This window comes from Pristiophorus japonicus, chromosome 4 (assembly GCF_044704955.1).
Source record: "Pristiophorus japonicus isolate sPriJap1 chromosome 4, sPriJap1.hap1, whole genome shotgun sequence".
NCBI classification, from domain to species: Eukaryota; Metazoa; Chordata; class Chondrichthyes; family Pristiophoridae; genus Pristiophorus; species Pristiophorus japonicus.
Genome location: NC_091980.1, coordinates 7,103,054 through 7,247,232, shown reverse-complemented (window position 1 = coordinate 7,247,232; position 144,179 = coordinate 7,103,054). Strand labels below are relative to the sequence as shown.

Genomic DNA, 144,179 nt, shown 5'->3' with positions numbered 1-144,179 from the left:
ATGCCTGTTCTGGCAGTTAGGTGTACTTCAAGAGACACTATTAAGTTAGCAGTCTCGTTGCATAAATTCTACACCAGCCTCGAAAAGTGGGATCCCGAAACATCGGCGAAAGGAATCTCTAAAACCCAGAAGGACAGCAGCACAACAGCAAACAGGCTGTCAAAACGACTATCGGAAAGTTACGGGCCATTGCAACCAACCCAACAGTCAACCGGAACCAACCCGACAAAACCGAAGAAAAACCGAAGATTTTTCCACTCTACAAGCTAGTCCTACGCTACCAAGGGGTACAGACTACAGAACGTGGACAACTAAGGCCAACCCCAGGGACAACTAAGGTGAACCCTGGAGTTGGAACTGTCAAAAAGGGGATTGGCGAGCATAGCCCCTGAACCCCCCAGAGCTATAACTTCATTAGTTAGGGGAATTGGGAGGGGGAGGCTGGGATAACTTGTGTAAATGTATCTGCATTCTCCTTTTTACCCCATTTAGAGTTTAAGCTGTATTCTTTTCCCCACAGGCTGTAATTTGACAATTTATTCAATGTGTTGTACCCTTCAGTGTGTATTGATCTGTGTGTTTTATTAAAGGTGTGCCTTTTACTTCTTTTTAAACACAATAAAGCCATACCTGCTTCCTACCTTGAAACCGATTGTCTGTCCAAGTCTGTCACAGTCCCTTCATAATTCCAGTGTCTAGAACCAAGGGTGTGGGAGCGATTCAGAACCACTCATAGGTGGTCAGAAGGGAAAGCTGACCCCCTGCAAACCACCCCTTACAATCCTTCACCCCCTGCTCCCCTTCTGGTAAATCTCTGTGTCCTCTCTATGGCTTTAATATCCTTTATAAAGTGTGGTGCCCAAAATTGGACACAATACTCCAGCTGGGATCTAATCTATTGTCACATATATGTAAATAAAAACAGAAAAGAGAAAATTGCTGGAAACACTCAGCAGGTCAGGCAACATCTGTGGGGAGAGAAACAGAGCCAATGTTCAGGTCGATGACCCTTCATCAGATATTGCAGACATATTGAGGTTCCCTGCCTCCTTTTCAAAGTAAACATTAAAGTACCCTTTGGATATGAAACCCTGCCACCACAGATATATGAGCCTGAGGAAAAGAGTGTTCGAAGATCAGGCCCTCAAATCTGGCACCAAGCTCATGGTCTACAGGGCTGCAGTGATACTCGCCCTCCTGTGTGGCTCAGAGATGTGGACCATGTACAGTAGACACCTCAAATCACTGGAGAAATACCACCAATGATGTCTCCGTAAGATCCTGCACATTCCCTGGGAGGACAGGCGCACCAACGTTAGCGTCCTCGACCAGGCCAACATCCCCAGCATCGAAGCACTGACCGCACTCGATCAGCTCCGCTGGGCAGGGCCACATTGTACGAAATTGGCACAGTCCCAGCCTGCAAGACCATCAGCAGACCGGGGCGATTGGAGGGAGAAGCGTTGTGGTGGCATACCACTGCCTGACACAAGACTCCCAAAACAAGCGCTCTACTCGGAACTCCTTCACGGCAAACGAGCCAAAGGTGGGCAGAGGAAACGTTTCAAGGGCACCCTCAAAGCCTCCTTAATAAAGTGCAACATCCCCACCTGTTATGTCTGCAATGTTCTTATGAATGACTCCATGAGGCAATTTGTTGTACTCAAACTGTAGTGACCTTGGTCCTTTAGTCATAACTCCAGAGTGAGGCACAAGCATGGTGGGCAACCTTTTATACTGGGCCCTGCACACCTATGCTGGTGACCCTCAGGTCTCCCGCCGCAGTGGCCTCTGGTGGACAACCTCTGCCACATGGGGCAGAAAACCCCGGTCTCCACCAGTTGCACCCTCTAGTGATGCCAGCATAGTATATACACAGTGTAAACCTTATTGATAGTACATCAGGTAACAAGTCTCCATCTAATGTAACTGTACAGTGACTACACAGAGAGTATATCTATATTCTGCATATATAACACCACCGAAACCTGGGAGTCCCTGGCCCAAGACCGCCCTAAATGATGGAAGTGCATCCGGGAGGGCGCTGAGCACCTCGAGTCTCGTCGCCGAGAGCATGCAGAAATCAAGCGCAGGCAGCAGAAGGAGTGTGCGGAAAAGCAGACTCCCCACCCATCCTTTCCCTCAACCACTGTCTGCCCCACCTGTGACAGAGTCTGTAATTCCTGTATTGGACTGTTCAGTCACCTGAGAACTCATTTTTAGAGTGGAAGCAAGTCTTCCTCGATTCTGAGGGACTGCCTATGATGATGAGCACCTTGTCATGGAGCTGTACCCAAGTGTATGCGTGTGTGAAGATTAAACACTAGCTGTGGACAGTGAGTGTACCTGAATGTGACAGTGTTAGAGATGGTGCAGAAAAGATTAACGAGAATGGTTCCAGGGATGAGGGACTTCAGTTACTTAGATAGACTGGAGAAGCTGGAGTTGTGAGACTCACTGAGACAAGCCTGACACCTTTATTTCAAAGCATTAAAAGAATTATTGTTTTATTTTTCTCTCCAAATAGGACAGACCAATTGGGTCAAGTGCGTGGGTGGATGGATCTGTATGGGTCTGAGGCATGGACGATGTATAGAAGGCACCTCAAGTCGCTGGAGATATATCACCAACGATGTCTCCGCAAGATCCTGCAAATCCCCTGGGAGGACAGGCGCACCAACATCAGTGTCCTCGTCCAGGCTAACATCCCCAGTATTGAAGCACTGACCACACTCGATCAGCTTCGCTGGGCAAGCCACATAGTTCGCATGCCAGCTACGAGACTCGCTAAGCAAATGCTTTATGTGGAGCTCCTTCATGGTAAACGAGCCAAAGGTGGGCAGCGGAAACGTTACAAGGACACCCTCAAAGCTTCCCTGGTAAAGTGTGACATCACCACTGACAGCTGGGAGACCCTGGCCGAAGACCACCCGAAGTGGAGAAAGTGCATCCGGGAGGGCGTTGAGCTCTTTGAGTCTCAACGCAAAGAGCCTGAAGAGGTCAAGCGCAGGCAGCGGAAAGAAACATAGAAACATAGAAAGTAGGTGCAGGAGTAGGCCATTCAGCCCTTCGAGCTTGCACCACCATTCAATAAAATCATGGCTGATCCTTCACCTCAGTACCCTTATGTGGCCTGCCCAGCGAAGCTGATCCGAGTGTGGTCAGTGGCTTCAATACTGGGGATGTTGGCCTGGACGAGGACACTAATGTTGGTGCGCCTGTCCTCCTAGGGGATTTCAGGATCTTGTGGAGACATCGTTGGTGATATATCTCCAGCGACGTGAGGTGCCTTCTCTACATCGTCCATGCCTCAAATCCATACAGATCCATCCATCCATGCACTTCACCCAATTGGTCCGTCCTATTTGGAGAGAAGGAGCGTGCGGCAAACCAGTCTCACCCACCCTTTCCCTCAACCACTGTCTGTCCCCCCTGTGACAGAGACTGTAATTCCCGTATTGGACTGTTCAGCCACCTAAGGACTCACTTTGGGAGGTGGAAGCAAGTCTTCCTCGATTCCGAGGGACTGCCTATGATGATGGTGAAAGGTGAAAGGAGGTATTAAATATGTTTAAACTCATAATTCTAGGGGGGGGGGGGGGGGGGAAACACACAACAAAAATCTCCTGGATGTTGAGTGCCTCAAAGTCAATAGTTGTGCAGAAAATCACATTCATTGCAGGGCAGTTTTGAAGTTTGGCGTTGCTGAGAGCGTTGTCCGTCGCCGCTGCCCGTAGCCGTGAGCCCGGCGCTTTGCCCCGCAGCCGGCGGCCGCCATCTTTGTGCGGGGCAACAATGAAAATAAATCCTTCAACGGAATCAATTTGTTTTTAAACGCAGAAGGGTTGTGAAGGAACTTTTTTTTTTTAGAAAGAGAGGTGTTTTGAGAATGTGAAATGTTAAAAAGAAAATGTAAAGCAAGTGGTGTGTGTGTGTGTGTGTGAGCCAGTGCGCGTGCGCGGCGACCTCTGGCCCCGCGCCCCCTGACCCCCCCCTTTCCTGCCGGAGAAGACACGGAGAGACAGGAGGTAGGAGCCGCTCCGCCATCGGGGGGGCAATCCGCCGCCATCCGCCGCCCCGGCACCTTCCACACGCTCGCCCGGCCCGCCATCCGGCACCATGGCGGGGTCTGGCCGGCGGCGGATGGGTCTTGAAATGCCGGGAGGTTTCTTTTTTTTGTGTGTGTGATGTTGGCGGGGCGGGCGCGCTAGGCCTCAGGCGGGTGTTTCCTGCACCCGAGGGAAGGGGGAGAGAGAGAGAGGGGATGGGGGGGGGAAAGGTTGGATGTTGAGGGTTTCAGAGCCCCCCCCTCCTCCTCCTCCTCCTCCTCCCCCTAGGCCGCGCATCCCCGGCCTGGAGTAGCCGTTGTGGGCCGGGCTGTGAGTGGGGTCTCCCCACGGGCACTCCCTCACTTCCCTGTTGTGGGCAGGGCAACGTGAGCAAGCAAGATCCCACCGCCAGCCAGTGTGTGTGTGGCCATTGGCCCTGGTCACAACAGGGCTTGAGTCTCTCACAATAGTGCTTTATAAATGGTGAGAGATTGGGAAATGTTGGGAGGGAGGCAAGAGAGAGAGAGTGATTCACAATCTATCAATAATATTCACAGTCTGTCTCAGTCATTCACAGTCTGTCTCAACAGATTAGTAAAAGGGGAGGTGCAGCAAGACCTGGGTGTCATGGTACATCAGTCATTGAAGGTTGGCATGCAGGTACAGCAGGCGGTGAAGAAGGCAAATGGTATGTTGGCCTTCATAGCGAGGGGATTTGAGTATAGGAGCAGGGAGGTCTTACTGCAGTTGTACAGGGCCTTAGTGAAGCCACACCTGGAATATTGTGTTCAGTTTTGGTCTCCTAATCTGAGGAAGGACGTTCTTGCTATTGAGGGAGTGCAGCCAAGGTTCACCAGACTGATTCCCGGGATGGCGGGACTGACATATGAGGAGAGACTGGATCGACTGGGCCTGTATTCACTGAAGTTTAGAAGGATGAGAGGGGATCTCATAGAAACGTTTAAGATTCTGACGGGACTGGACAAGTTAGATGCAGGAAGAATGTTCCCGATGTTGGGGAAGTCCAGAACCAGGGGTCACAGTCTGAGGATAAGGGGTAAGCCATTTAGGACCGAGATGAGGAGAAACTTCTTCACCCAGAGAGTGGTGAACCTGTGGAATTCCCTACCGCAGAAAGTAGTTGAGGCCAGTTCGTTAGATATATTCAAAAGGGAGTTGGATGTGCCCCTTACGGCGAAAGAGATCAAGGGGTATGGAGAGAAAGCAGGAAAGGGGCACTGAGGGAATGATGAGCCATGATCTTATTGAATGGTGGTGCAGGCTCAAAGGGCCGAATGGCCTGCTCCTGCACCTATTTTCTATGATTGTGGGGGGGGTGGGATTATTCACAATCTATCTGTGATTTGGATGAGGGGACGAAATGTAATACAGGTCGAGTGTCCGAAATTCAGAACGTTGCGGACACCGGGCCGATCCGTGGCGGGGTCCTCCGGGAAATGTTCGGAAATCCGGATTCGGCCGCCTGACCGACCTCCCAACCTACCTCTGCCCAGGCAAAGACGTTCCGAAATCCGGAAATACCCGGACTGGCCTGGCTCCCGAGATTTCGGACATCGCACCTGTATGTCCAGGTTTGCTGATGATACAAAGCTCGGTGGGAATGTAAGTTGTGAGGAGAATGATGCACAGGCTTCAAGGGGACACAGATGGGTTTAAGTGCGTGGGCAAGAACATGGCAAGTGCAGTATGATGCGGAGAAATGTAAAGGGAAAAATAGAAAAGCAGAGTTTTTTAAATGGTGAGCGATTGGGAAATGAAAAAAAAATCCCGTGGCACTATTTTGATGAAGAGCAGGGGCGTTATCCCCGGCGTCCTGGGGCCAATATTTATCCCTTAACATCACTAGAGACAGATGATCTGGGTTATTATCATGGTGCTGTGTGTGGGAGCTTGCTGTGCGCACATTGGCTGTCGCAATTCCCACATTACAACAGTGACTGCATTCCAGAAGTACTTCATTGGCTGTAAAGCACTTTGCGATGCTCTGAGGTCGTGAAAGGCGCGATATAAATGCAAGTCTTTTAAAAATGTTTTTAATAAATGTTGATTTGAGGGATAAATATTATCCAGGTCACTGGGGGTAACTCCCCTGCTCTTCTTTGAATAGTGGCCATGGGATCTTTTATATCCAGCTGGGAGGTAAAAGATCTCATGGCGCTAGTCAAAGAAGACGGGGCCTCGGTTTAACGTTTCATCCGACAGTGCGGCGCTCCCTCAGTACTGCCCCTCCGACAGTGCGGCACACCTTCAGTACTGCCCCTCCGACAGTGCGGCGCTCCCTCAGTACTGCCCCTCCGACAGTGCAGCACACCTTCAGTACTGCCCCTCCGACAGTGCGGCGCTCCCTGAGTACTGCCCCTCCGACAGTGCGGCACACCTTCAGTACTGCCCCTCCGACAGTGCGGCACTCCCTGAGTACTGCCCCTCCGACAGTGCGGCGCTCCCTGAGTACTGCCCCTCCGACAGTGCGGCGCTCCCTGAGTACTGCCCCTCCGACAGTGCGGCGCTCCCTGAGTACTGCCCCTCCGACAGTGCGGCGCTCCCTCAGTACTGCCCCTCCGACAGTGCGGCACACCTTCAGTACTGCCCCTCCGACAGTGCAGCGCTCCCGCAGTACTGCCCCTCCGACAGTGCAGCACTCCCTCAGCACTGCACTGGGAGCGTCAGCCTAGATCTATGTGCACAAGTTGCTGGAGTGGGACTTGAACCCACGAACCTCCTAACTGAGAGGCGAGGGTGTTACCCACAGAGCCACAGCTGAAAGCGCTCCGAGTTAAATGCAGGATAAGTTACACCCCGGCTGCTCAGTGCTGCGGATGTCGTTCCCCCTGCAGAAAAGAACACGTTTCCTACTATCCTTGTCGGTCTAGCACTCCCCCGGCTGACAGGGACGCTTGGTCACGTACAAACCGTTCAGTGCAGGATGGTGAACTGGTCCCTGTCCTCCCTTGCTGCTCTCCCTCACCGGGCAGAAGCTGAGCCAGTGAATCTGGTGGCAGTTGCACAGTGAGCTGGTCATTTTTGTACTTGCCCATGGCTCAGTGTTAGGAACAGTGGAAGCACAGAGAAACGATTAATTGGTGTTCTGAGAGATTGAGGTGTCCTCGTGAGAGTTAGCGTGTAGGTACAGCAAGTAATTAGGAAGGCAAATGGCATGTTGGCCTTTATTGCAAAGGTGATGGAGTATAAGTAAGGAAGTCCTGCTACAATTATACAGCGCTTTGTTGAGGTCACACCTGGAGTACTGCACAGTTTTGATCTTACCTTGCCTTAAAGGCGGTGCAATGAAAGTTCACAAATTGATTCCTGGGATGAGAGGGTTGTCCTACGAGGAGAGATTGTGTAGAATGGGCCTATACTCTCTGGAGTTTAGAAGAATGAAAGGTATTCTCGTTTAAATGTAAGATTTTGAGGGGGATTGACAGGGTAGATGCTGAGCGGTTGTTTCCCCCCGGGCTGGAGAGTTTAGAACCAGGGAGTCACAGTCTCAGGATAAGGGGTCGGCCATTTAGGACCGAGATGAGGAGGAATTTCTTCACTCAGAGGGTGGTGAATCTTTGGAATTCTCTGCCCCAGAGGGCTGTGGATGCTCAGTCGTTGAGTCTATTCAAGACTGAGATAGATGGCTTTTTGGAGTCTAGGGGAATCGAGGGATAAGGAGATCGGGCGGGAAAGTGGAGTTGAGGTCGATGATCGGCCATCATCATCATAGGCAGTCCCTCGAAATCGCAGAAGACTTACTTCCACTCTAAAAGTGAGTTCTTAGGAGACTGAACAGTCCAATATGGGAATTACAGTTTCTGTCACAGGTGGGACTTTAGCCGGGGACTCCCAGGTAGGTGCTGGTGGGGATGTTGCATTTTTATCAAGGATGATCAGCCATGATCTTATTGGATGGCGGAGCAGGCTCGAGGGGTTAACTAGCCTACCGCTCCTAGTTTTTCGGTTCTTAGGCCCCAAGTTTCCACAAGATTTGCTCCTGATTTTTAGGAGCAACTGGTGGAGAACGGAGTAGCTTAGAAATCGCAATTTTCCACATTTAAGTTTTCTGCAGTTCTAGTCAAGTAGAACAGTTTCACTTTTGAACAGAATTTTATTTTCAAAAGGGGGCGTGTCCGGCCACTGACGCCTGATTTGAAAGTTTCCACAGTGAAAACGTACTCCAAACTAACTTAGAATGGAGCAAGTGAAGATTTTTGTAGGCCTGAAAAAACCTTGTCTACACATTAAAAAATCAGGCGCAGGTTACAAATTAGGCGTCGGGAACGAGGTGGGGGGCGGGGGGGGAAGTCATTACATTCCACAATAAATCCTTAGTTATACTTATACAAATATTATACAAATAATTCCAACCTGAATAAAAATTTATAAGCAAAGAAAAGATTAAATAAACCATGTTCCTACCTGTGTGAAAGTGCTTCAGGCAGAGAGAAGGCTGCAGGAAGCCTCACAAGTTGAGGCAGCCGTTCCCGACGGCAGGGGGGGCGGGAGGCAGTGAGGACCCGACCGACGGCAGCAGCCGTTCCCGACGGCAGTGGGGGGGAGGCAGGGAGAAGGCTGCAGGAAGCCTCAGAAGTTGAGGCAGCCGTTCCCGACGGCAGGGCGGAGGGGCGGGAGGAGGCCCCCCTGCCGTCGGTCGGGCCCGTCGGGAAACGGCTGCCTCAACCACTGAGGCTTCCTGCAGCCTTCTCACTGCTGCAAGAAGCCTCAGTGCTGATCATGGAAGGGCAATGTGGTTTTATTAAAAAAATGTTAAAAATTGAACAGCGACAAAGAACTACAAAAATGGCCGAGTGCCAATGTTTCCTTCACACTGCGCGTGCGCGAACGCTCCCAACGCGCACGCGCAGGGTTACCAGCACGAAAAAAACTCTTTTAAATGGTACCCGCCCCCTCCTACTTACAAAATCGGCGCGAGTGGTAGGCTCCGCCCCCCTGGGCACCGCGCCAAGCTGACATCGAGCTGCAAAGCGCTCGAGAATAGCGCGTTTTTTTTTCAGGCACCGTTTTCGGCGCGAAAAACGGGCGCCCAGCTCGGAGGGACACCAGTTTTGCCGCGTGTGGAAACTTGGGGCCTTAATTGCTGCTCTCGGGTGGATGTGAAAGATCTCATGGCGCTGTTTCGAAGAGCAGGGGAGTTAATCCCCGGTATCCTGGCCAATATTTATCCCATAATCAATATTACTTTAAAAAAAAAATCTGGTCATTATCACATCGCTGTGTGTGGGAGCTTGCTGTGCACAAATTGGCTGCCGCGTTTCCTACATTACAACAGTGACTAACTCGAAGTACTTTGTGGGTTGTAAAGCGCTTTCGGGTGTCCTGAGGTGGTGAAAGATACTGTAGAAACTACACGTTCTATTTTTGTGCCCCGTTCTCTCGCTCGTGTTGCAGTGATATTGTCCTCTCTTTCAGAATGGCTCCTCGCAAGGGTAAGGAAAAGAAGGAAGAGCAGGTGATCAGCCTGGGGCCGCAGGTGGCCGAGGGCGAGAACGTTTTCGGAGTTTGCCACATCTTCGCTTCCTTCAACGATACCTTTGTCCACGTAACAGACCTGTCCGGCAAGTAAGTGAGGGTTCAAACCGTGTGTCACTCTGCATGGGGACGGTAGCATAGTGGTTATGTTACTGGACTAGTTTATTTTGCAATAGTTGCAATAGTTTATTTAATCAATACCGTGACCCCCCCCTTCCCTTTTTACCCCCCTCTATCCCGTCTGTAGATCCTGTAACCAGGAATGTTGAGCTGCCATACCTGCCCCTCTTTCAGCCATGTTTCTAATACCTATGATCATACTCCCAAGTGTCTACCTGTGCTCTCAGCTCATCTCCTACCATTTAGTACAGCCAGACCTCCTTGTTGATGACTTTCTAGCCCTTGTTTCCTCTGTCCTTCAAATTCACTTTCTACATTTTTGCTTCCCAATTCCAGCTTTACTCCCCTCCCTACTGAAGCTAGGCTCAGCTTCCCACCCCTCTGCCAAGCTAGTTTAATCCCTCCCTAACAGCAATAGCAAACCTCCCCCCTCCCCGGTGAGGATATTGGTCCCGGCTCTGTTGAGGTGCAACCCGTCCGCCTTGAACAGGTCCCACCTCCCCCAGAAGTGGTCCCAATGCCTCAGGAAACTAAAGCCCTCCCGCCTGCACCATCTCTCCAGCCACGTATTCATCTGCTCTATCCTCCTATTTCTGTACTCACTAGCTCATGGCACCGGGAGTAATCCAGAGATTGCTACCTTTTGAGGTCCTGCTTTTTAATCTCTCCTAGCTGCCTAAACTCTGCCTGCAGGACCTCATCCCTCTTTCTACCTATGTCATTGGTACCACGACCTCTGGCTGTTCACCCTCTTCCCTCCCAGAATGCCTTGCAGCCGCTCGGTGACATCCTTGACCCTGAGGGGCACCCACTGTTTTTGAATAGCCTGCTGCCATCCGACATAGAATGACCACTTGGGCCGATGTACTGAGGGATGGTCGATGTCCATGAAACCTCCCCCCCGGCCTCAGACAGCACTGCTGGGTGGCCCGTCTCCCAACACTGAATCTATGTACACCTCTGCTCGACAGCGCTGCAGAGTATCAATGTAAAGATTGACCAGATTAAGACACCCGTCCTCTTGATCAGTACCCCTGTGGATTACAGGCAAAGCTCCCCAGAGTGCAGGATAAGTTACACCCCGGCTGCTCAGTGCTACGGGTGTCGTTCCCCCTGCAGAAAGAAACACGTTTCCTACTATCCTTGTCGGTCTAGCATCCCCCCGGCTGACAGGGACGCTTGGTCACGTACATCATCATCATAGGCAGTCCCTCGGAATCGAGGAAGACTTGCTTTCCACTCTTTAAAATAAGTCCTTAGGTGGCTGAACAGTCCAATACGAGAGCCACAGTCCCTGTCACAGGTGAGACAGACAGTCGTTGTGAGAAAGGGAGGGTTGGACTGGTTTGCCACATGCTCTTTCCGCTGCCTCTGCTTGGTGATGAGACTCGTGGTGCTCAGAGCCCTCCCGGATGCACTTCCTCCACTTAGGGTGGTCTTTGGCCAGGGACTCCCAGGTGTCGGTGGGGATGTTGCACTTTGGGTGTCCTTGTAACGTTTCCTCTGCCCACCTTTGGCTCGTGTCTGGCATACGGACAATGTGGTCTGCCCAGCAGTGCTGGTCAAGTGTTTGGTCGGTGCTTCGATGCTGGGGATGTTGGCCTGGTCGAGGACGCTAACGTTGGTGCGTCTGTCCGCCCAGGGGATTTGTTTTCTCCAGCGACTTGAGGTGTCTACTGTGCATGTACTGAACCTCGAGTCACGTACAAACCCGTCTGCGACTCCCCGCCGAGAGTAAAGTCACTGTTAAAACCCATCTGCGCCCTCCGCTTTGGGTGCCACAGTCGGCTGTCGTGTCCCCGAACCACCGAGGGAGCAATGAGCCACGGTTGGCGCTGTGACCTGTGGCGGAAAGTGCCCGTGTGTTTGGATGTCGCGTGAATGTAGGGGTCGGGCTGTGAGGGTCTCCTCAGTTGAATAGCACTCACTAAACCAGGACCCTGTAGTTGGCCTCTGCTCCATCGCTTGCGCCCCCGTCCCGTGCCTAATCACTACCCGGTGATTGGGAGGCGATGTGCCCGTTAAGCTGCACGGCCATGCAGATACCCAAAGATCCGCGTCGCCGATGTGACCGCTTTCAAACAGAAAAAAAATACGCATGCACGGGAAATTTGTATTTATATCGCGCCTTTAACATAAAGAAACACAAAATAGGTGCAGGAGCAGGCCATTCGGCCCTTCGAGCCTGCACCACCATTCAATATGATCATGGCTGATCATGCAACTTCAATACCCCATTCCTGCTTTCTCTCCATACCCCTTGATCCCTTTAGCCGTAAGGGCCACATCTAACTCCCTCTTGAATTTATCGAACGAACTGGCCTCAACAACTTTCTGTGGCAGAGAATTCCACAGGTTCACAATTCTCTGAGTGAAGAAGTTTCTCCTCCTCGGTCCTAAATGGCTTACCCCTTATCCTTAGACTATGTCTCCTGGTTCTGGATTTCCCCAACATCGGGAACATTCTTCCTGCATCTAACCTGTCCAGTCCAGTCAGATTTTTATATGTTTCTATGAGATCCCCTCTCATTCTTCTAAACTACAGTGAATATAAACCTAGTCGATCCAGTCTTTCTTCATATGTCAGTCCTGCCATCCTGGGAATCAGTCTGGTGAACCTTCGCTGCACTCCCAAGACACTTCGCAGGAATATTATGAGATAAAAATTTGACACCGAATCGCATAAGCAGAAATTAGCGCAGGCGAGAGTCTAAAGAATTTAAAGGCAACATTGCCAGGAATTGCACTGTTTTTATTCTTTCTGGGATGTAGGTATCGCTGGCAAGGCCGGCATTTATTGCCCGTCCCTAATTGCCCCTTGAGAAGGTGGTGGTGAGCTGCCTTCTTGAACCGCTGCAGTCGGTGTGGTGAAGGTGCTCCCACAGTATTGTTAGGGAGGGGGGTTTGGTACAATTGAGTGGCTCGCTAGGCCTATTCGAAGGACAGTTACGAGTCAACCATATTGACCTGCGTGGTCACACCGGGTGCTCACCGCTGCTCGGACCTGCAGCTAGGCCGCGGGAACATGCAAACGTTTCCCCATTTCCCTTGTAGAGTGGGTTTAAATCCGGTAATGTACCAGCCCCTTCCTGTCTCTTCAATCTCCTCCATGGATTTCAAAATTCTGATCCTGGTTTACAAATCCCTCCATGGCCTCACCCCTCCCTAACTCTGTAATCTCCTCCAGCCCCACAATCCCTCCCCCCACTCCCCGAGATGTCTGCGTTCCTCTAATTCTGCCCTCTTGAGCATCCCTGATTATAATCGCTCAACCATCGGTGGCCGTGCCTTCTGTTGCCTGGGCCCCAAGCTCTGGAACTCCCTCCCTAAACCTCTCTACCTCCCTTTCCTCCTTCAAGACGCTCCTTAAAACCTCCCTCTTTGACCCTCACCTGCGCTCATTTCTACTTATGCGATTCGGTGTCAAATCTTTATCCCCTAATACTCCTGTGAAACACCTTGCGATGTTTCACTACGTTAAAAGCGCTATATAAATACAAGTTGTAGTGCAGGCAACTCTCGATTATCCGGGGCCCTCGGTGATCGGGCTATTCAGGGTAAACTATTTTGCCACTGGGGCGAATGCACGTACTTGCCGAGAATGTTTGGGTCCCAAATTTATAACTTGATGCTAGATTAAATTGCTGGAGTCAACGGCCCCTCCCTCAAATCAGTGTTGAAACTAGTTCGCACACCAACTCAACAAGCCTAATCCCCAATCCTTTGGCAGTCATCGGTCGGCGGAGAAAGAGCACAGACAAGCCGCACGGTGCCAGCATGCAGGGTCCCCAGATCCTGCCTAGAAACCCGAGCTCATTCCCCGCTAGTGCCGCGATCAGGCCCAGTGGTGAGGCTGAAAGGTGAAATGGCCAGTCTTAAAGGCTTCAAGCGCTGGAGGTCGAATGAGACTCGGCTTTACTTACCCCCGAGGCCGGGCGGCACACTCAGTGGCGGACAGGTGCAGAAAGTGGTCAGCGCAGGACTGTGTGTGGGGTGGGTTTAATGGTCGTGTGCAGATGCACACGGGATAGAATCGCAGTTTTTTAAAGTGCCGTTGCAACGGTTCTCCGTTAGATCCGTGTACGGATAATCGGGAGTTGCCTGTAGTTGTTTGAAGTGGGTTGTTCTTACCGTTTTTTTTTGGTCATGTTTGAGCTCGTTGAAGCTTCCTCCTGTTGTCTGACCCGGCTGCCCTTTGCCGCAGGGAGACCATCTGCCGTGTCACCGGCGGCATGAAGGTGAAGGCCGACCGAGACGAGTCCTCCCCGTACGCTGCCATGTTGGCCGCTCAAGACGTGTCCCAGAGATGCAAGGAGCTGGGGATCACCGCCCTGCACATCAAGCTGCGAGCCACCGGAGGCAACAGGTCAGAACTGTGCAATAACCTTCAGGGGAGGGGAGACTGAGGGTGGGCAACATGATAAAGTTGTAGGCGCTGCTGAAATACAAGTGTGCTGTTTCCAGTCGCTGGGCAGTGCGATCTCCACCTGTTTTGGTTTATTAAATCTGCATTGCAATGTGAAGTTACTTATTTTATCTGGCCGATCTAGAGTTTAGAAGTATCTCATTGAAGCATACAACATTCTTACAGGGCTTGACGGGGTAGATGCAGGGAGGATGTTTTCCCCGGGCTGGAGAGCCTAGAACCAGGGGTCACAGTCTCAGAACGAGGGGGCGGCCATTTAGGACTGAGATGAGGAGGAATTTCTTCACTCAGAGGGTGGTGAATCTTTGGAATTCTCTGCCCCAGTCAGTCGCTCTGTATATTCAGTACAGAGATCGATAGATTTTTGGACATTAAGGGAATCAAGGGATATGGGGATAGTGCAGGAAAGTGGAGTTGAGGTAGAAGATCAGCCATGATCTCATTGAATGGCGGAGCAGGCTTGAGGGGCTTACTCATGCTCCCATTTCATATGTTTCTGCGGGAGCTTGAAAATGCATGTTCTTCGCTTCAAATAGGAGGACGGGGACAAAAATTAGTCACTACCAAAAACATTCAATTTTACAGTTACAATTCCCCCCCCCCATTGATGCCTTTTGCCCATCTTAAATGTTCTGTGATGTGACAGCAGATGCAACTTAATTGCATTTCCAAACCATGTAGTAACGTGTAACAGACTTAATATCGCGCCCACCCCCTCCGGTATATAACCGGTACCTCGATGCTTGCTGCGGTTTAAGTGCAGGATAAGTTACACCCCGGCTGCTCAGTGCTACGGGTGTCGTTCCCCCTGCAGAAAGGAACACGTTTCCTACTATCCTTGTCGGTCTAGCATCCCCCCGGCTGACAGGGACGCTTGGTCACGTACACACCGCTTCGAATGACCCGGTGCGTCGAGCATAGTTGGGGGGGGGGGGGGGGGGCTCTAGATTTCATCGCTCGCTCTGCACCCGGTTCCTGGTATGTTGAGTGAGGAATTATAGAAATTTACTGCACGGAAGGAGGCCATTCGGCCCATCGTGTCCGCGCCGGCCAACAGAGCCATCCTGCCTAATCCCACTGTCCAGCTCTTGGTCCATAGCCCTGTAGATTAAGGCATTTCCGGTGCACATCCAAGTACTTTTTAAATGTGGTGAGGGTTCCTGCCTCTACCACCTTTTCAGGCAGTGAGTTCTCTCTGGGTGAAAAGATTTCCCCTCAAATCCCCTCTAAACCTCTTACCAGTTATTTTGGAGGTTTAGAGGGGATAGTTTTTCAGCCAAGGGAGGTTTTCCCTGCCCGGGAGGGGTGGGGGGCTAATGGCCTAGTGCCCCCTGGCTGCAGTAGACAAGTGTAAGCTGGGCATTGCAAAGGTGCTACCAAAGAAACAGGACGTCCCGAAGCACTTTACAGCCAGTGAAGTACTTTTGAAGTGTGGTCACTGTTACTGTGGGAGACGCCAATGTACAACACAGCAAGCTCCCATAAACCACAATGAGATAATCTGTTTTAGTGATGTTGGTTGAGGGATATATATCGGTCAGGACACCGGGAATAACTCCCCTGCTCTTCAAAATAGCGGCCTTATTTTAACTTCTCGTCCAAAAGACGGCCCCTCCGACAGTGCAACACTCCCTCTGCACTGCTCTGGGAGTGTCAGCCTAGATTTATGTGCTCAAGTCCCGGGGCTGGGATTTGAACTCCGAGCTGAGAAATTGCTACCAACTGTCCATGGTAAATGATGAGAAAAGGGGCTTGCAGCCAGAGCTTTATGCTGGTCTTACTGGGACTTAGCAGTTTAGTTCCCTGGTGTGACACCTTGCACTGTAAATGTTCCTAAAGCTATTACGTTCCGCCATCAAACCTCCAGGAGTACGTGCAACCAGAGGTAACACTTCCTGGCTTACTGAGTGATACGAGCTCTACTGTGGGTCCCAAATAGTTTGTAGAGCATCACTTGCTGATGCTGGGGTGAGGAGCCCTCCTCCATTCCGCGTTTTTCAGTAGAAATGGTCCCAGACAGAAAAATTTGCAATAACTCCGGCAATGCGATTCTCTCTTCCTTCCCCTCCCATTTATTTCTCTTGTCTCCGATGGGGATGTTTAGTTCAGTTGACGAGCATGTTCAATCATGAACACGTCTTTGATTGTTTCCTCTGATTAGTAGTTGTACCAAACTGGTGTCAGCCATGGCTCAGTGTTGTGGGTTTAAGCAATATAACGTGTTCCAGAGACTGGAGCACATTATACTGTGTTACTGGACTAATGATCCGGGAGACACAAGTTCAAATCCCACCACGGCAGCTGGGGAATTTAAATTTATTTAGTTTTAATAAATCTGGTATTAAAACTGGTGTCAGTAATCGTCACCCATGAAACTACTGGATTGTCAGAAAAATACAACTGGTTCATTAGTGTCCTTCAGGGAAGGAAATCTGCCGCCCTTACCTGGTCTGGACTATATGTGACTCCAGACCCACAGCAGTGTGGGTGAGTCTCTGAAATGGCCCAGCGAGAGACTCAATTATCAAACCACTACAATAAAGTCAGCACTGGGAGCACCTTCACCACACGGACTGCAGCGGTTCAAGAAGTCGGCAAACGACAACCTTCTTGAGGGCAATGAGGGATGAGCAATAAATGCCGGCCTTGCCAGCAACGCCCACATCCCAGGAACGAATAAATAAAAAATCCAGGCCAGCACTCCCAGAGCAGTTACTGAGGGAGTCAACAGTGGGTGAGCACACTTCAAAAGCATTGATTGGTTGTAAAGCTCTTTGGGGGGGCGCCTTGAGGTCGTGAGAGGCGCTATATAAATGCAGTTTCTTTTTACAATCATAAACTCGTTCAGTGAAGGAGCTGTGGCGTTGGGAGTCTGCAGATTGGACATTGCTGCTCTGTGTAACCGTCCTGATAGTGTGACGTCTCGTCCTGTGACTAACGTGGAGCCTTTCTCCATTCTTCATTCTTCTTTCCAGGACCAAGACCCCGGGACCCGGCGCACAGTCGGCCCTCAGAGCCCTGGCTCGATCTGGGATGAAGATCGGTCGGATCGGTGAGTCCTCCTGCCGCTGAATGTTTGAGCTTAGAGTAACGCTCCGGGTTCAGTGCAGGATAAGTTACACCCCGGCTGCTCAGTGCTACGGGTGTCGTTCCCCCTGCAGAAAGGAACACGTTTCCTACTATCCTTGTCGGTCTAGCATCCCCCCGGCTGACAGGGACGCTTGGTCACGTACACACCGCTTCGAATGACCCAGTGCAACGCACAGACTCTGCGTGTCGAGCCCAGGAGCGGCGACGCCTTGGGTGTCAATGCTCGCATTGCACTTAGTTATAAGAACATAGAAAATAGGTGTAGGAACAGGCCATTCGGCCCTTCGAGCCTGCACCGCCATTCAATAAGATCATGGCTGATCATTCACCTCAGTGCCCCTTTCCTGCTTTCTCTCCATACCCCTTGATCCCTTTAGCCGTAAGGGCCATATCTAACTCCCTCGTTAATATATCCAATGAACTGGCACCGACAACTCTTTGCGGTAGGGAATTCCACAGGTTACAACTCTCTGAGTGAAGAAGTTTCTCCTCATCTCGGTCCTAAATGGCTTACCTCTTATCCTTAGATTATGTCCCCTGGTTCTGGACTTCCCCAACATCGGGAAAATACTTCCTGCATCTAACCTGTCCAGTCCCATCAGAATTTTATATGTTTCTATGAGATCCCCTCTCATTCTTCTAAACTCCAATGAATACAGGCCCAGTCGATCCAGTCTCTCATATGTCCTGCCATCCCGGAAATCAGTCACCTTCGCTGCACTCCCTCAATAGCAAGAACGTCCTTCCTCACATTAGGAGACCAAAACTGAACACAATATTCTAGGTGAGGCCTCACTAAGGCCATGTACAACTGCAGTAAGACCTCCCTGCTCCTATACTCAAATCTCCTAGCTATGAAGGCAAATATGTTATTTGCCTTCACCACCTGCTGTACCTGCGTGCCCACTTTCAATGACTGATTTACCATGGCACCCAGGTCTCGTTGCACCTCCCCTTTTTCTAATCTGCCGCCATTCAGATAATATTCTGCCTTTGTGTTTTTGCCCCCAAACTGGATAACCTCACATTTATCCACATAATACTGCATCTGCCACTCGTTTGCCCACTCACCTAACCTGCCCCAGTCACCCTGCAGCCTTTTAGCGTCTTCAAACCGCCACCCAGTTTAGTGTTATCTGCAAACTTGGAGATGTTACACTCAATTCCCTCATCTAAATCGTTAATATATATTGTAAATAGCTGGGGTCCCAGCACTGAGCCCTGCGGCACCCCACTAGTCACTGCCTGCCATTCTGAAAAGGACCCGTTTATCCCGACTCTCTGCTTCCTGTCTGCCAACCAGTTCTCTATCCACGTCAGTACATTACCCCCAATACCATGTGCTTTAATTTTGCACATCAATCTCTTGTGTGGGACCTTGTCAAAAGCCTTTTGAAAGTCCAAATACACCACATCCACTGGTTCTCCCTTGTCCACTCTACTAGTTACATCCTCAAAAAATTCCAGAAGATTTGTCAAGCATGATTTCCCTTTCATAAATCCATGCTGACTTGGACTGATCCCGTCACTGCTTTCCAAATGTGCTGCTATTTCATCTCTAATAATTGATTCCAACATTTTCCCCACTACCGATGTCAGCCTAACCGGTCTATAATTTCCCGTTTTCTCTCTCCCTCCTTTCTTAAAAAGTGGTGTTACGTAAGCTATCCTCCAGTCCATGGGAACTGATCCAGAGTCGATAGACTGTTGGAAAATAATCACCAATGCATCCACTATTTCTAGGGCCACTTTCTTGAGCACTCAGGGATGCAGTCTATCAGGCCCCTTTTATATGCATCTTCCTTGGATTTAATACTATCCTTAATTTCCCTTGTTAGTCACGATTGAGCCACCTTCCCTGTTTTATTTTTACTTGACAGGTGTTGAAGTTCATCCATGTGATCTTTAAATGTTTGCCATTGTCTGTCCACCGTCAACCCTTTAAGTATTACTCGCCAGTCTATTCTAGGCAATTCACATCTCATACCATCGAAGTTATCTTTCCTTAAGTTCAGGACCCTAGTCTCTGAATTAACTGTCGCTCTCCATCTTAATAAAGAATTCTACCATATTATGGTCACTCTTCCCCAAGGGGCCTTGCACAACAAGATTGCTAATTAGCTATTTTTTATTACACATCACCCAGTCTAGGATGGCCAGCCCTCTAGTTGGTTCCTCGACATAATTGGTCAAGAAAACCATCCCTAATACACTCCAGGAAATCCAATTAATATGTAGATTAAAGTCGCCCATGATAACTGCTGTACCTTTATTGCACGCATCCCTAATTTCTTGTTTGATGCTGTCCCCAACCTCACTACTGCTGTTTAGTGGTCTGTACACAAATCCCACTAGCGTTTTCTGCCCTTTGGTATTCCGTAGCTCCACCTATAATGATTCCACATCATCGAAGCTAATGTCCTTCCTTACTATTGCATTAATTTCCTCTTTAACCAGTAATGCCACCCCATCTCCTTTTCCTTTCTGTCTATCCTTCCTAAATGTTGAATACCCCTGGATATTGAGTTCCCAGCCTTGGTCACCCTGGAGCCATGTCTCTGTGATGCCAGTTACATCATATCCATTAACTGCTGTCTGCGCAGTTAATTCGTCCACCTTATTCCGAATACTCCTCGCATTGAGGCACAGAGCCTTCAGGCTTGTCTTTTTAACACACTTTGCACCTTTAGAATTTTGCTGTAATGTGGCCTTTTTTGATTTTTGCCTTGGGTTTCTCTGCCCTCCACTTTACTTTTCTTCTTTCTATCTTCTGCTTCTGCCCCCATTTTACTTCCCTCTGTCTCCCTGCATAGGTTCCCATCCCCCTGCCATATTAGTTTAACTCCTCCCCAATAGCACTAGCAAACACTCCCCCTAGGACATTGGTTCCGGTCCTGCCCAGGTGCATTCCGTCCGGTTTGTTCTGGTCCCACCTCCCCCAGAACCGGTTCCAATGTCCCAGGAATTTGAATCCCTCCCTTCTGCACCACTCCTCAAGCCACGTATTCATCTGAGCTATCCTGTGATTCCTACTCTGACTAGCACGTGGCACTGCTAGCAATCCTGAGATTACTACTTTTGAAGTCTTAATTTTTAATTTAGCTCCGAGCTCACTAAATTCGTCTTGCAGGACCTCATCCCATTTTTTACCTATATCGTTGGTACCGACCGATATGCACCACGACAACTGGCTATTCACCCTCCCTTTTCAGAATGTCCTGCACCCACTCCGAGACATCCTTGACCCTTGCACCAGGGAGGCAACATATCATCCTGGAGTCTCGGTTGCGGCCGCAGAAACGTCTATCTATTCCCCTTACATTAGAATCCCCTACCACTATAGCTCTCCGTAAAACCTCATTTGAGCAGATTATTTGCACTAGAACCTTTTGTTAGAAACATGGAAAGTAGGTACAGGAGTAGACCATTCGGCCCGTCTAGCCTGCACTGCCATTCAATGAGTTCATGGCTGAACATGCAACTTCAGTACCCCATTCCTGCTTTCTCGCCATGTCCCTTGATTCCCCCATGTAGTAAGGACTTCATCTAACTCCATCCAGTTAGATGAAGTCCTGTTAATCCAGTATGTTAAGTGCGGGGGAGGGGAGGGGGGTTAGTTGGGTGTGGGGGGACGGAATGGGTGTACCCGGGGTCCTCGCAATGTTCCCTCTGATTTTCTTGGCTCCTCATGGCCCCTTCAACGCCCGCGCGCACGACTTTTACAGCGAAACGCCGGCTGCGCGGGTTCTCTGGAGCACTACATAGCTTAAAGGGAACGCTGGGGCCTCATGCCTCCTGGCTGGCACCCAGTCAGTGACTCGCCAAGATTGCTTCGACTATATACAGCCTTCTTGAACTACGGGGGAGTCGAGGGTTATGGGGAACGGGCAGGGAAGTGGAGTTGAGCCCATGATCCGATCAGCCGTGATCTTATTGAATGGCGGAGCAGGCTCGAGGGGCCAAATGGCCAACTCCTGCTCCTATTTCTTGTTCTGTTAACAGTACTTCCCTCCGCCGTAGAGAAGGACGAGAGCGCCGATGTTCCTTCACCACACGGACTGCAGAGCTCCAAGAAGGCGGCTCACCACCACATTCTCGAGTGCAATTAGTGACAGGCAATAAATGCCGGCTTCGCCAGCGTCCCCAAAATACTTTTTTCAATTCCTTCTACGGTAGGAAGGCTGTCGTTTATTGCCACTCCCGAGTTGCCGTCACGGTGATGATGGGCTGCCTTCTGTTTAATCCGACTCAGCTGCTTGCTGGACCGTTAAAGTCAAACCATTATTGGTGTGGAACTGGGGTCACATGTAGGGCCGGATTGGGTAAGGAAAGCAGTAGTCTTTTCAGCACTGCTTCACTTTGGATGTGGGAGTGCTGCCTCCATTGGGGGAACACTAGCGGGTGTAGATGCTAGATCGCAGGATATCGGAATCTACACTTCCATCACAGGATCTGAAAGCAAGAAATACTACTGCAGTTAAACAAGGCACTAGTCAGACCTCGAGTGGGGTAGTGTGTTTCGGTTTGAAGGATATACTGGAGGAGGGTCTGTGACCCATGGCCAGGGTGATATCGGGTTGAAGGAACTGAGCTTTGAGAGACCGACTACACCAACCAGGCTTATTCCTGATAGGTGACCATGCTTAAAGAGTGATCAGTGATGGTGATTGGTTCAACTGTGCAGGGCGTGGGTGAGGCCACACCTGGAGTACTGCGTGTAGTTTTGGTCTCCGTATTTAAGGAGGGACATACTTGCATTGGAGGCTGTTCAGAGAAGGTTCACTAGGTTAATTCCTGAGATGAAAGTGTTGCCTTATGAAGGCAGGTTGGGCCTATGCTCAATTGGAGTTTAGAAGAATGGGGGGGCTTGACGGTAGATGCAGATAGGATGTTTCCCCTCGTGGGGGAATCTAGAACTAGGTGGCATAGTCTCCGAATAAAGGGTCGTGCATTTAAAGCAGAGATGAGGAAGAATTTCTTCTCTCTGAGGGTTGTAAATCTTTGGAATTCTCTGCCCCAGAGAGCTGTGGAGGCTGGGTCATTGAATATATTTAAGATGGAGATAGACAGATTTTTGAACGATAAGGGAGTAAAGGGTTATGGGGAGCGGGCGGGGAAATGGAGTTGAGCCCATGATCAGATCAGCCATGATCTTATTAAATGGTGGAGCAGGCTCGAGGGGCCAAATGGCCGACTCCTGCTCCTATTTGATATGTCATTGTGGTGTTGATTGTAATGAAGGGAATGGACCCGGGTTGGTAGGAATCAACTCTTCCTTTTGCTGAGAGAATCCAGAGCAAGGTGATGTAATCAGTCTTCCCTGTGAGCTGCGCTTTGTTCTGCGTTGCTTGTTTCTTTTAATACGCGGTTGCGTTAAATTTCTGCGCGTGTGCGGTGTTTACGGTGTAAATGCCGGTGAGTGGCCATTCTGATTGAGCGCGGCTGGCCGCGAGCACTTTAGTGGCTACATTGAACCGAATAGAATTGAAGCTGAACCAGTTCAAAGCAAATCCAGAACTAATCTCTTCACACACAGGGGCTGTGAGCATTGCTTCAGGAGGAAGAAAATCGTGGTGTATAAATACAAGGGATGAAAATATTTGGAAAGAAGAGGATTAAGGGCTTATTGAAACAGGGAAGGGAATTGGCTATAAACAAAATGGTGGGAGGGGATGGGTGGGCTGAAGGGTCGGTGTGTTACCGGGGTGATTCGATTTAGAAGCTAGCATGTGAATGAATACTGTGCTTCATACGGTGCCGGGTGTCCTCGCTGTTTGATCTGACGGTTGATTCCTGTTGCTTTGGCAGAGGATGTCACTCCCATTCCCTCGGACAGCACACGCAGAAAGGGAGGTCGTCGGGGTCGCCGATTGTAAACCTTTTCTGTACCTTCCAGTATAACTAATAAAAGAGTTTTGCTGATAACCGACACTTGTTTTCATTTCCGGCGGCTGACCCGAGATTCATCGCATCGTCAACCCTGCTCGGAGCTTGGCAATCCACTTGGCCTAGAATTTGGGGAAGGCGTGAGCCTGCTGAGGGAGTGCTGCCCCTGTCAGGGGTGCTGTGTTTCGGATGAGACGTTAAACCGTGACTCCGACCTCCCTCTCAGGTGGACGTGAAAGGTTGCCACGGCCACTATTTTGAAGAGCAAGGGAGTTCTTCCCGGCATCCTGACTGCCGAGCTTATGGCCCGCATCTTGCCGTAGGCCATTCAGCTCATGCCTGGTCTCCAGTCGTCTTGGACCCCCTTTGCCACTGGACCAAGACCGTGCTCAGCTAAACCCGTGTGGTAGCCGGTGTACAACAGCCACCCCACGTTAAAAGAACTCGCGCAGGGGCATCTTCCACCCTTCGATAGGAAGTTCGGAGCCTGGAACGTCAGGACCCTCGTGGACAACTGCTGAAAAATATTTATCCCTCAGCCTATACCGTTTATTTTTATTTTTTACGTTATCTGCTCATTATCACATTGCTGTGTGTGGGAGCTTGCTGTGCTCAAATTAAAGCTGCCTACATTACAACACTGACCACACTTCAAAAAGAAAGACTTGCATTTCTGTAGCGCCTTTCACGACCAACAGACGCCGCAAAGAAATTTACAGCCAATGAAGTACTTTTGGAGTGCGGTCACTGTTGTAATGTGGGAAACGCGGCAGCCAATTTGCGCACAGCAAGCTCCCACACACAGCAATGCGATGATGACCAGATAATCTGTTTTAATGATGTTGATTGAGGGATAAATATTGACCCAGGATACCGGGGGAAAACTCCCCTGCTCTTCGAAATAGTGCCATGGGATCTTAGTGCCACGTTAAACTGAGGCCCCGTCTGCCCTCTCGGGTGGACGCCTCATCCGAAAGACTGCACCTCCGACAGCGCGGTGCTCCCTCAGCACTGCACTGTTGAGTGTCGCCCTAGATTTTTGTGCTCGAGTGCCTGGAGTGGTACCTAACCCTCAGAGCAAAGGTAGGTAAATGGAGTTGAGGTACAGATCAATGTCTGATTCAGTGCAGGATAAGTTACACTCCGGCTGCTGAGTGCTGCGGGTATCGTTCCCCCTGCAGAAAAGAACACGTTTCCTACTATCCTTGTCCGTCTAGCAACCCCCGCGCGGGCTGACGGGGACCCTTGGTCAGGTACAAACCGCTTCGAACGACCTGGTGTGTCTCGAGCGCAGGAGTGGGGAGTGCTCTTGGTTTGATTACCCTCTGCAATTGATTCCCAGATGTTGAGCGAGGGGTTTAGTTGGGGAGGGGTTAATGGGGATTTGTACGAGGGGGTGCTCGTGCTTCCTGGCTGGCATCTAGTCAGCGGCTTAAGATTGCTTCAACGCCACCTCCCTCGTCTGTGACCACTTCAGAGAAGGACGAGAGCGGCAATGCTGTAGCAACACCATCAACAAAACCCGCCTCCCCCGCCCGCGACCCGGACGTATATCGGCCGGTCCTTTCCTCTCGCTGGGTCAATATGCTCGAATTAGCTCAATACCATCGTAGGAGCACCTTCATCACCATCTTCTCAAGGCATGGGCAATAAATGTTGCCAACATCACCAGAAATACTTCCCCAGTCATTCTCTAGATGAAAAGCTGGCATTTATTACCCATCCCTCGGTGCCCTGAGGAGAAGATGGTGATGGGTCATCTGTTTAATATGACTTGAGTGGCATTTGAGGTCACTGTACTGAGGGTTGTTGAGAGTTGAGCTACATTGGTGTGGAACTGGGGTCATGTATCGGCCAAACAATATGGGACTCTGAAAGAGCTGTCCCAGTTAGTCTCACTCCCTTGTTTTCTTCCCCATAACCCTACAAATTAGCCCTCTTCCAAGCACATGCATGTCCTTTTGGAATCTTGATTCCACTGCACTTTCAGGTAGTGATGTGTGTATTCTCCCTGGGCCCTTCACCTGGATCTTTCAATCAGTTTAGGTTTGGTCATCATCATTGTCATGCATTCGCTCAAAACAAGGATGCCTTCTACGCCAAAAAGGGATGAGTTCACAGGTGTTTCAATGAAGGACCTAATAAGAACGTAAGAAATAGGAGTAGGCCATTCGGCCCCTCGAGCCTGCTCCGGCATTCAACAAGATCATGACTGATCTTCAACCTCAACTACACTTTTCCATGATATCACTTGATTTCAGCCTTGAATATACTCAACGTCTGAGCATCCACAGCACTATGGGGCAGAGAATGTCAAAAGTTCATACGTGATCTGATTGCATGGTAGAGCAGGTTTGAGGGACTGAATGGCCTCTACCTGTCTTCCCATGTTGGAATAAATGGTGAAGCTGGGCTAGGAGAGCAACCCCACTGATCGATTAAATTGTGTTCTCCCAAACAATCCAGCCCATGTAGGTGTGTTCCAGTGACTCGGGTGGATGTTAAGATACTGTGCCACAATTTGAAGGTGAGCTCTTGGTGTCATAACCAGCTCCACCAAAAACAGCGGGTCATTTATCTCAGATATTTGAGACAGTGCTGGTGCAGAATAGCCTGTTTACCTCATAGAATCTTTACAGCGCAGGAGGCCATTCAGCCCATCGTGCCTGTGAAAAAATATCGAATTAGTGCCGCTCCCCTGCTATTTTTCCGTTTTCAAGTATTTATCCAATTCCCCTATGAAAGTTGCTATTGAGACTACATCCACTGTCCTTTTCAGGCAGTGCATTCCAGATCACAACTCGCTGTAAAAAAAAAAAAAATCGCATCTCCCATCTGGTTGTTTTGCCAGTTACCTTAAATCTGTGTCCTCTGGTTACCAAACCTTGTGCCACTGGAAACAGCTCCTTCTTATTTGCTCTTATCAAAGCTCTTATTGATTTTGAACACCTATTAAATCTCTTAACCATCTCTGCTCTAACGAGAACAACCTCAGCTTCTCCAGTTTCTCATAACTGATGTCCCCCATTCCCTGGTACCATTGTCGTAAATCTCTTCTGCGCTCTCTCTAAGGCCTTGACATTCTTCCTAAAGTGTGGCGCCCAGAATTGGGACGCAATACTCCAACTGAGACCTAACTAATGTTTTATAAAGGTTAATATAGAAATTTACAGCAAGGAAGGAGGCCATTTCGGCCCTCCGTGTCCGTGTCCATGCCAGCCGTAAAGAGCTATCCAGCCTAATTCCACTTTCCAGCTCTTCATCATAGAAATTTACAGCACGGAAGGAGCTTTAGATCTGTAGCTTCGTAGGTTAGGGCTATACAAGCGCACATCCAAGCACTATTTTAAGTGTGAGGGTTTCTGCCTCTACCATCCTTTCGGGCAGTGAGTTCCAACCCCCCAGCACTCTGGGTGAAGAAATTTTCCCTTTTAAACCTACCAATTACTTTAAATCTATGCCCCCTGACTGTTGACCCCTCTGCTAAGGGAAATAGGTCTTTTCTATCCACTATCGCGGCCCCTCAGAATTTTATACACCTTAGCAAGGTCTCCCCTCAGCCTCCTATGTTCCAAAGAAAACAAACCCAGCATATCCAATGTTTCCTCATAGCTAAAATTCTCCAGTCCAGGCAACATTCCCGTAAATCTCTCCAGTGCAATCACATCTTTCCTGTAATGTAACCAGAACTGCACGCAGTACTCTAGCTGTGGCCTAACCAGTGTTTTATGCAGTTCAAGCATAACCTCCCTACTCTTGTATTCTATGCCTCGGCTAATAAAGGCAAGTTTGTTTGATAATGCTCCTGCAAAGCTCCTTGGGATGTTTTACTACGTTAGAGAAGTGTTACATAAATAAAGGTTTTGTCACTCACATTGTCTTTTGAAGTGTAACGAGTGTTATGTAGATAAGGCTGTTGAAAATGCAAAGGGAACCTGGCTATATGCTTTCTTAACCACTTCATCTACCTGGCCTGCTACCTTCAGGGATCTGTGGACTTGCAGTCCAAAGTCCCTTTGTTCCTCTACACTTATTAGTGTCCTACCATTTAATGTGTATTCCTTTGCTTTGTTAGCCCTCCCCAAATGCATTAGCCTCACACTTCTCCGGATTGAATGTCATTTGCCACTGTTGTACCCACCTGACCAGTTCATTGATAGCTTCCTGCAGTCTACAGCTTTCTTCTTCATTATCCACCACACAGCCGATTTTTGTATCATCTGCAAACTTTTTAATCATACCCCCAATATTCAAGTCTAGATCATTGATGTATACCACAAAAAGCAAGGGACCTAGCACTGAGCCCTGTGAAACCCCACTGGAAACATCCTTCCCGTCACAAAACATCCATCAACCATTACCCTTTGTTTCCTGCCTCTGAGCCAATTTTGGATCCAACTTGCCACTTTGCCCTGGATCCCATGGGCTTTTACTTCAGTGCAATGTGAGACCTCATCAAAAGCCTTGATAAAATCCATATACACTACATCAAACACACTACCCCCATTGACCTTCCTTGTTACCTCAAAAAATTCAATCAAGTTAGTCAGACACGACATCCCCTTAACAAATCCACGCTGACTGTCCTTGATTAATCCATGTCTTTCGAAATGATTTGTACTGTCCCTCAGAATTTTTTCCAATAATTTTCCCACCACTGAGTTTAGGCTGACTGGCCTGTACTTATTCAGTCTATCCCTTTCTCCCTTCAAACAAAACTACAATGTTAGTCCTCTAGCACCATGTCTGTAGCCAGAGAGGACTGGAAAATGACGGTCAGAGCCTCTGCGATTTCCTCTTTTGCTTCTCTTAATGGCCTGGGGTACATTTCATCTGAGCCTGGGGATTTATCGACTTTCAAAGCTGCTAAACCCCTTAATACTTCCTCACTCACTATGTTTATTTCATAGGACAGGTTTAGCGTAACTTTCACCACCAATATAGCCAGGTTCCTTATGCATTTTCAACAGCCTTATTTTCATTACACTTCAAAAGGTAATGCGAGTGACAAATCTTTTAAGAAACTTTAACCTGATACCGTATTCAGGGAGCGAATTCCAGAGCATGGTGCCAAGGCAGCTGAAGGCATTGCTGCCAGCTGTAGCTCAGTGGGTAGCACACTCGACTGAGAAGGTTGTGAGTTCAAGTCCACTCGGAGACTTCGGCACATAAATCTAGGCTGGCATTCCAGTGCAGTGCTGATGGAGTGCCGTACTGTCGGAGGGACAGTACTGAGGGAGCACTGCACTGTCGGAGGCGCAGTACTGAGGGAGCACTGCACTGTCGGAGGGGCAGTACTGAGGGAGCGCCGCACTGTCGGAGGGGCAGTACTGAGGGAGCACTGCACTGTCGGAGGGGCAGTACTGAGGGAGCGCCGCACTGTCGGAGGGGCAGTACAGAGGGAACGCCGCACTGTCGGAGGGGCAGTACAGAGGGAACGCCGCACTGTCGGAGGGGCAGTACTGAGGGAGTGCCGCACTGTCGGAGGGGCAGTGCTGATGGAGTGCCGTACTGTCGGAGGGGTAGTACTGAGGGAGCGCCGCACTGTCGGAGGGACAGTACTGAGGGAGCACTGCACTGTCGGAGGGTCAGTACTGAGGGAGCGCCGCACTGTCGGAGGGACAGTACTGAGGGAACACTGCACTGTCGGAGGCGCAGTACTGAGGGAGCGCCGCACTGTCAGAGGGGCAGTACTGAGGGAGCGCCGCACTGTCGGAGGGGCAGTACTGAGGGAGCGCCGCACTGTCGGAGGGGCAGTACTGAGGGAGCGCCGCACCGTCGGAGGGACAGTACTGAGGGAACACTGCACTATTGGAGGTGCCATCTTTCAGATGAGACGTTAAACTGAGGCCCTATCTGCTCTCTTGGATGGATGTTAAAGGTCCCTTGGCACTATTTCGAAGAGGAGCAGGGGAGTTCCCCCTGGGACCAATATTTATCCCTCAAATCAATATAACTAAAACATCTGGTCATTACCACGTTGCTGTTTGTGGGAGCTTGTTCATAAATTGGCTGCCGCTTTTCCCACATTACACCAAGAACTACACTTCAAAAGTACCTAATTGGCTGTAGACGGTCTTTCGAGGTTGTGAAAGGCGCTATATAAATATAAGGTTTTTTTACATCCTCCGTACTTATTGCGGGAAGCCGCCTCTAACAGTTTGCCATTGGCATAGCGTCAATTACAAAGGCTGCTTAAAATTTATTAAACATGCTGGCAATTTTGTGCGGTTAAGGAGTTCTATTGAAGCAGGAGTTGACCTGATCTCGCATTAAACGCATCAGCAGATTGAAGCTGTTCCAAGTCTCCATTGCCCCCCCATAGTTAACAGAAAGAAGTTGCATTTCTATAGCGCATTTCACAACCTCAGGATGTACCAAAGCCCTTTACAGTCAACGAAATACTTTTGAAGTGTAGTCTCTGTTGTAGGAAACGTCTCACCAAATGGACACACAGCTGATCAAGGAATAAATATTTGCCAGGACACCTGGGATAACTCCTCTGCTCTTCGCATTTGTGCCATGGGATCTTTTACAACCAACTGAGAAAGCAGACGTGGCCTCGGTTTAATGTTCCATCCGAAAGACAGCATGTCCCGACTGCAGCGCTCCCTCAGTACTGCCCCTCCGACAGTGCGGCGCTCCCTCAGTATTGCCCCTCCGACAGTGCAGCACCCCCTCAGTACTGCCCCTCCGACAGTTCGGCACTCCCTCAGTACTGCCCCTCCGACAGTGCAGCACTCGCTCAGTACTGCCCCTCCGACAGTGCGGCACTCCCCCAGTATTGCCCCTCCGACAGTGCAGCACCCCCTCAGTACTGCCCCTCCGACATTGCGGCGCTCCCTCAGTATTGCCCCTCCGACAGTGCAGCACTCCCTCAGTACTGCCCCTCCGACAGTGCGGCACTCCCGTAGTATTGCACTGGGAGTGTTAACCTAGATTTTTGTGCTCGAGTCTCTGGAGCGGGACTTGAACCCACGACCTTCTGACTCAGTGAACAGTGCTAACAGCTGATTGAAACCGCCTGAACTTTCCATCAACTGTGCACCATTAACAAAAAGTCAGAAAGTGCAGCCTTCAGTCACACCCCCACGCCTCTGGAACTCAAGAACCCTTGCGGTCCCAGCGGATTTGAAAACCGCAAATGTAAGGCCCCTATTTAAAAAAAAGAGGCAGACAAAAAGCAGGAAACTATAGGCCAGTTAGCCTCACATCTGTGGTTGGGAAAATGCTGGAGTACATTATTAAGGAAGCAGTAGCAGGACATTTGGAAAACTATGATTCAATCAAGCAGAGTCAGCATGGTTTTATGAAAGGGAAATCATGTTTGACAAATTTGCTGGAGTTCTTTGAGGATGTAACGAACAGGGTGGATAAGGGGGAAACCAGTGGATGTGGTGTATTTGGATTTCCAGAAGGCATTCGATAAGGTGCCACATAAAAGGTTACTGCACAAGATAAAAGTTCATGGGGTTGTGGGTAATATATTCACATGGATAGCGGATTGGCTAACTAACAGAAACATAGAAAATAGGTGCAGGAGTAGGCCATTTGGCCCTTCGAGCCTGCACTGCCATTCAGTAAGATCATGGCTGATCATTCCCTCAGTACCCCTTTCCTGCTTTCTCTCCATACCCTTTGATCCCCTTAGCTATAAGGGCAATATCTAACTCCCTCTTGAATATATCCAATGAACTCGCATCAACAACTCTCTGTGGCAGGGAATTCCACAGGTTAACAACTCTCTGAGGGAAGAAGTTTCTCCTGATCTCAGTCCTAAATGGTCTACCTCTTATCCTAAGACTATGTCCCCTGGTTCTGGACTTCCGCAACATCGGGAACATTCTTGCCGCATCTAACCTGTCCAGTCCTGTCAGAATCTTATATATTTCTATGAGATCCCCTCTCATCCTTTTAAACTCCAGTGAATAAAGGCCCTGTTGATCCAGTCTCTTCTCATATGACAGTCCAGCCATCCCTGGAATCAGTCTGGTGAACCTTCGCTTCACTCCCTCAATAGCAAGAACGTCCTTCCTCAGATTAGGAAACCAAAACTGAACACAATATTCCAGGTGAGGCCTCTCTAAGGCCCTGTACAACTGCAGTAAGACCTCCCTGCTCTTATACTTATACTCAAATCCCCTAGCTATGAAGGCCAATATACCATTTGCCTTCTTCACCGCCTGCTATACCTGCATGCCAACTTTCAATGACTGATGAACCATGACACCCAGGTCTCGTTGCACCTCCCCTTTTCCTAATCTGCCGCCATTCAGATAATATTCTGCTTTCGTGTTTTTGCCCCCAAAATGGATAACCTCACATTTATCCACATTATACTGCATCTGCCATTTGCCCACTCACTAATCTGTCCAAGTCAGCCTGCAGTCTCTTAGCATCCTCCTCACAGCTCACACCGCCACCCAGTTTAGTGTAATCTGCAAACTTGGAGATATTACACTCAATTCCTTCATCTAAATCGTTAATGTATATTGTAAAGAGCTGGGGTCCCAGCACTGAGTCCTGCAGCACTCCACTAGTCACTGCCTGCCATTCTGAAAAGGATCCGTTTATCCCGACTCTCTGCTTCCTGTCTGCCAACCAGTTCTCTATCCACGTCAGTACATTACCTCCAATACCATGTGCTTTAATTTTGCGCACCTATCTCTTGTGCGGGATCTTGTCAAAAGCCTTTTGAAAGTCCAAATACACCACATCCACTGGTTCTCCCTTGTCCACTCCGCTAGTTACATCCTCAAAAAATTCCAGAAGATTCGTCAAGCATGATTTGCCTTTCATAAATCTATGCTGACAGAGAACAGAGAGTCGGGATAAGTGGGTCATTTTCCGGTTGGTAAACAGTAACCAGTGAGTTGCCGCAGGGATTGGTGTTGGGGTCTCAACTATTTACAATGTATATTAATGACTTGGATGAAGGGACCGAGTGTAATGTAGCCAAGTTTGCTGACGATACAAAGATGGGAAAGCAAGTTGTGAGGAGGACACAAAAAATCTGCAAAGGGACATAGACAGGCTAAGTGAGTGGGCAAAAATTTGGCAGATGGAGTATAATGTGGGAAAATGTGAGGTTATTCATTTTGGCAGAAAAAAATAGATAGGCAAATTATAATTTAAATGGAGAAAAATTGCAAAATGCTGCAGTACAGCGGGACCTGGGGGTCATTGTGCATGAAACACAAAAAGTTAGTATGCAGGTAAAGTAAGTGATCAGGAAGGCAAATGGAATCTTGGCCTTTATTGCAAGGGGGATAGAGTATAAAAGCAGAGAAGTCCTGCTACAACTGTACAGGGTATTGGTGAGGCCACACCTAGAATATTGTGTGCAGTTTTGGTCTCCTTATTTAAGGAAGGATTTACTTGCATAGGAGGCTGTTCAGAGAAGGTTCACTAGGTTGCTTCTGGATATGAGCGGATTGTCTTATGAGGAAAGGTTGAGTAGTTTGGGCCTGTACACATTGGAGTTCAGAAGAATGAGAGGTGATCTTGTTGAAAAATATAAGATAATGAGGGGGTTCGACAAGGTGGATGCAGAGAGGATATTTCCACTCATTGGGGAAACTAAAACTAGGGGACATAGTCTCAGAGTAAGGGGCCGCCCATTTTAAACTGAGATGAGAAATTTTTTCTCTCAGAGGGTCATGAATCTGTGGAATTCTCTGCCCCATAGAGCTGTGGAGGCTGGGACATTGAATATATTTAAGGCAGAGAGGGACAGATTTTTGAGCGATAAGGGAGTAAAGGGTTATGGGAAGCGGGCGGGGAAGTGGAGCTGAGCCCATGATCAGATCAGCCATGATCGTATTAAATGGCGGAGCAGGCTCGAAGGGCCGGTGGCCTACTCCTGCTCCTGTATCTCATGTTCATCTGCTTATTGACTCCCTGTCTGTAAAGTAATCTTTAAAGATGTTTTAAGTACACCAGTTCCCAGATCTAACGGGCAAATCATCTTGACACTAACATGCCTGCTTTAAGCAGCGAGGGACAGTACGATACGTTTGAATTTTTGATACAGGTCCCTTGGAAAAGGCTCTTTATCAAATGGCCTCTGCAAATCCATCTGCCCGGCATTCACTACATTTGTTCCAACCAGTTACTTCTTGTCCTGCCACTGTCAAAGACCTGTGTACGTACGTATGTGTTAAGTCCTGACTCTAATGTACTGACCTACACAAGACACATGCTGAAGTCAAGGTCACTCAGGACCTGCACCTTTAATTCCAGCTAATTCCAGTGCCGTACTTGCCCGAGACCTCCCTTTACATACCTCAGTGGGACAGGAATGGAGCGTCTCCTGCAAGTGGTAAGGTATGCTTATTGTTACAGGTCATATCCAGTTACAGTCATGTACAGCATGGTAAGATACAGTTATATACAGTAATGTGAGATACATGACAGGATGCAGGCAGGTATCCCTGTTCCTTCACCCGCTTTAAAATTGTACCATTTATATTGCCTCTCCTCATCCTACCAGCTCTAAGAAGAAATGTCTTCACCCAGAGGGCTGTGAGTCTTTGGAATTCTCTACCCCAGAGGCTTGTGGATGCTGAATCATTGAGCATGTTCAAGACAGAGATCAATAGATTTTTGGATATTAAGGGAATCAAGGGATATGGAGATCGGGTGGGAAAATGGAGTTGAGGTCGAAGATCAGCCATGATCTTATTGCATGGCGGAGCAGGCTCGAGGGGCCGAATGGCTGACTCCTGCTCCTATTTCTTATGTTCTTCCAGAATAAAATCTTCAAATTTGTCAACTTGTTTTTAACAGCCTCTGCTGCCTGTCCTTGATTAACAACAACTTGCATTGATATAGCACCAAGAGAATGTTGGAATAGTCCATTCTGGAGGTAACAAAGGCACGGAGAAGATCTTCAGTAGCTGAGGAATTGAGGTATGTGGAGTCAGGCGATGTTAGGGAAGCAGTGTTGGCGATGGAGCGGTTGAGAACAGTCTGGCTCAGCCTCAGACAGGGAGAGGGATGGTGTCGTTGGTTGGGGAACAGCTTGTGGTGCGACACAAGTCAATGGCTTTGGTCTTCCCAATATTTAATTGGAGGACGTTTCTGCTCATCCAGTACTGGGTGATGGACAGGCAATGTGACAAATCAGAGAGCGTGGAGGGGCCGATTGAGGTGGCGATGAAGTGGAGCTGGATGTCATCAGCGTACGTGCGGAAACTGACCCCCGTGTTTCCGGATGAAGTCACCAAGGGGCAGCATATAGATGAGAAATAGGAGGGGCCAAGGGCCATAGGTAACGATGCGGGGGGTGGGAAGAGAAGCCATTGCAGGTGATTCTCTGGCTACGGTTAGAGGGATAAGAATGGAACCAGGCGAGTGCAGTCCCACCCAGCTGGCCGACGGTGGAGAGGCGTTGGAGGAGGATGGAGTGGTCAAACTGTGTCAAAGGCAACCAAAACAGGTTGAAAAGAATGAGGAAGGAGAGCTTACCTTTGTCGCAGTCACATAGGATGTCATCTGTGACTTTGATAACAACTGCTTCCGTGCTGTGGCAGGGACAGGAATTGGACAGGAGGGATTCCAACATGGAGTTCCAGGCAAGATGGGGAGCGAACAGCATGTTTGAGGACATTGGAGAGGTTGAAGATGGGATGGTAGTTTGCAAGGACAGAAGCGCAAGGGTGGGATTTTTGATGAGAGATGAAGACGGTAAATATGAAAGGAACTGGTTTACAAAGATAGATCGCTAACATGGGGGGGGGGCCAGGAAGGACATTTGGGTGGTCAGCAGTTTGGTGGGAATGGGGTTGAGTGAGCAGGAGGTGGGTCTCGGACAATATGAGCTCTGAAATAACATGAGGGAAGATCGGAGAGAAACTAAGAAAGTTAGGGCCCGGGGAAACCGCAGAGGGCATTTGTCCTGGTGGGCTAGGGGGAAGGAACGGAAGTGACGGAGGCAGCTTAATTGATCGTCTGAATCTTAGTGACAAAGAAGTCCACCAACTGCTCATACATGTTGGAGGTGAGGGTGCAGGAGACAGGGAAGAGGGGATTAAGAAGATGATTTGTTGTGAAGAAGAGAAACCAGGGGTAATCTTTCCATTCCTGGATTATCCCAGAATAGTGAGCCATTTCGGCAGAGGAGAGCAGGACCTGATAAAGAAAGACTTGCATTTATATAGCGCCTTTCATGACCATTGGACATCCAAAAGCTCTTTATACCCAATGAAGTACTTTTGTTTTGCAGTGTGGTCACTGTTGTAATGTGGGAAACGTGGCAGGCAATTTGCGCACAGCAAGCTCCCACAAACAGCAATATGATAATGACCAGATCATCTGTTTTTTGTTATGTTGATTTGAGGGATAAATATTGGCCAGGACACTTGGGGAGAACTCCCCTGCTCTTCTTTAAAATAGTGGCCACGGGATCTTTTACATCCACCTGAGAGAGCAGTTTAACATCTCATCCAAAAGACGGCACCTCCGATAGTGTGGCGCTTCCTCAGTACTGCCCCTCTGACAGTGCAGCACTCCTTCAGTACTGACCCTCCGACAGTGCGGCGCTCCCTCAGTACTGCCCCTCTGACAGTGCAGTACTCCTTCAGTACTGACCCTCCGACAGTGCGGCGCTCCCTCAGTACTGCCCCTCTGACAGTGCAGCACTCCTTCAGTACTGACCCTCCGACAGTGCGGTGCTCCCTCAGTACTGACCCTCCGACATTGCAGCACTCCATCAGTACTGCCCCTCCGACAGTGTAGTACTCCCTCAGTACTGCCCCTTCCGACAGTTTAGTGCTCCCTCAGTACTGCCCCTCCGATAGTGTAGTGCTTCCTCAGTACTGACCCTCCGACAGTGCGGCGCTCCCTCAGTACTGATCCTCCGACAGTGCAGCACTCCCTCAGTAATGCCCCTCCGACAGTGCGGCGCTCCCTCAGTACTGATCCTCCGACAGTGTGGCGCTCCCTCAGTACTGACCCTCTGACATTGCAACACTCCCTCAGTACTGCCCCTCCGACAGAGTAGTGCTCCCTCAGTACTGCTCCTCCGACAGTGCAGCACTCCCTCAGCACTGCACTGGAGTGTTAGTCTAGATTTTTGAGCTCAAGGCTCTGGAGTGGGACTTGAACCCACAACTTTCTGACCCAGAGGCGAGAGCGCTCCCCACTGAGCCACAGCTGATACTACATAGTAGTGATTTATGTGGTCCAGCAGATCTGGCGGTGAATTGCTAAACCATTTGTCCACCATAAACATTCAAGTCTGCGTCCCTTGTACATTCGGGAGCGAGATGGGGCCATGCCAGGGGAATGACCGGGATGAGAGAAAGTATGGGTTTAATGGGGACAAGGGCATCTAAGGTGGAGGTGATTGTGATTGAGCAGAAGCAGAAATATTATGTTGAATGGAGGGTTATAGAAAGTTGGGAATTTGAAAGTGCAGTTGTAAATGACTTGGGGCAACAGTTTTTTCCAGGGACAGACAAAGAAGGAAGTGGGCTTGGGAGTGTGAAGGGGGATGTGGTGGAGAGCGAGACAAGGATGTGATCAGCGTTGTCCTTCTCTGCGATTGATATGATGGGAATAGCTGAGCCACTGAGAGATGGCAAGTGTTGGGGGAGAGAGGGAAGGCTTCTTTTCCCACGAGCGGGCCCACGTAGCAATTCTCGAAGTTAGCAGACAGAGACGGATGGCAAAGTATAACGATTGTATGACACCTCTTATCACAGTCGCCTGTGAGTGGAGATGCTCCCCGAACAGCACAATCATACAACTCTTATACATTTCAAAACCCCTCTGTTCCTGGACAAGACCTCCCTAGATTTCTAATTGAACTACCTTATCAGTACTACTCTGGATTGACAGGTCATGAGCTCTGACTGACAGGCCATGATCTCGTGACCATCTTAGACCGTTCCCAGAATGGTATAATTCGGTTGGAATTTGTTATACATTTCCTTGGTGCCTGTGAGTCCGCCTCGAGCCTCTTCGCAAGGTCTTATCAATGTCTGTTTAGGTTCTCACATCGTATCCTGTCGGAATATTATTGAATTGATAACTTCTGGAGCCTTGGTACAAGGCCGAAGAGAGGCCTTTTACCTCCTTACGGGTCGGTGCAGGAACCAGCACTTTAACCCTTATCCCGCTGGTACCCCTAATGCCAAATTTCTCTTACAGCAAGGTTGTGGGGGGGGGGAGCGGCTGTGAATAGGCTGAGGTAGCCTATATGGAGGGAGTGATTAAGGGACGATAGGAGGGCGATGAAGCTGGAGGAGAAAGAGAGCATGATGAGTTGAGATGGAGGTTGAAGTCACCGAGGATGAGAATTCGCTCGGCGCGGAGGCTGAGGGAGGAAAGCAGTGAGGATATCTCGGTAAGAAAGTTGGCGTGGTACACGGGTGGGCGGTAGAGAACGAGGATTTTAAAGGAGAGGCGAAATGGATGCACCAAGGTGAGATGCTCAAAGGAGGAGAAAGTGCCGGAGGAGGAGGGGGACAGACCAAGGTGTGATTTGCTGACAGGCGCCATGCTGCCACCATGGTGGTCTGGGCGATGCAACTGGTCAAAGGTATACCCTGCCCAGGAGACTTCACATAGGGAGAAGCCTCAGCGACCCTCAGCCAGGTTTCCATCAAGACCATGAGGTTAGTGCAATCATCCACAATAAGCCCTGTAGACCGTGAGCTTGGTGGCAGTTTTGAGGGCCTGGTCTTCAAACACTCTTTTCTTCAGGCGGCCGAAGGCTGCACTGGCGCACTGGAGGCGGTGTTGGATCTCGTCGTCAATGCCTGTTACTGTATGGCTCAGAAACATGGACCATGTACAGCAGACACCTCAAGTCGCTGGAGAAATACCACCAACGGTGCCTCCACAAGATCCGACAAATCTCCCGGGAGGACAGACGCACCAACGTTAGCGTCCTCGAACAGGCCAACATCCCCAGCATCGAAGCACTGACCACATTCGATCAGCTCTGCTGGACAGGTCACATCGTCCGCATGCCCGACACGAGACTCCCAAAGCAAGCGCTCTACTCAGAACTCCTTCACTGCAAACGATCCAAAGGTGGGCAGAGGAAACGTTACAAGGACACCCTCAAAGCCTCCCTGATAAAATGCAACATCCCCACCGACACCTGGGAGACCCTGGCCAAAGACCGCCCTAAGTGGAGGAAGTGCAGCTGAACACCTCGAGTCTCGTCGCCGAGAGCATGCAGAAACCAAGAGCAGGCAGCGGAAGGAGCGTGCGGCAAACCAGTCCCACCCTCCCCTTCCCTCAACCACTGTCTGTCCCACCTGTGACAGGGACTGTGGTTCTCATATTGGACTGTTCAGCCACCTGAGAACTCATGTTAAGAGTGGAAGCAAGTCTTCCTCGATTCCAAGGGACTGTCTATGATGATGACAATAAGCTCATGGACGACAAGCGGACAGACATTCTGGAGGGAGATGTGGAGAGGTTGGTGATGGCTGAGCCAGTGGCAGAGCTGCCAGGGTCAGCGCTGAGGGTGGGGGGGTGGAGGACATGAGTTGGACGGGGAGGAGATTTTCCCCCAGAGGGCTTGGTGGGCAGGATGGTCAGCGAGAGAGTAGGCTGGAGTCTATCATCCCCAGCATTGAAACACTGACCACACTCGATCCGCTTTGCTGGGCACGCATGCCAGACATGAGGCACCCTAAACAATTGCTCCATGCGGAGTTCCTTCACGGCAAACGAGCTAAAGGCGGGCAGTGGAAGCGTTACAAGGACACCCTCAAAGCCTCCCTGGTAAAGTGCAACATCCCCACCGACACCTGGGAGATCGCCCGAGGTGGAGAAAGTGCTTCCGGGAAGGCGTTGAGCTCTTCGAGTCTCAACGCCGCGAGCGTGAGGAGGTCAAGCGCAGGCAGCGGAAGGAGCGTGCGGCAAATCAGTCCCACCCCCCCCACCCCCCGACGACTATCTGTCCCACCTGTGACAGGGTCTGTGGCTCTCGCATTGGACTGTTCAGCCACCAAAGGACTCACTTTAGGAGTGGAAGCAAGTCTTCCTCGATTATGAGGGACGTAGATGATCGAGTCGGTTGGAGTTGCTGCTCCAAGGAGGCAGCGACCGAGTGCCTCGATGAGTCCTTTGGAAAAAGCGGGAATATGGTGTTGAGATGGAGGATCAGCCATGATCATATTGAATGGTGGTGCAGGCTCGAAGGGCCGAATGGCCTACTCCTGCTCCTATTTTCTACGTTTCTATGAGAGTACTGAGAGAGGTACAGAGGGAAGCCGTCGGCCAGAAGAGTGAGTCAAGCCTGGGATGGTGGTGGGAGAGTGGGAATATTGAGGAATGCTGAAGGGTTGGCGGGGGTCCGGGGTAGGGATTTGGGAGGGCAGAGTGCTCGAGAGGGGAGAAATGAATGTAAGCCAGATGACAGAGGAGAGGGGTCTAGGAGGGGTAAAGAGAAAGGGAGAAGAAAGTAGAAATAGAAGTGTTGTATTTTCATGGCAAACACATACGTGCTGTAAGTGCCGAGTCAGCTGACCTGTACCATTTATTGTTGTAAACAGTGCTGGCTGCAATGCCACAGAAGTCCATTGGATGGAGCTATACATATTACAAGACGTGGTAGGCTGGGGTCCAGAGTGTCAGCCAAAACCCGCAAATGGTCACAGGAAGGTTCAAGTTACATAGGCCTGGTTACGCCGCAAATTTAGGACAGATATTGTCCTGGTAGTAAATGGGTAACAGAGAAGAGGGAGCCCAGGATTAAAGTCAGAGGTCCTGTGATGCATTATAAGTTGACGTCAGTAGGGTGTGTCCGCTTGGTGGTATCAACGAATCGATGTCGAGGTTCAGAGGGCAAGTGAGTTCAGAAGCTATTTGAAGGGTGCATTCCGAAGTATTTACTCATTTCATCTAAATCATGGATTGTAAGGGGTCATTCTACTATAACCCGCCCAGGGGGTGAATCTGATGGACCGGGTCAAGTGGCCATTTTACACCGCGCCCCAATTTTACTCTCCATTGACTGACATCAGCGCGATGAGAAATACTGGCATTCGTATAGCGTCTTTCACGAGCACCAGACATTCCAAAACGCTTCACAGCCAATGAAGTATTTTTGAAACGTAGTCACTGTTATAATGTGGGAAACGCAGCAGCCAATTTGTGCACAGCAAGCTCCCACACACAGCAATATCATAAACGACCAGATCAGCTGTCTTTAGTGATGTTGATTGAGGGACAAATATTGGCCCCAGGACACCTCCCCCTGCTCTTCTTTGAATAGTGGCCATGGGATCTTTTACATTCAGCTGGGAGGTGAAAGATTTCATGGCACTATTCAAGGAAGGCAGGGCCTCAGTTTAATCCTAAAGACAGCACCTCCAACAGTGCAGCATTCCCTCGGTACTGCACTGGGAGTGTCAGTCCTGGATTTATGTGTTCTAGTCCCTGGAGTGGGAATTGAACCCACAACCTTCTGACTCAGAGGCGAGTGTGCTGCCCACTGAGCCACAGCTGATGCACCTGAAGGTTGGCTTCTGATTATACATGGATAAATAGTTGAACGGGAGAAATTTTCAGGGCTATGTGGAAAGAGCAGGGGGGTGGGGGAGTGGGACTAACTGGATCGTTCTTACCAAAGAGCTGGCACAAGCACGATGGGCCGAATGGCCCCCTCCTCTGCTGTACTGTTCTACGATTAGAGATTAAACCTATAAAACTCTGGTTCGGTAACGTATCACACGCTTTATTGGCCCTTGTGGGTCATGTAACGCCCTTATGAGAGTGAGTGGGTGACTTATATATGAAGGTGCTCGCCATAGTGTGGATTTTACGGTAATTGGTTCTGCTGTGCAATTGGCAATAGTCATCAGTGGCCAGTAGAGGACGCTGGTGCACTCTCTATACACACACACTGCTGGAATACGCAGCAGACAGAGAGATGACGGAGCAGAAAGTGGAATTACGGTAGGTCGGAGAAGCGCCCTGCCTCAAACAATCGGTCACAATGCCTAAGCACTGAAGAAGGCCATTCGGCCAATCGTGTCTGTGCTGTCTCTCTGAAAGAGCCATTCGATTAGTCCCTCTCCACACAGCCCTGCAAATTCGTCCTTTTCAAGTACGTATCCGATTCCTCGTTTGAAAGTTACTGTCGAATCTGCTCCCACCGTCCTTTCAGGCAGCGCATTCCAGATCACAGCAACTCGCTGCGTAAAAAAGTCTCATAGAAATATAGAAATTAGGTGCAGGAGCAGGCCATTCGGCCCTTCGAGCCTGCACCGCCATTCAATAAGATCATGGCTGATCATTCCCTCAGTACCCCTTTCCTGCTTTCTCTCCATACCCCTTGATCCCTTTAGCCGTAAGGGCCACATCTAACTCCCTCTTGAATATATCTAACGAACTGGCCTCAACAACTCTCTGCGGTAGAGAATTCCACAGGTTCATCTCTGGTTCTTTTTCCAACTATCGTAAATCTGTGTTCTCTGGTTACCGCCGCCCCCACCCCACCCAACCCCCCTCCCAACCTCCAACACTGGAAACAGTTTTCCTCATTTACTAAATCTTCAAGATTTTGATAGCTATTAATGCCCTGATCCACTAAGCCAGAGGATTGTAGCCCCTGCAGTGTGTGCACACGGCCCACATGCAGGAAAGCGAAAGCTGAGGGCCGACCCAATCGAGGTCTTTAAAATTAGGAAGGCGTTCGACAGGGTAGGACATGGAGAAGAGATTTCCATTGTGGGTGAGACCAAAACTAGAGGCCATCAATATAAGACAGTCACTAATAAATCCAATGGGGAATTCAGGAGAAACTTTTTCACCCAGAGAGCGGTGAGAATGTGGAACTCGCTGCCACAGGGAGGGGTTGAGGCGATTAGCAGAGATACATTTCTTCTTCTCAGGCGGTCCCTCGTATCGAGGATGAATTGCTTCCACGCCAAAGAAGGATGAGTTCAATGAGTGCACAGGTGTTTCAATGAAGGATCTAATATTCCGGATCCCGAGCTACATCCTGAAGGGTGGAAGATGGCTGTGCGTGGATTTTTTTAACGCGGGGTGACCGTTGCACACCAGCCACCACACGGGGCTTGACAGAGCGAGGTCTTGGTCCAGTGGCAAGGGTTAACCAGGACGACTGGAGACCAGCTCTGCTGCACGGACCCAGTGAGCACACATATCGCACAGTGTGGGCTGGGCCCGTGCTGCCCCTGGGCCCTCGCCTCTGCTGGGCCTCGAACGCATGCCTCTCCACTTTCAGGGGAAGCTGGATAAAGACACGAGGGAGAAGGGAACAGAGGGGTATGCTGATGGGGCGAGATGTTCGGAGGTGGGAGGAGGTTTGTGTGGAGCATAAACCGATCGGTTTGATCGACCTGTTTCTGTGCGGTAGATTCTGCGTACACACCTGAGCTGTAACCGTGCTGAGGGGGTGCTACATTTGCACACGCCCAGATTTAGGGACCATTTGCACAGAGAGGGAATAAAATCAGCCTCTTGTGTGTTGAGGCTCCAACTGCAGTGCTGCCAGCGGCTGACAGATGGCGCCATCACGGAATCCCAGAAACCCAAACACCAACAATGTGTATTGATATTGAGGTCGTTAGATACCGGCCAATCCTGATTGGCTGCTGTGTGACACACCGGTTGCCGGGGAGAGGTCTCTGCGTGAGAGTGTGTTTTGCAGAATCACGTGACAGAAGGCAATAAATATCCTGCCGCAAATTCAAGCCCGGCTCCAGAGACGCGAGCACGTAATCCAGGCCGACACTCCCAGTGCAGTACTGAGGGGGCGCTGCACTGTCGGAGGGGCAGTACTGAGGGGGCGCTGCACTGTCGGAGGGGCAGTACTGAGGGGGCGCTGCACTGTCGGAGGGGCAGTACTGAGGGGGCGCTGCACTGTTGGAGGGACAGTACTGAGGGAGTGCCGCACTGTTGGAGGGGCAGTACTGAGGGAGTGCCGCACTGTTGGAGGGGCAGTACTGAGGGAGCGCCGCACTGTCGGAGGGGCAGTACTGAGGGAGCGTTGCACTGTCGGAGGGGCAGTACTGAGGGAGCGCTGCACTGTCGGAGGGGCAGTACTGAGGGAGTGCCGCACTGGATGAGGGGCACTACTGATGGTGTGCTGCACTGTTGGAGGGGCAGTACTGAGGGAGTGCCTCACTGTCAGAGGGGCAGTAATGAGGGAGTGCTGCACTGTCGGAGGGGCAGTACTGAGGGAGTGCTGCACTGTCGGAGGGGCAGTACTGAGGGAGCGCTGCACTGTTGGAGGGGCAGTACTGAGGGAGCGCTGCACTGTTGGAGGGGCAGTGCTGAGGGAGTGCCGCACTGTCGGAGGGGCAGTACTGAGGGAGTGCTGCACTGTTGGAGGGGCAATACTGAGGGAACACCGCACTGTCGGAGGGGCAGTACTGAGGGAGCGCCGCACTGTCGGAGGGGCAGTACTGAGGGAGCGCCGCACTGTCGGAGGGGCAGTGCTGAGGGACTGCTGCACTGTCGGAGGGGCAATACTGAGGGAACACCGCACTGTCGGAGGGGCAGTACTGAGGGAGTGCTGCACTGTCGGAGGGGCAGTACTGAGGGAGTGCTGCACTGTCGGAGTTGACGTTTTTCGGATGAGACGTTAAACAGATATTTCTAAGAAGAGCAGGGGAGTTATCCCCTGTGTCCTGGGGCCAATATTTATCCCTCATCCATCACTAAAATAGCAGATTATCTGGTCATTATCATATTGCTGTGTGTGGGAGCTTGCTGTGTGCAAATTAGCTGCTGCGTTTCCCACATTACAACAGTGACTACACTCCAAAAGTACTTCATTGGCTGTAAAGCACTTTGGGACGTCCGGTGGTGAAAACGCTGTAGAAATCCTTGTGTCCTAACTCGCACCGAGTCCCACTCACCCATCACCCCCTGTGCTCACTGCCCCATGTCCTAACTCGCACCGAGTCCCGCTCACCCATCACCCCCTGTGTTCGCTGCCCCGTGTCCTAACTCACACCGAGTCCCACTCACCCATCACCCACTGTGCTCGCTGTCCCGTGTCCTAACTCGCACCGAGTCCCACTCACCCATCACCCCCTGTGCTCGCTGCCCCGTGTCCTAACTCGCACCGAGTCCCGCTCACCCATCACCCCCTGTGCTCAGTGCCCCGTGTCCTAACTCGCACCAAGTCCCACTCACCCATCACCCCCTGTGCTCACTGCCCCATGTCCTAACTCGCACCGAGTCCCGCTCACCCATCACCCCCTGTGCTCGCTGCCCCGTGTCCTAACTCACACCGAGTCCCACTCACCCATCACCACTGTGCTCGCTGCCCCGTGTCCTAACTCGCACCGAGTCCCGCTCACCCATCACCCCCGTGCTCGCTGCCCCGTGTCCTAAATCGCACCAAGTCCTGCTCACCCATCACCCCATGTGCTCGCTGCCCGGTGTCCTAACTCGCACCGAGTCCTGCTCACACATCACCCCCTGTGCTCACTGCCCCGTGTCCTAACTCGCACCCAGTCCCGCTCACCCATCACCCACTGTGCTCGCTGCCCAGTATCCTAACTCGCACCGAGTCCCGCTCACCCATCACCCCCTGTGCTCGCTGCCCCGTGTCCTAACTCACACCAAGTCCCACTCACCCATCGCCCCCTGTGCCCCGTATCCTAACTCGCACCGAGTCCCACTCACCCATCACCACCTGTGCTCCATGCCCTGTGACATAACTTGCACCGAGTCCCACTCACACATCACCCCCTGTGCTCGCTGCCCCGTGTCCTAACTCGCACCGAGTCCCGCTCACCCATCACCCCCTGTGCTCGCTGCCCCGTGTCCTAACTCGCACCAAGTCCCGCTCACCCATCACCCCCTGTGCTCGCTGCCCCGTGTCCTAACCCGCACCGAGTCCCGCTCACCCATCACCCACTGTGCTCACTGCCCCATTTCCTAACTCGCACCAAGTCCCGCTCACATATCACCCCCTGTGCTCGCTGCTCCGTGTCCTAACTCGCACCAAGTCCCGCTCACCCATCACCCCCTGTGCTCGCTGCCCCGTGTCCTAACTCGCACCAAGTCCCTCTCACCCATCACCTCCTGTGCTCACTGCCCCGTGTCCTAACTCTCACCGAGTCCTGCTCACCCATCACCCCCTGTGCTCGCTGCCCCGTGTCCTAACTCGCACCGAGTCCCGCTCACCCATCACCCCCTGTGCTCGCTGCCCCGTGTCCTAACTCGCACCAAGTCCCTCTCACCCATCACCCCCTGTGCTCACTGCCCCGTGTCCTAACTCACACCGAGTCCCACTCACCCATCACCCCCTGTGCTCACTGCCCCGTGTCCTAACTCACACCGAGTCCTGCTCACCCATCACCCCCTGTGCTCGCTGACCCGTGTCCTAACTCACACCGAGTCCCACTCACCCATCACCACTGTGCTCGCTGCCCCGTGTCCTAACTCGCACCGAGTCCCGCTCACCCATCACCCCCGTGCTCGCTGCCCCGTGTCCTAACTCGCACCAAGTCCTGCTCACCCATCACCCCATGTGCTCGCTGCCCGGTGTCCTAACTCGCACCGAGTCCTGCTCACACATCACCCCCTGTGCTCACTGCCCCGTGTCCTAACTCGCACCCAGTCCCGCTCACCCATCACCCACTGTGCTCGCTGCCCAGTATCCTAACTCGCACCGAGTCCCGCTCACCCATCACCCCCTGTGCTCGCTGCCCCGTGTCCTAACTCACACCAAGTCCCACTCACCCATCGCCCCCTGTGCCCCGTATCCTAACTCGCACCGAGTCCCACTCACCCATCACCACCTGTGCTCCATGCCCTGTGACATAACTTGCACCGAGTCCCACTCACACATCACCCCCTCTGCTCGCTGCCCCGTGTCCTAACTCGCACCGAGTCCCGCTCACCCATCACCCCCTGTGCTCGCTGCCCCGTGTCCTAACTCGCACCAAGTCCCGCTCACCCATCACCCCCTGTGCTCGCTGCCCCGTGTCCTAACCCGCACCGAGTCCCGCTCACCCATCACCCACTGTGCTCACTGCCCCATGTCCTAACTCGCACCAAGTCCCGCTCACATATCACCCCCTGTGCTCGCTGCTCCGTGTCCTAACTCGCACCGAGTCCTGCTCACCCATTACCCCCTGTGCTTGCTGCCCCGTGTCCTAACTCGCAACAAGTCCCTCTCACCCATCACCCCCTGTGCTCACTGCCCCGTGTCCTAACTCACACCGAGTCCCACTCACCCATCACCCCCTGTGCTCGCTGACCTACATTGGCTCCCGGTTAAGCAACACCTCGATTTCAAAATTCTCACCCTTGTTTACCGATCCCTCCATGGCCTCGCCCCTCCCTATCTCTGTCATCTCCTCCAGTCCCACAACCCCCCGTGATCTCTGCATTCCTCCATTTCTGGCCTCCAGTGCACCCCCCGATTTTAATTGCTCCACCATTGGTGGCCGTGCCTTCAGCTGCCTGGGCTCGAACAACAACAACTTGTATTATATAGCACCTTTAATGTAGTAAAATGTCCCAAGAACACAAGAAATGGGAGCAGGAGTCGGCCATACGACCCCTCGAGCCAGGTCCGCCATTCAATAAGATCATGGCTGATCTGATCATGGACTCAGCTCCACTTCCCTGCCCGCTCCCCATAACCCTCGACTCCCTTATCGTTCAAAAATCTGTCTATCTACACCTTAAATATATTCAATGATGGTGCTTCACAAGAGTATTATGAGATAAAATATTTGACATCGAGCCGCATAAGTATAAATTAGCACAGGCTCTAGAATTATCTCACTACACCTCGCTACCTCATTTTCCTCCTTTAAGATGCTCCTTAAAACCGACCTCTTTGACCTCTGTGATCATCCGTCATAATATCTCCTTATGGAGCTCATTGCCTGCTACCAATGGTGGAGACAAGAAAATCGGGGAGTGTGCTGGAGGAGTGCAGAATCTCGGAGAGTTGTAGGACTGGAGCAGGTTACATAGATAGGGAGGGTTGTAGGGCTGGAGGGGGTTACAGAGATAGGGAAGGGTGTGGGGGCTGGAGGAGGCTACAGAGATAGGGAGGGGTGTAGGGCTGGAGAAGGTTACAGAGATAGGGAGGGGTGTAGGGCTGGAGGAGGTTACAGAGATAGGAAGGGGTGTAGGGGCTGGAGGAGATTACAGACTTAGGGAGGGGTGTAGGGCTGGTGGAGGTTACAGAGATAGGGAGGGGTGTAGGGGCTGGAGGAGGTTACAGAGATAGGGAGGGGTGTAGGGCTGGTGGAGGTTACAGAGATAGGGAGGGGTGTAAGGCTGGAGGAGGTTACAGAGATAGGGAGGGGTGTAGGACTGGTGGAGGTTGCAGAGATAGGGAGGGTTTCAGGGCTGGAGGGGGTTACAGAGATAGAGAGGGGTGTAGGGGCTGGTGGGGGTTACAGAGATAGGGAGGGTTGGAGGGGGTTACAGAGATAGGGAGGGGTGTAAGGCTGGAGGAGGTTACAGAGATAGGGAGGGTTGTCGGGTTGGAGTGGGTTACAGAGATAGGAAGGGATGTAGGGTTGGAGGAGGTTACAGAGATAGGGAGGGGTGTAGGGGCTGGTGGAGTTACAGAGATAGGGAGGGGTGTAGGGGCTGGTGGGGTTACAGAGATAGGGAGGGGTGTAGGGGCTGGTGGGGGTTACAGAGATAGGGAGGGTTGTTGGGTTGGAGGAGGTTACAGAGATAGGGAGGGGTGTAGGGGCTTGAGGGGGTTACAGAGATAGGGAGGGTTGTAGGGTTGGAGGAGGTTACAGAGATAGGGAGTGTAGGGTTGGAGGGGGTTACAGAGATAGGGAGGGGTGTAGGGGCTGGTGGGGTTACAGAGATAGGGAGGGTTGTAGGGTTGGAGGAGGTTACAGAGATAGGGAGGGGTGTAGGGTTGGAGGAGGTTACAGAGATAGGGAGGGGTGTAGGGGCTGGTGGGGTTACAGAGATAGGGAGGGGTATAGGGGCTGGTGGGGTTGCAGAGATAGGGAGGGTTGGAGGGGGCTACGGAGATAGGAAGGGGTGTAGGGGCTGGTGGGGGTTACAGAGATAGGGAGGGGTGTAGGGTTGGAGGGGGTTACAGAGATAGGGAGGGGTGTAGGGGCTGGTGGGGTTACAGAGATAGGGAGGGGTGTAGGGGCTGGTGGGGGTTACGGAGATAGGGAGGGGTGTAGGGGCTGGTGGGGTTACAGAGATAGGGAGGGGTGTAGGGTTGGAGGGGGTTACAGAGATAGGGTGGGCGGTGCTGCGAGATAAGTTGTTGTTGTTTCCTTGCTGAGGCTGCACTTGCAGTGCTCCACAGCAGACAGGTGGCACCATCACCAAATCCGAGAATTGCAAACCGCAAACGGTCAACCCTGATTGGCTGCTGTGCGACTCACCAGTTGCCGGGGAGAGGTCTCAGGGCGAGAGTGTGTTTTGTAGAATCAGGTGACAACATTCCACACGTATGCTGACATCAGGTCACACAAAATAGGAGCAGGAGTAGGCCATTCGGCCCCTCGAGCCTGCTCTGCCATTCAATAAGATCATAGCTGATCTTCTACCTCAACTCCAATTTCCTGCCCGTTCCCCATATCCCTTGATTTCCAAAAATCTATAGTAGAATTTACCAACATTTCGCAAAGATTCCTTCTACCTTTCCCCTGCAGAGGAGAAGAATCCCTTTTTGGACTTTTAAAATGGAAGGAAAAACTTTGGGATACAAATGAGTTTAAAGGGGCAGATGAGGCCTGCAGGGGATAAAAGGGGACACATTCATGGAGACCCTCCCCCCCCCCCCCGCCCCAGTGTTTGGACTCATAGGAAAGGGAATTTAATTTGGAACTCGATGAGCATTTTGGTATCCTCGGAAAAACTCTGAGGAAGATACCTAAGAACTTTACAAGTTTAAGATCTCTAAAGGAACATGTTGGAACAGACTTCCTGAACAGAGGGTGGGACTTCACTCAAGAATTGGATATTGGAGCTAATTCAATTTGTCTGGGAGAATGAGTCAATCGATAACTAACAAGAACTGTGAGGCTTAAAAATTCGCTCCCTAGGACATAAACGCATCAAGAGCTATCAGGCTAATCACCGGAGACCATTATTGGCATGCATGTGCAAATAGACCTATAGAAATCACGGGCCCAGCCAAACAGCCCAAGAGTTTAAACACTGCTTCAACAATGCCAAATGGTGATTTTCCCCATTACCACATCATAATCAAATTACTACTGAACGAGCCCGCCAAATTCTGACAAAGAAGAGAGCTCAAAACTAATGAGCAGCTCCCTTGAAACAAAGAGCTGGGCCAGATTTGGCGGGAGATAAGGAAGCCTTTTTGGGGTATATCTATTCCCAGTTTTACAAGGCAAAAACACAAGCAGCAGGAGGTGGGGAGTGAAGAAATGGAGCAGTGGAGAAAACTACAAGAAACCATCAAGGACCGACCGAGCGCGCCAACAGCAAGAGGCCCACAAAACGGAAGGTTGTCAGCAACCAAATTGACAACCCGGGCCACCACAACCAGCGAAGCGGCCAACCGAAACCAACTCAGCAAAAACCGAAGAATCAACATTTATTTCCACTCTACAATCTACTTCTGAACGACCAACGGGTGAGAAATTACCTAAAAGAACTAACTAAAACTATTCCTAACCAAAGAAAGTGGGTACTTACCCCATACATCCAAAACGCGACTTACCACATCAGCAGACTCACCCCAACTGAAGACTACGCAGTCCGAAGTCCTCTCCTCTGTCCGGGGTATGGCTCGCCGAGAAGGCAAAGTGCAGCGAACCCCAAAACCGTGATTCACCCGTAACTGTCAAAAGGGATTGGTGAGCATAGCCCCTGAACCCCCAGAGCTATAACTTAGTTAGTTAGGGGAATTGGGAGGGGGAGGCTGGGATAACTTGTGTAAATGTATCTGCATTCTCCTCTTTACCTCATTTAGAGGTTAAGCTGTATTCTTTTCTCCACAATTTATTCAACGTGTTGTACCCCTCAGTGTGTATTGGTATCACTATTCTGTGTGTGTTATTAAAGGTGTGCCTTTTACTTCTTTTTAAACACAATAAAGCCATACCTGCTTCCTACCTTGAAACCGATTGTCTGTCCAAGTCTGTCACAGTCCCTTCAATATTCCAGAGTCTAGAACCAAGGGTGTGGGAGCGATTCGAAACCGCTCATATAAGGTCAGAAGGGAAAGCTGACCCCATGAAAATCACCCCTTACATTATTGATCTCTGCCTTGAATATACTCAAAGACTGAGCCTGGGGCAGAGAATTCCAAAGATTCACCACCCTCTGAATGAAGAAGGTTCTCCTCATCTCAGTCCTAAATGGCCGAGCCCTTATCCTGAGACTGTGACCCCTGATTCTAGACTCCCCAGCCCAGGGGGAAACATCCTCCCTGCATCTACCCTGTCAAGGCCTGGAAGAATGCTTCAATGAGATCACCTCTCATTCTTCTAAACTCTAGAGAATATCAGCCCAGTCTGCTCAATCTCTCCTCATAGGACAATCCCCCCATCCCTGGAATCAGTCTGGTGAACCTTCGCTGCACTCCTTCTATAAATGCTCCAGGTGCGGTCTCACCAGGGCCCTATATAATTGCAGTAAGACATCTTTACTTTTATACTCAAATCTTCTTGTAATAAAGGCCAACATACCATTTCCTTTCTGAATTGCTTACCTGAAAATGTTAACTTTCAGTGATTGGTGTACAAGGACATTTCCCAATCTCTCACCATTTAAAACATACTCTGCTTTTTAATTTTACCTACCAAAGTGTATAACTTCACATTTCTCCACATTATATTCCATTTATCATGTTCTTGCCCACTCACTGAGCCTGTCTTTATCCCCTTGAAGTCTCTTTGCATCCTCCTCACAACTTACATTCCCACCTAGCTTTCTGTCATCAGCAAACTTGGATATATTACACTTGGTCCCCTCGCCCAAATCATTGGTATAGATTGTGAATAGTTGGGGTCCAAGCACCAATCCCTGCGGTACCCAACTAGTTACAGCCTGCCAACCTGAAAATGAGCTGTTTATTTCTACTCTCTGCTTTCTGTCCATTAACCAATCCTCAATCCTTGTGAGTATATTACCCCAAATTTTATGTGCCCAAATTTTGTTTAGTAACCTCTTGTGTGGCACCTTATCGAATGCCTTCTGAAAATCCAAATACACCACATCTACTGGTTCTCCCTTAGCTATTCTACTAGTTACAACCTCAAAAAACTTTAATAGATTTGTTAAACATGATTCCCCTTTCATAAATCCGCGTTGACTCTGCCCAATATTGTTCTTTTCTATGTGCCCTGTTACCATGTCCTTAATAATAGATTCTAGCATTTTCCCTACTACTGATGTCAGTCTGACGAGTCTGTAGCTCCCCATTTTCTCTCTCCCTCCTTTCTTAAATAGCGGGGTTACATTTGCTACCTTCCAATCCGCGGGAACCGATCTAGAATCTGGAATTTTAGAAGATGACAACCAATGCATCCACTATCTCTAGAGCCACCTCTTTCAAAACCCGTGGATGTAGGATGTCAGGTCCAGGGGATTTATCGGCTTTCAGTCCCATTAATTCCTCCAGCACTATTTGTATACTAATACTAATTTCTTGCAGTTTGTCGAGGAAATATAGCTTAAATTAACTCAGGCGGAGACTTTCAGAACTGCACTTCGAGAGAATTTATTTTAAAAAGCAAGATATATCTCGGAGAGCCTGCTTGGACCGTACCAAGGAAAAACTCTGTCGTACAAGCAAATTGCACTTATCTTTATACAGAAATTGAATATAGAAATAGAAAAGAATCTTATTCATTAGTCCCGCGAGTACAAAGGTCGTCTCGGGAGGTGCACACTCTATCTGTCCTTGCATAGTTTTTCTCTGTTCACAGCCTAATAAGCAGAATCAAAAGGAGACTCCCTTTTAATACCAGATGGTCATTTAATTGCATCTCTAAGTTTCAAGGCTAAAAAGCGTGGCTATTTTTCTAGTCTTATTATTTCTTTAAGCATAGCAAAAAAAACAGAATTTAACCCTTCCCTCTAAATTAAGCCAGGTGTTCATAGTTTCTCTCTTCCACAATTCCCTCCTTGTTGATCTTTTTATTTTTTAGATCAACACAATTTCCTGTATTCTCTTCCTGAGCAAAAGGGGGTGTATACCCTTCAGGATAGGGTCGCATTTTGAGATAATCGTCTTCATCAACCTTTTCCTCTAAGCGACTTAACCTCCCTTTCATGCATACACCTTTTCTTTCTATTTCGGAGAGCAGGCCTATTACTTGACTAATCACATTTTTTAGTTTTATCCACATTCCGCAAAGGATTATTAATAATACAAGCATAACCACACCTACGATTACTATGGGGTGTATAGCAAGCTTCAGTATTGCTGTAGCTTTTGGGGACCATCCGGTAAACACATCCCACCAGTGGTGTACTGTCAAAGAGGTGACTTCGTCTGCGATTCTCACTAGTTGCCCCTTCTCGTAACTCATTTCAACTCTAAACTGGTGGATGTCTCTACCTTGCTTCGACAGAGCTTCCTCAATTTTCTTGTCATTCCGTATCAAATTGTGCAGTTTGGTCAAATTAATTACAGGGGGTAAGGGTTCAATCTTGTGCTTGGACAGATATTTTTCTACATTTTGCCACTGCCCAAAGGTATAAGTTCTTTTTACTGCAGGATCATACAGGGTGTAGACTCTTCTTACGCATTTATTAATGGGGGGTTTATACAAAATTCCATCCAGATAGACAGGTTTATTTCCTGTCACACAGATCTCATTCTGTCCTATTTCCGTTATCTCAGTGTCATTTGTTGGCTTTAATTCCCATTTACATACTCCAATGGAGTGCTGCAGTGAGCATGGTTCATATATGGCGGTCTGATAGGGACATACCATTCCGAATGGCCACCTAGCACATCCCCTCTGGTGATGTGTCATATTCTTCTCATCAACCCAATCTCCTTTAAATTCTGGGTACCAGAAGTTCTGTCCAAACAGCTGGGGCATTACTTGGAACTGACACCAAATTTCTTTTCGTGTCATACTTACTATCTCTCCAGTAATGTTACATCCTTTTGAATTACAACTGGTATATCTTTTTTGAGGGTTAATGGTTAAATTAAGAAGCTTATCTCTTTTGTTAATTTCCAGCAACCTTTCCCATGTGTTAGCATGGAAGGATAATATCTTCCTTTCTAACTCAGCTCTTAATAGCTGTCTGATCATTTCTCCCTGTTTACTCCCTGTTGTTCTTTCATTAGGTTCTCTATTTCCTTCTCTATCCCTTCATTCTGTTGCCCCGTCATTTCGTTTATGATGTAACCTGATATCTGTAATTGTTGTAATCCTTCATCCCAGGCATTTCTGATTTTTATATCTTCCCCTACCAGTCCTCCGACGGCCTGGATTTTATTTTGTAGGGTCTCGATATCCATGGAGTTCAATGCTCCTATTCCTGCTCCCACTCCACCTAACACAGTCCCTAACACATCCCGTTTCTTTCTTTGGGGTCTTTCTTTTTCAAAAGATACCTTAATACTGGTTGTGTGGCAACCATCTTCTTTCTTTGGGGGATATTTAATTCGTATTGTTAGATTTAATACACCTGGGGATCTTACCACTGGGATGCAAGTGGTCAGTATCCTTTTTAGATGTCCCGGGTCCCGGTCTTCTGGGTGGCCGGATTCTTTTACTGACCATTTTACCACAAATGGGTTTCCTCCATTCACCGGGGTGTTATTCATGAACAACATCCGCTGCCCATCTTCCATACCTGTAAATGAATAACGGAGGAAGTCTTTTCTCTCGTCCGGCCCTCCTATGTACCCCCATCTCTTGTTTTTCTTTGTGCTCCAGGTACACTTCATCCACACATCGGCCTGGTATTCTATGAACAACTGATACCCTTTCCCCAATATAAACTGGAACTCCCCTTTTTCTTCCTTCATTCCACACACCTCACATCGTGCCGTAAAATTCCCTACTTTACAACTTTGGCCTGCTGGGCATATAAAATTGTCTTGCTGCCTTATACTATTACTTCTTTCCCATACCATATTTCCCTTCCATACTCTTCCTTCTTTTAGGACTTCTTCCTCCTGCCGGGATTTCCATGTTGCTAAAATGATCAGTATACCCATCGCCCATTTATAATTTTTCCAAGAGTCCCTTCCCATCTTCCCTTTCTTGTTTGTTTCTATACCACTCTTGAAATAAGTCGTTACAATAACAACACGTCCACACGATAGTAACAGTGACCCAAATAATAAAGGCCCAAACTGGCACACAAATGAACTCTGACATTCGTCCGTGAATTTTGGGCAATATTTTCAAGTCCAAATATTTAATACAAGAGCAGGTACAGTTCTTCAGCGAGAAGATGGTTGTTTTCTTAGTCGGGCGACCGCAGCTTGTCCAGGTTCAATGCCTTTTCCTTCGGCTGTAATTCGTCGGGGAAATAATATTTACAGCGGGTTGCATGCACCCAGTTCGGGTGCTTTTACAACTTCAACGCGGTTCGTGTCATGAGAATTATCTGATACGGTCCTTTCCACCTAGGAGAAAAAGATTCTTTATTTAATGTTTTTACTAACACTTGATCTCCAGGTCTGAAAGGGTGCATTTTTCCTTCCGACGGGGGCACCTGTGTCTGCTTTATTTGTTCATGCAGCCTTCTTGCTATTTCACACATGGCCTGAGCATACTTTAGTGATTTTTCATCATTCCAAATTAATGCTATTTTTTCATCTGTCAGTGGTGGTTTTACGCCAGTAAGCATTGGTCTTCCCAATAAGGCTTCATGTGGTGTCAAATCAGTGTTTCGGTTTTTCTGGTTTCTTATTATATACAATACTAATGGTAAGGCTTCTGGCCACTTCAGTCCAGTCTCCTGACATACCTTGGTAAGGGTAGATTTTATTATCCCATTTACTCTTTCTACCATTCCCGAGGACTGTGGTTGATATGGTACATGTAACTTCCACTGGAACCCTAACGCTTCTGCAAGGTTTTGCACTATTTTTCCGGTGAAGTGGGTTCCCCTGTCACTGTTGATTCCCATAGGTATCCCATATCTTGGTACTATTTCTTTAAATAGAATTTTTACTACTGTTCGGGCATCGTCTCTCCTAGTGGCGTACGCTTCTACCCACCTTGTGAACATATCTACTATGACTAATAGATACTTAAGACCTGATACTGGAGGCATGTGGACAAAGTCAATTTGCAAATTTTCAAAGGGCATACTTGGTTGGGGTAGATGATCATATTCAGCAGGTGTTTTACCTCTGTTATTTTGCTGACAAATTTGGCATGTCCTAGCAACTTTCTCAATTACTACTGTTATTCCTGGTGCATACCATTGTGCATTGATAGCATGTATCATCCCTCCTTTGCCCATGTGAGCCTGACCGTGTGCTAGGCGAGACAGGGGCAAAAATAGAGATCTAGGACAAACAGTTCGCCCATCAGGGTGATACCAAATGTCGTTTTTTAGAAAACAACCCTGGTTTTCCCAAGTTCTTCCTTCCTGCATGGTAACTTGTTGTTGGGCTGTTTTAAGTTGTTGGATGTCAAGTACCTGTGGAGGGGAAACCGAGACTGCTTGAAGGCAGTCTGCCTGTGCCGAAGCGGCCTGTTTGGCTGCCTCGTCAGCCCTCCTATTTCCTACTGATACTTCATCATCACCGGTTGTGTGAGCTGCACATTTGATAACGGCTACCTTACTTGGCAACTGAATGGCGTCTAATAGATTAAGCACCAGTTGTGAGTGCTTAATCTGCTTTCCACCAGAGGTGATAAAGCCTCTGTTTTTCCACAGTTGTCCAAAATCATGGACCACACCGAATGCATATCGAGAATCAGTATAGATATTAGCAGTATGATCTTTAGCTATTATACAAGCTCTAGTGAGGGCAAACAATTCAGCAGCCTGAGCCGAGGTTCCAGGAGGCAGGGCGAATGCTTCAACAGTTTTGTAGGGATTTACAATAGCATAGCCTGCCAAAAACAAATCATCCGACGGCCTATGTGATGATCCATCCGTATAGAGAATAAGATCAGGATTGTCCATGGGTTCTGTGAGCAAATCTGGTCTTGGTAAGGTGGCTACTTCCACCGTTAACAGACAATCATGCTGGTCTGGATCCTCTACTTCTTTAGTAGGAAGAAAGGTGGCTGGGTTCACTACCGGTGCACGTCGAAAGATATAGTTAGGGTGTGACAGCAGTAATACTTCATAACCTGTTCTTCGAGATGCTGTAAAGTGTTGTGTGGCAGCTGAATTCAAAAGTAATAAGACAGCATGGGCTGTAATGACAGTACATGGATGATCCAAAACAATAGGTACCGACTTTTCCACCATGACCGCAGTAGCAGCTACAGCACGTAGACATGCTGGCATTCCCCTTACTACTGGAGGCAGCAAAACCGAATAATAAGCAACTGGTCTATTTCCCCCACCATGTTCTTGGGTTAGTACTGCTGTTGCAAATACTGCGGGGCTTTCGGTGTATCCTTGGGGCAACCTGGTCCATGTGTACTGCTGCTTCTTGTGGGTGAAAGCAAACAGATACTGACTTTCTTGATTTAACGGGATAGAGTAAAAAGCTGAACACAGGTCTATCACAGTAAAGACAGTTGCTGTTGGTGGTATAGCAGATAGTATAATGTTGGTGTCCGGTACCACAGGGGTGATAGGACGACTATCTTATTACTAGCTCTCAGATCTTGCACAAATCTCCATTCATTCGGCCTATTAACCTTTGGTATGGGCAGTATCGGAGTGTTACACGGGCTCTGTGTCTTTTCTAGAACTCCTTGTTCCAACAATGCAGAAATGACTGGCTCTATCCCATTTTCTGCCTCTGGAGGCAGTCTGCACTGCCTAATGCTTGGTAACACGGCGTTCTTTATCAATTGTACCCGATGGGGTACTGCAGAATGTACTTGCCCAACATGATTCTTATGCTTTGCCCAAAGTTCAGAAGATACTTGATTCAATGCCATTGGCAGCTTAGGGCTTGGTTGTTCCGGGGGTTGCTGTTTTTCAAAAGTGGAGGCATGATTTTTACCTTTCCACTGGAGAATCCCCCTGTTGTGGGTGATAAATTCTATCTGAACATTTTGCAATTTTATTACTGCCCAAGGTTGATAGCCGTGTTGCTGTTTTTCTCTTTCTATTCCTACAATCATCGGACCCATATCTTTAGGTTTCGCTGGCGGTTTTATAGCCAAGGTCAGATGAGGTGTCGAGTTCGCTTCTCTAAACCGCTGTTGCTGTAAGGGTGTCAAATCAATGGCTACCCCCAATCCTTCTGGTCCAAAATAAATGCGGAGCGTAGCTTCTACTATTTCTTCTCTATTTAAAAAGGATTGTACCAAACACTGGTAAGTTTCAGCCTTTTGTCGAGTGTACCAGGCTGTACAGTGAAGCTGAACTGTCTCAAAGCTTGTCAAAATTATATACATCAATTCTTCAGTATTAGGGTCAAATTTAGCTTTTAAGTTTTGTATAACTTCATGTATCAAGAGGGAATAGTAGTTGCCAATCAATTGCCAACAATAGAGGGCAGCCTTTTCTTTGTTATCCTCCCTTTTCTCTTTTTTAATCCCATTAAAGAACTGATGAATATTATTTGGAGGGAGCTCCATGTACATTCCTTCCTTTGTGCAATAAATTGTGGCTCCTAGTTTGCACAAAGTCTGTCTTCCCAATAAAGGGAGCGGTGTTGTTTTAGAGACTATCAAAGTCTCATCATTAACTGATTGTCCTTCAATTATCAATTTGGTAGGTTCAGATAAAAATTATTTCATGGGGATACCGGCCACACCCATACTTAAGACGGTGGTGTTGCTTACAGGTAATCCCACAGAGGGTGGTACAGAAGACATAGTAGCACCGGTATCCACCAGGAACTTTACATAAGTGTCTCCTACTTTTACTACTGCCAGAGGGTTTTCTTCTATGTCTGCCGATAAGCGGAGGGCTGCCGCCTGTACCACTAAGCCTCCGGGGCATCCCTATGCTGATTATTCTGTGCCTGTCCTCGTCCCTTTTGCTGATTTACTGACCTGTTTTAGCCATATTTTCCTTATAGGAAAATAGTCCCTCTCTATCCATGTTAGCCAGTACTGTAACTGTCTCTTTCCAACTTTTTCCTTGCCAGTCCAAAACCCTTATTTTGTATGTTCTTGCTTGTTGTGGCAACATACAATTTAACAAGGTTTGCACTGCCAAAGGTTCATTTTGATCCATTGGTATTCCTGCATGCTCGTCCCAACTATTTTTCCATCTGCCTGCAAAATCTATTCTTCTGCTTTCTGCAAGCAGCGGGTGACTTCCCCTATATCTCCATGCTTTTTAGCTCCCTTTAATAAATGGTACAGGTTTGCTCAAGCCAGTTGTGAAAGGCTACTGGCTTCTTAACAGGATTAGGGGCAGCTGATATCATATCCCGAGCTTCTCCCGGTGTCCAGGGCTTTAGGACAGCCGTTGTTCTGATCATTACACGGGGGCTTGTGTCGTGGGGGTAGTGGAGGAATCGGCCTGTCTTATCCAGCTGAGCGGCCACTATTTCTATAATCTCCTGCCAATCATCCGGCTTGGTGGTTGGAAGACGGGGGTATAAGCCGACAGGCGAAGCGGTCAAAACTGGGGCACTTGGGGGCTGTAAGAGGGAGGGGGCTTCTCCTTACCCTCCTCCTCTTTCTTTTTATTTTTTAAAACAATTCTCCATATAATCTTTATCCCAACTGGGGTCCCCTGTCCCATTTTTGGTGGTCTGTCTCCATTCTTCAATTAAGGACAATTTAAAACTTCCTCCATATGGCCAATCCCCATCAGACCAACCGTACAAATCGCTACTAAACGTTACCGCGTATCTGTCGTCTCCTGTTTCTTTAATTACAGTGTCCGCCGGCGAGCCGGGCGGCACAATGGGATCTCCTACCTTCTCTCGTTGCTTTACTACCTTACTGATTCTTTTCTCATTCTTTCAGTTGAGAGGTCGTCCTTCTTTCCTTTTCTAGGAGCTGGGCGCGAGCGCCCGGCTCGACTAGAGCCGTTTCCCATTCTTCCGGGTGCAACGTCTCGCGATCTTTTCTGAAATGAGAGTTAGGACAATCCTACAAAATATACAATAATTTACAAAGCGCTCACCGGTGTTCTCTTTTCTGCTCAGCTCGGGGTCTCCTTTTGCCTTTTTGTTATTTTAGCTTCTTAGCGGTAGCTACCTTATGCCTCACCCTCTCGGGGATCTCGGCGGCCCGTCCCCCTTTCAGCTAGGACGGCCTAGGCACCTTCCTCCTTTCAGCTAGGAAAGTCCTTAAAATTCCTCTTTTCTCTTTAAAAATTAAATTTAGTTCTTTTGGATCTCGTTTTTTTTTAGAGATCCTGCCGGACTACGCCAGAATCTGTCGAGGAAATATAGCTTAAATTAACTCAGGCGGAGACTTTCAGAACTGCACTTCGAGAGAATTTATTTTAAAAAGCAAGATATATCTCGGAGAGCCTGCTTGGACCGTACCAAGGCAAAACTCTGTCGTACAAGCAAATTGCACTTATCTTTATACAGAAATTGAATACAGAAATAGAAAAGAATCTTATTCATTAGTCCCGCGAGTACAAAGGTCGTCTCGGGAGGTGCACACTCTATCTGTCCTTGCATAGTTTTTCTCTGTTCACAGCCTAATAAGCAGAATCAAAAGGAGACTCCCTTTTAATACCAGATGGTCATTTAATTGCATCTGTAAGTTTCAAGGCTAAAAAGCGTGGCTATTTTTCTAGTCTTATTATTTCTTTAAGCATAGCAAAAAAAACAGAATTTAACCCTTCCCTCTAAATTAAGCCAGGTGTTCATAGTTTCTCTCTTCCACACAGTTCATCACTCTCGCTAGACCCTTGGTTCTCCACTATTTCCGGGATGTTTTTTGAGTCTTCCGTGAAGACAGACACAAAGTAATTGTTTAATTTCTCTGCCATGTCCTTATTCTCCATTATAATTTCTTCTGATGACATCCAGCTCTACCTCACACCTCTCTCGAATTTTCCACTGCCTCTGATTTCTCATGCTGCTTGTCCGACATCCAGAAAAGGATGAGGAGAAACTTTCTCCAACTTAATATTGGGAGGACCAAAGCCATTGTCCTCGGTCCCCGCCACAAACTCCGTTCCCCAGCCCATGATTCCATCTCTCTCCTTGGCCACTGCCTGAGGCTGGACCAGACTGTTCACAACATTGATGCCCTATTTGGCACCGAGACAAGCTTCTGACCACATGTCCCCTCCATCACCAAGACTGCCTACTTCCATCTCCATAACATCGCCCGTCTGCCCCTGCCTCAACTCAACTGCTTCTCAAACCCTCATCCATGTCCTTTTGTTACCTCGAGACATGACTCTTATAACGTTCTTCTGGACAGCCTAGCTTCTTCTACCCGACCTAAACTTCAGCTCATGCAAACGTCTGCTGCCCCGTGTCCTAACTCGTACCAAGTCCCGCTCACCCATCACCCCCTGTGCTCGCTGCCCCGTGTCCTAACTCGCACCAAGTCCCGCTCACCCATCACCCCCTGTGCTCACTGCCCATGTCCTAACTCGCACCGAGTCCCGCTCACCCATCACCCCCTGTGCTCACTGCCCATGCCCTAACTCGCACCAAGTCCTGCTCACCCATCATCCCTGTGCCCGCTGACTTACATCGGCTCCTCAATTTTAAAATTCTCACCCTTATTTTCAAATCCCTCCATGGCCTCGCCCTTCCCTGTCTCTGTATATTCCTCCAGTCCTGCAACCCTCCCTATCTCTGTAACCTCCACCAGCCCTGCAACCCGCCCTATCTATATAACCTCCTCCAGCCCTACAAACCTCCCTATCTCTATAACTTCCACCAGCCCTGCAACCCTCCCTATCTCTGTAACCTCCACCAGCCCTACACTACTCCGTATCTCTATAACCTCCTCCAGTGCTGCAACCCTGCCTATCTCTATAACTTCCTCCAGCCCTACACCCCTCCCTATATCTGTAACCTTCACCAGCCCTACACCACTCCCTATCTCTGTAACCTCCACCAGCCCTACACCACTCCATATCTCTGTAACCTACTCCAGTGCTGTAACCCTGCCTATCTCTATAACTTCCTCCAGCCCTACAAACCTCCCTATCTCTATAACATCCTCCAGCATTGAAACCCTCCCTATCTCTGTAACCTTCTGCAACCCTCCATATCTCTGTAACCTCCACCAGCCCTGCAACCCGCCCTATCTATATAACCTCCTCCAGCCCTACAAACCTCCCTATCTCTATAACTTCCACCAGCCCTGCAACCCTCCCTATCTCTGTAACCTCCACCAGCCCTACACTACTCCGTATCTCTGTAACCTCCACCAGCCCTACACTACTCCGTATCTCTATAACCTCCTCCAGTGCTGCAACCCTGCCTATCTCTATAACTTCCTCCAGCCCTACAAACCTCCCTATCTCTATAACATCCTCCAGCATTGAAACCCTCCCTATCTCTGTAACTTTCTGCAACCCTCCATATCTCTGTAACCTCCTGTAGCCTTCAACCCTCTCTATCTCTCTAACCTCCTCCAGCACTGAAACCCTCCCTATCTCTGTAACCTCCTCCAACCTCCGAGATCTCTGCGCTCCTCCAATTCCGGCCTCTTGCGCATCCCCCGATTTCCATCGCTCCACCATCGGCGGCCGTGCCTTCAGCTGCCAAGGCTCTAAGCTCTGGAATTCCCTCCTGTCCCTAATATCTCCTTACGTGGCATGGTGTCAAATTCAGTTTGATAACCGCTCCTGTGAAATGCCTTGGGGGCGTTTTGCCACGTTAAAGGCGCTATATAAATGCAAGTGCTTGTTGTAGCAGTGACCCGACAAACAGCAGTGCGCAGCACTTCGAGGAAGACAAAACCATTTGTCGCAGACCATTTTGGGGCCACCCTGTGGATGTGAAACTTGGATACAAACACAAGTTCTGCTTTCGATGTGTGCAGGCACGACTCCAGGGATGTTGAACGCTCGCCTCTGCCTGGAATCGGGTGGCCGTTGCTCAGGTGTGTGAGCGGTGGGTGGCACTGTGTTCTCACGAGCGGTTTCAATCCGCCGCTGGCTGGAGCCGCTCGATGGCGATGGGGGACATCCCGGGATCTGGGATGATTTATGTAACTCTCCTCCTCCGCTGCCCCCCCAACCCCCCCCTCCAAACACCCCCTCCCCACCCATGGCCAATTTTGATGCCGTGCTGAATTGTTAAGCCAAGCTACTCGGCCTTGGTGATTGGTGTCTGAGGCAAATGCTGCCTATTCCAACAACAACAACACCAACAACTTTTATATATATCTTTTCCTATCTCAGAGGGTTGTAAATCTGTGGAATTCGCTGCCTCAGAGAGCTGTGGAAGCTGGGACATTGAATAAATTTAAGACAGAAATAGACAGTTTCTTAAACGATAAGGAGATAAGGGGCTATGGGGAGCGGGCGGGGAAGTGGAGCTGAGTCCATGATCAGGTCAGCCGTATGGCCGACTCCTGTTCCTATTTCTTATCTTCTTATGTTCTTATAAATAGCGCCTGGTGAAATGTCCCAAGGCGCTTCACAGCATTGATATAAGACAAAACAGATAACTTGACAACGAGCCGCATAAGAAGAAATTAGGGCAGGTGACCAAAAGCTTGGTCAAAATTTTAAGGAGTGTCTTGAAGGAGGAAAGAGAGGCGGAGAGGCTTAGGGAGGGAGTTCCAGAGCTTGGGGCCCAGGCAACAGATGGTGGAGCGATTATAATCAGGAATGCTCAAGAGGGCAGAATTAAAGGAGCGCAGACATCTCGGGGGTGGGGGGGGGGGGTTGTGAGGCTGAAAGAGGTTACAGAGATAGAGAGGGGTGATCAAAGATAGAAGCCCTGGCTGAATTTCTCTGGTCGAGGATCACCCCAACTCACACCTGGTTGATATCAGTTAACTCTACACGGACCAAAGACCACAAAGAAAGTCCTTGCATTTATATAGTGACTTTCACAACCTCAGGACATCCCAGAGAGTTACACACACAATGAGGTACTTTTGGAAGGGTAGTCACTGTTGTAATGTGGGAAATGTGGCAGCCAATTTGCACACAGCAAGCTCCCACAAACAGCAATGTGATGATGACCCGATAACCTGCTTTTTGTTATGTTGATTGAGGGATAAATATTGGCCCCAGGACACCGGGGAGAACTCCCCCTGCTCTTCGTCGAAACAGTGCCATGGGGGCAGACGGGGTTTAATATCTCATTCAAAAGACGGCACCTCCGACAGTGCAGCACTCCCTCAGCACTGCACTGGAGTGTCAGCCTAGATTTTGTGCTCAGGTTTCTGGAGTGGGACTTGAACCCACAACCTTCTGACTTAGAGGCGAGAGAGACAGAGTGCGACCCACTGAGGCATGGCTTACAACAAATATGGCACCATCAGCACAGTTCACTTCCACGTGGCATTGTGCTATCATCCACTAAGGCTGGTGTTCCCTTAAATAGAGAAGGTTAAGGGGTGATCTAATCGAGATGTTTAAGATGATTAAAGGAGTTGATTGGGTAAGATAGAGAAACGATTTCCTCTGGTGCGGGGAGTCCAGAACAGAGAGGGGGGTCACCTTAAAATTAGAGCCAGGCCGTTGAGGGTGATGTCAGGAAGCACTTCTTCACACAAAGGGTGCTGGGAATTTGGAACTCTCTCCCCCAAATTCTGCTGAGGCTGGGGGGTGACTGATAATTTCAAAACTGAGATTGATAAATTTTTGTTGGGTAAGGGGACGGAGGGTTCCAGAACCCAGGAGGTTAGATGGAGTTAGGATACGGATCAGCCAGGAACTAATTGAGTGTCGGAACAGGCTCAAGGGGCTGAATGGCCTCCTCCTGTTGCTATATTCCTATTGGAAATCGGCGCAGTCCCGGCCTGTAAGACCATCAGCAGGCCGGGGCCATTACAGGGAGCAGCGTACAACGGCATGCCACTGCAAGGATCAACGCGTGCTGCTGCAGGAGGGTGACGGCTGATCGGAGCGTGGGCAGGTACAGCAGGAGCGGCGAGGTCGGGGCGAAGGAGCGGCGAGAGATCGTAGAGGGGTGTGATCGGGGCCCAGGAGAGGCGAGGGCCCAGGGGCAGCACGGACCCAGCCCACACTGCGATATGTGTGCGCACTGGGTCCGTGCAGCAGAGCTGGTCTCCAGTCGTCTTGGTTAACCCTTGCCACTGGACCAAGACCTCGCTCTGTCAAGCCCCGTGTGGTGGCTGGTGTGCAACGGCCACCACAGTTTAAAAAAATCCACCCACAGGCATCTTCCACCCTTCAGGATGTAGTTCGGGATCCAGAATATTAAGTCCTTCATTGAAACACCTGTGAACTCATCCGTTTTCGGCGTGGAAGCAAGTCATCCTCGAGAGACCGCCCATGATGATGATCATGATAGAAACATAGAAAATAGGTGCAGGAGTAGGCCATTCGGCCCTTCGAGCCTGCACCACCATTCAATATGATCATGGCTGATCATTCACCTCAGTACCCCTTTCCTGCTTTCTCTGCATACTCCTTGGTCCCTTTAGCCATAAGGGCCATATCTAACTCCCTCTTGAATGTATCCAATGAACTGGGGTTGTGAATTCCACAGGTTAACAACTCTCTGAGTGAAGAAGTTTCTCCTCATCTCAGTCCTAAATGGCTTACGCCTTATCCTTAGACTATGTCCCCTGGTTCTGGACTTCCCCAACATCGGGAAAATTCTTCCTGCATCTCATCTGTCCAGTCCCGTCAGAATTTTATATGTTTCTATGAGATCCCCTCTCATCTTTCTAAATTCCAGTGAATACAGGCCCAGTCGATCCAATCTCTCCTCATATGTCAGTCCTGCCATCCTGGGAATCAGTCTGGTGAACCTTCGCTGCACTCTCTCAATAGCAAGAACGCCCTTCCTCAGATTAGGAGACCAAAACTGAACACAATATTCCAGGTGAGGCCTTAGTAAGGCCCTGAACAACTGCAGCATGACCTCCTTGCTCCTGTACTCAAATCCCCTAGCTATGAAGGCCAACATACCATTTGCCTTTTTCACTGCCTGCTGTACCTGCATGCCAACTTTCAATGACTGATGTACCATGACACCCAAGTCTTGTTGCATCTCGCCTTTTCTTAATCTGCCGCCATTCAGATAATATTCTTCCTTCATGCCAAAGTGGATAACCTCACATTTATCCACATTATACTGCATCTGCCATGTGTTTGCCCACTCACCTAACCTGTCCAAGTCACCCTGCAGCCTCTTAGCGTCCTCCTCACAGCTCACACCGCCACCCAGCTTAGTGTCGTCTGCAAACTTGGAGATATTACACTCAATTCCCTCATCCAAATCATTAATGTATATTGTAAATAGCTGGGGTTCCAGCACTGAGCCCTGCGGCACCCCATTAGTCATTGCCTGCCATTCTGAAAAGGATCCGTTTATTCTGACTCTCTGCTTCCTGTCTGCCAACCAGTTCTCTATCCACGTCAATACATTACCCCCAATACCATGTGCTTTAATTTTGCACACCAATCTCTTGTGTGGGACCTTGTCAAAAGTCTTTTGAAAGTCCAAAGACACCACATCCACTGGTTCTCCCTTGTCCACTCTACTAGTTACATCCTCAAAAAATTCTAGAAGATTTGTCAAGCAGGATTTCCCTTTCATAAATCCATGCTGACTTGGACCGATCCCGTCACTGCTTTCCAAATGTGCTGCTATTTCATCTTTAATAATTGATTCCAACATTTTCCCCACTACTGATGTCAGGCTAACCGGTTTATAATTACCCGTTTTCTCTCTCCCTCCTTTCTTAAAAAGTGGTGTTACATTAGCTACCCTCCAGTCCATAGGAACCGATCCAAAGTTGGTAGACTGTTGGAAAATGATCACCAATGCATCCACTATTTCTAGGGCTACTTCCTTAAGTACTCTGGGATGCAGACTATCAGGCCCATGGGATTTATCAGCCTTCAATCCCATCAATTTCCTTAACACAATTTCCCGCCTAATAAGGATTTCCTTCAGTTCCTCCTTCTCACTAGATCCTCGGTCCCCTAGCATTTCCAAAAGGTTATTTGTGTCTTCCTTCGTGAAGACAGAACCAAAGTATTTGTTTAACTGGTCTGCCATTTCTTTGTTCCCCATTATAAATTCACCTGAATCTGACTACAAGGGACCTACGTTTGTCTTCACTAATCTTTTTCTCTTCACATATCTGTGGAAGCTTTTGCAGTCAGTTTTTATGTTCCCTGCAAGCTTACTCTCATACTCTATTCTCCCCCTCCCTATTAAACCCTTTGTCTTCCTCTGCTGTATTACAACATTCTCCCAGTCCTCAAGTTGCTTTTTCTGGCCAATTTATATGCCTCTTCCTTAGATTTAACACTATCCTTAATTTCCCTTGTTAGCCACGGTTGAGCCACCTTCCCCGTTTTATTTTTACTCCAGACCGGGATGTACAATTGTTGTAGTTCATCCATGTGATCTTTAAATGTTTGCCATTGCCTATCCACCGTCAACCCTTTAAGTATCACTCGCCAGTCTATTCTAGCCAATTCACGTCTCATACCATCGAAGTTACCTTTCCTTAAGTTCAGGAACCTAGTCTCTGAATAGGATCATTCCTATTCCTATAAAACACTGGCTTTCATTGCACACACTGTTTTGCTGATCTATATCCAATGGAATTTAGGGACTAACCCAGAGACAAATGTTGGCACAGAGCCAGAACACACAGAGAAGGATGTGTTTTTGTGTGGTGTCGAACTGTTTCGCATCTGCTGTGAGTGAAACTGCAAGGGAGGTCAGAAGCCACAAACAGGGTAGCACCAATTGGCTGATCCGTGACTCAGCAGTTGTCAGGGAAAGACTCGCACTGAGATTGTGTTTTGGCACAGTCACGTGACTATCAGTAAGTCAGGGCGCGGTGCCCTGCGTATCTGGGCAGGGGCAGCAGATTACAGCAGGCCCTGGGTTCAGGTCCCACTCCAGAGACTTTGAACTTTAGGAAGCGGAGAGACGGGGGTGGATCGGGGAGGGGGCGGGGGGGTGATGGAATCAGGCTCTTGTGTACTGAGGCTCCACCTGTAGTGCTGCCAGTGGCAGACAGGTGGCACCATCACTGAATCTCAGAAACCCAAACACCAAACGGTCAACCCTGATTGGCTGCCGCACAACTCATCAGTTGTTGGGGAGAGGTCTCCGGTTGAGCTTGTATTTGGTAGAATCATGTCAGAGAAGGTAAACAAAAATCCCACGGCTAGTTCAAGTCTGACTCCAGAGCCTTGAGCACATTAATCCAGGCTGACACTCCCAGTGCAGTGCTGAGGGAGTGCTGCACTGTCGGAGGGGCAGTACTGAGGGAGCGCTGCACTGTCGGAGGGGCAGTACTGAGGGAGCGCCGCACTGTCGGAGGGGCAGTACTGAGGGAGTGCCGCACTGTCAGAGGGGCAGTACTGAGGGAGTGCCGCACTGTCGGAGGGGCAGTACTGAGGGAGTGCCGCACTGTCGGAGGGGCAGTACTGAGGGAGTGCCGCACTGATGGAGGGGCAGTACTGAGGGAGTGCCGCACTGTCGAAGGGGCAGTACTGAGGGAGTGCCGCACTGACGGAGGGGCAGTACTGAGGGAGTGCCGCACTGTCGAAGGGGCAGTACTGAGGGAGTGCCGCACTGTCGGAGGGCAGTACTGAGGGAGTGCCGCACTGTCGGAGTGGCAGTACTGAGGGAGCGCCGCACTGTCGGAGGGGCAGTGCTGAGGGAGCGCTGCACTGTCGGAGGGGCAGTACTGAGGGAGCGCCGCACTGTCGGAGGGGCAGTACTGAGGGAGCGCCCCACTGTCGGAGGTGGTGTCTTTCGGATGAGACGTGAAACCGATGCCCCGTCTGCTCTCTCAGGTGGATGTAAAAGATCCCATGGCACTATTTCATAGAAGAGCAGGGGAGTTCTCCCCGGTGTCCTGGCCAATATTTATCCCTCAATCAATATTACTAACCACAGATTATCTGGTAATTGCTGTTCATGGGAGCTTGCTGTGCACAAATTGGCTGCTGTGTTTCCTACATTACAACAGTGACTACACTTCAATAAGTACTGCATTGGCTGTGAAGCACTTTGGGACGTGCTGAGGTCGTTAAAGTTGCTATATAAATACAAGTCTTGTAATTCATCGGGAAACTGTTAACAGCCCATGAATTGTCGGATTGATATATCCACTCGGGGACCCGGGGTAAATCGACCGTGCGCTGGGTCTCCTCGGCCGACTGCTGTCACTCCCCGACCCCAATTCCCCCACCATCTCACGGGCACAGACTGAGAAACCTGTCAGGAGAACACGAATAAACCCTTCAGCGTACGATTGACCGAGGTCAGGGTGTGTGATATCATGTGGCAGCTGGGAGCTGCTCCGCGCTCAAGTCAAGCGCCCCAAAGCTGCTGCGTTAGATAGTCTCGACTCATGGTTTCTGAATGTTGCACTCTTTAAAAAAAAATTCTGGGTCCCCTGTTGCACGGACAAAATCAGCCTCTGAGCACATCACACACACGCCCATTCCTTGTGTGTGTGAGATGTCCAGCAGTCAGCGGTGCCATGCTGTTTGCGGCTAGAAACATGCGTGGCAGCCCGCCGAGGGTGCTAACTGTTCAGGCCGCGCAACAGTACCGCCAGACGAGAAAGATTTGCTGCTCCCTGGAAACGACCGCTTTTTTTTGGCGCTCCCAGAGGGAGGTGGAGCGTTAAATCAAGCACTGTCACTTCCCTTCGAGCGCTAAAGGGAGCGAGAGCGAGAGGGACGGGATCGGCAGGGGCGCTGAGAGATCTTCCGTGCAGCGCTGCCGCCTGTACATCCCCCCCCCCCCCTCGCTCCCTGACAGGGCAGGGCCGGTGCTGGGTTGCATTCATTTCCGTGCTCCGCCTGTGTTTGGCCACGGCATCTGCGCACTTTGCACCGCGGGCCGCGAGCGCACGGAGAGAGCGCAGGGCTGAGCAATTGCAGGGCCGAAAAAAAAACAAATCAGGAGGCGCCAGACTGGTGCGAGTAATACATTTCGCCCAACCCGACCCGACCCGACCCCCCGCTGCCTTTAGTTGGCTCTCGCCCAAGCTCCCGGCCGAGGCAGCACCGCCTCCTGCAGCTGCTGTTGTTGACGGCCGGCGATGCTGCAAGGGTCGGGAGCGAATATCGCATCCGGGGCGGTAACGGGGGCGGTAGTGCACCGGGTGACATCACGATCTCCGGGGCGTAGCAGAGCGAGACGCAAATGCAAAAACCGCCAGGGAAGTTTGCAAATTTCTCGGGGTTACATCAGAACATAAGAAATAGGAGCAGGAGTCGGCCATTCGGCCCCTCGAGCCTGCTCCGCCATTCAATAAGATCACGGCTGATCCGATCATGGACTCAGCTCCACTTCCCCGCCCCGCTCTCCGTAACCCTTGACTCCCTTATCGTTCAAAAATCTGCCAATCTCCATCTTAAATATATCCAATGACCCAGCCCCCACAGCTCTCTGGGGCAGAGAATTCCACAGATTCACCACCCTCAGAGAGAAGAAATTCCTCCTCATCTCCATTTTAAATGAGCAACCCCTTATTCTGAGACTACGACCCCTAGTTCTAGATTCCCCCACGAGGGGAAACATCCTCTCTGAATCGACCCTGTCAAGGCCCCTCAGAATCTTATAGTTTCAATAAGCTCACCTCTAATCCTTCTAAATGCCAAAGAGTATAGGCCCAACCTGCTCAACCTTTCTTCACAAAACAACCCCTTCAGCTCCGGAATCAACCTCATGAACCTTTTCTGAACTGCCTCCAATTCTCTGAACTGCCTCCAGTGTAAGTATATCCTTCCTTAAACACGGAGACCAAAACGGTACGCAGTACTCCAGGTGTGGCCTCTCCTGCACCCTGTACAGTTGTGGCAGGACTTCTCTGCTTTGGCAGTGGCCAGGTTTTGGCAGGGTGGGGCCACAGGGAGTGGAGGGTGACGGTGAGGGAAGTCTGGGGGTGGGGGGGTTTGAAAGGGTGTCTGTGTGATGGGGGGAGTGAAGGGAGGCTTCGGTGGGGCACGACTTTGAGGTTGAGCAAGGGCGCATTGGAGAACCGCCTGCGTTCCTCCCCCAGGACCCGCCTGTGTCCCGTCTCCAGCTGCGAGACTTCGCTTCTCCCGCTCGCCCCCCCTTCGGATCAGGAACGTGGAAGCGCGAGGAGGCCGTTCAGCCCCTGGAGCCCGTACCTCCACTCAATCAGATTGTGGCTGATCAAGGCAACCCCCAGATCCCAGCTCGGATCCCCCCGCCCACCCCACTCTTCCCCCTTCCAAGTCGGCCAAATATTGAATGTTCACCCCCCACCCCCTCCCCCGCCCGGCTGGCCAATCGCAGCTCTGCTATTGGCCGTCAGACACCAGCAGTGGCGGAAAAGCTCTCAATTGTTTCCCTGTTCTCAGCTTGCAACGGCGTCTCTGAAGGCTCCAATTTCCTTCATAAGCAAAACAACAGGGTTGACTTGATAAGATTGTGTAACCATGGCTGGACGGCAGCGGGGCAGTGGGGGGGGGGGGGGGGGCGAAGGGATAAATCAGCAACTGGAAAGCCATCAAACAAAGCACCGGTTGGTCGCCAGAGCATGAGTCACCAGTCGTCAAGGTAAGGCTGTTTCGTGAGGCTGAGTTTTGGAGAGTCATGTGATACTTTGTAAATCAACACTGGCCCCTGTACCAGTCCGAGTTTTCTGCCTTTACTCTGGAGAGGCTGCGGTTACATAGAATTACACAGTCTGTACGGCACAGAAACAGGCCATTGGGCCCCAGCGCTCCGTGCCGCTGTTTCTGCTCCACACCAGCCCCCTCCCACCCCTCTCCATCTCACCCCATCACCATATCCTTCTATTCCTCTCTCCCTCGTGTGTTTATCCAGCCTCCCCTTAAATGCATGGATACTATTCGCCTCGACCCCCTCCCCGTGGCAACGAGTTCCACATTCTCACCCCTCCGGTTTTCCAAGTCTTGATTTATTGAGGAACTACATCAAGGCAATGGAGAGGGTGCAGGGGGAATTCAACACCAACAGATTGCGTTTATACAGCCCCTTTTCAAAGAGGCTTTTGAGGGTGTCCTTGACGTGTTTTCTCTGCCCTCCTGGGGCTCGCTTGCCGCGACGGAGCTCGGTGTAGAGCGCTTGCTTTGGGAGTTTAGCATCGGGCATGTGGACAATGTGGCCCGTCCATCGGGGCTGATGGAGCGTGGTCAAAGCCTCGAAGCTGGGGATAGCAAACAAGATTCGGGAGACATAAGGTCATATTAGGGCAGGTGACCAAAAACTTGGCCAAAGAGGTAGATTTTAAGGATGGTCTTAAAGGAGGAGAGATAGGTAGAGAGGCGGAGATGTTTATGGAGGGAGTTCCAGAGCTTGGGGCCCAGGCAGCTGAAGGCACGGCCACCGATGGTGGAGTGATGAAAATCACGGATGCTCAAGAGGGCAGAATTGGAAGAACGCAGACATCTCGGGGAGGGTTGTGGGGCTGGAGGAGATTACAGAGATAGGGAGGGGCGAGGCCATGGAGAGACTTAAAAACAAGGATGAGAATTTTGATATCGAAGTGTTGCCGGACCGGGAGCCAATGTAGATCAGCGAGCACGGGGGGTTGGGTGAGCGGGACTTGATGCGAGTTAGGACACAGGCAGCCGAGTATTGGATGAGCTGGAGTTTACAGTGGGTGAAAGATGGGAGACCCGGCTGGAAGATACAGGAATGAGAGTCTTTAGTTGTGAGGAGCAATCAGATATGTTTCAATAAGATCACCTCTCATTCTTCTGAACTCCAATGAGTATAGGCCCAACTTACCCAACCTTTCTTCATAAGTCAACCCCCTCATCTCTGGAATCAACCTAATGAACCTTCTCTGAACAGCCTCCAATGCAAGTATATCCTTCCATAAATACGGAGACCAAAACTGCACGCAATACTCCAGGTGTGGCCTCACCAATACCCTGTACAGTTGTAGCAGGACTTCTCTGCTTTTATACTCTAACCCCTTGCAATAAAGGCCGATATTCCATTTGTCTTCCTGATCACTTGCTGTACCTGCATATTAACAAGGACCCCCAGGTCTCTGTGTACTGCAGCACTTTGCAATTTTTCTCCATTTAAATTATAATTTGCTTTTCTATTTTTTCTGCCAAAGTGGATAACCTCACATTTTCCCACATTATACTCCATCTGCCCAATGTTTGCCCACTCACTTAGCCTGTCTATATCACTTTGCAGATTTCTTGTGTTCTCCTCATAATATGCTATCCCACCCATCTTTGTATCATCAGTAAACTTGGTCACATTACACTCGATCCGTTTATCCAATATAGATTGTAAATAGTTGAGGACCCAGCACTGATCCATGCAGCACCCCACTAGTTACTGTTTGCCAACCGGAAAATGACTCATTTATCCCGACTCTCTGTTTTCTGTTAGTTAGCCAATCCTCTATCCATGCTAATATATTACCCCCAATCCCGTGAACTTTTATCTTGTGCAGTAACCTTTTATGTGACATCTTATCGAATGCCTTCTGGAAATCCAAATACACCACATCCACAGGTTCCCCCTTATCCACCCTGCTCATTACATCCTCAAAGAACACCAGCAAATTTGTCAAACATGATTTCCCTTTCATAAAACCATGTTGACTCTGCTTGATTGAATCATGCATCAAGGAGCCTGAGTAAAACTGAAGTCTATGGGAATCAGAGGGAAAACTCCCCACTGGCTGGAGTCATACCCAGCACAAAGGAAGATGGTTGTGGTGGTTGGAGGTCAATCATCCCGGCCCCAGGACATCGCTGCAGGAGTTCCTCAGGGCAGTGTCCTAGGCCCAACCATCTTCAGCTGCTTCATCAATGACCTTCCCTCCATCATAAGGTCAGAAGTGGGGATGTTCGCAGATGACTGCACAGTGTTCAGTTCCATTCACAACTCCTCAGATAATGGAGCAGTCCGTACCCACATGCAGCAAGACCTGGACAACATTCAGGCTTGGGCTGATACGTGGCAAGTAACATTCGCACCACACAAGTGCCAGGCAATGACTATCTCCAACAAGCGAGAGTCTAACCACCGACCCTTGACATTCAACGTCATTACCATCACAGAATCCCCCACCATCAACATCTTGGGGGTCACCATTGACCAGAAACTTAACTGGACCAGCCACATAAATACTGTGGTAACAAGAGCGGCTCAGAGGCTGGGTATTCTGCGGCGAGTGTCTCACCTCCTGATTCTCCAAAGCCTTTCCACCATCTACAAGACACAAGTCAGGAGTGTGGGAATACTCTCCACAGGTTGGCACCTCATTTTTAGGTACTCCCGGTGCTGCTCCTGGCATGCTCTTCTACACTCAACATTGAACCCGGGTTGGTCCCCTGGCTTGACGGTAATGGTAGAGTGAGGGATATGTCGGGCCATGAGGTTACAGATTGTGGTGGGATACAATTCTGCTGCTGCTGATGGCCCACAGCGCCTCATGGATGCCCAGTTTTGAGCTGCTAGATCTGTTCTGAATCTATCTCATTTAACACGGTGGTAGTGCCACACAACACGATGGAGGGTGTTCTCAGTGTGAAGACGGGATTTCGTCTCCACAAGGACTGTGCGGTGGTCACTGCTACCAATACTGTCATGGACAGATGCATCTGTGACAGGTAGATTGGTGAAGACAAGGTCAAGTAGGTTTTTCCCTCGTGTTGGTTCTCTCACCACCTGCCGCAGGCCCAGTCTGGCAGCGATGTCCTTCAGGACTCGGCCAGCTCGGTCAGTAGTGGTGTTACCGAGCCACTCTTGGTGATGGACATTGAAGTCCCCCACCCAGAGTACGTTCTGTACCCTTGCTACTCTCACTGCTTCTTTCAAGTGGTGTTCAACATAAAGGAGTACTGAATCATCCGCTGATGGGGTGTAATCGCTGTCAGCCGGGGATGCTAGACCGACAAGGATAGTAGGAAACGTGTTTATTTCTGCAGGGGGAACAACACCCACATAACTGAGCAACCGGGGTGTAACTTATCCTGCAATAAATTAGACACTGATCTGTACCTCAACTCCATTTACCTACCTTTACTCTGTGGGTTCAAATCCTACTGCAGGAACTTGAGCACAAAAATCTAGGCTGACACGCCCAGTGCAGTACTGAGGGAGCACCGCACTGTCTGAGGGGCAGTACTGAGGGAGCGCCACACTGTCTGAGGGGCAGTACTGAGGGAGCGCGGCACTGTCGGAGGGGCAGTACTGAGGGAGTGCTGCACTGTCAGAGGGGCTGTACTAAGGGAGTGCTGCACTGTCAGAGGGGCTGTACTAAGGGAGTGCTGCACTGTCAGAGGGGCAGTACAGAGGGAGCGCTGCACTGCCGGAGGGGCAGTACTGAGGGAGCGCTGCACTGTCGGAGGGGCAGTACTGAGGGAGTGCTGCACTGTCTGAGGGGCTGTACTGAGGGAGTGCTGCACTGTCAAAGGGGTAGTACTGAGGGAGCAGCGCACTGTCGGAGGGGCTGTACTAAGGGAGTGCTGCACTGTCAGAGGGGCAGTACTGAGGGAGCGCTGCACTGTCTGAGGGGCAGTACTGAGGGAGCACCGCACTATCGGAGGGGCAGTACTGAGGGAGAGCTGCACTGTCGGAGGGGCAATACTGAGGGAGTGCTGCACTGTCTGAGGGGCTGTACTGAGGGAGTGCTGCACTGTCAAAGGGGTAGTACTGAGGGAGCAGCGCACTATCGGAGGGGCAGTACTGAGGGAGTGCCGCACTGTCGGAGGGGCAGTACTGAGGGCGTGCTGCACTGTCGGAGGTGCCGTTTTTCAGATGAGACGTTAAACCGAGGCCCCGTCTGTCCTCTTAGGTGGACGCAAAAGATCCTACAGCTACTATTTCGAAGAAGAGCAGGGGATAGTTTTTCCCGGTATCCTGGGGCCAATATTTATCCCTCAATCAACATCACTAATCACAGATTATATGGGTCATTATCACATTGCTGTTTATGGGAGCTTGCTGTGCGCAAATTGGCTGCCGTGGTTCCCACAGTACAACAGGGACCACACTCCAAAAAGTACTTCATTGGCTGTGAAGCGTTTTGAGACGTCCGGTGGTCATGAAAGGCGCTATATAAATACAAGACTTTCTTTTAAACACCTTTCTGTTTTGTAATACATGCTGAACAGCAACATACCTGCCCCAATCTCCGAGAGTCTGGGAATATTTTAGCTCACCTCTCACTAAGGCAAGAAACCTGTTCCACCAGTCCCGTGGTGGAACACTCTCCAACAGCCAATTGTAAAGTTTATAGAAAGATATTTAGATAGCATCTTTCAGGACCTCAGGATGTCCCAAAGCACTTTACAGCCAATGAGGTACTTTTGGAGTGTAGTCACTGTTGTAATGTGGGAAACGTGGTGGACAATCTGTGCACAGCAAGCTCTAATCTGTTTGTTTTTAGTGATGTTATTTGAGGGATAAATATTGGGCCCAGGATACCAGGGATAACTCCCCTGCTCTTCTTTGAAATAGCGGCGTGGGGTCTTTTACATCCACCTGAGCGAGCAGATGGACCGTCAGGTTGAATGTGTCATCCAAAAGATGGTGCCTCTGACTGTGCGGCGCTCCCTCAGTACTGCCCCTCCGACAGTGAGGTGCTCCCTTAGTACTGCCCCTCTGACAGTGTGGCACTCCCTCAGTGCTGACCCTCCGACAGTGCAGCGCTCCCTCAGTACTGCCACTCCGACAGTGCGGCGCGCCCTCAGTACTGCCCCTCTGACAGTGTGGCACTCCCTCAATGCTGCCCCTCCGACAGTGCAGCACTCCGTCAGTACTGCCACACTGACAGTGCTGAGCTCCCTCAGTATTGCCCCTCCAACAGTGTGGCACACCCTCAGAAATGCCCCTCCGACCGTGAAGCACTCCCTCAGTACTGCCCCTCCGACAGTGCAGAGCTCCTTCAGTACTGCCCCTCCGACAGTGCAGCGCTCTCTCAGTACTGCCCCTCCGACAGTGCGGCGCTCCCTCAGTACTGCCCCTCCGACAGTGCGGCGTTCCCTCAATACTGCGCCTCCGACAGTGCGGCACTTCCTCAGTGCTGCCCTCCGACAGTGCAGCGCTCCCTCAGTACTCCCCCTCCGACAGTGCGGCTCTCCCTCAGCACTGCCCCTCCGACAGTGCGGCGCTCCCTCAGTACTGCCCCTCCGACAGTGCGGCTCTCCCTCAGCACTGCCCCTCCGACAGTGCGGCGCTCCCTCAGTACTGCCACTGGGAAGTGTCAGTCTGGATTATGTCTCTGGAGTGGGACTGTGAACACATGACCTTCTGATTGGGAGGCGAGAGAGAGAGCGCCACACAATGAGCCAGGGCTGACAGATGACTCTGGCTGCTTATATTTGAGATCGGCTCATGTTCGGCTAAGTACGATAGGGACTTTCCAAGCCACTCAGTGCCAACTTCCTCCTCGAGTCTGGTTGGGAGGCGATTAAAAAAAAAAGCCTTTATTACGCCTCAGTACAAGAGCGAAGTCTTCAGTCTGGAGCGGAGCACTGGAACAGACAGCTCAGTAAAAGCAGCTTAGCGGAGTTTGTGTTGGCGAGGAGACAGAATGTCAGCCGATGAGCAGCAGAGTGCCTTGCTGAACAATTCACAACAAGATATTGCCAGCAGTCCCAACGTGGAAGCCAGGAGCATGCCCCCAGCGCAGAGGTAAAGGTGTATTTTTTAATTAGTGTGGGGGCAATTGGTAAAATTCTGGAGCTGGATTGGCGACATCTCTTCCCAGCCTGACATTACAATAATCAAATTTTGGCTGGTCTGGTTGGTGATTAGAATCTGCCGGACCACCTGAAGACCTCAAGTAACTTAATAAAATTATAAAATGCTGGAAATCTCAGTGGGTGAGGCAGCATCTAAGGAGAGAGTGAAACAAATTATATAACAGAATATATTTGATGTGGTGATAGACAGATTTTTGAGCGATAAGAGGTTATGGGGAGCGGGCGGGGAAGTGGAACTGAGTCCATGATCAGATCAGCCATGATCGTATTGAATGGCGGAGCAGGCTCGAGGGGCCAAATGGCCGACTCCTGCTCCTATTTCCCGTGTGTTCTTGTGAGTTATCGGTTCTGGTCGATGACCCTTCGAAGGGTAACTTCTTACCTGCTGCATCTTGCCACGAATTATCATCTTTTTTAAAATACTTATTCTGAGGCTGTGGGTATCGCTAGCAAGGCCGGCATTTATTGCCCATCCCTAATTGCCCCTTGAGAAGGTGGTGGTGAGCCGCCTTCTTGAACCGCTGCAGTCCGTGTGGTGAAGGTGCTCCCACAGTGCCGTTAGGGAGGGAGTTCCAGGGATTGTGACCTGGCGACAATAAAGGAAGGGCTAGTTATATGTCTCACGCCGGGATGGTGCGTTTGACTTGGAGGGTTAATGCATTAAAAGCGTGGACGGAAAAGATCCCAAGGGCCCTATTTCGAAGAAGAGCAGGGGGGAATTCACCGCCCCTCCCCCAGCTGTCCAGGTCAATATTTATCCCTCAATCAACATCACGAAAAGCCAAGTTGATCTGGGTCATTATCACATCGCTGTGTGTGGGAGCTTGCTGTGCACAAATTGGCTGCTGCGTTTCCCACATTACAACAGTGACGACACTTCAAAGGTGCTTTGGTTGTATTGCTGACTGCATCCAAATGTACTGAACTGCTTTCCAATGTATTGTGCAAATTTTTATATATGAATAAAGTATATTTTAAAAAGTGAAGCGCTTTGGGACATCTTGAGGTCGCAAAAGGTGCTATTGAAATGCAAGACCTTTCTTTTCTCTGTCACCTTTAATTCTTGGCTCTTCGCATCGAGGGGTATCAGGAATCATCAAAGTTATCACGTTGCGCCGGGTTCAGGGAACAAAAGGTAATTTGCTAACTTTCCAGCGCTGGTTCAGTGCTCCCCGCAGTGGCAACCGAGAGTTTTTCTCTCACACAATCCGTTCGATGTTCAAAGAGAGAGACTGAAGTTTGGGGCGGGATCGGAGCTCAGATTTGTGCTCGTGTTTTTAAACTGAGTCAGTCGCTGTGCAATTTTTTTTTGTTTGAAGTGTTGAAGTTCTCTCAGACTCTGTCTCCACCTTCAGACCTTTGTCTGCTCCCTGAAGCTGCAGCTCAACCCTTGCCCTTTGTCCTACATCAAACGGGGGCTGAGAAAATAAAGAGCATAATTCTGCTGCTGCTCTGCCCACCAATATCAGCCAATTCCCCCCAAGCCCCCGACCCAACCTATTCATCCGCGAGTGTGTGAGTCTGTGTGTGAGTTCAGCTTCACACACTGATACACTCACACTCTCACACACACGCACAGACACTCACACCTTTACACACCGATACACCAATACACACAGACTCTCACACCCACACACTGATACTCACACACACACACACTCAAACACTGATGCACACAGAAACACTGATGCACACAGACTCTCACACACACACACTGATACACACACACTCAAACACTGATACACACAGAAACACTGATGCACACAGACTCTCACACCCACACACTGATACTCACACACACACTCAAACACTGATGCACACAGAAACACTGATGCACACAGACTCTCTCACACACACACTGATACTCACACACACTCAAACACTGATGCACACAGAAACACTGATACACACAGACTCTCACACTCACACACTGATACTCACACACACACAGACTCAAACACTGATGCACACAGAAACACTGATGCACACAGACTCACACACACACTGATACTCACACACACACTCAAACACTGATACACACAGAAACACTGATGCACACAGACTCTCACACTCACACACACACTCAAACACTGACACACACAGAAACACTGATGCACACAGACTCTCACACTCACACACTGATACACCCATACACTCACACAGATTCTCACACACACGCGCAGACACTCAAACACCGATACGCACAGACTCTGACACACACAAACACACTCTCACACACGGACACACACACAGACTCACACACATTCTCCCTCCACCAGAGGTCACCGGCGAGCTGCTGATTTATATTCTCTTCTGTCGAATCTAATTCTGTTCTGACCGGTTTCGCCAGGCTGGGGGAGCTCGTTTGTATGTGAGAACTTGTAATGTTGCTAAGGACAAATGGTCTCGGGGAACTGAGGCAGATCTTCATTCTCTCTTTTCCTCTTGACTCCCAGGTGGGCATCTTTCATGTGGGACCTCGGACAGGGGGTGTCGGCGGGCAGGGGCATCGCCAGTGAATGCAGCGCTGCGATCAGCTCCCGCACATGTATACACACACACACATACAGACTCGTGCGCGCATACACACATACACACATACATACACAGAAACCCCCACACGCAGACACAGGCACACACTCGTACACACAGGCACATGCACTTAAATGCACACACACACACACTTAAATGCACACACACACACACACTTAAATGCGCACACACACACGTACAGACAGGCACACACACTTAAATGCACACACACACGTACAGACAGGCACACACACTTAAATGCACACACACACGTACAGACAGGCACACACACTTAAATGCACACACACACGTACAGACAGGCACACACACTTAAATGCACACACACACGTACACACACACACTTAAATGCACACACACACAGATACAAAGCACACACACAAATGCACACATACACACACACACAGACACAAAACACACACGTGCACACACACAGACACAGACACAAAGCACACACACACATAAGTGCACAAACACATACGCACAAAGCACACACTCACACACACGTGTGCACAGACACAAAACACATGGACTGTGCAGCCCGGGTGTTCACTGGCCAATGGCCAGGAGCAGGAGCTGAATTTGATTCCACCTCCGGACCCCAGGGACTTGTTGGGCTTTCTTTGTGTCCTTCGGGTCTCAGAAGCTTTCGGTCGAGCCCGGGAAAAAGCTGGCACAGATTTTGAATCAGAATCCAGGCACGAACCGTGCTGTTCTGCATTCACCGGTTTGGACGAGTGCAGATTCTAACAAATGTGATTTTTTTTTGGAAGGACTTACAAACATGTAACTGTCTGGTTGAATCTCGGTACATTGAGTCGCCAGTGTCCTCGAGCCGATTTACATTGAAGTATAATATCAGTGAGGTACTAGGGTTTGGTTGGACTGTCTTGTATATTGGGTGGGGGGGTTCAAGGCTGATCACCCTCCCCTCAGGACCATGTTTGGAGGGTGTTAGATTAATCTGTGGGCATGAGTGCCTTGGGTCTACCGTATATCGGCGTTGGGTGATACTGAACATGGAGTGGGGTAAGACTGTCACCTCACCACTTCCCAGAAGGTGATCTCATGGAAAATTCTTACAGGGCTTGACTGGGTAGCTGCAGGGAGGATGTTTCCCCCGGGCTGGGGAGTCTAGAACCAGGGGTCACAGTCTCAGGATAAGGGGTCGGCCATTTAGGACTGAGATGAGGAGGAATTTCTTCACTCAGAGGGCGGTGAATCTTTGGAATTCTCTGCCCCAGAGAACTGTGGAGGCTCAGTCGTTGAGTAGATTCAAGGCTGAGATCGATAGATCTTTGGACACCAATGGGATATGGGGATCGGTCGGAAAGGTGGAGGTGAGGTAGAAGGTCAGCCATGATTTCATTGAATGGTGGAGCAGGCACGAAGGGCCGAATGGCCGACTCCAGCTCCTAATTCTTGTGCTCTTAGAAATTCCTTTCTTCTCCCTCGGACTCGGGTTAATACCAGGTTAAAATAAAATCAGGGGCTCGGCTATTAACTGGGCTGAAGCCACCAAAACTGGAAAGAGCTGAAGTGAGCACCGTCTTGTTGACCTGCATTGAGATTGCGCCCAAACAAAATGGCCGCCCTTCTATTGGCCCAAGGTTCTTCAAGGTATCTTATTTTAATCGGGCCTAGGAGGAAATCTCCATGAAGTTTGACCCCACAACATGTAGAGCAGTGGTGTATAATCCATTAGGCCCAAGGTTATGTTTCGAGCGGGTAATCAATGAGCGGCCTTCGAGACAGCTGGTTGTCAATCAGTAGTTGTTTCCACGACTCTCAAATGGCTGTAACTCCGTCAGCAGGTGCGACACAGAAACGGTGAAGAACTAGGCCGTGAAATAAATCTTGGTAAATCAACAAGATTCATCCAAAAGACGAATTAGATTTTAAAAAGGGCGAATTCAGCTTGTGAAAATCACTGCACAGTCTTGTTCCTCCCCTCCCCTGCCCCTGCCTTTTAGGGGTTTTCCGTATCTTGAATTTAGCCTTACGCCCTTTCACCTTTCGCTGCTCAATAAGTAGAGGAGATGGTTATTTTCTCAGATTTTAATGACTGTGTTATCCCCTTTCGTGCCTTCCCTTGCAAGTGCACAGCAGCCAGAACAAGCAGAAAGAGCACCAACTGTGGGGAAGGGGGGTGGGGGGATGGTGTTGGGAGTGGGACTGATTGGATCGCTCTCTCAAAGAGCCACCACAGGCACGATGGGCCGAATGGCCTCCCCCTGTGCTGAGAGATTCGGGGATTCGATGATGATTCTACAACCAGTTTTGAGTATTTAAGCCAATCTTTGCTTATAAACTCACGGCAGGGTAAATTTCCGATTCCCTCCCCCAATGGGTGGTAATCGGGAACAAACAATCGACCTCTTTCCCTCGCCCCCGTTATACAACCCGCCCGATTTTTAATGGAATGATCTTGGGCGGGTTCGACAATGCGTGAGCGATCCACTTTGCGGATTGCGGGATAAATCCAAATTCTAACCCATTTAATCACCAGGCCCACCCTGACTGATCTGTTACCCAGGACGTTTCATCATCTTTGAAAGTAAACTTCTTATCCTTCATTTCCCGGGCTCTGCTCCTGATGGTCTGTCTCTCCGAAATACAGAGGAATAAACACGCAAATTAATGGGTCGTTGGTCTTTGAATATTACTGGCACAACACGTCTGCTGCCGACAGAATCACAGTCACTGCACTCCACAATTGTGCCTGAGAAACACTGCTGATATACTTTGGCCTGATAGAACACTTTATAAGGGCAATTTTTAAAAGTTATTCCTGGGACATGAGTAAAGCCAGCAACACTAGCATTACTGAAGAAAGAAAAAACGGACTTGCATTTATATAGCGCCTTTCACAATTTCCAAAGCACTTTACAGCCAATGAAAATTTTTTTGGCATGTAGTCCCTGTTGTAATGTAGGAAACGCGACAGCCAAGTTGAGCACAGCAAGCTCCCACAAACAGCAATGAGATAATGACCAAATAATTTGTTTTTTTGTTATGTTGTTTGAGGAATAAATATTGGGCTCGGGACACCAGGGATAATTCCCCTGCTCTTCTTCGAAATAGCGCCCGTGGGATCTTTTACATCCACCTGAGAGAGCAGACGGGGCCTCAGTTAAACGTCTCAATCGAAAGGCGGCCCCTCCGACAGTGCGGCGCTCCCTCAGTACTGCCCCTCCGACAGTGCGGCGCTCCCTCAGTACTGACCCTCTGACAGTGCGGCGCTCCCTCAGTACTGACCCTCTGACAGTGCGGTGCTCCCTCAGTACTGCCCCTCCGACAGTGCGGCGCTCCCTCAGTACTGCCCCTCCGACAGTGCGGTGCTCCCTCAGTACTGCCCCTCCGACAGTGCGGCGCTCCCTCAGTACTGCCCCTCCGACAGTGGAGCGCTACCTCAATACTTCACATAAATATGTGAAGATAAAAAGATTAGTGAAGACAAACGTAGGTCCCTTGCAGTCGGATTCAGGTGAATTTGTAATGGGGAACAAAGAAATGGCAGACTAATTGAACAAATACTTCGGTTCTGTCTTCACGAAGGAAGACACAAATAACCTTCCGAAGATATTAGGGGACAGTGGGTTGAGTGAGAAGGAGGAACTGAAGGATATCCTTATTAGGTGGGAAATTGTGTTAGGGATTGAAGGCCGAAAAATCCCCGGGGTCTGATAGTCTGCATCCCAGATACTCAATAAAGACGCTCTAGAAATAGTGGATGCATTTGTGATCATTTTCCAACAGTCTATCGACTCTGGATCAGTTCCTATGGACTGGAGGGTAGCTAATGTGACACCACTTTTTAAAAAAGGAGGGAGAGAGAAAACGGGTAATTATACATCGGTTCGCCTGACATCAGTAGTGGGGAAAATGTTAGAATCAATTATTCAAGATGAAATAGCGCATTTGGAAAGCAGTGACAGGATCGGTTCAAGTCAGCATGGATTTATGAAAGGGAAATCACGCTTGACGAATCTTCTGGAATTTTTTGAGGATGTAACTAGCAGAATGGACAAGGGAGAACCAGTGGATGTGGTGTATTTGGACTTTCAAAAGGCTTTTGACAAAGTCCCGCACAAGAGATTGGTGTGCAAAATCAAAGCGCATGGTATTGGGTGTAATGTACTGACGTGGATAGAGAACTGGTTGGCAGACAGGAAGCAGAGTCGGGATAAACGCGTCCTTTTCAGAATGGCAGGCAGTGACTAGTGGTGTGCCGCAGGGCTCAGTGCTGGGACCCCGGCTCTTTACAATATACATTAATGATTTAGATGAAGGAATTGAGTGTAATATCTCCAAGTTTGCAGATGACATTAAACTGGGTGGCGGTGTGAGCTGTGAGGAGGACGCTAAGAGGCTGCAGGGTGACTTGGACAGGTTAGGTGAGTGGGCAAATGCATGGCAGATTATTGAATGGCGATGCAGGCTCGAAGGGCCGAATGGCCTACTCCTGCACCTATATTCTATGTTTCTATGTCCCTCCGACAGTGCAGCGCTCCCTCAGCACTGCCCCTCCGACAGTGCGGCGCTCCCTCAGCACTGCCCCTCCGACAGTGCGGCGCTCCCTCAGCACTGCCCCTCCGACAGTGCAGCGCTCCCTCAGCACTGCCCCTCCGACAGTGCGGCGCTCCCTCAGCACTGTCCCTCCGACAGTGCAGCGCTCCCTCAGCACTGCCCCTCCGACAGTGCGACGCTCCCTCAGTACTGCACTGGGAGTGTCAGACTGGATTATGTGCTCATGTCCTGGGAGTGGGACTTGAACCCACAACCTTCTGACTCAGAAGCGAGGGTGCTGCCCACTGAGTGAAAGAAAGGAGAAATGGTTACTTACAAGGACGAGGTGTCCCTTGAATTACTTTAGTTAATATTTGGTATACAAGACCAGTGGAAGCTTCCAGAAGTCCTGACTGCCGGTTGTGAAAGTTTCATTTTCAGAAAGGAGGGAATTTCCATTTATTGTCCAATTTTTAATACCATCCTTCGTTAAATAAAAATGAGTCACGAGCACAATCCTTTTTGCTGAAACTCCCTCCTGCAAATCAAGGCAGCTCCCGAAACATCCCAGTCCAGTTACACCTCAAATTAAACATTCTCATCCTCCTGTTCAACTCCCTCCATGGCCTCGCCCCCTTCCTACTCTGTAACCTCCTCCAGCCCCACAACCGCCCCCCCCCCCCCCCCGAGATCGCTGCACTCCTCCAATTCCGGCCCCTTGAGCATTCCCCGATTTCCATCCCTTCACCGTCGGTGGCCGTGCCTTCAGCTGCCTGGGCCCCAACCTCTAGGATTCCCTCCCTAAACCTCTCTGCCTCCCCTCTTTGACCATATTACACATTGACCATTGCCCCCTTTGTTGGCAGATTGACCATAAGAACATAAGAAATAGGAGCAGGAGTCGGCCATTTGGCCCCTCGAGCCTGCTCCGCCATTTAATACGATCATGGCTGATCCGATCATGGACTCAGCTCCACTTCCCTGCCCGCTCCCCATAACCCTTCACTCCCTTATCGTTCAAAAATCTGTCTATCTCCGCCTTAAATATATTCAATGACCCAGCCCCCACAGCTCTCTGGGGCAGAGAATTCCACAGATTTACAACCCTCTGAGAGAAGAAATTCCTCCTCATTTCCATTTTAAATGGGCGACCCCTTATTCTGAAACTATGCCCCCTAGTTCTAGATTCCCCCATGAGGGGAAACATCCTCTCTGCATCTACCCTGTCAAGCCCCCTCAGAACCTTATACATTTCAATAAGATCACCTCTCATTGTTCTAAACTCCAATGAGTACAGGCCCAACCTGCTCAACCTTTCTTCATATGATAACCCCCTCATCTCGGGAATCAACCGAGTGAACCTTCTCTGAACTGCCTCCAATGCAAGTATATCCCTCCTTAAATACGGAGGCCAAAATTGTACACAGTACTCCGGGTGTGGCCTTGTATCATCAGCCCTTTGTTGGCAGATTGACGATTGACCCTTGGCCCCTGATAGCACGAGCTGAGTGGGGAAACCCCTGGGACATTCCTGGTCAGACTCCGTTCCATAATTGGCCATTGAGATTGATTTTTATCTCATATAATAAATCACTTAAGTGTGATCATTAATCTACAAAATTCTGGAAACACGACGTATATCGGTCAATTTCATGGATGATTGGCATAAATGGGGTGGGGTCTGTTGCAGTCTGGTGAAACGGGCGCGGATTTATCGAACTGGACAGCATCGGTAACATAGAAACATAGAAAATAGGTGCAGGTGTAGGCCATTCGGCCCTTCGAGCCTGCACCACCATTCAATAAGATCATGGCTGATCATTCACCTCAATACACCTTTCCTGCTTTCTCTCCATACCCCTTGATCCCTTTAGCCGTAAGGGCCATATCTAACTCCCTCTTGAATATATCTAACGAACTGGCATCAACAACTCTCTGTGGTAGAGAATTCCACAGGTTCACAACTCTTGAGTGAAGAAGTTTCTCATCCTCTCGGTCCTAAATGGCTTACCCCTTATCCTTAGGCTGTGACCCCTGGTTCTGGACTTCCCCAACATTCTTCCTGCATCTAACCTGTCCAGTCCCATCAGAATTTTATGTTTCTATGAGATCTCCTCTCATCCTTCTAAACTCCAGTGAATACAGGCCCAGTCGATTCAGTCTCTCCTCATATGTCAGTCCTGCCATCCCGGGAATCAGTCTGGTGAACCTTCGCTGCACTCCCTCAATAGCAAGAATGTCTTTCCTCAGATTAGGAGACCAAAACTGAACACAATATTCCAGGTCATGGCTCACCAAGGCCCTGTACATCTGCAGTAAGACCTCCCTACTCCTATACTCAAATCCCCTAACTATGAAGGCCAACATTCCATTTGCCTTCTTCACCGCCTGCTGTACCTGCATGCCAACTTTCAATAACTGATGTACCATGACACCCAGGTCTCGTTGCATCTCCCCTTTTCCTAATCTGCCGCCATTCAGATAATATTCTGCCTTCATGTTTTTTTGCCACCAAAGTGGATAACCTCACATTTATCCACATTATACTGCATCGGTAATTATTTGAGAGAATGAAGTCAATAAAGGTGCAGGGCCTTACACATGGGGAGGTAGAAAGGGGAGCTATAGTCACTCATTGGGGCCAAAATTCTGCCCCGCCGGAAACCTAGCGCCCCCTACCTTTCTCAAAGTGTTGTGTTTTTACCGCCATTTTGGATGAGGTCCGAAATTCAGTTCTTTGTCTTTTTTTTGATAAATCGGCCAGGAAGTCGGTCATAACGGGCGCGGAAGTACAGCGGTAAGTGTTGGTGAGGGGCGGAAGTGGGGTGAGGGACGGATTCTCTGTCGCTGTCACTCAGCGGTGGTGACAATCGTCCATGAAATTGACCGATATACGTGGTGTCACCGCGTCTCTCGCCTCCGTTAAAGGGGAGAGAATCGGCCATCAGTCGCGATCGGACACTGGGCCACCAGGGAGGGTTTCAGCCGGGCCAGCGGCCTGGCACCCAAGAGTGTGTGTGTGTGTGTGTGTGTGTGTGTGTGTACCAGGCAGGGGGTGGACAATTGTCCGGCAGACATCAAAGTCGGCCGGCAAAAAAAATAAATAAAATGGCGGCCATGGCATTGGGCCCTCGCCTTTAATGGCCGCCGCGGCGCCAGGGATTACGGAGGCAATCAAAGGTTCGCCGACAGAGGAACATTTTACGGGCTGAATTCCATGGGAGGTGGGGGTTCCCGGCCGTGCGCGCACCGATGACACACTCATAGCCGCTGGGCAGTGGCGGGACGGAAGTGGGAACGCCAGAAAACCCCCCACCCCCTCCCCCGAGCTGAATTTAGCTCGCGGCGCCCATCCGACCAGAAATCGGCGGCCGCTCGGCTCCGCCATTAACGGGCCTCGCTCGGGAGCTGAATTTCGGCCCCATTGACTGGTGACCGACGGACTAGGGGAGAGGCTGGCGTTGCAAGTGGACCAGCATTCACCAGGATCAGTACAGCCTGAATCTGAGTCTGTCACGCTGAAAGAGTTTTGGGCACAAGGACAAATATGTCTGGAAGTACTGCGGAGAATGACCAAGGCACTGATCCCTCGGGTCAGATGATTTGAGTTATCAAGAAAGGCTACAGTCGAGGGAAAACAAGAGAAGCCCTTAGTAAGGTTGCCAAAGCTCCCGGGATTGAGGACGAATCTTCAGCTGTGACTCAGTGGGCAACATCCTCAACTCTTGAGTCGTACGGTTGTAGGTTCAAGTCCCACTCCAGAGACTCGAGCACAAAAATCCTGGCTGACACTCCAGTACAGTAGTTAGGGAGTGCTGCACTGTCGGAGGAGCAGTACTGAGGGAGCGCTGCACTGTCGGAGGGGCAGTACTGAGGGACTCCGCTGCACTGTCGGAGGGGCAGTACTGAGGGAGTGCTGCACTGTCGGAGGGGCAGTACTGAGGGACTCCGCTGCACTGTCGGAGGGGCAGTACTGAGGGAGCGCTGCACTGTCGGAGGGGCAGTACTGAGGGAGTGCTGCACTGTCGGAGGAGCAGTACTGAGGGAGTGCTGCACTGTCGGAGGGGCAGTACTGAGGGAGTGCTGCACTGTCGGAGGGGCAGTACTGAGGGAGTGCTGCACAGTCGGAGGGGCAGTACTGAGGGAGTGCTGCACTGTCGGAGGGGCAGTACTGAGGGAGTGCTGCACTGTCGGAGGGGCAGTACTGAGGGAGTGCTGCACTGTCGGAGGTGTTGTCTTTCGGGTGAGACATTAAACCAAGGCCCCGTCTGCTCTGTCAGGTGGCACTATTTCGAGGAAGAACAGGGGAGTTATCCCCGGTCCCTGGGCAATATTCATCCCATCAATATAAGATAGTCACCAAGAAATCCAACCGGGAATTCAGGAGAAACTTCTTTACCCAGAGAGGGGTGAGAATGTGGAACTCGCTGCCACAGGGAGTGGTTGAGGCGAATAGTATCGATGCATTTAAGGGGAGGCTGGATAAACATATGAGGGAGAAGGAAATAGAGGGTTACGCTGATAGTTACATGAGGAAAGACGGGAGGAGGCTCGAGTGGAGCATAAACGCCGGCATGGACTGGTTGGGCCGAATGGCCTGTTTCTATGCTGTATATCCCGATGTAATCCTATAAGTTGGACAGATACTGGAGAATGAGGAACTTACAGGGTTCTGGATAAAATCCACGACTGCTCTTCCAAAAGAAAGACTTTCATTTATATAGCGCCTTTCATGACCACCAGACGTCTCAAAGCGCTTTACAGCCAATAATATTTTGGAGTGTAGTGTAATGTGGGAAACGCGGCAGCCAATTCGTGCACAGCAAGCTCCCACACACAGCAATGTGATGATGACTCAGATAATCTGTTTTTTTTTGTTATGTTGATTGAGGGATAAATATTGGCCCCAGGACACCGGGGAGAACTCCCCTGCTCCTCTTCGAAATAGTGCGATGGGATCTTTTACATCCACCTGAGAGAGCAGGCGGGGCCTTGGTTTAACGTTTCATCCGAAAGATGGCACTTTCAACAGTGCAGCGCTCCCTCAGCACTGCCCCTCCGACAGTGCAGCGCTCCCTCAGCACTGCCCCTCCAACAGTGCAGCGCTCCCTCAGCACTGCCCCTCCGACAGTGCGGCGATCCCTCAGCACTGCCCCTCCGACAGTGCGGCGCTCCCTCAGCACTGCCCCTCCGACAGTGCGGCGATCCCTCAGCACTGCCCCTCCGACAGTGCGGCGCTCCCTCAGCACTGCCCCTCCGACAGTGCGGCGCTCCCTCAGTACTGACCCTCCGACAGTGCGGCGATCCCTCAGCGCTGCCCCTCCGACAGTGCGGCGCTCCCGCAGTACTGCCCCTCCGACAGTGCGGCGCTCCCTCAGCAGTGCCCCTCCGACAGTGCGGCGCTCCCTCAGTACTGACCCTCCGACAGTGCGGCGATCCCTCAGCGCTGACCCTCCGACAGTGCAGCGCTCCCTCAGCACTGTACTGGAGTGTCAGCCTAGAATTTTGTGCTCAAGTCCCTGGAGCGGGACTTGAACCCACAACCTGCTGGTGTATGTGGATAGATTTGGATGAGTGAGCTACCCACTGAGCCACAGCTGACACAAGAAGCCGGCACAGGCACGAGGGGCCGAATAGCCTCCTTCTGTAAGTATCTCTGATTGTATCTGTGACGGTGCGGTACTGTGTTCCTCCGACTCATGTGTCTGCTCTCTATTCCAGCAGCAGCAGGTGGTCTCGGACCCTGCTTTGGACGGGCGTGTCGGTGCTGGCCGCCGTATTGATCGCAGGACAAATTGCCAGCGTCATGTTCTTGCTGAAGCAACAGGACAAGATAACCGAGCTGCAGAAGACCACACATAGGATCGAGGACAAGTATCGGAGCCCAGCCAGTACGTACCTCCCCTCCACTCTCTCTTTTTCTTTCAACTCAACCATTAGCGTAAACTTAGCTTGGAGCTGATTGAGGTTTATAAGATAATGAAGGGAATAAACGGTGTTCCAGCTGAGAGTTTATTTAAATTAAATAGTTTAGGCAGGACGGGCACAAATTTAAGTTGTATGGGGCTAGATCTAGGTTAGATGTCAGGAGGTGGTTCTTTTCCCAGAGAGTAGTCGACCCCTGAAACACGCTGCCGTCTCATGTGGTGGAGACAGACTCACTGAAGTCCTTCGAGCGAGAGTTGGATTTGTTCCTTGTTGCGGCGGAGATTAACTCTTACAGAAGGTCGGTACTGCAGGGAATTCAATGGCCAGAGGGATCTCCTGGACTAGTGTCGATCGCCAAGATGGGTTGGAGAGGAATTGCCCAGATTTTTCTTCTCCAATTGGCTTGGGTTTTTTATCTGTTTTTTGGCCTCTCCCAGAAGATCACAGGGTTTCGGGTGGGGCGTGTGATATATTCACACAGCTTCTAACATGGCAGGCAGCTCTCTCGGAAGCCTCCTTAACATGCCTGGCTCTGTTTAATTATTAACTCAGTAGTTGCAGTGCACAATACGTCCACATCCACAGTGTGGAGCTACAAACATGACAAGCTTGCAGACATTACAGGGCGGAGTGTATATGTTGTGATACACGGGGTATGGCAATTGTGTGGGTTAGGCTCAATGGGCCAGATGGTCTTTACCTGTCCGTCATTGTCCGCATGTTCATATTTTTGGTAAACTCACAAATAAATCTGCAGCCACTTGATGCGGAGCGATAGTAAATAGATTGCAGAGCGCACAGTACTGGCGACGTCAACCTGACTGAAAGCCAAACTCAGCCCCGCCATTGAAAGGAGAAAGGTTTCAAAATCTGATTTTAAAAAAAAATAACTCTCCAGGTGATTCCACTCGAGTCTTCTCCACCATTGAATAAGATCATGGCTGTTCTGATCTTGGCCTCAACTCCATTTCCCTGCCTGTTTCCCATAACCCATCATAAGAACATAAGAAATAGGAGCAGGAGCAGGAGTAGGCCATTTGGCCCCTCGAGCCTGGAGCAGGAGGGGCCAAATGGCCTGCTCCTGCTCCAGGCTCGAGGGGCCAAATGGCCTGCTCCTGCTCCAGGCTCGAGGGGCCAAATGGCCTACTCTTGCTCCAGGCTCGAGGGGACAAATGGCCTACTCCAGCTCCAGGCTCGAGGGGCCAAATGGCCTACTCATGCTCCAGGCTCGAGGGGCCAAATGGCCTACTCCTGCTCCAGGCTCGAGGGGCCAAATGGCCTACTCTTGCTCCAGGCTCAAGGGGCCAAATGGCCTACTCCTGCTCCAGGCTCGAGGGGCCAAATGGCCTACTCCTGCTCCAGGCTTGAGGGGCCAAATGGCCTACTCTTGCTCCAGGCTCGAGAGGCCAATTGGCCTACTCCTGCTCCGCCATTCAATAAGATCATGGCTGATCTGATCCTGGCCTCAACTCCACTTCCCCACCCGCTCCCCATAACCCTTGACTCCCTTATCGTTCAAAAATCTATTTCCACCTTAAATATATTCAATGGCCCAGCCTCCACAGCTCTCTGGGGCAGAGAATTCCAAAGATTCACGACCCTCTGAGAGAAGAAATTCCTCCTCATCTCCATTTTAACTGGGTGGCCCCTTATTCTGAAACTATGCCCCCTAGTTCTAGATTCCCCCACGGGGGGAAACATCCTCTCTGCATCTACCTTGTCAAGCCCCCTCAGTATCTTATACGTTTCAATAAGATCACCTCTCATTCTTCTAAACTCCAATGAGTATAGGCCCAACCTGCTCAACCTTTCTTCATAAGACAAACTCTTCGTCTCTGGAATCAACTGAGTGATCCTTCCCTTATGGTGCGTACCGTGATGTGGAGAGATTGCAAAAGTTGGGATTATTTTACTTGGAGCAGAGGAGGTCAAGGAGGGCGGATTTAATCGAGGTGTTCATAATACTGAAGGGTCAAGAACCAGTGGGCACAGATTGGTGATTAGCAAAAGGACCAAAGGCGACATGAGGAAAAACTTTTTTACGCAGCGAGTGGTTAGGATCTGGAACGCATGGCCTGAGAGGGCGATGGATACAGATTTAATCGTAGCCTTCAAAAGGGAGTTGGATAAAGACTTGGAAGGAGAAAAGATTGCAGGGATATGGGGAAAGAGCAGGGGGCAGTGGAACTGACTGGATCGCTCTTCGAATAGAGCCGGCGCAGACTCGATGGGCCGAATGGCCTCCTTCTGTGCAGTGCTGTTCTGTGATTCTATGAGATGTACTCAAAAAAATGTCATTGCATTTTATTTCTTCAGGGCCTAAACCTATGATGCGTCTGAGACCAATGATGATGGACATGCCTATTGCTTACATTGACCCGAAGAGTGTCAAACCAAAGGTAAACTTCAGCAGCGAAAGTCAAGAAAGGAAAATGTCGCACTGGTATAAATGAATGAATTAATTAAAAAAAAAACCCAACCAACACCAAAATGGTCGGCCATTTAGGACTGAGATGAGGAGGAATTTCTTCACTCAGAGGGTGGTGAATCTTTGGAATTCTCTGCCCCAGAGGGCTGTGGAGGCTCAATCATTGAGTATATTCAAGACTTTTGGCTATTAAGGGAATCAAGGGATATGGGGTTAGTGCAGGAAAATAGAGTTGAGGTCGAAGATCAGCCGTGATCTTATTAAATGGCGGAGCAGGCCGAGGGGCCGAATGGTGGACTCCTGCTCCTATTTCTTATGTTTTTTATGTTCTTATGTTAAGAGTGAATCACATTGCTGTGGGTCTGGAATCAAACATTGGCCCAGACCGGGTAAGGACGGCAGATTTCCTTCTCTAAAGGACATTCGTGAACCAGATGGGTTTTTACGAAAATCCGGTAGTTTTATGGGGCCAGGGACTCCCAGGTGAAGGTGGGGATGTCGCCCATTTAACACAGAGATGAGGAGGAATTTCTTCACTCAGAGGGTCGCGAATCTTCAGAATTCTCTACCCCAGGGAGCTGTGGAGGCTGGGTCATTGAATATATTTAAGGCGGAGATGGTCAGATTTTAACGATAAGGGAGTGAAGGGTTATGGGGAGCGGGGAGGGAAGTGGAGCTGAGTCCATGATCTGATTGAATGGCGGAGCAGGCTCGAGGGGCCGAATGGCCGACTCCTGCTTCTAATTCTTATGTTCTTAAGTAGCTGGTTATCTCCTTCACTGATTTGCTGGATCTTGTGGTGCGCAAAATTGGCTGTTGGGTTCGGCCTACTTAACAAGAGTGACTGATCTTCAAAAGTAACTCATTGCCTACGAAGATGTCCTGAGGATGAGATAAAGCATCAGGTAAATACAAAGGGTGCCAAAATTATGCTGCTGTTCCGACGCAAACCTGCCCGAGCTCCTGGTGGGAACTTGGTGGGAGTCGAGGCAACTGAAACACCAGCTCAAGCAGGGGTTAGGGGGCCCCAGTGGCAGAGCCAGTGGAGGGAGAGCTCCTCACCTTTGAGGTCGGTCAACGCAGCTTTGGAGGATTCCCCTCCATTACCCCCCTCTCCGTCCTCGAGCTCTGGGTTCGCTCTGCGGATCTGGGTGCTTTCCCGGTTCTGCTTGCGGACTGGGGCCAGTCGGCATTCTCTCCACCCCCCCCCCTCCCCCGCCGAATCTCGGCAACGAGAGCGTGCAGAAAACAAGCGCAGGCAGCGGAAGGAGCGTGCGGCAAACCTGTCCCACCCACCCTTTCCTTCAACGACTATCTGCCTCACCTGTGACAGGGACTATTGGTTCTCGTATTGGACTGTCCCAGCCACCTCAGGACTCATTTTTAGAGTGGAAGCAAGTCTTCCTCGATTCCGAGGGACTGCCTATAATGATGATCTCCGCCGCACCTCCCACCCCCACCTCCGCAATTCCCAAATCGAAGCCCCCTCCATGCCAACTGGGCAAAATCTCAAGTCAGATCCCCACCCCCATCCCTCCCCCACACTTGGCCAAGCTAGGCTTCGCCACTGGTAAGAGGCCCTATCCTCAGTCAGGGTTAACTCCTCAGCCTTCAGTTGGGACTCTGCACGATTGGTGTTGGCACACCTGGTAACAGCAGACATGCATGCAGCATCCTGGTGGGAGTGGGACCGAGACCCCATTGATCGGGGCGGAGGGAGGTGGGAGCGAGTGGGTCTTTACAATGTGTTTGCTATGGCCCTGCTACTTGCTCAGATCATACTGCCACAAATCTTCTAGGCAACAGTCTTTCTTACCGTTTGACCCTTTAATGAGCTTCCGACCACATATCCGCAGCATAACTAAGACCGCCTATTTCCACCTCCATAACATCGCCCGTCTCCGTCCTTGCCTCAGCTCATCTGCTGCTGAAACCCTCATCCATGCCTTTGTTACCTCTAGACTTGTCTATTCCAACACACTCCTGGCTGGCCTCCCACATTCTACCCTACGTAAACTGGAGGTGATCCGAAACTCGGCTGCCCTGTGTCCGAACTCGCACCAAGTCCCGCTCACCCATCACCCCCTGTGCTCACTGTCCCATGCCCTAACTCGCACCAAGTCCCGCTCACCCATCACCCACTGTGCTCACTGCCCTGTGTCCTAACTCGCACCGAGTCCCGCTCACCCATCACCCCCTGTACTCGCTGATCTACATTGGCTTCCGGTTAAGCAACGCCTCGATTTCAAAATTCTCATCCTTGTTTACAAATCCCTCCATGGCCCTCGCCCCCTCCCTATCTCTGTAATCTACTCTAGCCCCACAACACCCCGAGATGTCTGCGCTCCTCTAATTCTGCCCTCCTGACCATCCCTGATTATAATCGCTCCACCATCGGTGGCCGTGCCTTCTGTTGCCTGGGCCCCAAGCTCTGGAATTCTCTCCCTAAACCTCCCCGCCTTGCGAACTCTCTTTCCTCCTTCAAGACACTCCTTAAAACCTACCTCTATTGCATTCATTTCTACTTATACGGCTCGGTGTCAAATTTTTATTGCATATAAACCTCCTGTGAAGCGCCTCGGGACGTTTCACTACGTTAAAGGCGCTATATAAATACAACGTTGTTGTTGTTGTTGTACAAAGTTCTCCAAATAGCGCCTGACTTTGCTGCATCTAATCTGCAACACAATCTCCCCGTTGAAATACTGATTGAGGAGTGGGAGGAACAAACTGACTGTGGTTTTTCGGTTAAGGTCAGAGCATCTAATTTCACCAATTTGGGGCTTTCCCACCCATTCTCGGTTAATTTTGTTCACCCGTGTACTTTGCGATGGCTGTCCTGGGGATTTCAGACCATGCCCAGCTGCAGAAGACATCAGTAGATGGAAAGACAGACAGAACTTACATTTACACATCGGCCGTCACCACATCAAAACGCGGCAGCCAATTTGCGCACAGTAAGCTCCCACAAACAGCAATGTGATAATGACCCGATAATCTGTTCTTGTTATGTTGATTGAGGGATAAATATTGTGCCAGGACACTGGGGAGAACTTCCCTGTTCTTCTTTGAAATAGTGGCCATGGGCTCTTTTACGTCCACCTGAGAGGGAAGACAGGGCCTCAGTTTAACGTCTCATTCGAAAGACGGCCCCTCCGACAGTGCGGCGCTCCCTCAGTACTGCTCCTCCGACAATGCGGCGCTCCCTCAGTACTGCCTCTCCGACAGTGCGGCGCTCCCTCAGTACTGCTCCTCCGACAATGCGGCGCTCCCTCAGTACTGTCCCTCCGACAGTGCGGCACTCCCTCAGTACTGCCCCTCTGACAGTGCGGCGCTCCCTCAGTACTGCCCCTCTGACAGTGCAGCACTCCCTCAGTACTGCCCCTCTGACAGTGCAGCACTCCCTCAGCACTGCCCCTCTGACAGTGCAGTGCTCCCTCAGTGCTACCCCTCCGACGGTGCGCTGCTCCCTCAGTACTGCCCCTCCGACAGTGCGGCGCTTCCTCAGTACTGCCCCTCTGACAATGCGGCGCTCCCTCAGTACTGCCCCTCCGACAGTGCGGCGCTCCCTCAGTACTGCCCCTCCGACAGTGCAGCACTCCCTCAGTACTGCCCCTCCGACAGTGCAGCACTCCCTCAGTACTGCCCCTCCGACAGTGCGGCGCTCCCTCAGTACTGCCCCTCTGACAGTGCAGCACTCCCTCAGTACTGCCCCTCCGACGGTGCGCTGCTCCCTCAGTACTGCCCCTCCGACAGTGCGGCGCTTCCTCAGTACTGCCCCTCTGACAATGCGGCGCTCCCTCAGTACTGCCCCTCCGACAGTGCGGCGCTCCCTCAGTACTGCCCCTCCGACAGTGCAGCACTCCCTCAGTACTGCCCCTCCGACAGTGCAGCACTCCCTCAGTACTGCCCCTCCGACAGTGCGGCGCTCCCTCAGTACTGCCCCTCTGACAGTGCAGCACTCCCTCAGTACTGCCCCTCCGACGGTGCGCTGCTCCCTCAGTACTGCCCCTCCGACAGTGCGGCGCTCCCTCAGTACTGCCCCTCTGACAGTGCAGCACTCCCTCAGTACTGCCCCTCCGACGGTGCGGCGCTCCCTCAGTACGGGTACTCTGACAGCACTGCACTGGGAGTGTCAGCCTAGATTTTATATTTGGGTTTACTGGAGTGGGACTATTGTGACTCGGGCACGAGCAGTACCCACTGACCCAATATTTCCCTCCTGAAGCACGGTGCCCAGATCTGAAGCCGATATTCCAGACAGGACCTGACCTGGCCAAGATTGTGCGATGTATGTTGATTTGAAAATACTTTATTACTGTAACCCGTAAAGAAATATAATTTGGGGTTATTTTTTTGCTTGTTGTCTCACAGGCTCCGAAACCAACTCCCGCCAAACCCCTGACATTGCTGGAACAAGTGCGGGAACTGCTGAAGGTAATCTTTCGAATGCAGAATCGTAGGACGTCACAGCTCAGTTGGAGGCCATTCGGCCCATCGTGCCTGCGCCCACTCTGTGAGAGAGCGATCCCATCAGTCCCACTCCCCCCTGCTCTTTCCCCACTGCCCTGCAAACGTTTCCTTTTCCAGTATTTGTCCAATCCCCTTTTGAAAGTCGCTATTGGCTCTGCTCCCACCGACCTTTCAGGCAGCGCGTTCCAGATCACAACAACTCGCTGCGTAAAAATATTCTCCTCATCTCCCCCTCGGGTTCTTTTGCCAATTACCTGAAATCTGTGTCCCTCTGGTTACTGACCCTCCTGCCCCTGGAAACAGAATAGATAAAGAGAAACTATCAAAACCCCTCATAATTATGTACATCTCTATTCCCTTAACCTTCACCGCTCTAAGTCTCTCCATGTAACTGAAGTTCCTCATCCCTGGAGCCATTCTCGTAAATCTCCTCCCCGGCCACTCTGAGGCCTTAACATCCTTACTAAAGTGCGGTGCTCAGAATTGGACGCCATACTCCAGCTGCGCCCTTAGCAGTGATTTTAAAGCTTTGATTTAATAAGGGGAAATCTGCAGGGCTGTGGGGTAAGAGCGGGGAGGGTGTGCGGAACTAGTTGGACGCAGGCAGGGTGGAGCAAATGGTTCTATAGCAACAACGTGCTTTCATATCATGACTTGAATGTGGAAAAATGCCCCAAGCTAGTGCAGGCTTTGTCCCTTTGCCCAATTTTCTCAACTATGAGGTGGGTAAAAAAAGCATTCGATGGACTCAAAGGAAGTCTGAAAGTAGCACCAACTCTACCTTAACAGCAGGTTTAACATAATTGAGCCATGGTGTGACTGTACCTCTGGAGGAATGGTTGGCCGACCATGACATTTTCTTCTCCTTTTCACTGGCAGAAAGAGAACGCAACCGAGGAGATGCCAGAATTCAACAACAGCTTCCCCACCAACGTCAACTTGCTGAAAGAGAGCCTGAATGATTCTGATTGGAAGGTTCGTACCGTTTGATGCTTTGTTACAGAACACCACCACCTCCACATTCCCCCCTCCGAGTCACACACCATCCCGACTTGGAAATATATCGGCCGTTCCTTCATCGTCGCTGGGTCACAATCCTGGAAGTCCCTCCCTAACAGCACTGTGGGAGCACCTTCACCACACGGACTGCAGCGGTTCAAGAAGGCGGCTCACCACCACCTTCTCAAGGGCCAACTAGGGATGGGCAATAAATTCCGGCCTTGCCAGCGACGCCCACATCCCGGAACAAAAAAAAAACATTTTTTTTTTTACAGCACAGAAACGTGCCATTTTGCCCGTCTGATCTATGCCGGTGTTTATGCTCCACACCAGCCCCCTCCCACCCATCTCCATCTCACCCCATCACCATATCCTTCGATTCCTTTCTCCCTCAAGTGTTTATCCAGCTTCCCCTTAAATTCTTCTTCTTAGGCCGTGCCTCGAAGCGAGGATGACTTGCTCCCACCAAAAAAAGGGATGAGTTCACAGGTGTTTCAATGAAGGACCTAATATTCCGGATCCCGAACTCGAGGGTGGAAGATGCCTGTGGGTGGATTATTTTAACGTGTGGTGGCCATTGCACACCAGCCACCACACGGGCCTGACAGAGCTGGGTCTTGGTCCAGTGGCAAGGGTTAACCAAGACTGACTGGAGACCAGCTCTGCTGCACGGACCTAGTGCGCACACACACATCACATCACTGCTACTCGCCTTAGCCGCTCCCCATGGGAGCGAGTGTCACATTCTCACCGCTCTCTGGGTAAATTCCTATTGGATTTATTAGTTGTCTATTTGATACTGATGACCCCTAGCTTTTGATTCCCCCACAGCATAGGAACTGCAGTGGGCCATTCAGCCCCTCAAATCTATTCTGCCCCCCCCCATCCCCACCAATCCCCTCCCCCCACCCCCCCCAACACACACGGCCTGTAATCCGTGAAACTGTTGAGTTTTTCGCTGTTAAATACCCCATTGAAAGTTGGGCCATGTTGGATCCGGTGTAACTGGGGGTTTTAACAGTCTAGTGACCGAAAAACTGATTTTTAATTTTGTGGAGTGTCAAATTTCTCTATTATAAAAAAATTACAATTTTTAAAATTAAATTAAACATTTTTTTGTTCATTTTTATTTGCAGACCCAATCTTTTTGTTTTGCTCTCGATATTAAAAAGTTAGAATCAAAGGCGCTTACTCACTTCCTGGTTCCCGGTCCGTGAGAATCCTGCATCGTGATTGGCTGCTTGTCGATGACACAGCAGCTCGCGTCAGGGATTCCCCATTAACTCGCGCTGATCCCAACTCAACGTCGGAAAAGCCGAACTTCTGGCCACAGAGATTGCGAGACCTTTGCGGGAAGCTTTCTCCGGGGACCAATGGCTCTCCTCACTGACCGCAAATTCCGATCCATTACTGAGGAAACTCTGTGGTCTGAGCTTGATAAAGAAAGAAAGACTTGCATTTATATAGTGCCTTTCACGACCACCGGACGTCTCAAAGGACTTTACAGCCAATGAAGTACTTTTGAAGTGTGGCCACTTTCGTAATGTGCGGAACGCAGCAGCCAATTTGCGCACAGCAAGCTCCCACACACAGCAATATGATAATGACCCAGATCATCTGTTTTTGTTTTGTTGATTGAGGGATAAATATCGGCCCCAGGGAGAACTCCCCTGCTCTTCGACAAAATAGTAGCCATGGGATCTTTTACGACCACCTGAGAGCAGACAGGGCCTCGGTTTAACGTCTCATTTGAAAGACAGCCCCTCCGACAGTGTAGCACTCCCTCAGTACTGCCCCTCCGACAGTGCCGCACTCCCTCAGTACTGCCCCTCCGACAGTGCGGCACTCCCTCAGCACTGCCCCTCTGACAGTACAGCGCTCCCTCAGTACTGTCCCTCCGACAGTGCGGCGCTCCCTCAGCACTGCCCCTCCGACAGTGCGGCAGTCCCTCAGCACTGCCCCTCCGACAGTGCGGCACTCCCTCAGTACTGCACTGGAGTGTCAGCCTGAATTCATGTGTTCGAGTTCCTGGAGTGGGACTTGAACCCACAACCTCTGACTCAGAGACGAGAGAGTGCTGCACCCTGAGCCACGACTGACACTGATAACGAGCGATGCCTCAATACTTAACAAGCAGAATAAATATTATTCTCTCGCTTAAAGTAATCCCGCATTGCAGTTGGAGTCAGCCCTCTCCAAATGTTTAACTAACTGACCGTGTGAAAATATTTTTGTCTTCCACTGTATTGTCTACAGAACTTTGAAGCCTGGCTCCGAAACTGGCTGCTCTTCGAACTCGTAAAGCCGGAGGAGAAGAAGACTCCAACAACCAGCGCACCCCAACCTGAACCCGAACCCGAAATCAAACCCAAACCCAGTGGTACGCATCAGTCGCATAATGTTATCGCTCTCTTTCTCAAGTATTTTGTTCAATGATTTCCCCCTCTCCCGCTCCTCTCTAGTGTGATTGCGTGAGAGAAGGTGCAGAGGAGATTTACCAGGATGTTGCCCGGACTGGAGAATTTTAGCTATGAGGAAAGATTGGATAGGCTGGGGTTGTTTTCCTTGGAACACGGGAGGCTGAGGGGAGACCTTATTGAGGTGTATAAAATGATGAGGGGCCTGGATAGAGTCGATAGGAAGGACCTGTTTCCCTTAGCAGTAGAGTCAACAACCAGGGGGCTTAGATTTAAAGTAATTGGTAGAAGGATATTGAATGTATTTAAGACAGAGATAGACAGCTTCTTAACTGATCGGGGAATAGCGGGCAGGGAAGTGGACCTGAGTCCATGATCGGATCAGCCATGATCGTATTAAATGGCGTAGCAGGCTCGAGGGGCCGTATGGCCGACTCCTGCTCCTATTTCTCATGCTCTTCTGATTAGAGGGGAGTTGAGGAGAACTTTTTCCACCCAGAGGGTGGTGGGGGTCTGGAACTCACGGCCTGAAAGGGTGGTAGAGGCAGAAACCCTCACCACATTTAAAAATATCTCGGAGGGTTGCAGGGCTGGGGGGATGTTACAGAGATAGGGATTGGGGGGGTGGGGGAAGCGAGGTCATGGTGGGATTTGAAAGCAATTATGAGAATTTTACACTCGCGGCATGGCCGGACTAGGAGCCAGCGTTGGTCAGCGAGAGCTGTTGGGGGTGACGGGCATAAGCGGGCAAACTCCGCGTCGGCTCCATTCCCGCTGGCTCTCCGATTGCGTCAACGTTTTGTCACACGCCTTTGACACCGCCGCATTGTTTCCGTGTGCGACAGGGAGAAAGATCTTCTCCAGCATGGTGATGCAGCCGCTGATAATGAGCGCCTCCAAGACCGGACCTCCCGACGTCCAGCTGAAAACGCCGGGTAACTATGGCAACCGATTGTTTAATCCACAGGAAACGCAGGAGGGCAAAGGGCCCAGTGGGGGCCGGCTGGTTAGGTACCAGAGAAACCGCGAGACGAGAAATTCGGTTTGGAGGGTTCTTGAGGCGTTAATGCCGGGCAATCGCTAAATTTAGCGTCGAAAAATGGCAGCCACAGAATTTGGTTGCTGGGCCCTGAGAGTGGAGCAGAGCGCTAAGGGAAGCGATGCACACCTCTCTTAGATCGATAGGCCGGGTAAGCAACTGAATAGCCCGAGCTAAAGAGCCGGCTTCGTAGTGCCCTGAGAGAGGCCTCCCTGCAAATAAAAAAGAATCGGGGGAAAAAAAAACCCATTTCCGATACAATACTCACCACAAATAACCCCAGCCGTGGCTCAGTGGGCAGCACTGTCGCCTCGGAGTCAGAAGGTCGTGGGTTCAAGTCCCACTCCAGGGACTTGAGCACAAAAACCTAGGCTGACACTTCCAGTGCAATGCTGAGGGAGTGCCGCACTGTCGGAGGGGCAGTACTGAGGGAGCGGTGCACTGTCGGAGGGGCAGTACTGAGGGAGTGCCGCACTGTCGGAGAGGCAACTGAGGGAGCGGTGCACTGTCGGAGAGGCAGTACTGAGGGAGTGCTGCACTGTTGGAGAGGCAGTACTGAGGGAGTGCTGCACTGTCAGGGGGCGGTACTGAGGGAGTGCTGCACTGTCAGAGGGGCAGTACTGAGGGAGCGCTGCACTGTCGGGGCGGTACTGAGGGAGCGCCGCACTGTCGGAGGGGCAGTACTGAGGGAGCACCACACTGTCGGAGGGGCAGTACTGAGGGAGCGCTGTGCTGTCGGAGGGGCAGTACTGAGGGAGCACTGTGCTGTCGGAGGGGCAGTACTAAGGGAGCACTGTGCTGTCGGAGGGGCAGTACTGAGGGAGCACTGTGCTGTCGGAGGGGCAGTACTGAGAGAGCACTGTGCTGTCGGAGGGGCAGTACTGAGGGAGCACCGCACTGTCGGAGGGGCAGTACTGAGGCAGTGCCGCACTGCCGGAGGGGCAGTACTGAGGGAGCGCCACACTGCCAGAGGGGCAGTACTGAGGGAGCACTGTACTGTCGGAGGGGCAGTACTGAGGGAGTACCGCACTGTCGGAGGTGCCGTCTTTCGGATGAGACATTAAACTGAGGCCCCGTCTGCTCTCTCACGTGGACATAAAAGATCCTATGGCACTATTTTGAGAACGAGCAGGGGAGTTATCCCCGGTGTCCTGGGGCCAATATTTGTCCCTCGATCAACATAACAGAAAAACAGATGATCTGGTCATTATCACATTGCTGTTTGTGGGAGCTTGCTGTGCACAAGTTGGCTGCTGCATTTCTCACATTACATAAGAACATAAGAAATAGGAGCAGGAGTCGGCCATTCGGCCCCTCGAGCCTGCTCCGCCATTTAATACGATCATGACTGATTTAATCATGGACTCAGGTCCACTTCCCCACCCACTCCCCATAACCCCTTAATCTCTTATCCCTTAAGAAACTGTCTATCTCTGTCTTAAATGTATTCAATGTCCCAGCTTCCACAGCTCTCTGAGGCAGCGAATTCCACAGATTTGCAACCCTCTGAGAGAAGAAATTCCTCCTCATCTCAGTTTTAAATGGGCGGCCCCTTATTCTAAGATTATGCCCTCTAGTTCTAGTCTCCCCCATCAGTGGAAATATCCTCTCTTCATCCACCTTGTCAAGCCCCCTCATAATCTTATACAACAGTGAATACACTTCACAAGTACTTTATTGGCTGTCAAGCGCTTCGAGACACCCGGTGGTCTTGAAAGGCGCTATATAAATGCAAGTCTTTCTTTTCTTTTAAAGTTAAACCGCAAAAAAAAAAATTACACTCGCACTTAACTTGTGCAGGCATTCCTTCCTTTAGCGCCCCGGGACAGCGCTGCACGCCAGGCCTTCTCTGGCGGGGTCATTAGGGGGTGCAGCGCAAAATCAAATGTTGCCTCCGTGTCGATTCCCGGGGCTTTGCACACTGGTGTTACATTCCCGCCGACACTCCTCAGCGCCACCGGCACCGGCACGCTGAATTTGCCAAGCGGCGCAAATGCCGACGCTCTCGGCCGCTAGTCCTTTAGCGGCCCTGTCCCTGCTCCGCCATTCAATAAAATCATGGCTGATCTGATCTTGGCCTCAACTCCACTTCCCCGCCCACACCCCATAACCCCTTTACTCCCATAACGTTCAACCATCTGTCTATTTCCGCCTTAAATACATTCAATGGCCCAGCCTCCACAGCTCTCTGGGGCAGAGAATTCCAAAGATTCACGACACTCTGAGAGAAGAAATTCCTCCTCGTCTCCGTTTTAAATGGGCGACCCTTTATTCTGAAACTATGCCCCCTAGTTCGAGATTCCCCCACGAGGGGAAACATCCTCTCTGCATCTACCCTGTCAATCCCCCTCAGAATCTTATACGTCTCAATAAGACCGCCTCTCATTCTTCAACTCCAATGAGTACAGGCCCAACCTGCTCAACCTTTCCTCATAAGACAATCCCTTGGTCTCAGGAATCAACCGAGTGATCCTGCCCTGAACGGCCTCCAATGCAAGTATATACCTACCATCAAGGGCGCTACCCAGCGCCAAGCCTGTGGCCAACATCTCGCCGTAGGCAACTGGGCCCATATAGCAGAGCCTGGTCTCCAGTCGTCTTGGACCCCCTTGCCACTGGACCAAGGCCTTGCTCAGCTAAACCCGTGTGGTAGCCAGTGTGCAACGACCACCCCACGTTAAAAGAACTCGCGCAGGGGCATCTTCCACTCCTCGAACATGAAGTTCGGGACCTGGAACGTCAGAACTCGAATGGACAACTCCAGCCCTTCCCTCAACGACTACTTGTCCCACGTGTGACAGGGACTGTGGCTCTCGTATTGGACTGCTCCGTCACCCGAGGACTCATGTTAAGAGTGCAAGCAAGTCTTCCTCGATTCCGAGGGACGGCCTATGATGATGACCCCCTCCTTAAACACATTACAATGTAAAAGTCGATAGGCGGACTGTGTGGGACCTCTCAGATTACTGCGTGCCTTAGCGGGAACATAGCCAAGGGAGATGGCGGAAGCAGTTGGTGCTGATTCAGTCACATGTTAATGAGATAGATTCCTTTCAGAAAATATTCCGGTCTGGCCTTCCCGCGAGCATTTTAGGGAAAAATTACGCACCTACCTTAAGCTGGTGCCCACGTTGGACTTTCCGATGCTGAGGCCTCCCCTGACTGCCAGTCGCAGCCCATGCACGTCGACGCATGCGCAGGCCTCGAGCTGGAGTCACATGGCTCTGGGCAGCCAATCAGGTAAGGTATCATAGTAACAGGAGTTCCGCAGGGTCCTAAACTCCTCTTACTATGATTGTGATAGAGCCCGAAACACCCAAAACACAGCCCCAAACACCCAAAACAGTAATAAAAAATAGAAAATAATTACACTACATTCATTTAAATTAAAGTTATTAATGTCTTAAAAAAAAATAATTTACCGATTTAAAAAAAAAATGTTTAAATAAGCTTACCGTTGTGCGGAGGGTTTTTAATGATAAAATATGTTTTAATAACTTTATTTTTTATATGTTTTTTAAAACATTTGACTGTAAAAATAGGCTATGCTCCGGCTTTTTCAAGCGCAAGATTTTTGAGGACATTTGTGAGCGTAAATATCAGAAATTTCCACTTACAAGTGTCCTCGCTCCCGATCTGCGGAGGATCTGTCAAGCCAGAAACTTGGCAGATCGGTTTCCAGCGTATGCGCATTGTGAGTTGGAAACCGACATTTCCGATGCCTTCCCGGGTCCGTAGGAACTCCGAACCGACACTGGGATGCCGGAATTTCAGGGCCAATAGCTTGCGATGCACCATATGAGTAATTTGAGACCTGATGCACGGGGAGGGTGGCAAGCTAGGGAGGAACAGGGGACTGTGGACCTGTGGTTCCCGAAGCTCTCTCCCACCGGGGTAGTTCCTCAACTCGTGTCTGGGTCTGTTCTCGACCCATTGATGGAAACATAGAAAATAGGTCCATTTGGCCCTTCGAGCCTGCACCACCATTCAATATGATCATGGCTGATCTTGCAACTTCAGTACCCGATTCCTGCTTTCTCTCCATACCCCTTGATCCCTTTAGCCGTAAGAGCCACATCTAACTCCCTTTTGAATATATCTAACGAACTGGCCTCAACAACTTTCTGTGGTAGAGAATTCCATAATTCTCTGAGTGAAGAAGTTTCTTCTCATCTCGGTCCTAAATGGCTTACCCCTTACCCTTAGACTGTGACCTCTGGTTCTGGACTTCCCCAACATCAGGAACATTCTTCCTGCATCTAACCTGTCCAGTCCCGGCAGAATTTTATATGTTTCTATGAGATCTCTTCTCATTCTTCTAAATTCCAGTGAATATAAGCCTAGTCGATCCAGTCTTTCTTCATATATCAGTCCTGCCATCCCAGGAATCAGTCTGGTGAACCTTCGCTGCACTCCCTCAATAGCAAGAATGTCCTTCCTCAGATTAGGAGACCAAAACGGTACACAATACTCAAGGTGTGGCCTCACCAAGGCACTGTACAACTGCAGTAAGACCTCCCTGCTCCTGTATGCAAATCTTCTCGCTATGAAGGCCAACATGCCATTTGCCGCCTTCACCACCTGCTGTACCTCCATGCCAACTTTCAATGACTGATGTAACATGACACCCAGGTCTCGTTGCACCTCCCCTTTTCCTAATCTGTCACCATTCAGATCATGTGAGCATCTGGGGGCTTCAAGCCAAAGACATAGACTGCATACAGGTTAGATTCATCAGAATGACGCTGGGGGTATGACTCAGGTTATGAGGAGAGACTTGATATCTTTGGGACTATTTGCACTGGAGAAGAGAAGACCAAGAGCAGATTTGATTGAGGTTTGTAAACCTTTCAAGGGTTTTTGATTAGGTAATTGATTAGGGGGACATTTCCTTCCTACTACTGGGGAGTCAATAACACGGGAGTTTAGGAGCTATGTCTGCAAGTAAAGAATAGCTTGTGTGTAGGAACGTTTTTTTTTTACATAATCAAATCTACAGCCCAGAAACAGGCCATTTGGCCCAACTGGTCCATGCCAGTGATTATTTTAAACATGAGCCTCATCCCACCCCGCTTTATTCCCCCCTCCCTGTCCCCTCATCTCCGTCTCCTAACCCGTCCCTATACCCTGTCTCTGTCCCACTCCACATAACTGAACTCCCTCATCCCCGGTACCATTCTGGTCAATCTCCTCCAAACCTTCTCTGCTCCAAGAATAACAATTCCAGCTTCTCCGGTCTCTCCACACAACTTAGGCCCATCATAAGAAGGAACATAAGAATTAGGAGCAGGAGTAGACTATTCGGCCCCTCGAGCCTGCTCCGCCATTCAGTGAGATCATGGCTGATCTTCTACCTCAACTCCACTTTCCTGCACTATCCCCATATCCTTTGATTCCCTTAATATCCAAAGATCTATCGATCTCTGTCTTGAATATACTCAACGACTGAGTCTCCACAGCCCTCTGGGGCAGAGAATTCCAGAGATTCACCACCCTCTGAGTGAAGAGGTTTACATAAGACCATAAGAAATAGGAGCAGGAGTAGGCCATTTGGCCCCTCGAGCCTGGTCCGCCATTTAATACGATCATGGCTGATCCGATCATGGACTCAGCTGCACTTGCCCGCCCGTTCCCCACGATCCCTTTATTCCCTTATTGATTAAGAAGCTGTCTATTTCTGTCTTAAATTAAATTAAATGACTCAGCTTCCACAGCTCTCTCAGGCAGCGAATCCACAGATTCTCCCTCAGGCCAACATCCCCAGCATCGAGGCATTGATCATCCTCGATGGACATTGTCCGCATGCCCGATACTAGACTCCCGAACAAGGGCTCTACTCTGAGCTCCGTCACGGCAGGCGAGCCCCAGGAGGGCAGAGAAAACGTTTCAAGGACACCCACAAAGCCTCCGTGAAAAAATTTAACATCCCCACCGACTCTCGGGAATCGCTGGCCCAAGACCGGCTCAAAAAGTGGAGGAGGAGCATCCGAGAAGACGCCAAACACCTTGAATCTCTTCGCCGGGAGCACGCAGAAGCAAAGTACAAACAGCGGAAGGAGCGCACGACAAACCAAGCCCCCCACCCACCCGCCCCTCCGACCACCGTCTGCCCCACCTGTGACAGAGACTGTACATCCCGCATTGGTCTCATCACTCACCTGAGAACTCCTTTTAGTGCGGAAGCAAGTCATCCTCGACTCCGGGGTTGGGGGGGGGTCTCGGGGTGGCTAAGAAGAAGAAGGATACTGAGACACAACCTCTCTCCCCGCCCCTGGAACGTTCCCCCTCCTCCTTCTACTGGAGAGCCAGGAGTCAGAACAGTTATGAAACCCAGCTCAGCACCACCTCGCAGTCCTGCGCGTCTCGAATGGAGATGCAGAGGCATCAAGTTTGATGTGGTAAAATGTACCATTCGCTTCACAGGAGCGATTTGACACCGAGCCACACAAGGAGATATTGGGACAGGAAATCTTGGTCAAGGAGGCAGGTTTTAAGGAGCGAATTAAAAGCAGAGGAGAAGATTAGGGAGGGAGTTCCAGAGCTTGGGGCCCAGGCAGCTGAAGGCACGGCTGCCAATGGCGGAGCGATGGAACTCAGAGGTTTTATCAAGAGGCCAGAATTGGGAGATCTCGGAAGGTTGTAGGGCTGGAGAAGGTTACAGAGATAGGGAATTGGGGGTGGGGCAGCCATGGAGGAATGTGAACAGGAGGCGGAGAATCATAGGACAGAGGCAGAGAAGATTAGCACGTGAAGAGCACCCTTGTGACGTCCGTCATTATCTTCCCTTGTGTAGAACCCAAGGCGGAAACCGACTGTCAGAGGCAGTGCAAGGGAAAGATGATTGTTCCTGGCATCTTCTGTCCCCAATGCGATGAGATGGGCAACTACAAAGCCATACAGTGCTGGCCCAGCACGGGAGATTGCTGGTGCGTCTATCTGAATGGAACCAAGGTGCCACAAACAGAGACTCGTCTGCCACTGTATAACTGTGAACGTACGTCTTAGTTTTCTTGATCTACCTGTGAAAACGATTGTGATTTCAAAAGTACGTCTCCCGCCCCCAACCTGTATCATAGGAGCAGGAGGAGTGCATCCAGCTGCCTCCCCCACCTTCCCCTAGGTTCACCAGGCTGATTCCTGGGAAGAGAGGGTTGTCCCAAGAGGAGAGATTGAGTAGAATGGGCCGATACCCTCTGGAGTTTAGAAGAATGCGAGGCGATCTCATTGAAACATACACGATTCTGAGGGGGATTGACAGGGTAGATGCAGGGAGGATGTTTCCCCCGGGGCTGGGGAGTCTAGAACCAGGGGTCACAGTCTCAGGATAAGGGGTCGGCCATTTAGGACTGAGATGAGGAGGAATTTCTTCACTCAGAGGGTGGTGAATCTTTGAAGTTCTCTGCCCCAGAGATCTGTGGAAGCCGAGTCTCTGAGTATATTCAAGGCTGAGATCGGTAAGTTTTTGGGGTCTAGGGGAATCGAGGGATATGGAGAGCAGGCGGGATAGTAGAGTTGAGGCCAAGATCAGATCAGCCATGATCTCATTGAATGGCGGAGCAGGCTCGAGGGGCCATAGGGCCTACTCCTGCTCCAATTTCTTATGTTCTTAAGAGGCTGCTCCATCATTCAATTTGAACATGGCTGATCTCTACCTCAACTCTACTTTCCCGCCTTTGGACCCTTTCCCTCGATAACCTTGCCTTAATAAAAGAAATCTATCTTCGGCTTGAAAGCTTCAATTGACCCCCAGCATCCACAGTGTTTTGGGGAGTGGGAGTACCAGATTTACGCTACCCTTTGTGCACTGTTTCCCCTCCCCCCCCACCCCCATGCTCCAAGGTGCACGGGTGCCAGACTGTGCATCAATTGGGAGGTCCCGTGTACGCCGCTCACCAACCTTTGCCGCTGGAAAAGTTACCTCTCACGGGAGGGAAAAAAATATTTGACGGGGGTGGGGGTGACATTGGCTTTGTCTGAAGAAGTGCGTCCTGATTTTGCTCCTCAATGGGCCTTGCTCTAATTTGAACATCCGTGCCCCTCGTTCTTGAATCTCTTCCCTCCCCTTCATCAGAATAAAACGTTTCTCTGCATCTTGCCCTGTCAAGTCATTTTAAAGGTTGAGCCGATTGGGCCTATACTCATTGGAGTTTAGAAGAATGAGAGGAGATCTTATTGAAACATATAAGATTCTGAGGGGGCTCGACAGGGTAGATGCAGAGAGGAGGTTTCGTCTCGTGGGGGAATCTAGAACGAGGGGGCATAGTTTCAGAATAAGGAGTCGCCCATTTAAAACTGAGATGAGGAGGAATTTCTTCTCTGAGAGATGTGAATCTTTGGAATTGTCTTCCCCAGATAGCTGTGGCGGCTGGGTCATTGTATATATTTAAGGTGGAGATAGAAATAGTTTTAAACGATAAGGGAGTCAAGGGTTATGGGGAGCGGGCGGGGAAATGGTGTTGAGGCCTGGATCAAATTAGCCATGATCTTATTGAATGGTGGAGCAGGCTCGAGGGGCCAAATGGCCAACTCCTGCTCCTATTTCTTATGCTCTTATGTTGCTTAAACGCCTTGATCAGATCACCCTTCAATAGTCTCTATTCGAGGCAATACAAATTCAGTCGAGCCCAACGATAGGCTCACACAATGCCCATGCATTGGAAAATAATGGCCAGAGTGATCTCCTGGACTAGTTTCGATCGCCTAGACGGGTCGGAGAGGAATTTTCCAGATTTTTTTGTTCCCAAATTGGCCTGGGATTTTTAAAATCTGTTTTTGGCCTCTCCCAGGAGAACATGTGGTTTGGGGTGGGGTGGAGAATGTATATGCTGTGATACACAAGGTATCGCAATTGTGTGGGACCAATGGACCAGATAAGAAACAGGAGCAGGAGTCGGCCATTTGGCCCCTCGAGCCTGCTCCGCCATTCAATGAGATCACGGCTGATCTTGATGGTCTTTACCTGTCCGTCACTGTTCGTATGTTCATACCTTCGTAGATGGGGTCACCCAACATGGATCAGGAGCAAAAACTCTTGGATACGGAGGTGAATTATAGCGTCCCGCCAAAACACTACCGCAGCCATGGTCAACCTACGCGGCACATTTTGGGGACGGCCGTGAGATTGCTTTGGACTCCCAACTAGAATGGGATTTTCTACAGCTCTTCAGTGTTCGTCTTCGGTTCTCTGAATTAAATAACCAAGCACGCAAACCACGGCTCTATAGGAGAGTACTGCCGACCCATACTCCTCGGTATGAGTGAAAGCACTCTGTAATCTTGCAAAGCAGATTCGTCTGCAGGGATTCCAGGGTACGAGCCATTGCGCGATTCCATGCTCAGCAACCTCTTGGCACTACAGCACTCGGCCCACCAAGCTAGGGCTGGTGATGTCACAGGTACATGCACTACCGTAAGAACATCATAAATCATGGAATGAGACAAGCCTATTCAATGTATTACTCCGACTCCTTCCACCGTCCATGTACACTCTCCCCTATCGTGGACCCTGCCCACCCATTGAATACCCTCCCACAGCCCATGTACATTCTCCCCTATCGTGGACCCTACCCACCCATTGAATACCTTCCCAAAGCCCATGTACATTCTCCCCTATCATGGACCCTACCCACCCATTTAATCTTCCACAGCCCATGGACACTCTCCCCTATCATGGACCCTACCCACTGATTGAATCCCCTCCCACAGCCCATGGACACTCTCCCCTATCGTGGGCTCCGCACCCATTAATGCTGGTGAGGGAAATTTCTATATATTCCCTGATCGCCCTCCCCCCCCCTCCCAACCAACTTCAACATATTTAACCATCCTCCACTATCGAAGATTAAGTGCATAGTGTATCAGGAATTGGATCTCCCCGACACCAGACTGGATTTTATAGAAGCTTTAATAAATTCACATTCTTATTTACAATGTTTGTCTGTCTGCCGCCTTCAATTATTGTTTCTTTCAATCCTCAGAATACAGAGCAGCTGAAGGTGTGAAACTTCCTGCCGTGCAGGCAAGTAAGTAGCCAATGATATTCTTTAACGAGTTCCTTAAATTACATTATAGAACAGAAACAGGCCATTCGGCCCAACAGGTCTATGCTGGTGTTTATGTTCCACACCAGCCTCCTCCTGGTCGATTGACTTTTTATCACCCTATCAGCATACCCTTCTATTCCTTTCTCTCATGTGTTTATCCAGCTTCTTTCAATGCATCTATATTTATATGCATCGTGTAATACACACATCTATCTCCCTCTCTCCCTCTCTCCCTCTATCTCTCTATATCTCTATCTCTATCCATATATATATTATCTATCTATCTGTCTATCTAATATATATATTAGCGCCTCAACCACTCCCTGTGGCAGCGAGTTCCACATTTTCACCACTCTCTGGGTAAGGAACTTTTTCCTGAATTCCTTATTGGACTTATTGGATCGCCTATTTCCACCTCCGTAACATCGCCCATCTCCGCCCCTTGCCTCAACTCATCTGCTGCTGAAACCTTCATTCACACTTCTACGACCTCTAACTTCGACTATTCAATGGCCGGCCTCCCACCTTCCGCACTTGAGCTCATCCACACCACAGCTACCCTGTGTCCGAACTCGTACCAAGTCCCGCTCACCCCTTTGCTTGCTGACCTACACCGGCTCCCAGCCCGCAATGCGTCGATATTAAAAATGCTCATCCTTCTTTTCAAATCCCTCCATGGCCTTGCCCCTTCCTACCTCTGTAATCTCCTCCAGCCCCACATCTCCGCTACTCCAATTCTGGCGTCTTGAGCATCCCCGATTTTCATTGCTAAACCATTGGCGGCCCTGCCTTCAGCTGCCTGGGCCCCAAGCTCTGGAATTCCCTCCCTAAACCTCTCCGTCTCTCTACCTCTCTTCCCCCCCTTTTAAGATGCTCCTTAAAACCGACCTTTTTGACCAAGCTTTTGCAGCCCTGTCTAATATCTCCTTGCGTGTCGCTGTCAAATTTTGTTTCATAATCGCTTTTGTAAAGCGCCTTGGAATGTTTTACTAAATTAAAGGCTCTATATAAATTCAAGTTGTTGTAGAAGGAGTAATAGTGATTGTGTTATATCATCATCCCTGGTTATATGAGAGGGGGCAGTCTTGGATTTAGTTTTGGGGAATGAAGCTGGGCAGGTTGAAGGGGTATTAGTGGGAGAGCACTTGGGTGCCAGTGACCATAATTCAGTCAGATTTAAGTTGGTTATGGATAAGGACAAGAATAGGCCTGGAATAAAAGTTCCGAATTGGGGAAAAACTAATTTTGCTAAGTTAAGGAGTGATTTGGCCACAGTGGACTGGAAACAGCTACTTGTGGGTAAATCAGTGTCGGAACAGTGGGAGGCATTCAAGGAGGAGATCCAGAAGGCTGAGGGCAAACATGTGCCCTTAAAGAAAAAGACTTGGAAAAATAATTCTAGAGCCCCTTAGATGTCTCGGGACTGACAGAGGAGGAGTAAGAAAAAAAGGGACGCTGATGTCATTTATCAACATAAACGTTAGAGGAATATAGAATCTTTAGAGGAATATAGAAAGTTAAGAGGCAAAATTAAAAAGGATATTAGGAATGCAAAGAGAGAGCACGAGAAATTCTTGGCCAGTAAAATTAAGGAAAACCCTAAGATGTTCTATAAATATATTGTATAATTTATCATTTATAATGGGGAACAAAGAAATGGCAGACCAATTGAACAAAAACTTTGGATCTGTCTTCACTAATGAAGACACAAATAATCTTCTGGAAATACAAGGGGATCCAGGGTCTAGCAAAAAGGAGAAACTGAAGGAAATCCTTATTAGTTAGGAAATTGTGTTAGGGAAATTGATGGGATTGAAGGCCGATAAATTCCCAGGGCCTGATAGTCTGCATCCCAGAATACTTAAGGAAGTGGCCTAAGAAATAGTGGATGCATTGGTGATCATTTTCCAACATTATATAGACTCTGGATCAGTTCCTATGGATTGGAGAGTAGCTAATGTAACCCTACTTTTTAAAAAAGGAGGGAGAGAGAAAACGGGTAATTATAGGCCGGTTAGCCTGACATCGGTGGTGGTGAAAATGTTGGAATCAATTATTAAAGATGAAATAGCAGCGCATTTGGAAAGCAGTGACAGGATCGGTGCAAGTCAGCATGGATTTATGAAAGGGAAATCATGTTTGACAAATCTTCTAGAATTTTTTGAGGATGTAACTAGTAGAGTGGAGAACCAATGGATGTGGTGTATTTGGACTTTCAAAAGGCTTTTGACAAGGTCCCACACAAGAGATTAGTGTGCAAAATTAAAGCACATGGTATTGGGGGTAATGTACAGACATAGATAGAGAACTGGTTGGCAGGCAGGAAGCAGAGAGTCGGGATAAACGGGTCCTTTTCAGAATGGCAGGCAGTGACCAGTGGAATGCCGCAGGGTTCAGTGCTGGGACCCCAGCTATTTACAATATACATCAATGATTTAGATGAAGGAATTGAATGTAATATCTCCCAAGTTTGCAGATGACACTAAGCTGGGTGGCGGTGTGAGCTGTGAGGAGGATGCTAAGAGGCTGCAGGGTGATTTAGATAGGTTAGGTGAGTGGGCAAATGCATGGCAGATGCAGTATAATGTAGATAAATGTGAAGTTATCCACTTTGGTGGCAAAAACATGAATGCAGAATATTATCTGAATGGCGACAGATTAAAAAAAGGGAAGGTGCAATGAGACCTGGGTGTCATGGTACATCGGTCACTGATGTTTGGCATGCAGGTACAGCAGGCGGTGAAAAAGGCAAATGGCATGTTGGCCTTCATAGCTAGAGGATTTGAGTATAGGAGCAGGGAGGTCTTACTGCAGGTGTACAGGGCCTTGGTGAGGCCACACCTGGAATATTATGTTCAGTTTTGGTCTCCTAATCTGAGGAAGGACCTTCTTGCTATTGACAGAGTGCAGCGAAGGTTCACCAGACTGATTCCCGGGATAGCTGGACTGACATATGAGGAGAGACTGGATCAACTGGGCCTGTATTCACTGGAGTTTAGAAGGATGAGAGGGGATCTCATAGAAACATATAAAATTCTGATGGGATTGGACAGGTTAGAGGCAGGAAGAATGTTCCCGTTGCTGGAGAGTTCCAGAACCAGGGTTCACAGTCAAAGAATAAGGGGTAAGCCATTTAGGACCGAGATGAAGAGAAACTTCTTCACTCAGAGAGTGGAATTCTTTACCGCAGAAAGTTGTTGAGGCCAGTTCATTAGATGTATTCAAAAGGGAGTTAGATATGGCCCTTACGGCCAAAGGGATCAAGGGGTATGGAGAGAAAGCAGGAAAGGGATACTGAGGTTGAATGATCAGCCAAGATCTTATTGAATGGTGGTGCAGACTCGAAGGGCACCTAATTTCTATGTTTCTATGTTTCTAAGAGTAAGAGGGTAACTAAAGAAACGGTAGGGCTTATTAGAGACCATGAGGGTAATCTTTGTGTGGAAGAGGAAGATGTTGGGAACGAATACTTTGCATCTGTTTTCACAAAGGAAAGGGGCAATGCAGATACTGCTATCGAGGAGGAGTGTGAAATTCTGGATGAAATAAATATAGTGAGTGAGGAAGTATTAAGGGGTTTCGCAGCTTTGAAAGTAGATAAATCCCCAGGCCCGGATGAACTGCATCTCAGGCTGTTGAGCGAAGTAAAAGAGGAAATAGCAGAGGCCGTGACCATCATTTTTCAGTCCTCTTTGGATCTGGGCATGGTGCCGGAGGATTGGAGGACTGCTAATGTGGTACCCTTATTTAAGAAGGGAGAAAGGGATAGGCTGAGTAATTACAGGCCGGTCAGCCTAAGTTCAGTGGTGGGAAAATTATTGGAAAAAATCCTGAAAGACAGGATAAATCTGCATTTGGAAAGGCAAGGATTAATTAGGGACAGTCATCACGGATTTGTTAATGGAAGATCGTGTCTGACTAACCCGATTGAATTTTTTGAGGAGGTAACCAAGAGGGTCGATGAGGGTATGCATATGATGTAGTATATATGGACTTTAGCAAAGCTTTTGATAAGGTCCCACATGGTAGACTGGTCATGAAGGTAAAAGCCCATGGGATACAGGGCAAAGTGTCAAGTTGAATCCAAAATTGGCTTGGAGGTAGGAAGCAAAGGGTAATGATTGATAGATGTTTTTGTGACTGGAAGGATGTTTCCAGTGGGGCTCTGCAGGGCTCAGTACTGGGTTCATTGCTTTTTGTGGTATATATCAATGATTTAGATTTGAATACAGGGAGTATGATTAAGAAGTTTGCAGACTAAAATTGGATGTGTGATTGATGATGAAGAGGAAAGTCATGGGCTGCAGGAGGATATCCATCTACTGGTCAGGTGGGCAGAGCAGTGGCAAATGGAATTTGACTCAGAGAAGTGTGACGTGATGCACTTTGGGAGGGATAATAAGGAAAGGGTATACACATTAAGCAGTAGGCCACTTAATAGTGTAGATGAACAAAGGGACCTTGGAGTGCTTGTCCACAGATCCCTGAAAGTAGCAGGCCAGGTGGTTAAGAAAGAATACGGAATGCTTGCCTTTATTGGCCGAGGCATAGAATATAAGAGCAGGGAAGCTATGCTTAAATTGTAGAATACTTTGGTGCGGCCACAGCTGGAGTACTGCGTGCAGTTCTCGTCGTCGTTATATAGGAAGGACATGATTGCACCCGAGAGGGTGCAGAGGAGATTTACTAGGATGCTGCCTGGAATGGAGAATCTTAGTTATGAGGACAGATTGGATAGGCTGGGTTTGTTCTCATTGGAACAGAGGAGGTTGAGAGGAGACCTCATTGAGGTGTACAAAATATTGAGGGGCCTGGACATAGTGGATAGTAAGGGTCTATTTCCATTGATGGAGGGGTCTATTATGAGGGGGCATAGTTTGAAGGTGGTTGGTGGAAGGTTAGAGAGGATTTGAGGGGGGGCTTCTTTACGCAGAGGGTTGTGGGGATCTGGAACTCGCTGCCTGGAAGAGTGGTGGATGCAGAAACCCTCACCACTTTTCAGAGATGGTTAGATGGGCACTTAAAGTGCAGTAACCTGCAGGGTTACGGACCTAGAGCTGGTAATTGGGATTAGACTGGATGACCTTTTGTTATAATGGTAAGTACTGCAGGGAATAGAATACGGCCAGGGTGATCTCCTGGACTAGTTTCGATCGCCTGGATGGGTCGGAGAAGAATTTTCCCACGTTTTTTTCTCCCTAAATTGGCCTGTGTTTTTATCTGGTTTTTGCCTCTCCCAGGAGATCACGTGGCTCCGGTTGGGGTGGAGTGTAGAATGTTTCAGTGTAAGGGGTGTCGCAGTTGTGTGGGGCGGACTGGTTGGGCTGGGTGCTCTTTGCCTTTCCGTCATTGTTCATAGGTTTATATGTAATCTTCAGGGCTGCTGACCGAGGGCCGTGCGGCTCTTTGTCGGCCGGCGCAGATACAATGGGCCGGAATGGCCTCCTTCTGCGCTGTAAATTTCTATGTTTCTACATCCTGCAGTTTATCTTTCTGAAATTGGCCTTGGAAATTTTTACTAGTCTTCCTTAATATAAATGCAGCCTGAGGTAGACTTGCTCCCAATGGTCACTGTGTCAACGACAATAGATTAAAGACTCTCAGACAGCACCTCCCAAACCCGCCACCTCTATCCCCCAGATGGACAAAGGCAGCAGACGCATGGGAGCACCACCACCTCCAAGCTCCCCCCCTAGCAAGTCACACACCATCCTGACTTGGAAATATGTCGTCCGTTCCTTCATCGTCGCTGGGTCACAATCCTGGAACTCCCTCCCTAACAGCACTGTGGGAGCACCTTCACCACACGGACTGCAGCGGTTCAAGAAGGCGGCTCACCACCACCTTCTCAAGGGGCAATTAGGGATGGGCAATAAACACCGGCCTTGCCAGAGACGCCCATATCCCGGAACGAATTAAATTAAAAAGAATGTACGGGACCTGCTCGGTGGAGTTGCGGTCCTGTGTCCTCCTCTGCTGACGCTGCCAAAGTTAGTGGTATCAGGGAGGGCTGCCTTCACTTCCATCTCCCTGGTGAACAACCATAAGGGCGGCAGGGGCTGTAGCTCCCTCAGTACTGCCCCTCCGACAGTGCAGCGCTCCCTCAGTACTGCCCCTCCGACAGTGCAGCACTCCCTCAGTACTGCCCCTCCGACAGTGCGGCGCTCCCTCAGTACTGCCCCTCCGACAGTGCGGCACTCCCTCAGAACTGCCCCTCCGACAGTGCGCCATTCCCTCAGCACTGCACTGGAGTGCCAGGTTAGATTTATGTGCTAAAGTTCCTGGAGTAGGACTTGAACCCATGACCTTCCGACTCAGAGGCGAGGGTGCTGCCCACTGAGCCATTGGCTGAGCATCATCAACCCCTCGGTCAAGGTCGGGGCCTGGATTATCTGGGTTCTGGCCAAGTCTGCGGTCCTTCCATCTCACTCCTGACAACGGGATGGACGGAGTGCCCTGTCCTCGCAAGGCTGGGCTTTCTCATGCCCCAGATCTTTAAACAGCACCGTGACTATAACAAAGTGCACAGACAGCTCCCGCACACACCAGGGGCTAAATATTACAACCTTGTCCTCCTGCAATGCAGTGGAAATTTGGACACAGAGGCAATGTCTTTGTTTCCCCCACCTCCACCTTCCTACAGCCATGTTGGTCAGAAAGTGCAAAACGGCTCATGGGATTCTGGCCTTTGTATCCAGAGGACTGGAATACAAGGGGGTAGAAGTTATGCTGCAGCTGTACAAAGCCCTGGTTAGACCACACCTGGAGCACTGTGAGCCGTTCTGGGCTCCACACCTTAGGGAGGATATATTGGCCTTGGAGGGAGTGTAGCCTAGGTTTACCAGAATGATACCTGGGCTTCAAGGGTTAAAGTACAAAGAGAAATTACACAAATTAGGATTGTATTCCCTGGAATCTTGAAAGTTAAGGGATGATTTGATCAAAGTTTTCCAGCTATTACGGAAAACATTTAGGGTAAGAAGGTAAGAATTAGGAGCAGGAGTAGGCCATTCTGCCCCTCGAGCCTGCTCCGCCATTCAATAAGACATGGCTGACCTTCGACCTCAACTCCACTTTCCCGCCCGATCCCCATATCCCTTGATTCCCTTAGAGTCCAAAAATCTATCGATCTCAGCCTTGAATATACTCAGAGACTGAGCATCCACAGCCCTCTGGGGTAGAGAATTCCAAAGATTTACCACCCTCTGAGTGAAGAAATTCCTCCTCATCTCAGTCCTAAATGGCCGACCCCTTATCCTGAGACTGTGACCCCTGGTTCTAGACTCCCCAGCCCGGGGGAAACAAGCTCTCAGCATCTACCCTGTCAATCCCATTGAATATATTCAAGTCACAGATAGATAGATTTTTAACCAATAAGGGAATTAAGGGTTACGGGGAGCGGGCGGGTAAGTGGAGCTGAGTCCACGGCCAGATCAGCCATGATCTTGTTGAATGGCAGAGCAGGCTCGAGGGGCTAGATGGCCTACTCCTGTTCCTAATTCTTATGTTCTTATGTAAACCCCCTCAGAATCTTGTATGTTTCAATGAGATCACCTCTCATTCTTCTAAACTCCAGAGAGTATATGCCCAACCTGCTCAATCTAGTCAGGCAAACTACTGTAGTGAAAGGAGATAAATTAAGGTTGATCCCTGGAATTGATTCAACTCAAGATAACCAAGGCAATATTCGGAACAGGAGGAGACTATTGAGTCTCTCGAGCCTGCTCTGCCATTCAATTAGATCAGGGCTGAACTGTATTTTGACTCCATCTACCTGCCTGGGTTCCATAATCCTTAATACCCTCACCAAACAAAAAGCAATCAATCTTAGTCTTGAATGCTACAATTGACCCCCGGCCTCAACAGCATTTTGGGGGGGGAGAGTTCCAGATTCCCAGCACCCTTTGTGTGAAGAAGTGCTTCCTGACATCACCCCTGAACGGCCTGGCTCTAATTTTAAGGTCACAAAAACAAAATACTGTGGATGCTGGAATCTGGAATTAAAAACAGAGAATGTTGGAAATCTCAGCGGGTTGGGCAGTATCTGTGGAGAGGAAGCAGAGTTAACAATTCGGGTCGACGACCCTTCATCACAACTTTAGAGTTATCCCCACACCACCCCCGCCTTGGTGTCTCACGCTGCCAGAGAAAATAGTTTCTCTCGACCCACCCAATCAAATCCTTTAATCGTCTTAAACACCTCGATTAGATCCCCCTTAATGTTCTAAACTTGAGGGAATACAAACCTAATCTGTGCAACCTCTCTTCGTAATCTAATCCTTTTAATCCCGGGAGGGTGGGAGGGTGAGGGGGGAGGGGGGGGGAAGGGAGGCTGGGAGTGCGAGGGGAGGAGGTGGGGAAGGGAGAGTGGGAGTGCGAGGGGAGGAGTTGGGGAAGGGAGAGTGGGAGTGCGAGGGGAGGAGTTGGGGAAGGGAGGCTGGGAGTGCGAGGGGAGGAGTTGGGGAAGGGAGGCTGGGAGTGCGAGGGGAGGAGTTGGGGAAGGGAGGCTGGGAGTACGAGGGGGAGGTGGGGAAGGGAGGATGGGAGTGCGAGGGAGGGTAGGAGTGCGAGGGGGGGTGGAGGTGGGGAAGGGTCAGACAGGGAAAGGAATAGTTCTGTCCACTATATGTGGTAACATTGTAAATGTGTTTTGCCAAAGTTTTGTGCTTCAATAGAAATTGCAAACACAGTCCAGCGAAATATCGCAGGCTTAAATTTGCGCAGACATCCTTACAAATTGTCCACTCCCAGAATCCAGTGGAAACTGATCTGAGGAGGATTGTTAAAACAGCAAAACTTATTTAAACTGATGTGAAATCTTTCTCTTTTCTTGCAGTGAACTAAGGGCGAGGACGTACTCCCGGCCGGCAGACAAACGCTTCGCTCCATAAATCATACATTAATTGCAAATATTGATTCTTTTTCATTAACATCGGGTTTGATCGATAATTATTGGCAGTTGACCCCCAGCTCCTGTTAAAGATTTATCCTCGGGCTGTTTAAACAGAGACACCAATCGCCCTAACCTGTAACGTTGTTCCCTCTGTACCCAGATGGCAGATTATATTCTCACCTGGGGCGGGTGGAGGGGGGGGGGGTCTGAACACATTCACCCCAAGGTCTTTGCCGATCTCACGCCGGAGTTATGGCAGGAGTCCGGCACATCAACTTCTGGGGAATTTCAGAGCCTTGTGCATAAAAAAAAATTATCGCTTAAAAATTTTTTTTTTAAGCTTGTAAGTTGATTTCATCGTGAAAAACCAGAGCCCCGATGAGTAAAATGACACACTAGGCATGACTCGATCGAGGGAATCCCAGCGGGGTCTAGATTCGGGTACGAGGCACAAGTCTAAGATGGACCACCGAAAGTTCTGAGAGGAAAGAAATGGGGTCCATGGTTTGGGGGTTTGGGGAACCCTTCATTGGGGAATCTGTCCCGATGATGGTTTCCCCACCCACTACCCAAAGCCACAGTTCTCTTTTAGATACTGACCCGTCGGACACACCCTGCCCTGACTCGGACCTAAAGCCCGCCATTCCTTCATCGTCGCTGGGTCACAATCCTGGAACTCCCTCCCTAACAGCACTGTGGGAGCACCTTCACCACACGGGACTGCAGCGGTTCAAGAAGGCGGCTCACCACCACCTTCTCGAGACCAACTAGGGACGGAGCAATCAATCGCCCTCGCCAGCGACACCAGTTGTTCCTGTGCAATTTAATTTCATGTGAAGTCATTCTCTCCCCCCCCCCCACCGCCCCACCACCATCCCCACACTCTGAGGTTCAAGATATGAGCCCGTTGCATAAGAACGTAAGAAATAGGAGCAGGAGTCAGCCATTTGACCCCTCGAGCCTGCTTCGTCATTCAATAAGACCATGGCTAATCTGCTCTTGGCCTCAACTCCACTTCCCTGCCCGCTCCCCATAATCCTGGACTCCCCGATCGTTCAGCAGTATCAGTTTACATTCCCCCGGAATATAGTTTGCCACAAATTGCAAAACATTCTACACGAATGGTTATTGATCATTTTGTTTTAAGCTAGTATTGCCTATAATTAACTCGTTTAAAAAATAATACAGCTTCTAGATCTCTTGAATCGTTCCTCAATGGTGGCTGCTAACTGTAGCTGGGTAAAATTATTTTGCAATAAAGGGAGGGGATGATATTTTTGTGTTTTTCTTTCCGCACGATAGGAGCACCTGTATCTTTCTGACAGAAAAATAAAATTGACTGTCCAGTTCATGGGGCCCAGCAACTAGGCCTCAATCCAATAACGAGCCGTCGCAGTATTAGTGGTGAGTCGAGCAGTTAGAATATGAGAACATATGAAATAGGAGCAGGAATCGGCCATTTGGTCCCTCGAGCCTGCTCCGCCATTCAATACGATCATGGCTGATCTGATCCTGGCCTCAACTCCACTTCCTCGACCGCTCCCTATAACCCTTGACTCCCTTATCGCTCAAAAATCTGTCTATCTCGACCTTAAATATATTGAATGACCCAGCCTCCACAGCTCTCTGGGGCAGAGAATTCCACAGATTCACGACCCTCTGAGAGAAGAAATTCCTTCTCATCTCAGTTTTAAATGGGCGACCCCTTATTCTGAAACTATGCCCCCTAGTTCTAGATTCCTCCACGAGGGGAAACATCCTCTCTGCATCCACCCTGTCAAGCCCCCCCGGAGTCTCCAGGAATTAAAGATTAATCTCTAGGACAAAAGCTACAATCAAACAAACCAAGGAGAAAAATCATAGGCACATTTAAAAAAAAAACACTCTGTGATCTTTTTCATTTTCTTTGGATGTAAGAAGTGGGAGCAGGAGTTGGCCATTCGGCCCCTCGAGCCTGCTCCGCCATTCAATGAGATCATGGCTGATCTTCGACCTCAACTCCACTTTTCCGCCCGATCCCCATATCCCTTGATTCCCCGAGACTCCAAAAATCTATCGATCTCAGCCTTGAATATACTCAGCGACTGAGCCTCCACAGCCCTCTGGGGCAGAGAATTCCAGAGATTCACCACCCTCTGAGTGAAGAAATTCCTCCTCATCTCAGTCCTAAATGGCCGACCCCTTATCCTGAGACTGTGACCCCTGGTTCTAGACTCCCCAGCCCGGGGGAAACATCCTCCCTGCATCTACCCTGTCAATCCCCCTCAGAATCTTGTATGTTTCATTGAGATCACCTCACATTCTTCTAAACTCCAGAGAGCATAGGCCCAATCTATTCAGTTGTGAACCTTTACTAGTTATAGTGGACACGGGATAACAAGGCCATTTGACTGGACAGTCAAACAACAACAACAACTGATATTTATATCGTGCCTTTAACATAGTGAAACATCCCAAGGTGTTTCACAGGAGTATTATGCGATTAAAAATTTGACACTGAGCCGCATAAGTTGAATTTAGGCCAGGTGATCAAAAGCTTGGTCAAAGAGGGAGGTTTTAAGGAGCGACTTGAGGGAGGATCGAGGGTAGAGAGGCGGAGAGGTTTAGGGAGGGAATTCCAGAGCTTGGGGCCCAGGCAACAGAAGACACGGCCACCGATGGTTGAACAATTATAATCAGGGATGCTCATTGGGTAATTAAGAGCTGTCCACTGGGGATGGACGTGTCAGGTGAGCAGTGCTGGAAGTGCGGGGGTGGGGCTACTGTGATCATGTGACGAAGCCTCCAGGAGTATGTCCAACCAGAGTTGGGCGACCAAGCCAGGTGCCTGCTGGCTCTTTTGACGTTTTCCACTCTACGTTCACACGCACAAGATCGAGGCACCTTTTAGAAGAGAGGAAACGATCTTTCTAAATGCCACGAAAATAACGACTTGACACAATCTTCTCGGTGTCTCTGTTCCCCAGCAGACCCACGTGCGTGATGTAAAAAAGCACTGTGGCGATTTTAACCCCACTCGCTCGGCAGAAGCCTGGCGGGTGGGCAGCTAAAATCGCCCCTGGCTCTTGCCTTGCCCAAAAGCCGCCACCATCGCACAGATTAAAGGCGATTGGCGAAGGAACGAACCAGAGGCAGTGTGAGGAAAAGCGATTTTTTCCGCGGCGAGGGGTTAGGATCTGGAACGCGCTACCTGATGGGGGCGGTGGAGGCAGATTCAATAACAGCCTTCAAAAGGGAACTGGATAAATACTTGAAGGGGAAAAGATTGCAGGGATACGGGGAAAGAGCGGGGGGAGTGGGACTGGATACGTTGCTCTTCGAATAGAGCCGGCACAGATTCGCTGGGCCAAATGGCCTCCTTCTGAGCTGTACTGTTCTACGATTCTCTAACATCTGCTCAATTTTAACCCGCTCTCCTGAGCAGGCAGCAAGGACAGGCGCCCGGAGCCAACGGGGTCCTTCTTTACAGATGCGTGTGGCGGCCTGATGTCATTGTTGAGAGCCGACTGTAACTCTAACACAGGCCTGAGTGGGGAATCCACCTGGGGGTTAAAATCTGGGGTTAAAAATGGAGAGGCACGGCACAACGAGCTCATTCCACCTCATGTCTAGCTAAACCCTTAGCCACTAAGAATATCCCTGCAGCAGATGTGCCATGATTTGGTCAGTCCCCTCATAATCATCGCATTTTACAGCACGGGGGGGCAGAGAGGTGAACTTGTGCACCAGCCAAGCAAGTTGAAGAGGTACAGTGAGGCCTTATTCTTGTTGAGTCGACTGATAGAATCTAACAGCGCAGAAGGAGGCCATTCAGCCCATCGAACCTGTGCCAGCTCTTTGAAAGAGCAATCCAATTAGTCCATTGCCTCCTTCTCTTAACCCCCCCATAGCCCTGCTATTTTTTTCCTTTTCAAGTATATATATCCAATTCCTGCTTGAAAGTTGAAAGTTATTCTAGCATTCCAAGAAACCCAAGTGGAGAGGTAAGACTTGAAATATGGGAGAGGAGTATGGCTGGAAAAAATAAGGTATTGTGTGTGGAAAGAATATAAGAAATAGGAGCAGGAGTCAGCCATTTGGCCCCTCGAGTCTGCTCCACCATTCAATAAGATCATGGCTGATCTGATCTTGGGCTCAGCTCCACTTCCCTGCCCGCTCCCCATAACCCTTGACTCCCTTATCGCTCAAAAATCTGGCTATCTCCACCTTAAATATATTCAATGATCCAGCCGCCTCAAAGGAACGTGGGTTTGACGGGGATTGCTTGTGGCTTCGGGGCAGGGAGATTCAGGGCTCTGACACCTGCCGATGACAGTCAGAAAAGATATAGAGGGTGCAGTTTAGTTTTCATGAAGAACTTGCCAAAAACAAAATAAGTTTATAATAGAAAAAGGAACTCAACTTTGCAGCTCTCTCCACGGAGATTCACAACCAATCATGCAGAGAGTTCTCCTGGTGTGGGTGTCTCATTTGCGATTGGGGCACTAGAATAGACTTGAGAGAACGTTGAGGGGGAGCTTGTGACTATTTGCACAGCTGAGAAACAGGACGTTCGGTCCAACGGGTCTGTGCCGGTGCTTATGCCCAACTTGAACCTCCTTCCAACCCTACTTCATCTAACGTCCCCATCACTACCTCCTTCTCTTCCTTTCTCCCTGGTACATTGGACTGGAAGCTGATTGGGAAACCCAGATCAGGAGCCATCACGCACGACAGGCTCAACAGAATCGTGTTGCGGGCGTGAGAGGGTTGGGGAAATTTAGGAACCCTGCAGAACAAGAGCACGAGAAATAGGAGACACAGAAATGTTCACTGGGCTCAAGCATAGGTAGGGAGACTCGTTCAACCAATGTTCAGGTTGGGACCTTGCTGTGTGAGGTGAGCGATGGGATGAAAAAACCACCTTCTTCCATTGGAACAAAATTTGAACAGATTTATTAACAGAGTGGGCAGACCAATTCCCGGCAGACAGGTTAATGACCCTGACCGCCGCTGAGATCACACAGGCCACACTTTGACCCGGTCAAAGGTGAAAACACTTCTCTGTGTTCATTCCGCTCCGTCGCCTCATCGAGACTTTCCACGCCAAATCCACGCCCCTCAAATCCCGCGCTGGTGCAGGACAACCGCGTCAATCTGTCCAATACTCCACTGAGCCAACGAGCTACGCTAGGAAATCCTAACTTACAAAAGAACCGTAAGAAATAGGAGCAGGAGTTGGCCATTCGGCCCCTCGAGCCTGCTCCACCATTTAATAAGATCAAGGCTGATCTGATCATGGACTCAGCTCCACTTTCCCCGATCCCCATAACCCTTGATTCCCTTATTGCTCCAAAATCTGTCTATCTCCACCTTAAATATATTCAATGACCTTGTTAGCCTTTCAATCGAAACAGTGGGGCCATTAAACCCTGAGGTAGATAATTGGCTGCACCTTTTTAATATCGTGACCCAACCACTGGTCACACTGCGATTCCCGTTAACTTCTTGGCCTCCGAAAAGCACAAGTCGAACCAATGTCAGGATGTCCCTGTTGAACTGGGCAGTTTGGCCAACGCTTTCATCCCCACTCCTCCCCAGTGGCATTTTCTGTCAGTGCGAAATAGGTCTCTGTATTCATTCCAGCTTTAAACAATATATATCATTGCATATCTTTTGGGGGCTTTGTAATCTTGAGTTTGAATAAGAACAGTCGGAGAACTCTTCTATTGTCTTAGTGTTAGTGCAGCTACATGATTTTTGCTGAATTGAAACTTAGATTTATTAAAAGGGAAATGAATTTGCTATTTTAATTTTACTTTGCAGTGACAAACGTATCGCCTGAACTTTTCTCTCAAAGGCAGTAGTAGATTTTTTTGCCGAGATTATTAACCCGTTTTGAGTTTGGATTGGCAAGGATTAACCAATCACCATTTCATCGGATGAAGTTTGTGTGGCTTTTTGCATTTTAAAAACGACATTGTTTTAAGTTTTGCACAATAAAATTAAGATTGCTTAAATATAGGTTTTCCTGCCTGTGTAGTTGGATCGATGTTGGTGGAAAAGGTTAGTAAAGAGGGAGACTGGCCTGGAATGAGTCGCGCTTTTATCGAGGGATGGAAGTTTCTTGGCCCTCCAGAAGTCCCGTTAACCTGCAGCAACTCACCGGTGTCTCCCAAGGGACTCTGGGTGATGGCTCCTGTACTCAAGGCCACACTCGTGCCATCGCTGCCGGTGGCATGAAGGTGACTTCCTCCTCGGGAGCTTGGTGGGTTTTGAGAGAGGTTCTGAAATAAATACCAGACAAGAGAATGGCTTCTGATTCCTATGATTTGTAAAAAAAAATTGGATTTGTTGTGAAGGAGAAGCAGAGGAATAAAGGTCAGAGGAAAATTATATGACTGCGTCCTCCTTGTGTAACATCGCTCGTCTCCGCCCCTTTGCCTCAGCTCATCCACTGCTGAAGCCCTCATCCGTGCCTTTGTTACCTCCAGACTTGATCATTCCAACGCTCTCCTGGCAGGCCTCCCACATTCCACACTCCGTAAAATTGAGGTCACCAAAACTCTGCTGCCCCGTGTCCGAACTCGCACCGAGTCCCATTTAACCATCATCATCATCATACATCATAGGCAGTCCCTCGTATCGAGGATAACTTGCTTTCACGCCAAAAAAAGGAATGAGTTCCCAGGTGTTTCAATGAAGGACCTAATATTCCAGATCACGAACTACATCCTGAAGGGTGGAAGATGCCTGTGCGTGGATTTTTTTAACTTGTGATGGCCGTTGTACACCAGCCACCACACGGGCTTGACAGAGCTAGGTCTTGGTCCAGTGGCAAGGGTTAACCAAAACGACTGGAGACCAGCTCTGCTGCACGGACCTAGTGCGCACACACATCGCAGTGTGGGCTGGGCCCGTGCTGCCCCTGGGCCCACGCCTCTTAACCATCTTAACCTCTTAACCATCATCCCCTGTGCTCGCTGACCTACATTGGCTCCCGGTCCGGCAACGCCTCGATTTTAAAATTGTTGTCCTTGTTTCCAAATCCTTCCATGGTCTCTCCTCCCCTCCCTATCTCTGTAATCACTTCCAGCCCTGCAACCCTCCGAGATCTCTGCGCTTCTCCAATGCTGGCCTCTTGTGTATCCCTGATTTTAATCGTCCACCATTGGCGGCCGTGCCTTCAGCTGTCCAGTCCCCAAGCTCTGGAATTAATTCCCCAAACCTCTCCGCCTCTCTCTTCTCCTTTAAGATGCTCCTTAAAACCAACCTCACTGACCACTTGTCCTCATACATCTTTATGTGGCTCGGTGTCAAATGTCTGCTAATCACTTAGGGACGATTTACTACATTAAAGGTGCTATACAAGTGCAAGTTGCTATGGTTGCTGTCCAGACTATAAGTGATGCACGCTCTGGTATGTAGGAGCTGGGTAGTGTAATGTATTTGCTTCATGGGTTCTTTGCTTAAGAATTCATAGCAACACATTGCTATTAAGAACTAGTTGGTTTATTAGCAAAGGTTTAACAATCACACGACACATTACCGGTTCACCCACCAGGCTCACAACCAGCTGCCTCATCGTGGATCCCCCGAATCCAACTGGCCGGGGTTTTATTGAGTCTTGTGAACATCACGTGACTGGCTAAGCCACTCACAACTCAACAGCTCTACAACTATTTTAGTTGCACCAGTAAATCAAATGCCACCTTATTAAAGGGGCACTAAAACCAACAATTTAAACACATTAAACTTTAAACTTTAAACGGTCAAATTAAAATTTGGTTGCCGGGGGTGATGATGCACTCCAGTCCCTCTGGCGCCCACCTCTCGCGGAAGGTCGCGAGCGTACCGGTGGACACCACGTGCTCCATCTCCAGGGACACCCTGGCTCGGATGTAACCGCGGAAGAGAAGCAGGCAGTTGGGCTGAACGACCCCCTCGACCACCCGCTGCCTGGACCGGCTGATGGCCCCCTTGGCCAGGCCCAGGAGCAGTCCTACGAGGAGCCCTTCCGGCCTGCCCGCTCCCCTCCGCACAGGGTGCCCAAAGATCAGGGAGTGTGGGACTGAAGTGCAACCAGAATTTGAGAAGCAGCCACTTCAGATAGTGGAACAGGGGCTGCAACCTCACACACTGAACATACACGTGGAACACGGACTCTTCCAGACCGCAGAGATTGCAGGCGTCCTGGGAGCCCGTGAACCGACTTAAAAACTTGTTGCACAGGACTGCTCCAGTGCCAGTACCGAGGGAGCACTGCACTGTCTGAGGGGCAGTACTGAGGGAGTGCTGCACTGTCCGAGGTGCCGTCTTTTGGATGAGACGTTAAACCGAGGCCCCGTCTGCTCTCTCAGGTGGAACCATGGCAGTATCCCATGGCAGTATTTCGAAGAAGAGCAGGGGAGTTCTCCCCGGTGTCCTGGACAATATTTATCACTCAATCGAGATAATAAAAACAGATTATCTGGTCATGATCATATTGCTGTTTGTGGGAGCTTGCTGTGCGCAAATGGCTTTTGTGTTACCACATTACAACAGGGACTACACTCCAAAAGTACATTGTTGGTTGTAATGCGCTTTGGGACATCCTGAGGTCATGAAAGGCTCCAAATAAATTCACATCCATCCATCCATTCTTCTTTCTTTCTTTCTTTCTTTCTTCCTTTCTTTCTTTTCCTTTCCCTTTCTTTCCTGCCTGCCTTCATTCCTTCCTTTCTTTCTTTCATACAAACATAGAAAATAGATGCAGGACCTTCTTTGACACAGTCCTCCTCCATTTCGGATGCCCCCAAAAGTTCGTCACCATCCTCCGCCTGCTCCACGATGACATGCAGGCCGTGATCCTTACCAACGGATCCATCACAGACCCAATTCACGTCTGGACCGGGGTCAAACAGGGCTGCATCATCGCCCCAACCCTCTTCACACAAAGTAATAGTTTCTATCTACCCTATGGAATCGCTTTATTATTTTAAACAGCTCGGTTACATCAGCCCAACCATCTAAATTTAGGGGAATACTTTATGGAGCCTGCCCTCGTAATTTAACCCTGTAAAAACCTGTCCTCTCTCCGAGGCCAATATATCCTCCTTGAGCGGCAGTGCCCAGAACGGAGCGCAGTTACTCCGGATGGGGATCTGAGCGAGGCTCTGTGCAGCTGTGACATCACTTCCTCCCCTCTGTATTCCAACCCCCTCGAGACAAAGGCCAACATTCTGTTAGCCTTTGTAAGATGAAATTTACCTGCACGTTGCGATAGTGTTTTAATAATGCTTGTGTTTAATTATTGCAGGATAAAATGAACTAAAATGCGTGTAAGCTTAGCTAACCATGGTAAAGGCAGGGAAGCAAAGCATGATGGTAAATTGAGCCAATATTATGTTAACCATTATAGCTGCTAAAGGAGCGTTGTTATGTTGGAGCCAGGATGGTCAAGGCCAGGACATTAATTAGCCACGAAATAAAACAGAGGTCCACAACGCAGTTCTCATCGCTAAAGCTACAGACCAAACGTAAATAATGCAAGATTGCTTATGTAAAAGTTCTTTCATGATCAGCCATGGTCATATTGAATTGGTGGTGCAGGCTCGAAGGGCCGAATGGCCTACTCCTGCACCTATTTTCTCTGTTTCTATGTTTCTTAGAGGAGAGTACTCAGTCGGCAAAAATACCAGGTCAGGGGCCCGAACTTGATGAAAGGCCCCCGCCTGCCCCAGTACCACCCAAAGGACCGCCGATGGCCGGCGAGGAACCAGACAGTACTTTGGGTGGGGTTTTCATCAACAAGGTCCCTCGAAGGTTGGCGGGCGGTAAATGGACGATGCACGCCGCCAATCTGGGCGGCAGACGGCGGGGAGCTCCCAATCTCGGCGGCAGAGGCGCTTGCCGCCCAACTGCCGCCGAGGATGGTGTCGGGCCCACGGAGACGGAAAGAAAAAAGCATCAAAAATAAAACAGAAAAAACATCGGGAGACCCTCCACCCGGGTAAGTCCCCGCAAAGAAAAAAAACATGTAAAAATGTTCACTCGCCTTTTCTTCGTGCCCAGCGTCGGGGACAGACCGGCCTCCTGGCAGCGGTCCACCCCCGTTCGCCCGCCGACTCCCGGCCGCACCAATCTGGCATCTCGGTGGGCAGGGGCTCACTTACTCCACTCGGCCGTCCGCTGACGCCGGCGGGCAGTTCCCGCCGGCTCTCCCTCCCGCTCCAGACCGAAACTGGCACTGGGCGGAGCCCGGGGAGGTATGTCGGTGGCAGCGGGCGACAGTGGGCATCAATTTCTGGCCCAAGGTGTTGAAGTGCGAAGGCTAGAAATTAATAGCAAACGTTTTGAAATGGCAGGTGAAAGCCAGCTGCAGGCTGTCATGTGAGTGTTTTTGTGGAACAAAAGGTAGAAGAGAAGCAGCGATTGAACACTGAAGGCAGCGCGAAGACAGAGGAAGACTGGAAGAGGACTACAGACAACAGAGCACAGCAAGAGTCCGCACCACACTCACTCAGTGGGCCTCCGTCAGGGTTCCGAGGAACTGACTGCCGACTGTCGCCTTGTCTTTGAACTAGATGTAAACCACTTAATAAAATCTGATGTGCTTATTTACAATATGCCTGTGCCCAGCGTGGCTTGTTGTGGTCACGGACATAAGTCCCATATCTTACAAATCTCACCATGGCCTTGCCACTCCCCTCCTGAGCATCCCTGATTATAATCGCTCAGCCATTGGTGGCCGTGTCTTCAGCTGCCTCTCTGCTAAGGGAAATAGCTCCTTCCTAACCACTGTATCTAATCCCTCTACAGCCCATGTTTCTCACTGATCCCGATTTTAACTCCAGGCCGGTTTTTGGGCCAAATAACAAGCTTTGGGAGACTTTAATTCCCGGGCCTCACGAATATGTCACAAAGGAATGTAAAAACAACAAAGCTACCTGTTTGGACCTCTAGGGGGGCACAGCCTCAAAATACGGGGGAGTCAATTTAAAACCCGAGTTGAGAAGGAATTTCTTCTCCCAGAGGGTTGTGAATCTGTGGAATTCTCTGCCCAGGGAAGCAGTTGAGGCCTAGCTCATTGAATGTATTCCAGTCACAGATAGATAAATTTTTAACCAATAAGGGAATTAAGGGTTACGGGGAGCGGGCGGGTAAGTGGAGCTGAGTCCACGGCCAGATCAGCCATGATCTTGTTGAATGGCGGAGCAGGCTCGAGGGGCTAGATGGCCTACTCCTGTTCCTAATTCTTATGTTCTTATGTTCTTTATTGACTCTCGTTGGCACACCATCTCCCCTCCCCCAACCCCCCCCCTCGCTCAGGCCTGAGTTTAAATCACAGGTTAAATCATCGCTCTCCCCCTCCCATCTGCTTCCTTAAAGAAGGAGCTTGGTGCCCAGATTTGACCCTGAAATGAGCTCCCGACCACATATCTGCGGCATAACTAAGATTGCCTATTTCCACCTCCTTAACATTGTCTGTCTCCGGCCTTTGCCTCAGCTCATCCGTTGCTGAAGCCCTCATCCGTGCCTTTGTTACCTCTAGATTTGACCATTCCAAAGCACCCCTGGCTGGTCTCCCACATTCTACCCAACGTAAACCTGAGGTCATCCAAAACTCAGCTGCCCGACACCTAACTCGCACCAAGTCCCGTTCGCCCATCACCCCCTGTGCTCGCTGACATACATTGGCTCCCGGTTAAGCATCACCCCGATTTAAAAATTCTCATCCTGGTTTTCAAATCCCTCCATGGCCCTCGTCCCATCGTGTAATGACTTAAGAGTTTGGTTACTGCAAACTCACTCGGGTGCAACCTGATCTATCTTTATTCCAGCCCGAGAGTGCCAGCGTGACAAAGACACCCAGCTTATATACAGGTGACCAAGCTCACATGCCACATACGTACAGCCCGATGACCTCCGACCGTAGCGCCCTCTGGTGTCTGGTGACCCCCCCCAAGCATTAATTCATAACAACATCCCCCTTTTAAAATCTTAACAACAGTCTTTTTACAAATTAAGACGGTCTGGGGCTTTCCTCTCACGAGTTGGTCGTCTCAGTTCAACTTTGGCTCTGGGTGAGGGTTCTGAGTCCGTTGAGACTGAGGGCTGAGTAGCCGATCTGACGGGAGTGATCATGACCACATCAGAGACTGAAGGTTCAGAGTCAGTAATGTCAGCAGAGTCCTCTGATGAGTGAACAATGGTCGGTTGGTCACTGACTGCATCTTCCTCACTCGGTTCCAGTTCACCCGTGTGCCGCAGTTTAACCTGGTCAAGGTGTTTCCTGCATGTTTGCCCATTCTTGAGCACGACAATAAACACTCTGTTACCCTCCTTGGCTGTAACACTGCCGGCGATCCACTTTGGACCTTGACCATAGTTCAGTACATAAACCGGATCGTTGACCGAGATGTCACATGACACGGCAACACGATCATGACATCATTGCTGACTTTGACGTCTGTTTTCAACACGATCATTCAAATCAGGATGAACAAGAGAAAGCCTGAGATTTCTCTTCATCAGTAGTTCAGCAGGAGGAACCCCAGTAAGCGTATGAGGTCTTGTCCTGTAACTGAGCAATATACATGTCAACTGTCTCTGCAGTGAGCCCTGAGTTACACGTTTCATATTTTGCTTGGATCGTTTGAACGGCACGCTCTGCTTGACCGTTAGAAGCAGGCTTGAATGGAGCTGATCTCACATGTCTGATGCCATTGGGTTTCATGGAGCTCCTGGAACTCAAGACTTGTGAAGCAAAATCCGTTGTCGCTCACAACAATGTCAGGCAAACCATGAGTAGCAAACATGATACGAAGGCTCTCAATGGTAGCTGTAGACGTGCTGGATGACATAATAAAACATTCTATACACTTAGAATATGCATCTACTACAACAAAAAACATCTTTCCTAGAAACGGGCCCACAAAATCAATGTGGATCCTCGACCATGGTTTGGATGGCCATGACCAAAGACTCAGCGGAGATTCCGCTGGTACTTTACTTATCTGCATGCAAGTATTGCACTGATGCACGCATGATTCCTGATCAAAGTCAATTCCAGGCCACCATACATGAGACCTAGCAATGGACTTCATCATGACAATACCAGGATGAGTGCTATGAAGTTCACGTACAAATTTTTCTCTACCTTTCTTAGGCATGATTACACGATGACCCCACAGTAAACAGTCTGATAGCTCATCCTTGCGATAGTTGTAAGGTTTGGTCTCCTCACGCATCTATAGGTATGGCAGACCAATCACCACTGAGTACACACCTTTTCACAACCGATAAAATAGGGTCATGGCTGGTCCAGATCCTAACTTGTTGAGCAGTGACAGGAGTTCCTTCACTCTCAAAAGCATCCATTACTAACAGTAGATCTGCAGGTTGAGGCGTCTCCATCTCAGTTGTGGGTAAGGGTGTTGTAGGCATTAGGCACCTGCTGAATATATCAAAACACTAGGCATTAGGCACCTGCTAAATATATCTAAACTTATATAGGTTTAAAGTGGCCACATATAAAATGGCTGCCCAAGCATGATGGGAACTCAGTTAGTCAAGCAATGAACTGTCGACTGAGGTTGACTGAGCAATGACCTAGTGAGGCCCACTACCGGGAATGCCTTGGATCATCCGCTTGATGCAAGATAACTATAACGAACCATTATAGTACCTGGTATGGAATGTTCTTAATCAAGGACTTCACACAGCAGAGCCCCGAGGAACAGAGATAAGGGGGGCCTACCTCACATAAAGAGGTCATTAATCAGCCCGAGCTGACAAGAACCGAACATACAGCCCCTGAGGTATCAGGGGAATTCTATTGGGTTAAAGAAACCTATATGTAATCTATAATCGTTATGATTGGATTGTGTCCAGCCGAAGTGGGCTGAGTAACTGTAATGAATTATTGTAAAACATATAAATATCGATTAATTTCTTTGTTCGGTGGAGTTGGACCAGAGGCCGTTTTGGCGTTGGAACCGACCCAGAGTGTCGAGTGATTCTTGCAGGAAAACATTCGCGCTAACAAAGGGCAGACGACTCAGTGCATCGGCACAATTCTCAGTGCCAGGTCTATGACGGATGACATAATCATAGGCAGACAATGTCAGCGCCCACCTTTGAATGTGGGACGATGCATTGGTATTAATACCTTTGTTTTCCGCAAACAATGAAATGAGTGACTTGTGATCCGTTTCTAGTTCAAAGCGAAGACCAAACAGGTTCTGGTGCATTTTTTTATCCCATACACACAGGCCAAAGCTTCTTTCTCTACCATACTGTAAGCACTTTCCGCTTTAGACAGACTTCTCGAAGCATATGCAACAGGTTGTAGCTTACCTGATTCATTTGCTTGTTGGAGTACGCAGCCAGCTCCATATGATGAAGCATCACAGGCCAATACAAGACGCTTACGCGGATCATAACGAACAAGCAACTTGTTTGAACAGAGCAGATTCTTAGCTTTCTCAAAGGTTCTATCTTGAGACGCACCCAGACCCAGTTGTCACCTTTTCTTAGTAACACATGTAGTGGCTCTAGTAAAGTGCTCAATCTCGGTAAGAAATTACCAAAGTAGTTGAGTAGCCCAACAAACGAATGCAGCTCTGTCACATTCTGAGGCCTGGGTGCATTTTTGATGGCCTCGGTTTTCGAATCAGTGAGCCTGATGCCATCAGCAGCAATCTTCCTCCCAAGCAATTCGACTTCAGGTGCCATGAATACACACTTCGAGCATTTCAACTTGAGTCCCACTTTGTCCAGACGCTGTAGGACTTCTTCAAGATTGTTCAGATGTTCAGCAGTGTCACGACCTGTGACCAGAACATCATCTTGAAACATGACAGTTCTAGGAACAGACTTCAGTAAACTCTCCATATTCCTCTGAAATATGGCTGCAGCCGAACGAATCCCAAAAGGACACCTGTTGTAGACGAACAGTCCTTTGTGGGTGTTGATGCAGGTGAGTTTCTTCGAAGTGCCGACAAGCTCCTGGGTCATATAAGTCGATGTCAGATCCAGTTTCGTGAACAACTTTCCACCAGCTAGCATGGCGAACAGGTCATCAACCCACGGTAACAGATACTGATCCTGTTTTGAAAGTCGGTTAATCGTAACCTTGTAGTCTCCACAAATCCTAACAGTGCCATCACTCTTCAACACAGGAACAATAGGACTGGCCCACTCGTTAAACTCGACCGGTGATATGATCCCTTCACGCTGGAGTCTGTCAAGCTCAGTTTCAACCTTCTCCCTCATCACGTACAGAACAGACCGAGCTTTGCGATAGACAGGCCTTGCATTGGAGTCCAGGTGAATCTGCACCTTGGCTCACGTAAAATTGCCAATGACCAGTTCAAACAAAGAAGGAAACTTCTTCAATATTTGAGCACACGAAGTATCATCCACTGAGGACAACATCTTGACATCGTTCCAGATCAGCTTGATCTTCTCGAGCCAATTCCTGCCGAACAGCATTGGACCATTACCTGGGATGATCCATAATGGTAGCTCATGAACCACACGGTCATATGATACCTCGGTGCTGCACTGCCGAGCACTGATATGAGATCCTTAGTCTAAGAAAGCTGGCATTGACTGGACTCAGCTTTGGTTTTGCAGCCTGAGTGTCCCACAGCTTGTCGAATGTCCTTTGGCTCATTATCGACTGGCTCGCACCCGTGTCCAGCTCCATTGATACAGGCACGCCATTCAGCTTCACATTAACGACTAGCGGCCGGCTCTTGCTCAGGAACGAATACAGTCCATTCACTTCCTCCTCGGGTTGTGTATCCGGCCCATCACTGAACTGGTCCTCATCAACCCCACGTGGTGAGCCGCACCACGCTTGCTCTGTTGTGGACACATCCTGTGAAGATGCCCTACTTTCGAACATCCATTGTATGAGTATTGTCTAAACCGACACTGATGAGGCCGATGATTGCCCCCACAACACCAACAGGGTGAAATCTGGATTGAACCAGTTGGCGGGCTCTGAGCAGCGGCAGGTTTCACGTAAGCAGCTCTGCCCGAAGACGACGCCATCTTGTTTACAGTACTTGCCGCGGAACTCCAACTCGTCGATGATATCTGCCTCAAATTATCAAATTTTCAAATCCAGCGTCTCTGCGGCCAACAGCTTCCTGAGGATCACATCATGGCTGATGCCTATAACGAAGACATCACGCAGCATGTCTTCCGGCATGTTCCTGAACTTACACGGCTCAGCAAGGTGTCGCAGGTCGGCGACAAACCCCGACATGTCGTGGCCCTCAGCACGAACATGTGTGTAGAAACGGTAGCGTGATATGATGATCCCCTCTTTTGGCTTCAGATGGTGACCCACCAAAGTACACAATTCCTCGTACCCTTTTTCCGGCGGACGTACAGGCGAGAGAAGATTCTTCATGAGGCCGTCAATTTTCGGACCACAAACGGTGAGGAGAACTGCCCTGCGCCTAACTGCGGAGGCCTCTGTCTCCATGCCGTTGGCCACAAAATATTGATCCAGGCGGCCGACAAAATCCGTCCGATCCTCGCCCTCCACGAATCTCTCCAGGATTTCAACAGAGCCCATTGTGCATGTGAAGGTTCTTAAATTACCTCGTCGCCAATAGTAATGACTCAAGAGTCTGGTTACTGTAAACTCACACAGGTCCAACCTGATCCATCTTTATTCCAGCCCAAGAATGCCAACGTGACAAAGACACCCAGCTTACATACAGGTGACCACGCACACATGCCACATGACCTCCGCCCACGGCGCCCTCTGGTGTCTGGTGACCCCCAAACATGAATACATAACACATCCCTATCTCTGTAACCTCCTGCAGCCGCCCCCTGCCCCCCGCTCCCCGAGATGTCTGCACTCCTCTAATTCCGCCCTCTTGAGCATCCCTGATTATAATCACTCAATTATAATCAGGGATTATACCGTGCCTTCAGCTGCCTCTCTGCTAAGGGAAATAGATCGTCCCTATCCACTATATCTAGCCCCTTCATAATTTTATACACCTCAATTAAGATTTTAGTTGCTGCACCATTGTGCCTTCAGCTGCCTGGGCCCCAAGCTCTGGAACTCGCTCCCTAAACCTCTCCGCCTCTCGACCTCTCTTTCCTCCTTTAAGACGCTGCTTAAAACCGACCTCTTTGACCAAGCTTCCTGCGCTAATTTCTCCTTATGTGGCTCGATGTGAGATTTTTATTGCATAATACCCCTGTGAAGCTTCTTGGGATGTTTCACTGCATTAAAGGTGCTATATAAATAGACCTTGTTGTTGCGGCTTTGGCCTTCCATCCAGAAGGCTGAATAAAACTCGTGTGACTTTCCGGCAGGAAATCGTGAAATCCACAGTGGATTAGATCACATGGGTCTCCGCGAGACTGGGTTGTGTTTAAATGTTGAGCTCTAAACAAAATCTAGTCGAATATTGTCTGCTAAAGTCGCCAAAATCCAACCATAACTGTGTAGGGGGTCGCCAAACCTCCAGGACTGGCCTGACGTCTCCAAGAATTGAAGATTAATCTCCTGGACACTGGTTGGCGAAATAATCACTGGGGCATTAAAAAACTTTTTTTTCCCATTTTCTTTAAACACATGTGGGCTGGATTTTCGGCGCTGATGATTTTGGGGCGATAATGGCGGCGGGGCGGGAAAGTTAGCGCCCGGGAACAGTTTGCGCCTCAGTCAGTAACATTGGGCAGCGGGGCCCTGGGTCAGGGGGCACAGCGTAAGGGAGCATCTTTCTCGACCACCAGACATCTTAAAGGGTTTTACAGCCAATGAAGTACTTTTGGAGTGCCGTCACTGTTGTAATGTGGGAAATGCAGCAGCAATTTGTGCACAGCAAGCTCCCACACACAGAATTGTGATAATGACCACATATTCTGTTTTAGTGATGTTGATTGAGGGATAAATATTGGTCCCAGGACACTGGGGATAACTCCCCTGCTCGTCTTCAAAATAGTGCCATGAGATCTTTTATGCCACCTGAGAGAGCTGAGGGGCCTCGGTTTAATGTCTCATCCGAAAGACGGCAGCTCCGACAGTGCAGCACTCCCTCAGCACTGCCCCTCCGACAGTGCAGCACTCCCTCAGCACTGCCCCTCCGACAATGCAGCACTCCCTCAGTACTGTCCCTCTGATAGTGTGGCACTCCCTCAGCATTGCCGCTCCGACAGTGCAGCACTCCCTCAGTACTGCACCTCTGATAGTGTGGCGCTCCCTCAGTACTGTCCCTCCAACACGCAGCACTCCCTCAATACTGTCCCTCCGACAGTGCAGCACTCCCTCAGCACTGCCCCTCCGACAATGCAGCACACCCTCAGTACTGTACCTCCGACAATGCAGCGCTCCCTCAGTACTGCCCCTCCAACAATGCAGCGCTCCCTCAGTACTGCCCCTCCCACAGTGCGGCGCTTCCTCTGTAGTGCCCCTCCGACAGTGCTGCACTCCCTCAGCACTGCCCCTCCGACAATGCAGCACTCCCTCAGTACTGCCCCTCCGATAATGCAGCACTCCCTCAGTACTGCCCTTCCGACAGTGCGGCGCTCCCTTAGCCCTGTCCCTCCGACAGTGCAGCACTGCCTCAGTACTGTCCTGCTGACAGTGCAGCACTCCCTCAGTACTGCCCCTCCGACAGTGCAACGCTCCCTCAGCACCGCACTGGGAGTGTCAGCCTAGATCTATGTGTTTAAGTGAGCGGAATCAGTCCACCCAACATGGAATGTGTGACAAGGGTCTGGGAAATCGGGCAGAGATCCCTCCTAGTAATCCATGTTCCTGACCCCTTGCGTATCCTTCCCCGCACATTGCCCCACCATTGGCGGCCGTGTCTTCAGCTGCCAAGGCTGCAAACGCCAAAATTCCCTCCCTCAACGTCTCCGCCTCTCTGCTTCCCACGCCACCTTTAAGAGCCTCCTTAAAACCCTTTGACCAAGCATTCAGGCTCCTATTTTTGTCCGATTATGTCGCAGGTGGCAGTATGCTCTTAGCAGAACAATTTACCTAGCTGTGCAGAGTTTCAGTTTGATGGAATGTGATGTGATCACTGGATGACTAAGTGCAAGCCCAGGGCAGGCAGGGACTTCCCGTGCTAGGACCGAAGGGTATAATTGAATGAGATAATTCGCACAGTTCCCCTCGATAATTCCCAGGTTACGAAAGTGGTTTTGACTAACTCACTGCGGAGAAAGGGGAATGACTTTTCCAGCCAATCGGAAGAACAACGAGGCCTAACTGGTTGAGTAGCCCCCAAGGTCTTTCGGAGGAGACGTTAAACTGAGGCCCCATCTGCTCTCTCGGGTGGATGTTAAAAGATCCCATGGCCACTATTTAGAAGAAGAACCGGTGAGTTCTCCTCAGTGTCCTGGGCCAATGTTTATCCCTCAAACAACATCACCAAAACAGATATCTAATTTTATGCCCCGGTTTCTCTCTCTTTCCCACGGCAACTGTTGATGATTCCGCCATCTCCATTTATACTCTCTCGAGACTCATCTTTTGTTTCTTAACTTGCCCCATTACCATCTCCTTCTGCCTCACGTCATCATCCCTTTTGTCTCTCTAATCTCTCCTGCCTTCCACCCTATCATTCCTTCCCTTTTGTTGTTCACACCCCTTCCCACTTCTCCCTGCCCCTGCACTTGCTTAAAAATCTGTTACATCTCTAACCTTTTCCGAGTTCTGACGAAGGGTCATCGACCTGAAATGTTAACTCTGTTTCTCTCCCCACAGATGCTGCCTGACCCGCTGAGTATTTCCAGTATTTTCTGTTTTTATTTCAGATTTCCAGCATCCGCAGCATTTTGCTTTTGTACTAAAAACGGATTATCCGGTCATTATCACATTGTTGTTTGTGGGAGCTTGCTGTGCGCAAACATTACATCAGTGACTTCACTTCAAAAAGTACTTGATTAGTTGTAAAGCACTTTGGGATGTTCTGAGGCCTTGAAAGGCGCTATATAAATGCAACTCTTTCTTCTATTGATAGAATCTGCCTGATATTTATTCCAGTGATTTCATCATTTTCTGTAAAGGGCAGGTGACCCGCTTGGCCGATGTAATATATTTGCTTCATGGGTTCTTTGCTTAAGAATTCATAGCAACACATTGCTATTAAGAACTAGTTGGTTTATTAGCAAAAGGTTTAACAATCACACTACACATTACCAGTTCATCCACTAGGCTCACAACAGCATACCTCATCATGGATCTCCTGAATCCAACTGGCTGGGGTTTTATTGAGTCTTGTGAACTCACAATGTAACAGCTCCACAACACCTGTGAGCATACTCACAGGTGCATAGTTTACCGCCAGTTTACTGCCTGAGGCATTGTGGACCAAAACCAACCCCTGTATTGGAGTGAGAGAATGGAGAACAGCTAGACAATGGCTTGGGTTTCTCCAATATTTCATTGGAGGAAATTTCTGACAGATGCTGAGAGGCTGCTTCCCTTGGCTGGGGAGTCTGGAACCAGGGGTCACAGTCTCAGAACATAAGAACATAAGAAATAGGAGCAGGATTAAGCCATTTGGCCCCTCGAGCCTTCAATATCATGGCTGATCTGATCTTGGGCTCAGCTCCGCTTCCCTGCCCGCTCCCCATAACTCTTGACTCCCTTACCGCTCAAAAATCTGTCTATCTCTGCCTTAAATATATTCAATGACCCAGCCTCCACAGCTCTCCACAGAGAATTCCATAGATTTACAACCCTTTGAGAGAAAAAATTCCTCCTCATCTCAGTTTTAAATGAGCGGCCCGTTATTTTAAGACTATGTCACCGAGTTTTAGTTTCTACTATCAATGGAAATATCCTCTCTGCATCCACCTTGTTGAGCCACTTCATTATCTCATAAGTTTCATTAAGATCACCTCTCATGAGTAGCGGCCCAAACTACTCAACTTATCCTCATAAGTCAACCTCCTCATAAGAACATAAGAAATAGGAGCAGGCCATATGGCCCCTCGAGCCTGCTCCGCCATTTAATACGATCGTGGCTGATCCGATCATGGATTCAGGTCCACCTCCCTGCCCGCTCCCCATAACCCCTTATTCCCTTATCGTTGAAGAAACTGTCTATTTCTGTCTTAAATTTATTCAATGTCCCAGCTTCCACAGCTCTCTGAGGCAGCGAATTCCACAGATCCACAACCAACTGAGAGAAGAAATTTCTCCTCATCTCAGTTTTAAATAGGCGGCCCCTTATTCTAAGATTATGCCCTCTAGTTCTAGACTCCCCCATCAGTGGAAACATCCTCTCTTCATCCACCTTGTCAAGTCCCCCCATAATCTGAAACTTTTCGATAAGATCACCTCTCATTCTTCTGAATTCCAATGAGTAGAGGCCCAACCTACTCAACCTTTCCTCATAAGTCAACCCCCTCATCCCCGGAATCAACCTAGTGAACCTTCTCTGAACTGCCTCCAAAGCACGTATATCCTTTCGTAAATATGGAAACCAAAATTTCACGCAGTATTCCAGGTGTGGCCTCACCAATACCCTGTACAACTGTAGCAAAACTTCCCTGCTTTTATACTCCATCCCCTTTGCAATAAAGGCCAAGATTCCATTGGCCTTCCTGATCACTTGCTGTACCTGCATACTAATCTTTTGTGTTTCATGCACAAGTACCTCCAGGTCCCGCTGTACTGCGGCACTTTGCAATCTTTCTCCATTTAAATAATAACATGCGCTTTGATTTTTTTTCTGCCAAAGTGCATGACCTCACACTTTCCATCTGCCAAATTTTTGCCCACTCACTTAGCCTGTCTATGTCCTTTTGCAGATTTTGTGTGTCCTCCTCACACATTGCTTTTCCTCTCATCTTTATATCGTCGACAAACTTGGCTACGTTACACTCGGTCCCTTTCTCCAAGTCGTTCATATAGATTGTAAATAGTTGGGGTCCCAGCACTGATCCCTGCAGCACCCCACTGGTTACTGATTGCCAACCAGAGAATGAAATACACTACATCCACTGGTTCCCCTTTATCCACCCTGTTCATTACATCCTCAAAGCATTCTAGCAAATTTGTCAAACATGACTTCCCCTTCGTAAATCCATGCTGACTCTGCCTGACCGAATTTTGCTTTTCCAAATGTCCTGCTACTGCTTCTTTAATAATGGACTCCAACATCTTCCCAACCACTGATGTTAGGCTAACTGGTCTGTAGTTTCCTGCTTTTTGTCTGCCTCCTTTTTAAAATGTTTTAAATTTTAAAATAGGGGTGTTACATTTGCAGTTTTCCAATCTGCTGGGTAAATTTTGGTAAATTCCGGAATCAACTTAGTGAACCTTCTCTATACAGCTTCCAATACAAGTGTATCCTTCGGTAAATACGGAGACCAAACTTGTATAATAAGGGGTCAGCCATTTAGGACTGAGATGAGGAGAAATTTCTTCACTCAGAGGGTGGTAAATCTTTGGAATTCTCTGCCCCAGAGGGCTGTGGAGACTCAGTCATTGAGTATATTCAAGTCGGAGAATGATAGATTTTTGGGCACTAAGGTAATCAAGGGATTGGGTGAGAAAGTGTCAAGGTAGAAGATCAGCCATGATCCCATTGAATGGTGGAACAGGCTCAAGCGATCGTATGGAACCATAGACTGGTTATAGCACAGGCCATTCGGCCCATCGAGCCCATGCTGGCTCTCTGCAAGAGCACCTCAGCCAGTCCCACTCCCCCGCTCTTTGCCCATAGCCCTGCAAATATTTTTTTCTTTCAGGTACATGCCCAACTCCCTTTTGAAAGCCATGATTGAATCTGCCTCCTCCACCCTTTCAGGCAGCGCATTCCAGATCCTAACCACTCGCTGTGTAAAAAAAGTTTTCCTCATTGCTGGAATTCTTTGAGGAACAGGGTGGATAAAGGGGAACCAGTGGATGTGGTGTATTTGGACTTCCAGAAGGCATTTGACAAGGTGTCACATAAAAGGTTACTGCACAAGATAAAAGTTCACGGTGTTGGGGGTAATATGTTAGCATGGATAGAGGATTGGCTATCTAACAGAAAACAGAGAGTCGGGATAAATGGTTCATTCTCGGGTTGGCAAACAGTAACTAGTGGGGTGCCACAGGGATCAGTGCTAGGACCCCAACTATTTATCATCTAAATTAACGACTTGGAAAAAGGGACTCAGTGTAACGTAGCCAAGCTTGCTGACGATACAAAGGTGGGAGGAAAAGCAATGTGTGAGGAGGACACAAAAAATCTGCAAAAGGACATAGACAGGCTAGAAATGTTGGCAAGTATGAGGTCATGCACTTTGGCAGAAAAAAATTAAAGAGCAAGTAATTATTTACATGGACAAAGATTGCAGAGTGCTGCAGTATAGCAGGACCTGGGGGTACTTGTGCATAGAAACATAGAAACATAGAAAATAGGTGCAGGAGTAGGCCATTTGGCCCTTCGAGCCTGCACCACCATTCAATATGATCATGGCTGAACATTTTTGCAACTTCAGTACCCCATTCCTGCTTTCTCTCCGTACCCCTTGATCCCTTTAGCCTTAAGGGTCACATTTAACTCCCTTTTGAATATATCTAACGAACTGGCATCAACAACTTTCTGTGGTAGAGAATTCCACAGGTTCACAATTCTCTGAGTGAAGAAGTTTCTCCTCATCTCGGTCCTAAATGGCTTGCCCCTTATCCTTAGACTGTGACCCCTGGTTCTGGACTTCCCCAACATCGGGAACATTCTTCCTGCATCTAACCTGTCCAGTCCTATCAGAATTTTATATGTTTCTATGAGATCCCCTCTCATTCTTCTAAATTCCAGTGAATATAAGCCTGGTCGATCCAGTCTTTCTTCATATGTCAGTTCTGCCATCCCGGGAATCAGTCTGGTGAACCTTCGCTGCACTCCCTCAATAGCAAGAACGTCCTTCCTCAGATTAGGAGACCAAAACTGAACACAATATTCAAGGTGTGGCCTCACCAAGGCCCTGTGCAAGTGCAGTAAGATCTCCCTGCTCCTATACTCAAATCCCCTTGCTATGAAGGCCAGCATGCCATTTACCTTCTTCACCGCCTGCTGTACCT

The 144,179-nt window shown here is 49.6% G+C and overlaps 2 protein-coding genes across 3 annotated transcripts; both read left to right on the top strand.

Annotated features, from left to right (window-relative positions):
- The first annotated feature begins 3,944 nt into the window (after positions 1 to 3,944).
- On the top strand, positions 3,945 to 23,106 carry rps14 (ribosomal protein S14). The gene is made up of 5 exons (XM_070877991.1): positions 3,945 to 4,028; positions 9,486 to 9,635; positions 13,870 to 14,031; positions 17,067 to 17,143; positions 22,990 to 23,106. The coding sequence occupies exons 2-5, from the start codon at positions 9,487 to 9,489 to the stop codon at positions 23,055 to 23,057; spliced, it is 456 nt and encodes a 151-aa protein (XP_070734092.1). The 5' UTR covers positions 3,945 to 4,028; position 9,486; the 3' UTR covers positions 23,058 to 23,106.
- Positions 23,107 to 76,626: 53,520 nt separating this feature from the next.
- On the top strand, positions 76,627 to 126,526 carry cd74b (CD74 molecule, major histocompatibility complex, class II invariant chain b). 2 transcript variants are annotated; one of them, XM_070877989.1, is made up of 10 exons: positions 76,627 to 76,801; positions 89,653 to 89,822; positions 92,176 to 92,258; positions 96,662 to 96,724; positions 97,640 to 97,735; positions 100,016 to 100,139; positions 101,022 to 101,111; positions 108,009 to 108,209; positions 111,193 to 111,233; positions 120,095 to 126,526. In XM_070877989.1, exons 1-10 carry the CDS (start codon positions 76,701 to 76,703, stop codon positions 120,095 to 120,097), a joined length of 972 nt encoding a protein of 323 aa, XP_070734090.1. In that variant the 5' UTR covers positions 76,627 to 76,700; the 3' UTR covers positions 120,098 to 126,526. The 2 variants fall into 2 exon arrangements, with proteins under 2 accessions (XP_070734090.1, XP_070734089.1); XM_070877988.1 differs by having other exon boundaries at positions 111,193 to 111,237.
- Positions 126,527 to 144,179: the final 17,653 nt, after the last annotated feature.

Bases quoted from the DNA above. Each gene is read 5' to 3' on its own strand.
- rps14 (XM_070877991.1), top strand. From the start codon at position 9,487: ATGGCTCCTCGCAAGGGTAAGGAAAAGAAGGAAGAGCAGGTGATCAGC. The intron at 9,636-13,869 runs GTAAGTGAGGGT...CCTTTGCCGCAG, and splicing joins GTAACAGACCTGTCCGGCAA to GGAGACCATCTGCCGTGTCA. The intron at 17,144-22,989 runs GTGAGTCCTCCT...TTGCTTTGGCAG, and splicing joins GATGAAGATCGGTCGGATCG to AGGATGTCACTCCCATTCCC.
- cd74b (XM_070877988.1), top strand. From the start codon at position 76,701: ATGTCAGCCGATGAGCAGCAGAGTGCCTTGCTGAACAATTCACAACAA. The intron at 89,823-92,175 runs GTACGTACCTCC...TTATTTCTTCAG, and splicing joins CAAGTATCGGAGCCCAGCCA to GGCCTAAACCTATGATGCGT. The intron at 96,725-97,639 runs GTAATCTTTCGA...TTTCACTGGCAG, and splicing joins AAGTGCGGGAACTGCTGAAG to AAAGAGAACGCAACCGAGGA.